Consider the following 132,742-nt stretch of genomic DNA (forward strand, 5'->3'; position numbering starts at 1 on the left):
TATTCACTTGACTGATAAATAGGTGCTTATCCACTGTCTGGTGTTATATCTGAATATGTGTTGTAGAACTTTACATTTATGCAAGCAGTGTAGTTCCATGAAGGGGAATTTTTATCAACTGTATGTGCCTTATGTTTTACAGACATTCTTTGTGTTAAGCAGAATACTGATTATTCAGCGTATTTAGCGTAAAATGAAGTTTGATTAGTCAGGGGGTTTACTTAGTGTAAAATGAAGTCTGTGTTGTAAAAATTGTCATTCTTTAAAGTTTAACAGTCATCGTGTTTGCTAAAGGCAATATAGTCTGGTGTAGTGTCATTCTGCAGTAAGGTCCATTGTCTGCCTTAAGATGTAAATGAACGCATACAAGGCAACAGTTGCTTGTTGCAAGCTTTTATGGCTATGTTTAGTCTTCTGAATCGTTGTATAGAACATCCTGTATAATCTTTAAGAAAGCATGCTATTTGCCAGGTAGTGTAATTTCATATACTTCTAATCAGCATCTCCTAGTTTACTTTTGCCATCTCGAATAGCAGACTTGCATTAAATGGCTGAGTAATGTAGACATTAGGGGAATAATCTTATTAGTAGAGTCAACAGTGCCTGTGTTCTGGATTACTGAATATGGCTGAGTCCTAAAGGTAAATGAGTTGCTCTATAAACTTCAATGACAGGGTTGGAGCAAACAAACGTACCAGTACTGCTGCCCAGGCTCATTTATAGTGTGCTTTTTCCAGAGAAGCAACTCCATACCTGAATGACTACTGTATTTTTCCCATACTTAGGTCATTTCAAGTATTACAGACAAGCCAATAGCTAGCTGCTCTTTATTTATTTTGTTCTGGAGCTAAACTTAAATGTCTTGGGCAGTGGGAATGCATCCTGAAATGCAAAATACTAAGTATGACTGGAGATTCCAGTCTGGATAAGAAATACAGTTGCTAGGGGGGAAGATGAAGCCTCTTATGAATCTTCCAGCAGAGGTTTAGGAATGTCCTCCCCAAGCTATGTGCTCTTCCTGTCTTTTGGCATCAGCCTAACAGTGATAGGGCATTTGTATTGAGATAAACTAGAATTACTGAGATGCAGGCACATGTTTCCTTCTCTCATGGAAAGGCAGAGGATCACAGCAGACAGGTAGGACTAGCAAATGCTTGAAATAATACTGTTGTTTGCTCAATGCATGCGAGCTGGATTTAAATTTATAAACAGAATGTTGGTCCTCCTGCTGGTGAGGAAGGACTCTTGATCATGTTATAACATCCTGGCATCACAAACTTTACGCTACTGCTGTTCCCAAAAGAAGCTATTTTGACTTCCCTTATCTGCTCTATCTCCAGCAGCTTGTTGCTTTGCCAGGTAACTCCTCTTTTGATTAAAAAATATGAAATTAATCACTTATTTAATTAGATACTTTTCTGGATGTAGTTCAAAACGTGGTAACATGGTAATACGGCGCCAGCTATAGGAAGGAGTGGTGGGGAGGCAAAAAAACTTGGGGAGGGAAAGGAGGATGAAGGCATGGCCATGAAAAGCATCTGGTTTGTTCCAATTTAAAGTGTTTAGAAGCTGTGGCTTTAGCGTTAACTAATACAGGCACTTGTTAGCCTCAAGCAGTACGTCTAGAAGGTGAGAACCTCTTATTGCAATGAGGTATTGATTCTGGAATCCAGGGAGAGCCACACTGCCAGATTTCAGTCAATTGCTTGAGTAGACTATCCTAAGATGTGCTTACCCTATAATTTCCACCCCTGCTCCTCCCAACTTCCATCGCCTGTATAGGGCTTGTACTGAATGCATAAGTAACTAATATGCTTTATTGCAACTTCTGTCACCTATTTTTGTGCTCTTCCATATCAGCAATTACACTGTTTCTATAAGGTTTATTTTGCTCCAGTAGCATGACACATGATCTCAGAATCATGCCCCTGGGTTTGGGCTGCACTGAGCGTGAGCCAGTGTCATAAGTGCTTGTCCCTGGTGTTGATAGATATTTTTTATCTCAAAGTCAATATTTAGCTGTTTATCCTGCTCCTGATACTGAAGATGCTCTGTTTTAGGGACTATGGCACAGTAGTGCTGATGCCTGTCAGGATGTACATCACCTCTGCAAAGCACTCTCGGGATGGTGCTCATAGTGCAGTGAGAGTGCTCTGTGCTATGTGGTCTTTGTGCAGAAATACAAAGGACCACATGAGTAGAGGAATGTGGGATGATTTTCCACAACCCTTGCTAGCTGCTTCTGTAGTGAAGAAACCCTTGACTTCAAAACCTACTGTTCACTAACCCTTCCTCCATCGGTGAAATCCATTTGCAAGATGCTAAAACTGACAAATGGCCATGAACTGGAACATTAAGGCAAGGGAAACACTGGATGTGTTTTCAAAGCTGTGTAAGCAGCTGTGGCTCATTGATCTTGCTTGATGGTACAGGAGCATCACACGACATCAGCATTTTTCTTGGCTCTTTCCTATCATTTAGCAGAGAAGGTCACCTTTTTAACTTTCTAGTTGAAGGCTCTTGGTCACGACAAGTGTCTCACGAACATGGCTGACAATTTTGCCAACTGTGAAACAAAGTGTCTTAGCTTTGAGGGACGACTACATCTCCTTCGTGTTGGCTCTGGAGTTCTTATTAATCAGTGTGATTCAGAGCCTTGTGCCTTTCTTGGATATGCTTCATCAGTTGGTCTTTCTTTAGCACAGTCCTCTTCATTCCATTTTTTTTAAAGATGACAGTATTAGTTGTTATCATTTTCTGCGGCCTATTTCAGTGGAAGATCTCAAAATACTCAGGTTGTGGGCCTTGATGTGCAATGTTTTAGTTTCTTATGTGGTTCCCACTAAAGGTTTACTTCCTTCCCTGGGTATGCAGCTTGGGGTCCTGTCCCACTGAAGACTTGTCTATTTGCAAGGGCTTCCCTGCATAGTTATATATGCCTATAGTAACGATGTAAGTCTTAAACTTCTGTTCAAGTAGGTTTTCCCAGGTTTAAGGTGGCCACAAAAAGCCCACAACCCTTGTTTTGGGTAGGTTTTGAGGGCTTGTCCAGGCTTTACAAGCCTCTAATTGTCTTAAAGGTCAAATACCTCCGGCCCCACGGCCAGAAAGCAGCACATGAGTGGCAGCTCAGCTGGGATTACTGTGCTGTAGTCAGGCTGCAGCAGCACCGATCACCACTACCTCGGTACGACTCTCTGAACACGCGCCGCCCGACAGCATGTCGCAGAAGGGGGTTCGCTAAACACACACAAGTCATTCGTGCATCTTGTACGCCACGGCTCATGCCTGTAAGCTTATTTTTAAATCTGTACAAAACTAATTACAGTGCCATAGTAATATTTACAGTCATCCGCTACTTAGACTTCGAGGGTAGCAGTAATAGCTGTCCTGCTACGTATTGGGGAGTGCTTCCTCGCTGGTTAATGTAGGGTAGCATCCTTCTTCCTAGCACGTATTGATTTCCGGAGGGAAGAAGGTGGCTCCTGCAGAGGATGGGCAGCCAGTGCTAGGAGAAACGGGCACCCCGCGAGCAGCGTAGCAGCGTTTTGAATTGTCCTAAAAAGCGTGCGCAGCCGGCTCACCACGGAGTCACGGCAGCTTGTCCGACCGCAGGACGGTGGCGGGGGGCTTGTCAGGGACCAGGGTTTTTTTGCAGTAAGCAGCTGAGGAGACAGGCCTGTACCGGGGCGAACGTTCCCATCCTCTCCTCGAACAGCACACGTCGCCAACCGCGGAACGGCAACAGGCTGGGCCCAACGCAGGATCACCTGACAAAAGCGAGCGGCGGCGGCTCCCCCGTGCCACGGAGCGCAGCGCGGCGCTCCAGCAGCGGCCGCAGGCACGCGACCCCTGCGCCGTTCGCCCGTCAGGCCGCCGGGGCCCCGGCTGCGTTCCCCGCTACCGCCGCACCCGCGGGCGGGGGGCGGCAGCGCTCTTCCGCAGCCGCACCGGGGAAGGCGGGGCCCGGCCCCGGCCCAGGCCTCCTCGCGCCAGCGGGGCCGCCTTACGGAAACGCGCGTCGCGCGACGCCCCGCCTCAGGCCCCGCCGGTTCCCGGCCCCGCGACCCGAGGCGGGGGGGAGCTGCTGCGCACGCGCCTCCGCCGCCCTTCGGTGCCGACTTCCCCCTTGCCGCCTCCTCCCCTTTCTGCGCGCGCGCAAAGGCGGGCCGTTGTCGTCGCGACCGCCCGTGCGCCGTGACGGCGGGCCGCGGTGACGTGCCGCGCTCCCGCCTCCCGCCGACGTCACGAGTTTCGGCGGAGGGGGAGGCGGAGCTTTCGGTTGGCAGCAGAAGCGGCGGCGGCCGCCGGTGCCTCACGCCTGACGGGACCCTCCCCGCCCCCTCCCCCGGCCCGGCCCGGCCCCGCCGCGGCGCCAGCGCTCCGGGGGCGCCCTCCCCGCTCCCCGCCCGGGCGCGCGGCTCCCTCCGCGCCGGCCTCGGTGCCTCCTGTCACCCTCCCCGCCGTGCCCCCGCGCGGGCAGGCCCCGGGCCCCTTCCCCCCCTCCTCCGGGGGGGGTGGGCTCCTCTCCGGAAACCTGGCCGCTCCCTCCGCGCCGCCTGCCCAGCCGGGCCTGCGCCCGCCGCCGCCGGGCAGCGCGGGGGGGGTCCCTCGCGGCCGCCTGGCCTCCGCTGTGACACAGGTCGGTGCCGGCAGGGCGGGCGGGGGCGGCTCCGGGGGAGGCCGGGCGGCCCTCGGCTGCGCGGATGCGCGTGTGTTTCGCGGGGGGCGGGTTCGTCGGTGTGGGGGGCGCCTGGGGCAGCGTCGGCATCCAGGGAGGGGGCGAGCACGGACCGCCGTGCCGGGAGCCGCCGGGGGCACCGTCCCCGTGCAGGTGGAGGAGGTGCGCGGCGGTGCAGTTATCTGAGGTGCTGGGGGGACGGGACGCGTTAGTTATTTACGTTACAGCTGCAGAATCCTAAGGGGTTTACGAGCTCCACAAATAATTATGTGTCACCGTAAACCTTCCTGTGATTGCATTCTGGTGCTGTCGTCTCTTGTCTTTAAATTGCTCTGCAGTGATAGCAGTGCTACGAATTGGGTATGTAGGTCAGATTCTGCGAGATATTTTTGTCGGGGGAAAAAGTGAATGTTAGATTATTTTTTCCCTTACTGCTTTTGAGGTGCATTGCAGTACCCACGAGTTTTGATGGCGGTTTTTTGGTGGGGGTTTTTTTTTGGTTTATTCCCCCCCCCCCCCCGGCTTCCTCTCTTGCTTCATAAATCTGGTTTTAGTTTTTGGCTGTGGAATTACGAAGATCAAAGCATTAAATAAGCTGAGCGCTTCTAAGCTGTATTGTATTGTGAAGTGTCCTCTAAGAGGGGGGTAGAAGATAATAGAAGCCTGCCTTGAAATAAGGGGGATTTCTAGTCTATGCAGAAAATGTTTCTCAGCTATAACATTTCTTTTCTTTAAACAATGCAGCACGTTGCAGAGCGTAAGAGGCCTTCAGAAATGTGTTGCTATGTATATGCCAAAGACATAGTATTTGCAGAATGAATGTCTACATGCTTGTCTTGCACAACATTTTGGATTCTCTTGGGGCATAGCACTTAGCAGAATACCCTAGAAAATGTTTTTTTTTCTATGAAATTTTCTTATAGAGCGTTTTAAGGGAATGGGCAGCAACGAGTTTGGTGGGTTTTTTGTTGGGTTTTTTTTTCCCTACCCTATGGCTAAACACTTCACTGTCATTTGAAAATGACAGAAATACTGTATGCGGAAATTTTACTTTCATGTATGCCTTCGCTTACAGTGGCTTTTAAAATAATTGCTTTTCTCAGAAATATATTAGAAAATGAGAATTTGCTATAATTCCTGTTTTCTTTACACTTTGTGTTCCATCATGATTGCCCCTGAAATGTATTGAACCCAAATATTGATTCAGATAATGAGGCTGTATATAATTAATTTGATTTTTTTTTCCCCAAGGTTTTATTGTATTTTGATAAAGCAGAATAGCAAAGGTAATGTTTGTCAAATTGACTCATTGCTGGAGAAAAATCTGTGTATAGCTTGTCTTGATAAACTCTGTGTCAGTGGTTTACCTGACACTAATGGAAGACTACAGTGAAGAAAACGTGTTTCTGAACTGAATTGCTTGTCTTGGCTTGCTGAGATTTCTAAAGTGTCAGAGGAGACTTTTTCTAAGATAGCTGTGGCGTTTGGTAATCTTGAGAGCTTTTATAGTATATGTGAGTAGGCAGATATCTGTGACACGTAGAATTTGTTAACATAGTGTGACAAGAGCATTATCTTAGTGTTTAATATCATGACATAGAGTCATAGACCTGTCAGTGGTTCTTTGCTGTGGTTCTTAGGAAAGCTAATCAATGCACAGGCTTGTGGAATTTAAAGCTGGTTGAGGCTAAATGCAGAATACTTATTGTTTTATGATAAAGTTTTCTTCTGGAGGAAGCAAGAAAGTTAGTTATGCTGTAAATTTAATTCACGTTTATAGCTTTTACTTAACTTTTTTTTTCTTACAATTTCCTAAAATACAGTGTTAATATTTAGGTACAAATCAGAATTACTGTTTTTTAAAACCTTGTCATTATTAATAAGTATTTATGGACAACTTTTTGAAAAAAGCTTTGCATACTAGCAATCTTAAGTTTCATTTTTTGCCTTTCATCTATATTATCTTTACTGCAGGCTGACTTTTTACATCAGGAAACTAAGTCAAAAGTAATGAATAACATGTAATTTATTTTTGTGACAGATTGTTCAGTGGCTCTGTAACTGAGCATTCTCTGAACTGAAAATGATGTTTTCATATAAAATGCAACCTGAGAATGGTAATACAGTAATTTCCTTCATTGATTCCCCCTCTTGCACGAAACACACAGGCAAAGGTGTTCTGATTTATCAAGAGGTACACATTTGGTCTGGAATAATGAATGTATTGTCTAATAATTTCTTTTTAGATCTTTGCTGTTAACATTATCCTCCATTTAGACTCCTATTTGGAGAAAAATAAATGAGTGATGAAAATGTGACTGATCACTGTAATTAAGGACATCTTATTACTTTTGCAGAGCTTGTTTTCATACATATGACAAACTAATCTAAATATGTATATTGACTAGTGACTCTACCTAGGTTTATCTAATTGGCAAACAATTAAGTTTGCTGTCCTGAAAGCTTAATTTCTAAAGTTAAGCATATAAAATTCTGAAGTAGAACTGACACAGTGTTAAATTAATGAAAAAAAAAAAATATCAGTGAATTCTATTAAGCCCACTAATTTTTCTGTGGGAGAGAAGAAAAATCTTTTTTTTTTTTAAAGAATAAATGCTGCATTTGCTACTTTAATACTCTGGTATTTTGTAGTGCTAAGGAAGAGGTCAAAACATATCATGCATGCTATAATTGCATATATCTTGCAAAATAACATCGTAAACATATAATTGGGCAGTGGGAACATGTTCAGAATGCAGTGCATTAGCAGTGATTCTCACTTCTGGATCTTAGCACGAGATCTTGATTTAGTAATATAGTAGTAATGACAAATGCAGCTTTTGGCTCTATGTTAACCTAATTTCTTAGACTAAACATGCTTGTTTACAGGTTTTCTGAGATGTTTTAATATGTTCACCTTAAGTGTATTTTTTGAGAAGCTGCAGAAGGTTTGGTGACAAGAAGTGGAGGAAAGATGTGGTTCTGTGTTAGGTTGTTGCACTGATTTCCATCTGTGGGAACCACTGCTCTAGAGACACTTGACCCACAAATACACATATGGCATAGTTTAGAGCCCAGCTTAATGAGGTCATTTGAAGTTGGACTTAGTTGAGCAAGGCCAAAGCAGGGGTATCTGCAGTGTGCTTTAAAAACTGAGAGTCGGGAATGGGTAATGTAGGGAGGCCTGTAGAGACGTGACTTTTTCCTGTTCATTTGCGAAGTCTTTTACTTATGTTTACTTCTATATCCCAAGTTATTGCATACTTTTGAAGTTATACCAGCAAACTGTAACTTAGTTTTTCACGTGAGAGGAAAATAATTTTCTTTACGCTAAAGGTTTTGGGGTTTTTTTTGTTGTTGTAGCTTTGTTTTCAGCCATTTTTTTCTTTGAGTCCTTCGCTATTTTTTCCTCACTTGCTTCTCTTTCTGTATTTCCGTTCAATCATTCGCTCACTTCTGTGGATTATCTGCAGTAGTAAAAGATGCTGCTTTTGTGTTCCTGAGATGTTTTGTGCTAAGTACACTAACAGTCATGACAACAGCAATGTAATAAAATTCAAATGTTTCAGATGTTTATGTTGCAAAGACTGTACTTTTGAAGCTCAGGTATGATAACACTGATAAACAGTTCTCACTTGGATAAACAAAGGAGTGATAGATGTCTAAGAAGGGAAGGGAATTCATGAGGTCAGTCCCTACTCTAAGGCAGAAGCAAATATACTGAAATCATGTCTGACAGAGGTTTGTCTGATCTTTTCTTAAAAAACTCAAAAGAAGGGAATACCACACCTCTTCACTGGTCTATTTATAGCTAGTACATAACTATCATTATAGTTAGGAGGCTTTTCTTAAATATTTAACTTAAGTCTGTCTTGGTGCTAGTTAAGCCAGTTAGTTCTTGTCCAACTATTATTACTCATGCAGGATAATGATTTCTGTACTCTTTGCACCAACTGTTTGCATACGTGAAGACTGTTCCTCTGTCTCCTTTTATTTCAGACATCTCTTTACTAAACTGTGCAAACAGCCCTTTTCTTCACAGGTCATGTTTTCTCAGGATTTTTGTTACTGTTGTTAACTCTCACTGGACTCTGTGTGATTTGTCTGTATCTTTTTCAAAGTTGCCCAGACAAAGTCTTACAGGAACAGAGTAATTTACTTACTGTATAAGTTGCAGCAGAAGTGATGTGACAGCCTTATTAAAATGTCATTCTAGGGTGTGGGTGCACACGTATGGTTGTGGGGTTTTTTTGGTTTGGTTTGGGTTTGGGGTTTTTTTCTAACATCATCAGGTTCTTGGCTCCTGCATTTGTTAACATGGGAGCTTGGATTAGTATTTGTTACATCACGTATCTCTTTCTTCATATATATGATTTGAGTTACCTTTTCAAAGAATAGAACCTTACACCGTATTGAATTCAATCTTTGTTTCAGGTTAGTTTTCTTACATTAAGCATTTCTAGACTCAGCAGGATCACTGGTCAGTAAGTTATTCTACAGGGAAGTATGCAGTTTCTGCTCTTGGACATCTATTTCCCAGCACATACAATCCCTGTGGCTTTTGAACGTAAGCCTGCTCTACAACAGGAAACGTGATTGAGAACAAGTTCTCCTAGGGTTAGATGCAGAATCTATTGGCAAAAATGTGTCTTTACCAGTCTATTTTATACATGTGCTGTCTTTGAAGTAAGTCATATTGCTAAGATAATTTCTGTCAGTGTAACTGTACCTGAACAAGGCTTTTGCCATTTTGAGATGTCATACAGTCCAATGACATAGTAGAAGAAATTTTTATCCTATAGGCGTGCTTTACTGGAAGAATTGCAGAGCCATCTACAAAACAGATGTGTTCAACATGTTCCCTGGCTTTACTCCATTTTATCTGACTTATGTGAATGATGTTATCCATAATTTTTGAGACTAGATCACAGATGGGACAAATTGTGCGATTCTTTCAGCAGTGCTGCCTTTACAAAAAAGGAAACAGACACCAATAATAATTATTAAAGAAGGCCTTTAGTTTCTTGCAGGAAGAAGTATTCAAGTAGTCAGTGTTGATTACCTCTTACCTATCCTCAAAATTATTTTAAAATAATTTAGACAAGAGAGTTCTGTAAATGTCAACGGTTTGAATGCCATGTTACCAAAATGGTAGCAATGGGAACTGTAGTCTCACCTTTGAACGAAGATTTGAAAACTGGAAAACATCTGGATCAAACTGTTGTTTGAATTTAAAAAAAAAAAAAAATGGACACAAGCAATAAATAAACTTCTAAAGAAAATCAGATGTTCTATTGAAGAATATAAGAATTGTCACCCTAAATATTTTTTTTTTAATCTAACTGCTGAAAACTGATTGGTAAAGCTCAACCTGTATTTAATTGTTGTTTTGTCACACTAGTTATGTGTATTTTTAGCAGTACCACAATTATTGTTAAGTTCAGCATAAGACTTTTTTTTTTTTTTTTTTTTTTTAAATAAAAGTCAATTGGAATGGCAAACCCCCAAACCTTCAAGCACTGTTTTGTCTTTTCCATAATGGCTTGATGATAACTGAATGGGTATAAAGTAGTAGTTAGAAAAGCATTTCTTGTAAGTGTAGTAACTTCAGGCAGGGATGAGGTGGATAGTGTAGTGAATAACTTTTTAAGCTGCTGCAGCAAGTTCCCTTAGAGAATATCTATTAAGGCTCTGTGTCTGTGATATTGGCACTATCATGAATACCAAATGAGACTTTCAAATGAAAATCTAAACGTTGTTGGTGAAGTGGCTGACAAGTTTTAGGTAAAATCTTAATCCGTAATGAAATCAGACAAAAGATAGTCCAGTATTCTTCCTCCAATGGTGAGCATGAATGAATGCTTATGGAAGAGTGAGAACAGGGCAAGTGTATATAATACTTAGCTTGAATATTCTTTCAATCCCTAGCTATTTTCAGTAAAGGTTTGTTCTAAGTCTGATGCGAGCTTTGTGTAGCTAGTAACCTTTGGATTTTTATCCTCAAACTTGGCCAGTCCTTTTTTTGCATGCAGCTAAATGTCTGGCATACAAATATCCTTTGGTAAGGAATTCTACAGGTATCTTATTTGTTATGTTAAAATCTACCACTTTTTTTTTTTTTTTTTTTTTTTTTAAACTTGTACTGGATTCGTTTGGTGCCACATTTCTTTCAGAAGAGAGTGAACAGTCCATCTGTCCTGGTTTGGGCTGGGATAGAGTTAATTTTCTTTCTAGTAGCTGGTATAGTGTTATGTTTTGGATTTAGTATGAGAAGAATGTTGATAACACTGATGTTTTCAGTTGTTGCTAAGTAGTGTTTAGACTAAGTCAAGGGTTTTTCAGCTTCTCATGCCCAGCCAGCAAGAAGGCTGGAGGGGCACAAGAAGTTGGGAGGGGACACAGCCAGGACAGCTGGCCCAAACCAGCCAAAGAAATGTTCCATACCATGTGATGTCATGCCTAGTATACAAACTGGGGGCAGTTGGCCTGGGGCAGGGGGGATCACCGCTCGGGAACTAACTGGGTATTGGTCGGCAAGTGGTGAGCAATTGCATTGTGCATCACTTGTTTTGTATATTCCAATCCTTTTATTATTATTATTATTGTCATTTTATTATTGTTATTATTATCATTATTATTTTCTTCCTTTCTGTCCTATTAAACTGTCTTTATCTCAACCCACGAGTTTTACTTTTTTCCCTGATTCTCTCTCGCATCCCACTGGTGGGGGGGAAGTGAGTGAGCGGCTGCATTGCTGGCTGGGGTTAAACCACAACAAAATCTCTGTTGAATATAACAATCCATCTCTCTGTTCCTCATATGATTTTGTAGCCCTTTATCTCTTCTTCCCTCCACCCGAGTATTTCTGAAACCAGAGTGCTAACTTGCCTATTTGTTTTCCCCTGTAGAACCCATTCTATGCCTCTGATTGTACCTTTTGCTCTTCTCTGAAACTACTGTATTCTGCTACATCCTCTTCTGGAGCTGAAGGCCCCAGGACTGCTAGTGATACTCAAGATGGGCAGACAGTGATATGTTTTGGACTGATTTTTTTCATAATAAGTCCTAACATTGGCTTTCATTTCTGAATGCTGGCAGTATTCAGGACAAAGCCCATTGGTTTGTGTGCAAAGTTAGAACTGCTTCTCTCCCTCCTCCACTCTGCCCCCCAACTTCCATCACTTCCATTCATCTGTGCTGGCTATCATATACTTTATTGCTTAGTCCCCTAGTCTGATAAAGACCACCTCCTCTACTGTAGTCAGCCCTTTCCTTGCTCTCCCGAATAATGTAATATTGATAGGCACAGTAGTGTCAGAAAACTTTTCACCTTGCTCCTGTTTCCTGGGTAATTTAGAATACACTGAACAACACAGACTGTTGTGGAGCTCCACTGGTATCCTCCTTCCTTGTGAGAACACCAACTGTGTCTGTCCTGTGTTTTCTATATTTTAACCAATTTATTCATGCAAGGGTCTGTCTTCTTTCTGTTGATGTGACTGCAGCAAAGGCTTTGGTGAGACTTTTCCAGCACGGGAAATCCAAGTAGACCGTGATAGTGACCGAGTTCAGCTCTTTATACACATGTTCAGAGTGCACAAAGAGATTTAAAAGTGAAGATCTCTTTTTGGAACAGCCATATCTAATCTTTCCTGCTCTACCATAATTATCCATATGTCCATTATTTCTAGTTTATTTGTTATAGGTCACACTTAACTGTTTGTAGTTCCCTGGAATCCCTGCATTACACATGCCGTCTTTTAAAATATCTTTTAAAAAGATCCGAATCTGTGCAGTGGCCAAGAGGGTGATTCCAGCATGAGTTCTTGCTCCTTTCTTTGTGTTGGTATTGGTGCTGTAGAAGCGTGAGATCAGTTAGATAGGCTGATGGTTAATTAAAACGCAAAATAAATCTTTTCAGCTGGATCATCTGTTTGCTCTGGATCTCCTGCTTGTCATTGAGGTTCAGCTGGAAAGCAGCAGTTGCTGTAGACAAGCAGGACTACTCCCTTGACAGAAATGCAACCTTAGCAGTGGAACTGTAGTCTTAAAGATGATGATTAGGTGTGGGCATGTACATAGTAATCCTTCCTCTGGAACTTTTGAGTCTGTAGTTAGTTTACCTTATTAGCTGTATTTATGAGGGTTCTTACATTTTTATCACTTGCGGGAAAAGTATGATTATGTAGCATTATAGATGTCATTGTAATGATTTGATACCCACTTCTAAGGGGTGTGCTATGGGAGGTGCAAGAAGGAAACCTTATGAGGGTACATTGTCTTCGTGTCTTTGCGTTTGATTCTTGGATGTTTTGACAAAGCTAGGTTTTTATTGTTACGTTTTGGTTTAAATGTTATTATGAGAGATTGAGTTGAATTACGTTTTTTTCTGGTTTGCAGGAAGCTAAAGATTGTTACCAAAGCACAAAGTGAAAAAGAGTTTATGTATTTGATAGCTTAGCAATATCTTAATGTGTTGGCCTTTGTGGGTCATCCAGTTCAAAAACAGTGCCTACTGAATATGGATAAAAACTTACAAGTTTGTCCATTTAGACCTGCTGGCTACAAAAATGATGCACAAGTATATTACGCGTGTAACTTTGGATTTTGCATGGTTTGTGTTACCTATGCATGCACACAAGGTTTTCTCAGTTTCTGTTACTGTATATTAAGTACACACTTGTCCGTCTTCTCAGTGGTATTATTGAACCCTCTGTACAGTTCCAAGCATGAGAGGTCTGAGTCTACCTATACCTGTGGCTCCTTGGTTAAATTTATTGCTCTTCGTGGTTGTCATTGTTGAATGTTTTAATCTTGAATTGGAGATTGATTCAGGAGTGCTTTTTCTATGCTGTATTGGAAATGAGTATGGCTCATGAATGTCTTACACTAACATGGAATATTTAAGTAGGATATTATGAGACTCTTCTGCATTTTATGTTATTATTGAGGATGGAAATAATGGAAGAAATGTCTGACTGAATGTAGAGAATTAATTAGAGTTATGATGGGGAAAGAGCACATGGCGTATTGAACTAGGAAGATTGGAGTGTGAGCCAGGAAAGGCATTTTAGACAGAAGCTCCAGGTGATGGTGTGTTAATGGGGTGGGAAAACTTGGCAGCAAGGTAGCGGAAGATGATGAGAAAAAATGTAGTTATATTACCATACTCTGGATTTCATCATTGTATCGCTGCTTTATGTAGTGTGCAGGAAGAACTGTGCTTTGAGGAATGACTGTGCTTTGAGGAATGAGTAAGCCAGTATGCAACAAAGGCCGTTCACTGAGGAGGATTCCTCCTTGATTTGTTGCAAAATCTAGAAGATGTATAACAAATGAGACTGAGATGCCTTCACAGTGAAAACACAAAAATGTCCCTAGAGAATTAGATTCTGTCCTTGCTGGTGTCACAGAAGCCAGACAGATCATGTTAATCAGAGAGGTTCCAATGTATTGTTGCGTTAAGGTTTTTTGGTACTTGATTTGAAATGATAGTAATGTGATTTGCAGCCATAATTAAAACTCACATCTGCTGCAGCTGTGAAATCAGTGAGTTTTGCTCTGAATGGAAGATGCTGTCAAGTGTGATGGTTATATTGAAAAAACCCACAAAGTTTCTCAGATTTAGCACCTGAAGATAGATATTAAAACTAGCTGTAGAAGTGGAGAGTGGGTTTATTTTTCTGGTTTATTTCCCAAAATAGTCATCTTTCAACCCATCATGGTCACAAAACTGGAAGATGAACTGAAAAGGATAGAACTAGTTACTGGAGTTTAAGGATGTGCTTTCTTCTGTATGTTCTCAAAAGCAAAATCTGACTGATGATTTGTATGTGGTTGTTCTCATACATTAATTGAAAAGCTCTACTTGTTTGCAATACTCAGTTTCTGCTGGAAGCCTGCTTTTTTTCTCATGTACTTTATTTTTGCTTAAAGAATAACATTCATAGATTATAAGTGGTTTGTGAAAGGTTTACTTTTGATAGTGAATGGTTATTCTTAAAATTCATTTATTTGTCACTGGTTGTAGCACAGTCTTCCATTCTTAAGAGTTGTGAAGATTACCGGAATCGCTAATACCAGTAGTGCTGGTAAGATTAAGCTTGTTTACTGTGTTCAATTAATTCTTTGGCTTAACTGGTGTTCTTGAATTCTGTCACAAGGAAGAGAGATACACTGCATTATTTTAAGGTATATGCTGTGAACTGTCTGTGATACAAAAAAAAAAAAAAGTTTTCCTCCTGTAGGATCTTGGTTAAGGGGACATGCAGTTATATTTGCAGTGGGGAATGGTTTTCATTTTAACACCTTTAGCCCTTCTTCACAAATACTTTGACTTGCTAGTCATAAGTTTGGAGTAAAACTAACATTTATGCCACTCATGACAGCTTCAGCAGAAGGCCTCCAAATGACAGCAGCAGGTGCTGAGCCGAGAGCACCACTGAGATTTTTGGAAGGAGAAACAGAAGCACCTAAATCTGATTATGACACTCGCTGTAGTGCATGTTTCATGGGATTGTATGGATTAAAATTTCATGCAACGGTTTTCTTTGAGAAGCCTTTTATGGGGCTACTCAGTTCACATAAGATAGTAAATTAGGAAAAAGTTACAAATATCAAAGAGGTGGTTGACTCTGTGTATTTGTGGGCACTCTAATGTTATCTTAATATACTGAGTAAGCCTTAAACATTTTTATGATGTGAATAGCGTTAATCAGTTTGTGTAGCGTTTGGCTTAGTTAATGGTAAGGAATTTGTTGTTCTTAGTGTTGTGATGCTCTGAGACTTTCTACCGCAGTGGTGGTGATAAATTTCCAAGATGCCAGAGAGATTTGGAGGCCGTGATGCAATTATTTGTAGCCCAGTGAACTGTGTCTATTACTTTTTAACATACTTTTGTGAGAAAATCTGGTCTCAGATAAGAGTAGAGGAGTATGAGTGGTCAATTTCTAGCCAGTATGTACTGTTGCAAATTTGGCAACACTAAAATATTTTGCAAGGTGTCATTGTGGCATCTGTCCGCAAGTTTCAGCTGTTGTGACCCTTCCTCAATTTAAAATGCATATGTTTATTTCATAATAGTTGCATTTTTTTTTTTTTCTTAGAATCATGAACAGGTCTCAAGAAAGCATCGTAACTTTCAAGGCAGCTTTGCTTGATTTATCAGCAAAGTCATTCTTCAGTTGGGTCGAGAAATGAGCTGTCAGAGTGCTTTGGCTGCTGCTGAGGCAATAACAGATACAGGAAATGGAGAAGTTCTGTAAAACTTGAATTAGGTGAAGAAAGATCTTGCTGAGGAAAGTAGATGCTTTTCTGTTTGAGGCCAATTACAGTCTTATCTTTTTTGTGTATGTGGAGTGGGCTTATGAAGGGTTAGCCAATAGAGGCTCTTGATACCATTTGGAAAGAAGAGGTTCATTCAGAGCAGGAAACTTGCGTTTAAGTACCTTGAAACTCTAAATATGCTTATCTCTCCCTATCAACTGTAAAGGAAGTGTAGGGAGATTAGTTTTACTAGACTACAGTTACCCTTTGTGAATACTGCTGTAAGTGTTAAGATATTTATCTCAAAAGCATAATTTTGCTATAAACTCATCTTGAACTAAATTATCTGCAACTTTGCATTTTTATGAGAACAAGCCTTAAAAACTGTGCCCTTGCATTCTCAAACCTTCCAGCACATTTAAACTTATTCAAGTCAAGATAGTTGTTCATCCAGCTGATAAATGTTATACGAATGTGTCAAATTACAGTTTATAGAACAGCAGGAACTAAAGATTTAATCTGAGTAGGATGAAGTTTTACTTTTGTCACTGGGCACGTTGGATCCTTCAGTTCATTCTGAAGTCCGCTTCTCAAAGTACTTTGAGAGACGAGCTGCATTTATGGTGCTAGAACTGACAGCACTGCTTTTGGAGATTTTATCCTCCTTGTTACTGGGAGGGCACCATCCATAATTAGAAGTTGTATTTTATGTGTTTTGTTTTTGTTGTGGTTTTTTGTTGTTTTTTTTTTTTAATTGAACTCTGGAAGGAGTACAGCTAGTAACCATTCTTTTCAGAAAATAAACTAATACCAAATCATGTCTGTAGCTGTACAAATGAGGTAAGTCTGTGTGGTCTTGTGTGCTAAATTCGACATAAATTCACTTTTTGCTTCCCAGGAAGATTTTAACAGTCTTCAGTTTAAGAAATTTCAAGTCTGCATGTTGTAGAGAGATACCTGATACATCTGTAACAGCAGTAAAGGTACTGATGGTTCAGCCATCCCACACTTGCTGTCTGCAGTCTTTCTGATATTCTGCACTGAACAGTGTATCTGTAGGTTGTCTACAGAAGCAAGATGGCTTCTGCATACACTGTATTTTTATACACACAAGGATTGCATTATCGCTGTTTAATTTCGTGTTGCACTTATGTTTGATAATTATACATTGTGTTTTAATAATTCTTCTGAATTGCCTCTTGCTAAGACTGTCCAATCTTGCAGCTGCAACTTTTTTCCAATTTCCTAAATGATTTTCTTTATGTTAAAATGCATTCAATGCAAAAACATTATTGAATAAACATAATAAACTACAATATTTAGACTTATATGAAATACAGCTTCTAATTATGGGCGGTGCCCTCCTGGTTGCAGGGAAGATAAAGGTTCAAAAAGCAGTCCTGTCAGTTTTAGCACCATAAATGCAGCTCATCTCTTAAAAAAAATTATTAAACACAATAAAAATTAATATTGAATGGGGGCAAAAATCACAATAAATTATTTCATGTATTTAAAATATTTAACTGTATTTAAATACATTTTGCTGGACTATGACTGTTTTTAAATGTGATTCAGATCATTTGATTAAGCTATAACTTGTATATCTCATTGTGCCTACCTGATCATTGCTGGTCTGTAGGGGGTTGCACTAGGAATCATGTTCATTGATGTTTTCTGCTAAATAGGAATATGGATTTCAAAATATTTTATTTTAATCCATCAACTGAGCTTCCTGTTAGTTAATTGAGACTTTAAAGCAAATAATTCAAATGTCATGTGATGTTTAGCCAAATATGTTGGAAAAACCTAAGTAGGATAATTGCTGTAGTTAGTTCTGTTAACTAATCTGTAATCATTTCAAGAAGCGATATTTTGCTTGGCAGTACTAATAATCCTTGAAATCAAGGCACGTACTGTGTTTTTACTTTTAATTCCGTGGTAGAAACCAAGCTAATTATTACGTTATTTTACTCTCAATTGATACAGAGGTAAATAATCAGCAGCTCTTTGACCTTTTCCTTTATCCTTCTCATTTATTTATACAATATTTACAATCCACTAGAATCTTCTTGTTTTCCACGTATTTCCAAATATTTGCAAGAATGGTCCAGAAAACTGAACCACTAATTTTATGAAGAGCCTTAGTTAGACTCTTCTGAGTCCCTGGATCTTTAATTTAAAATGTTTGATCTGAAGTATATTACAAGTAGTGCATTGTATCTCTTTGTTGTTGTGGATGGTGAAATTTCTATTCCAGTAACACTGTGCTGTGGTTTGGATACATCCTCTTGATTTTTTTCAAAACCAGAACAAAAAATGGATGCTGGCTATTTCCTGTTTTTTATCACCACTTGCTATTTCACCATCTAAATTCAGTAAAACACATGTATCTGAGGGTGGGTTTTTTTTTCCTTTTAATGTATTTTTATTTAAAAGTCTGTTAACTTTGAATGCGTTGGGTGCTATTGTTTTATGAAGCCCATTATGCTGATAGAGGTAGTTGGCTCATGATACCATGTGTTTAAGGTTGCTTGGTCTCTACAATAGGTTAAAATAGCTTGGCGTTCTGAATAAACTGGTTTAATTAAAAGAGAGTGAGAAATTCAGGGCAAAGTTTAGAACTATACTGACTAAGCTACATATGATCAGAACAAGACTTAAAATATTTTGAAAAATAAACCCAAGTACTTTTGGAGGAAATTAACAAGAAATGCTCTCTCTGCAAAGGAGTATTTGAAGCGTTTATGTTCCTTACTCTGTCAAACAGTCATTTTAGTGGTAGTTGGGTTTAGTTCAGCTGTTCAGGATAGTATTGTTGAATGATGATAACTATGGAACAGCAAGCAGTAAGGGGAAAAATAGAGGGGAACACAGTTCCTGTCTGATGCTGTCTGACTCTAGGACAGGTAGTCAGTCCTGAATTACTGCCCTGGTTGTGAGAGATGCTGCTCTAGATTGTGTCTCTCTTCGTTGTTGTGGCAGAGCTTGATTGCCAGTCTTTCCTAGCACAGCAGAACTAAGTGGACCCTCTCAGTGTATCCTGCCCAGTGCAATTAATCTTACCATTTATCGCTATTGGGATAGTGCTTCAGAATAGAAGGGGGCACGTGACAGAGGAAGAACTAAGGAGGAAAGTATTACTGCTCTGTGACTCATGCCCTTACTGGTGTGCTGTTGATAGGCAAGATCCCTCCCTGCTGGCTTTCACACCTTAAGATTCCCTGATGTATGCAAAGAAGGCTGGAATCAAACATTTTAACATCTTTTTTTCCTAAGAAACTTTTATCCATTCATTCTCCTCCAATATCTTTTCATTTTCAGAGATCCCATGGTACTGTGACAGGAAGAATATTTCTGTTATTTTATTCAGCAGTTAAACTTAATTTCTAATGTTCCAAATTTGACACACTGAGTCCTATTTTTGTTTTGCTTTGTTTTCCAAATGTTACCTTAATTTATCAATGTGCCATTGGCTTTTGATTTGGATTGATTTAATCTTTCTCTTCCTTTTCTACTTCCCTGTGAACACCTTTTCTTATGTATTATTTCAATATGTTAAAGATCTGAATTTTTTCTAAAACTGAGCCTCACATCTGATGTGTTATTGTTAGGTTCCAATTATTAACAGACCTTTCTGTTACCTGCTTAAATATTTTTCTTGTTACTGCTCTTTGCTTCTCTTTTTTCTGTCCTTCATGATTTTGTGTTGCTGCTGCTTTCATACTCTTTGAAAAGAGTGGCTTTTTGTCCAGTGTTCACTTGTGTGTATGTCCGTATAAAATCCTCTATCCTTGGTTCTATGGAGTTACCTTTTTTTTAGGTATATGCTAATGTCTTGTAACAATACTGAATTTTCTTCTATGCTTGCCACACTGTGTAAGTTCCTGTTGTTTATGCCAACAATTGCTTTGAGCTATGAAAAATTCTTCTACAGAAGTTCAGATGTAGGTATTACTGTTTGCTGTCTTGTTCACAGACACTATTTTTATTTGATTTTAAATAAAAAAAAAATTTTAGTTAATGGTTAAGTAGGTGTATTTGACTAGGTGATCATTTGAGGTTTTGTCAGCCTTGCTTACTGTGATTTATAAGAGGTTGGTTGTGTGAGACCAAGCATTTGTTTAAAAATAACATTTTGGGGGTAAATCCATTTTGTCTGGCTCATTCTTCTTGCTATGAAATAAATTTTTATAGTCTTACTTAATATTCTGATTATCCATTCTACAGTCTGAAAAATTACCTGTGAATGCTCACTCATCATGTTTACCTGGCTCTTTGTATCATCTATTTTTTTTTATAGACAAGTATGTCTCTGAACAGCAATGCTAGCTGATTTTGATTTCTTGTCATTTTGGTTTAATTTGCTTATGCCTAATGTAGTATAATCTCCAATTTAATCTTTACCTGTGGTTGGAATAATTATAGTGCATCTTTCTTCTTTTGAGTTCACACTGTGTCATTTTGCTTTGGTACAAGAATGGGGAACTATGTATCCTTGGACTGATTAGTTTTAGTGAAAATTTGTAGGGAATCCTTGAGATTCCTGCCCCACTATTGGAACAGGTTTGGACTCCAAAGGTGTAAGGCACCTTTCTATGTAGGTGAAGTGCAACTGTATAAGTCTGAATTCCTTACAAAATCAGGCTAAGATAGATTGCTTGCTTCACTGTATTTTTTGCTTGGTTTTTAACATATGAGGCAGCATGAAAACTGGCTTATGTTCTGAAGTGCTTATATACTACCTTTACTGTTCTCATATGATTAGTTTATGGCTCTCATGGTAGCCATAGCTAATTTTACTCTTTAAAAATTGTACCTCTGTTATTAAGTTTGATGCTGTAGAAACAGTTTCATTTCTGCACACTAGTGATCTCCATATTCCACAAAACTAAAACACCCTTCTAGCTCACTTAATAAATATTCACCTCATATAGCATCTGTTTGCTTTCTTCTCTACTGCGAGAGGGTAAAGCTTTTTTTTTTTTCTAACCTACAAGTTTTTGAATGTGACCAAGTCAGTCATGAGAGACGATGTAATATGTATGCTGGTGTTTGTGTACTTTTCTCTCTCAGTAACTGAGAGGCAGCTTAACCCTGTTGCTTTTATTATAGGAGAACTGTATGAATATGGACAATTAGCACAGTGTATTTGAACAGCTAGATTATTGCCTGCATGACTTATTCACCCTCAGGCTTTGTTTCATTTGCCATGAGAAAGCTAAAAACAATTTCCAAGAATCACCTGGATATTTTCATCCTTCAGCAGCTTTCTCTGATTCTGAAAAACTTCCAGGCTCTGTGGAAGGTGGCTGATGGGAAGTGAATCATGAATATGAATCAGCATCTTTCCACCCTTCTTCCAAAATGCTGTTGCTAGAATATTCTTCTTTGTTTGCTACTCCTATCACATCATCACCTTTTTGAAATTCACTCTCTGTCATCCGTTCTTTAATTACATTCAAATTCAAGCTGCTTGTGTTTCTCTGCAAGACCTTGACATAATCTTACTCTACCTTTGCATCTGCTCTTGTGTTTTGCTGCCTTTGCTTCTTCTGAATCTTTCTCTGAGTTCCGGTTTTCTCCGTTTTGCTTCCTTTTTGTCCTGGATTGTCATCTACTCTGTGTGTGCATTTTGCTAATGCTACTTTGTAACCATGGAGTAGGGTATGCTTTTTTTCCCCTTTCTACTGAATGCATACTTTTTTGTTTAAAAAATGTTGATTTTTGTCAGCTTGTTTTTACTCTCTCCCCACCACCACCCTGTTGTTATAGTCCATTGTGAAAATGAGCGGTTAAAAATTGAAGTGTTTTCTCATTTCACAAAGGTGAAGTCTTCATAAAGTTTCAACTGGGTCACTTGCTTAACTGAAATGTTAATGTTGCTAGCTTATTTCTGAAGTGACACTAAATGCTAACAAAAAGATTGTTAAGATGTTTAGTTGGTGATTAATTATACTTTATATTTGAACAGAAAGAATTTTGGTTAAAAGGGATGATAAAGTGAGAAGTCCCTAAGTTATTCAGAGAGATTTAAGTTTTCTAGGTTTGGGGTTTTTTTTTTTTTCTTCTGAGGAATAAGAAGGAAGTGGAAGGGAAAAGAAATGGATGCTCACTCATTAGCTTATGTTATTCTAATGAGAGATGCCACAGATTAATACTAAAGAATGAATTCTTGTAGCTGGAGGAACTTGCAGAAGATGTTTCCTAAGGTGTTTCTTTTTCTTCAGCTTGCCTGCCCTGTATGAGCCCTGTAGCTCAAATATCTTGAGCTTCCAAGTTTGGTTATTTCAGCTAGGTTGAAGAGGAACATCTGGGGTATTTTTGTTTGGAGATATAACTTGTTCTTGTTTTCTTAAAGTGTGGCAGAAGATTTAAAATGCCTCACGGAACTTTTGTATTTCTTTGAAATGCTTACAAGGAAGTGTTACAAAAGTACTTCATCCAAAGTCATGAAACACATTTTTCTGTTTAATGTATTAAGAGAGCTAATTAAATCAGACATTTTACGAAAATGACACTAGCTCTCATTTTAAGACAGTTGGATCAAATACAGAATTTAAAAAAATGTTTTGTAAGCACTTTAATTAATAATTCTTTGGAAGATCCCCCAAGACTACTGCTGATACAAAAAAGAAAAAAGCGTAGGAAATAATTGAATATATGTTCTGTTTTGCTTTTTTGACTCTTAGGGATGGAAAAGATGCAAAGAATCAGACGTGGGGAAAAAAGTTAGTTGTGATATTTAAGGCTATAAAGGTAATCCCAGTTCACTAAGTAAACCAGATCTCCTGGCATCTTGTGTGAGAGCAAGGTCCAAAGATTCTGTCCTTATTTTGAGTGATCTTGGCTACTGTCACTTGGCAAATAAATGAAAATTCAGCCCCTGTTTTCCTCTCTGAAGATTAGTACAAATCCCTTTCTTTTGTATCTTCATGGTTTTCCTTTTCTGTTATGGAGCAACAGAAGCTTCTTCTTTTTTAATTTTTTTGAAACAGATTTTTCTGTCTCCCGCTGTGGTGGTATGAAGAGGCTGGAGACCATGTTAGTAGTAAAAGTCAGGGTTGCGTCTTAAGACTGTGGCCAGCCCAGGCCAGATATGCTTCTCTCACTCTTGCAGGTTTTAATACTTTACAAAGCATTAGATGGGAGTTTCTTTCCCACAACACTTGGAAGCTGCTTCAGGTAATGTTTTGAGGCTGTCCATAGACATGGGAATATGTAACTGGATACACTTGAATCGTATTTTCAGCTTTATTTTGGTTCTAACGTGCTCTCTTGGGTGCTCTCTCAACTGGACTGATTTCTGATTGCAGAGTTGGACCTCTGGATCATCTTTAAAAGCCTGATCTCTTCTTGGTTATTATGGAGCTTGAATTAGACAATAGTAGATGAGTCATCTGATGTGTAGGTAAAAGGCAGTATACAGCAGACCTTTATATGGCTCTCATGTCCAAATTTCTTTCTGAAAAATATGTCAGAAGTACTTGAAGCTTTCTAGTTCCACTGGTGAAATGAATGCTGCTTAAAAAGGCTGTTTTCATGAAATGAGTATGTAAGAGATGCAATGCCAGAAGCTTAGATGCTGAACTGAAGATGCTCAGAGATCCTTTGGAAAATTGTAATTAATTTGTTGTTAGCTAGAAAATTGGCAGAATATTCAAGCAAGGAAGCCTGGCTGGCTGGTGCTGAAAGAGCTGGCCCACCTCCCCTCTGTTCTCAGCCATGTGCTCCCACAGGTGGCCCTGTGCTGGCATCAGGTGTCATTTGACACTGGTAAGAAACTAAACCATGAGAAAACAAATTCTGTTTAAAAAAGAAAAAACAAAGAGTCATATTCTGTTGGTGTAGCTCCTTGAATGAACTTGCAGGGAAATCATCTGTTTTATCAGAGTAGGGTAGGTCTTTTGGCTCTGAGTCAGAAGGATGGATGGTCCACTGCAGCCAGGAAAAGGGAGGAGGGAATAGGCTCTCCCTACTTGGTCGCAATGACTGCATAAGAAATTAGAGAGTTTTCTTCCATGATCTTGCATTAAAAATTCAGAATTCTTCCTGTGGTAGCCTGTATTTCAACAAACCTCATTGTCTACTTAGGGATACGTCTTTAGTTTTTTTGCTGTTAAGCTCCATAATAGTATCTCATAGAAAGATTATTTTAATCGGTCCTTAATTATTGGGTTTTTTAAAATTGGCTGTTGTTCAAGATATTGTGATAGACAGGGTTTGTTCATAAATGTGCCCCCTTTGTTTCTGCTTTTCTAGATAACTTGGATATTGTATATTCAAAGTTAATACCTGCTGTCTTCCAGAGGCATTTGCTTTCAGGGTCTTGGGCTATCTGTGTAATGCTCTTGAATTATGATGAAAAAAACTTACCAATTGAAATTTTCTAGTTTATATAATCAGTGGGTATTGATGCCTTTTGATTTGTGCTATGAGTTTCACATATATTTATATATAAACTATATATATGTAGTATATAACATATGTATGTATAACACAGAACTTTGAACACCAGATACAGGAACTTGTAGAAAAAGAATTGGTTCTTAATAATCTGGAGTAGTGGGTATCCCATGTAGCAGTGTTATGGCTAATTAAGCTACTAATCATCATTTGGGGGTGTAGATAGAGACTGAAATCGGCTTAAGTCTAGAAGAATATTTAGTTCAGGCTTTGTCTTCTGAAAGTCTGTATGTATGTTGCTGAGATCCCAGTGAGGCTTTGGGGGCAATATGTGTTTTCTCCACACGTCATATCTCAATATGCAATGTTATTTGTAGTTTATATGCATATTCGATAGGTAGAATATTAGAAAAACTGCCTGTAAAAATGAAGAGTTGACTGTTTTACATGGATCTGACAATTTCAATAATTATGTATTTTTGGTTTTGCCTTTTAGGAAATAAAATAATGCTAATGAAGCAGCCATTTCCCTGAAGTTCACGTTTTCAGACTCACTGCCATTATGGGTAAGTCTTGTGTGTAACATATATAAAAATTTAATTTGGATAATTTTCATTTCTACTGAAGACCAAAACCATTGATGTAATACCATTCCTAGGAAATGTGTGCTTTGGCCATGTAAGTCAATGTAATGTCTACATGAAAGGCAGTGTTCAGCTGCTTTGCTAATATTCAAAATACTTCTGGTTTTTTTCTATTGGAATAAAGCACTTTTCCCTCGCTATGTGGTAACTTAAAAATTCAAGTATAGGAAATTGAGATTCATGGTATTAGGTGACTGAGCAATATTACTGTGCTGTAAATGGTATGGCTATTGGGGAAAAAAACCCCACAAAGTTTATATTAAAGAATTTCATTGTATTGTGTTGTGTCATTGCAGTGCAAAGCCAGGGCTGTGTAGGTGGTCTAACTGTGGTTTTCTAAATATGTAGCACATTTGTATTACTTTAAAGTTGATGTTGATTTTTCAAGTTGTACATGCTTTTTAATGAGTTGACCGTGTTGTTATTGTAATCACTTATCAGTGCTCAGTCTCAAAAAAATCCCAACAAACCAACCAACCAGAACACACGTTTTTTGTATCGCTTTTGTTTATCTTTTATTGTTATGCTATTTTTTTTTCCTAACCTCATGCTTAATAGTAAAGTAGCTGAATCTAGGAATACAGCACTCTAGATTTCTCATATTCTCCAACATTTTGTGTGAGAGAAATGACTGTTGAGTCATATCGGATATTCAGTAAACTTTCAGATATTTTGCCACAATGCTTTCATTTCCTTCGCATGAAATATGCTACCTAGTGACCACTGGTAATTAAATCTCCTCCAACCAACTGCTAAAAGAACAATTATTTTTTTATCGCTGAGCACTAGAATAGACTATAACACAATAAAATAGTTTAACTTTTTTAATTGTGGCAAGTTTTGAAGTGTGTTTTAATGTGAGAAAGGAATAACTGAGCTGCAAGAATACTTTCAGTTCTGCCTTTAACTATTGCTAGTAAAACTTGCTTTTATAGATTTGCATATCATAGTAGAGTTACGAATAATGACAGCATGAATGATGATCACAGTTACGAATTTTTAGACCATCTTTCTGATCTGTTAGGAATCTATTAAATTAGAACACTGAAATCCCACAATTTCATGATATGACAAATATATTTGGTTATATTTGAATAAAGTGTGAAGGAATTCTCATCACTGCTGAATACTGAATGCTTGTTTGCTGATTTTAATGTCGAATTTTACTCAGGTCGATGTTTGAGAAATACTGTTCATTGTAAATCACAGCACTTGGCAATGAATTCTTCAACAAACATATCCATTGTGAAGTAGCGTGAAGGCATGCAATCAACACCTTTGTAGATAAATTTTGTTATCCAGTGTTCTAGATACATGTTGAGTATAGTAATGTCGCTGTGGCAAGGAATTAATACAAAATATTAGTGACAAATAAATTTCCCTTAGTGATGGATGGCTTTTGAGCTCCTAGGTGCTTTCCTGTCTAAAGGAGTATCCCAGTCTCAGGGCAAACCTTGTCTAGTATGGCCTCAGGCCTTCACAGCTGCAGCAGATCATCAGCATTTAGGATTTTGTGTGAACTTGAAATTTAAGCTGTGTGGGACTCTTGCCCCTAACTTGTCCCCTGGGTTCAGTGCTTCTGTTTCTCCTTGTGAATTACTCCTGTAAGCCCTGAAAAACCATACATTTGCAGTCCTGGAGAAGTTCTGCGGCTCTTTTTGGTTTTTTGTTTGGTTTTTGTTTGTTTGTTTTATTTATTTACGTATTTATTTTTATTACTCTCTGGGCCGTCAGTAGATGCTCAAACAGTGGAGGTGTTCCTCTGGGAGTTTGTGTATGCTTCCTGTGTGCATGACCATACCTGTTCAGGACAGAGGACAAATTATTCAGAAGTACTTGGTTTTTCTTTATTTTACGATTTGGGGAGGAAGTGTGATTTCTAGTTAACATCTTATCCATGAACATTGTTTGAAACAAAGTAGATAAAACTTTTTTTTTTTTCCCCTGCCCTTCTCTTATTAATACAGCCTGCAGTTCTGCAGAGTTTTCAATCTCTGTTTTGACTTCAGTTTTTTAAACCATTTCAGTGTGTTTACTGATTAAGTTGTTTTATTTCCTTAAGCACTGTTAATGATAAATAAAATAAAAATGTTTGCAACATGGCAGTAATTTTTTTTTATTTGTCAATTATGTATTGAAGTGTAGTGTGGACTTCTAGATTTTAGAAAAATGCCTGCCCAATTGTGAAATGAGACAGTAATGCACTTCAAACGTAACAGTCATTTACACTTCTCTTATCTGGTCTTTTTCTCTGAGCAGATGAGCAGCAAGCTTTAAATTCAATCATGCAGGATTTGGCTGTGCTTCATAAGGCCAGTCGTCCTGTCTTGCCCCAGCAAGAAACAGGAAAACCAAAGTCATCTTCGCCTAAAAAACAGGTAATCTTTAATATCCTTACTAACCTATTGAACACAAGAGTGTCCTGCTGTGACTTCTATAATTATTTTTCTTGCCAGACCAGTGAGCATACCAGAATGAGCTATTAGTCCCCCACATGTGCTGCCATTTTCTTTGTTCACGTTCTTAAATTAGCAGCAAAATGAAATGGTGGCATTTCAGACCAGATCATAGTGTATGCTTAAATGACTGATCCTGATAAATTGAAGATTATAGGGGTATTTTGACACTGTATGTAGGTTGTTTTGTTTATGTATTATCATCATCATCATTTGGTACTAGACTATTTTAAAATACCAAGGTGTGATAGTATCTCTTATTTGGAATGCTTCTTTAGAATTAATTTTATAGGTATATTAGATTGCCCAGTTGTCATACTAAAGAACATCAGTACAGCAGCAGAAACACACTTAAGCTACTTTATTGCATCTTTGGCCTCGATTTTTTGTTTGCATATATGCTGGAAACGTAAGTTCTTTTCAGCTGTATTTTTTTTTTCCCTGCAGATACTGAACAGAGATGGAAAAGTAGTAAATACTTAGTTGATAGGTTTGAACTACTATATAGAGAGATTAGGAGGGGATAGGATGTAGATTTTTACCCAAATTGTTGTACTAGCCCGATTGAGTTAATTGTATGTTTATTTGATTGGATCCTTAATTGGCAGTCCAATATTTTATGAAACTTCAGTTTGTGCTATCTGGTTTTAGCCTGTTAAAGATCAAAGTATTTGAATATATTTGGCTCTTAAACTGTCAAAAACTAATGGCTACATCTTTTTCATTCAGTGCTTAAAAGCTGTAAGAGTTCAGTATATAACACAATGGTGCTTTGCTAGTGTCATATAACTAACTTCTGAGCTGTGACTTTAGACATTGTTTTAATGTGCATATATGAGCCAAAATGATTTTAAAATAATACATGTTCAGAAAGTTAGAAGAAAAATTGTTGAGCCATTTCTGAGCTTAAATGTGATAGTGGTGAGGGGGAAATACGTGTTTGTCATTCTGTTTCAATTTGTGAATTTTGAAAGTAATCACTTGTGAATCAAGTAATTCTTTTGGAAGATACAACATTGTTGTTTGGATATATGGTTGAATGCATTTTTTTTTTCCTGCAACAGTTGCTAATACAATTTGATTCTTAAAATTATGATTTTGCAAAATAATTTTATTTCCATGTAACTGCAGATACTTGCAGGTATCTTTGTTACTGGGAAACTGATTGCATGAATGCTGGCTTAATTACATGTGTGGGTTTCTACAGTAATGCTTATGAAACAAGGTATGTTTCTTAAGCCTGGAGTGCTCAGCTCTGAAGTGTATATAAAATCCTGTTACAGTATCTACCTGCCTGTTCATGATAATCAGTTCCACGCTGAATTTGAAATCATGAATCTGTTATAATATTAAAATATATTGATAGAAAATAATGTATTTACTTACAGAAACATTTGTTGCACTTCAGAATAATTTACTGTATTTTTTTTACACACTTTAAGCCTCTCTCAGATACCTTAGCAGAAGTAGCTTGTTAAAATGCTTCGTACATCAGAAAGGACAGAAAATTAATATGGGCTGCTTAAGGATTTTACTTCTGATGTAGGATTATTGAATGAGATTTCACGGCCTTCATTAAAGGAGGTAGTAACAAACTAATAGTGGTTCCTTCATCGTTTTTCTTACAGAACGATGTTAGAGTCAAATTTGAGCATCGAGGTGAAAAAAGGTAAGGTGGGACCACAGGAAACAGTCTTGTCTTTTAATTATTTACAGAATTTTGTTGGGCTCCTGTCATAAAGTTTCAAATAAACTGTTTAAAGTATTTCAGATATCTGAGTGTATTTGCTTTGAGCTTAAATTTAATTTTTGATATGAATATAATTTACGGATAATTAATCTGTCAAAAATGTGGGCTCTAGGTATACATAAGTGTAGATGTATCTTACCTTAGCTGTGTCGCATGTAACATCCTTCATTTGTTTACCCTTCAGATAGGTGTTTGTAGCCTAGAACAATTACTTAGATCATTAGCATAGATCTCAAATATGAGTAGACCAGCAAGTAATTTTTTTGCTGCATCATGTGTGTAATAAATGCATGATTGTATATTGTTACTGTAGTACCCAGAGGAAGAAGCCTAGACATAAAGCTCAACATTGGATTGTACTTTGGATGAACCAGTCTGAGAACTGCAATAGGAAAATTTTAGACTTTGTAATTAGATTGTTTTCATTGGTAATTTTGACTAATCAGTTAAAATTTATTTTCATTTTTTGTATGAGGTGAGTGATGTAGATGCTTAAAATATACAAACATCTGTCTCTCTATATCTGCTCTGATGGCTGCTCAAAAGCTTTTACAGACATTGATCTACAGTTCCGTGCAGAACTGGTTTGTGTACAACTCATTTTGTCTGTTTGTCTCTGAAACCATAAACCTTCATTGTACCTACAGAGAAATGGTTATAGAATAAGATCTTAGAAAGTACTTCATGAAGAAGGAAATAATATCCTGGTCATGCTGTTTGTCAGTAGAAATGGTAAATTCCTTAAGTAAAGACTGCTTCAGAATGAAACCTATGCTACTTCTGGGCAGTCCTTAGTGTGATGTGCAGTAGATCAGTGTGTATCCATGCTGATTACAGTACGAGCCCTCTCTTTACATGGGGTAGTAAAATAGCAGTATAGGTATTAACATTCTTCAGCTTCTTTTTATCACTTTTCTGAACATCACATGTAACAGCGCATCGGTAATGGTTGAGTGCTATAAGTAATTTGGAGGAAATAAGTCTTTTCAAAAGCTTTGACAATTGAGGACTCTTCTACCTAGCAGTTCTTGTGAAATAAGCGGAAGCATGAATTTAAAACAACGGTTTACTCACTGCCAGTCTGCACGGACAGTGCATTTTTGCAGTTTATCTTAATTCACTTTCACAGTGGACTAAGTTAATCAATATGAATACAAGTATAAAGTAAGTGTGTGGAAAGATACCTTTCCCAAGCTTTTATGCTGATGGGCCTAGGTCTGTTTTGGACTGTCTCAAGTAACTTGAGCCTGCTTGCCCAGGGGTACTGGGCAGCCCAGGCTCATTGCTCAGCATGAGTTGTAATACTTTTGTTGCCTGAGCATGTAGATCTAAAGATAAAATAATGAAATTATGCAAGAAAAATAAGTTATGCAATGGCTTTCTCACTAGTTTTTAAAAAGGGAAGTGGAAGAGAGAAGTGATTCCAGAGTTTTTTTCAGTAGTGAATATGGCACTCTCTTCCAAGGAGTGTGCAATGTGATGGGTAGAGTTCCAGGCTTGCTAAACAAATTGGTAACTACAGTGAGAATTGATGGTGGTGGTTTTTTGGGGTTTTTTTGTTTGTTTGTTTGGTTTTTTTTAAGATTTGATTTTTTTCAAATAATTTTTAATTGGAGGTGGCCTGGCTTCTAGCCTCATTTCAGTGAGATATATTGTTCCCTAACCAGTATACCAATTGAAACGCTGGTAAAACGGACAGTTACCCTTTGCTAATTTTTCTGCTTCACAAAATTTGAGTACTGTTTCTTTTTGGAATGTGAATTGAACGTACCTTACTAGCTTAGTCACTTCTAAAAATGTTTTTTGTTTAACGGTGTTGTGTCTCAAATAATACAATCATTTTCTATAGTAAAAGGTCAGTTATAGGCATTTTGGGCTATTTGGTTTGATGAGACATTGAGTTAAAAGAAAATCTCAGTTGTTGACCTACGACTGCACCATTTTTACAGGAGCACACTTGAAGCACAGTTAGTGATGGACTTGGCAGTTTGAGCGTGTAACACATTATGGTAAAGATGGTGACATTTAGTTACCTTCCTCAGAAAAGATAGTCTTTTGGATTTCCAAAAAATGAGGACTGTAGGAGTAATTCCTTTCTGATGCCTATGCTTGTCAGCCTATGGTACTCCATTGTTTTAGTTTTCTGAAGTAGAAAATTTTAGAAGTTTCTAAGAATTTGCCTCTGGAATGGAGGCATGCAAAGCATTAAGTTGAGAAAGAAGCCATATGCAACCAAGTAAAATAGTCATAATCAGATCTAAATTTATGTTTGATTATCCCTTATAACTCTTTCACTGCTTTTCTTTCTTTTTAATGACTCAAAATATGGAGGACAGTGAATAAAGCATAGCCTGTTATGGTCTTTTTAATAAGAAATTTAATTCCAAGATCGTTCTTAAGTAATGACTTGCCAGATTTTCATAAGTAATGGACAAAAAATTCTTTATAACTTAAATTGTGTTTCAGGATCCTGCAATTACCAAGGCCTGTTAAACTTGAAGATCTTGCAGCTAAAGCTAAAGTGGCTTTTGGACAGACTATGGATTTACATTACAGCAATAATGAGGTAATATTCTGTGTCTTCTAAATTCTTGGCGACTTGTACGCTGATTATTTTAAGGCTGAAATTTGCTGTCGTAAGCAGTGAGAACTGCTCCTGTGACAAAACTTACTCCTGTGACAAAACCGTAGATTTCTGATGTGTGTGTTCTCAAATATGTAAGGCTTGTCTAAGTTGGGATAGGCAGGAGATGCATTAAATATTCTATGAGGAGAGTCATATCTTAATGAATTATGTCTCAGACTTGATTGGGAATGGGTAGATTGTCTTCCTGCTCTGCCACAGTCCTGTTGCATGACTTTGGGAAAGTCTTTACCTCTTTCAGCTTTGTCATGTTTGTAAATTTGAAATAACATTTATCCGTTCTTGTACACTTTTTTTTTTTCCTTTAAGAATTAATCTTGCTTGGTAATCGCTAGAATGCTGCATTTAGAAATGTTTAGATTGGAGAACTAGTCTTAACTGTTGCCACTCTTAAAGTGGCTGGAACACAAAGATTTCTTGGGAACAGTGCTAGTGCTTTCAAGCCACTTATGCCTGATCAATATTACTTCCAGCTTTTCTCTAGAAGTAAAGATGGAATTATTAATAGCAAATATATTTACAGATGCAGGATCCATTCTGAGGAGTTACTTCTGGTTTTTGCCTTGAGGCAGCAAAGTGCATGGAAGATTATTCGTGTGCTTGGTTATGCACAACATAATTGCTATATCTAATCTGCATCTTTGCAGAAGAAAATGCTTGTAATTGCTGTTTGTTGGTTACTCACCTTACCAGGCACTTCTGGGAAACTGATCTCAAAACAAAGAATTCCAACAGAAGGCTTTTGGAGATTAGGAAGGTCAGAAGAGATGGCCATTCCTCTGATTAGATTTTTAAGCATTTGAGCAGGCTTTCTGCTTGTCAGTTTCTGCACTAGTTGGCAAATCATCCCGTCATGTTTCAGAAATGTGATGGTAATAACCTGTCATTAGCATTAAAACTGCAATTTAAGAGCATACTCATTTGTTACCAAGACCTTCCTCCCTCATTCCCATTTCTTTTCGTATAAAAGTACTGTATTTCCACTGATGTATTTGAGCATCACTGACTGAGGCTCTTTACAAGTAGATGTTTTAAAAATCTATATTACGTTGTTCCTTTGTTAGAAGCAGAAGTTGTAATTTACACTCCCAAAACATAAGCCCAATTTTAATCGTTACAGAACTTGGATCTCAAGTGTATTTTAATGGCATAACATTTTCTGTTGTAAAGATACATGTATGTCAAGTTAATTCTAATTAATTAGATCCAAGTAAGAGTCTAGTGAGGACTACAGTTGTTCCATGCCTGATACACTTCTTTAACAAATTCTGTTTTTCAGTGGAGAAATTCTGTTAGTGATGTAACTTCAAATAGAGCTGTAATATTGTAAGATACAAAAATGTGCTTTATGCTCTATAAAATAGGCTTATTTATCTTATAGACTTGCATTAATTTAGGCAATGGCAAATACACTGACACTGTTGCACATGTTTCTCTGAAATTTGTAGAATATTAAGTTGTACATATGTAAAACGATTGCTCCTTCATTGTGAAGACTTGTTCCACCATGCTGTACCTATTCAAGGCATCTGAAGGAAGAGTTAAGGTTGAACTTCGGTCATTTTGTTGCTAACTTGAGGCATCATTTAATAGATTTTATTTTCAAGCTGTTTGGAAAGAAAGGAAAGATAGCATGTTTGTTTGTTTCTCTGCACTTCCTCATTTCTTTCTCGTGTCCTGTTTAAGACTTTTTTTTTTTTTTTTTTCCTCCCCTTTTTGTAGCTTGTCATTCCATTAACCACACAGGATGACCTGGACAAAGCTGTTGAACTGCTTGACCGTAGTGTTCATATGAAGAGTCTCAAGATATTGCTTGTAATACATGGAAATACACAGGTATGAGTTGGCATGCTAAATGTATTTTTCCTCAGTTTTCATATTGAAGTATAATTTGTATCTTTTCTTAAAGAACATTCTTAAAGAATAACTGTAGACATTTTTCCAGTTGAAAATATTAGTGATTGCTTCTTCAGTTCACTTTAAGCATCTGTTAGCATTTTGTATTGACTCAGTTTTAACTTTTTCCTAGATCCTGTTCCTCTCTCTTTGTTTGCCTTCCCTACAGTGTTAGAAAAGTGTTCCTTAATAGGATGATGATGTGACACAAATTTGAGAAGCGCATAGAATTTAAGTAGCTGTAGTTATTTGAAACTGTTAAGTCATATGTTGGTGATGCTCCTTTGTGGCAAGTTCAATGTTTGTTGTAGCAAACAGTAGCAGTGGACTATAGGCTAAATACTGAGTTATTTTGGTATTATCTAACACATCATGGCCATGCTATTGCTGGGATTTGTATACTAATACGTATTGAAACTTATTTTTAAATATTAAAGATGAGCTACTAAAATAGATGAATTTTTATATACATTGGCAAGCTTCTTTTCGACTGCCTGAAAAAAGGAATGTGCTGCACAAAGCCTATAAAGTTTGTGAAATATTTTCATTGTCAGGAGTATAAAGTAATAACTGCAGTTTGTAATATGTATGCATTTTCAGTCACCCAGTGTAAATAGCGTGGAACCCTTGCCCTCACTGGAAGATCTAGATAACACAGTGTTTGGTGTGACAGACAGAAAAAGGCGACTGTCTGTTATAGGTAAGCTACATATTTCAATAGCTTTAGTTATAAAAACTTTTCTTGTATAATATTTTCTTCATGAAGATCTTGCTCTCAACATAGACTGTTTGAATTTCTCTTACTCATCAATGACTCTAGTATAGAGTTTGCACTCATGGGAGTGGATTTTGAATTTCAAGTCAAAGGTGGTTTAAACATATATAATACAGAAAATTAACAAAATAAAAATCACAAGTAAATAAATGTATGTAGAGTTATTTGAGGTAACTGATGGGTATCCTAAAAAGTTGATGATAGTACTCCCCTTTATTTTCAGACACAGGAATGAGTTACTCAAAAACCTGTTTGTTTTTATGGCAATGTGTTTCCTTGCTCAATTTAGGACTCCCACATTTTTTTAATCTCAATATGTGAACATTTGTTTACGATACTTATTTTGGCATTGACATAACCTTTTTGCTTATTCATATTTTAAAGTTGGTGTGATGTTAACTTTCAAATTTAATTATGAAACTAGACAGTTTAATGAATAATTTTTCAGACAATTTAATTTATTATACATTTATTATGAATAGAGTATTCATATTCTTGCAGGCATAATATTCTACAAAGAAAAACTGACATTCTCAAGAGTTGGAAAGGATTAGTTGACATGGGTGGAAGGGTTTGGGTTTTTATTTTGTTTCAAAAGAAGAAATTTACCCAGCTAGGTGTGCAGGCAAATTATATTTCTGTTCCTATATAATGAAAATTCTTTTTAATGCTATTGAGGCAACCCTGCCCCAAATTTTTCATAACTCCTGGATTCCAGATTTTAAATGCTATATGTAAGTCTTGTATTGCATAGGCATATGGAAAATTTCTAAACCAAGAAGAGATCTAGGCAGGCTCAGTGCCTTTGAAGAATTTGAATAAAGCCCCTGGATTCTGGGTTAGTGAAGAGACTCTGACTAGCCCTTTTCTTTCAAAAGGTTCTAATACTCGTGATAGGAGTTCACCTCCCCCAGGATACATTCCAGATGAGCTGCATCAGGTGGCCCGAAATGGGTCCTTCACCAGTATCAACAGTGAGGGTGAATTCATTCCAGAAAGTATGGATCAGGTATGTGTGTGATTTATTAATATTACAGGGGTTTTTAGGTTGATTTATGAAATACTGCTGTTCAAGTAGGGTATGGAATTGTTAGAAAGTACAGCTAAAAAAAATGACAACCACCCTAGAAAACATGATCCGTGAGAGAAGGTTAAAATAACTGTGGTTGTTTAGTCTTGTAGAACCTGTTTTTTCCTCTGTAAGTCTCTTCAATTATTTAAATACGTTGCTACAAGGAGAAAGACAATATTCTTAATTTCCGTGATAGTTGAGTGAGGTAGTGATAGATACAAATTACAGCAAATGATGTCTACATTAGAAAGCACAAACCCCTTTATTTTAATGAGAAGGATATGTAAGCAAGACCAGTTTTACAACTTTCCCAGGTAATTAAAGGAGGTTTTAAAGAAGAGTTTGGATCTGTCAGAATTATTTGGACTCGGTTGATACTGTGTTGGGGTAGAGGCAAGGGGATGGCAATGGGCCTGGTATAAATAAGGTCTGAAATATTTTCCATGGTCACATTTTTGTGTGAGGATCACAAATGTGTGCTATTTTGTTCTCCATATTCACCTGCATTATTGGTGTGGGATATCAGCACACTTAGCATGAATAAAAATCCTGCTCTCCGAGTATCAAAATTACCCTCAAAAACAGCAGGAAAAGATGGAGGAATGTAATGGCTCACAGAATTGGCAATGGAGAAAGAGATATTTTAAGGAGGAAAAAAAAATAATGCTGCGTACCCGAATCACTTCAAGTTCTTGTTGACATTGGCACTGTATTCACAAATGGCAAGAGGCAATGGTTTTTATGAGCTGACTAAATGAGAGACAGATGATAGAATAAAAATAGAGGCAAAGAGATTGTGCAATTTGTTGCACAATTTTAACGACTGAGCTGGGAATAGAGACTGAATCTCCTAATTTCCAGACCAGGGTGCTATTCATTATCATAGCCACGTGGTCAAATCCAGCCCAGGCCTGGATTCTTTCAGTGAAATGATTACTTTTGGCCTGGGTAAAGTCACTTTTGGTCACTCACTGACTGGTCATACAGACAGATGATCTCTGAGGCCCAGGACATCCTTTCAGAGTATTCAGGAAACATGTAACCTGTCATGTACACATTGCTGTGTAAGCTGTCAGCAGGGTTTAAATACGGCAATTTTACATTCATAGGAAGCCAGCTTAGTTCAACCTAAGCAGCTTCAAGGGCCAGATTGGGGTGTTTGGAACTCACAACCTCCATTTGCTCCATTCCCCCTAAACTGCCACGTCACTTTGGCAAGTGTTGACCATGCTGCATGCATCTGTCACAGCCTGCCCCACAAAGACAAGAAGGGAATTTGGGAGTGGAGGGCTTTGCTCTGCTCTCCTGTTGATCTGCCTGAGCACAGCTATTCACACTCTGACAGCAGACCCCACACTTTCTCTACAGAAGAGGTGATGGGTTGGACAGAAGTGGGCTGTGGTCTGCCAGTTGGACCATACCGCATTAAGTTATAGAGGTAATTAATATGGCAGCAGATGGGCTTTTTTCCCTTTCAGAACCCACTGCTCAGCATGAGAAAAGAGGCATATAATTGCTGAACCTATGGTAAATGTTGTCCTCCCCAGTACAGAGTTCACTTAAGTGTTTGAGTTTGCACAGTGCAAACTCACTTTCTGGACCCTATTTCTTTAATAAGTCCCTGATTGATGCTTGGCAAAGTATGTGCCCAGGACCTTTAAGATGCAGCACAGACCATAAATATTGGAGGGGTAACTACTTAATTTACAGCAAAAGACTGGTGTCCAATTCATAGAAAATAATAGATGTTATATTATATACCAAAACAAACTTTATTTTAGGAAGGAGCTCATTTTAAGACAACAGATGAGCTTTCCACTCTGTTTTTGAGGGGCAGGCTGGGAAAATTGTCACATTCAATAATTCAAAATTTAGATTCTTTTTCCACTACTTCTGAAAAATAAATCTGTAACACATTTCAGATTGCTTTACTGCAGAAGAGGAGGGAGTGATGTTTGCCTGTCATTCAACTTAAAGGGTGGTAGTGCAAGATAAACAAAATGAATGTCAGCCAATAGAAATAGCTGGTAATCAAGAGGATGCTCTTGATTATCAATCCATTTCTTCTTCTCTGGATTGGATTCAAGAAACAGAGAAAGTGTTGATGATTGTTTTCATTATGTAATAGATCTGGCCTAGATATTCAGTTTTATGACTTCTTCAGACTGATACATGGCAGATTTCACATAGCTCATAAGCATTGATTACTAGGTTGTCAGAAGTGTTTTAGGGCAAAAAAAAAAAAATCTGTCTTTGGTCTTTTTGTAAACTCCAGTTTCACATGAAAGTTTATTTTATTTGAAACAGGATTTTGGTTTGGGTGGAAACAGAGTGTTTATAAATTTTATGCTTTCTCCCTCTTTCTTCTTCCATTTTCTCTTCAGTTCTATTTAAAATCTCCGTAACTTGCTTAGAGTCCTAACCAGACATAAATGTTTAAAAGCTTTTTACAGTATTTGATTTCAGCTGTTTTCTGTGACTGCTAGTTGGTCAAACTTAAGCCACTCCAGAGATTATATAAATCGTATTCATCACAATCCGTGTCATATTTGAGATTTTTTTTTCTTTGGTGATGACAACAAAATCCACATTTTTTTAAAACTGTCTCAGCTTTTTATCCTCTAGAGGCCTTTTTTTTTTTTTTTTTTTTTTAATTCTGTTAACCTACTCTCATGCAGATATTGCTATAATATTAAGAGACAATGGCACATACAGGAAGAATGTAGCAGTACAACTTGCTATGTGCAAAGCGTGATAGAGGATTAAATACCTTAACTATATTCTAGTTAGATGCAAGAAACATGATGGAGTCCTTTCAGGATTGCAGAATGCAATGCAGGTTCAACTAGGCAGCAAACTTTTTCTCTAGTAATTAATATTTCTGGTTTGTTTTTGTTTATTATTAGACGCTTCAAAGCAGAAACCTTAAAGTATTTAAAAAAACAAAATAAAAAAAATCAAAACCAAAAACTTGAACTTGTTGGTCTGTCTTTGTTATTTATTAGATGCTGGATCCGTTGTCTTTGAGCAGTCCTGAAAACTCTGGCTCGGGAAGCTGTCCCTCACTTGACAGCCCTTTAGATGGGTAAAAATTACTTACATTCATTATTTATCTTTATTAGATTGCGTAATGTATCAGTTGTAACATAATAACTCTCCAGTGACAGCTATTACTGAACTTCTTCCAGAAATTCCTCTGTAGGTTATAGAACATTTATAAAAGCTTATTGATACTTAATTTCTTGCTAATGCATGGAAAATAGAAGTAATTTTTTTTTTTTTTTTTTTTTTTTTACAATTTGCATTTGAAACAAAAATTAGACTTCAGATCCTACAAAATGTACTGAAGATTTTTACTAAATTTTGCTAGTCTTACATATATGTGAAGTATATTCCCTGGCAGTGAGCTGCCCTATCAAATTTACATTTCTTAGGTACTGCTATATGAAGTAAGCTTCCCTTTTGCAAGGTAGAGGGTACCTAATTCAAGAAAGAGGGTAGAATCATTTAAAGACTTCAACAGACAATCCCTTCCTTTTCTTTGCAATTAACTGTCTGTTCCTCTCCCCTTGTTCTCATTTCAGACTTACCACTTATTTTTCCTTGTTTAAACCTGTCAGTTAGCAAGAGGCAATGAGTACTGTGGTGGGTCTGGAGATCTGTTTTGATTGACCTGTTAGGAGATTAATGTGTTTCAAAAGGGTCACTGTCCACAGTTTCTCAGCCACCAGGGAAGCCAAACAGAACATATTCCTTTTTGGCTTATGGTTGGTCAGGCATATAACCTTGGGTCTTATGTTGCACAGATTGGCTACTCGTTTATTTGGAACTGCTATACCTTATTATGCTGCTAATTAAATATTTTATTTAATTGGTAGAAAGGTAAAAAGTTGGAAATCATTGCCTATGGCAATTAATCAGAGCTATAGTATTCCATAGTACCATTTCATTTGAGAATATGTGATTTGATGGCAAAAATACATTTGGTCTAACAAATTTTTTAGTTAAATGAGTCTCCATTTCACAAGCAAGAAAACAATAGACATGGAAAGTATTTTGTGGTTGAAGTGTGATAGGTTGTACATACAGTGTTTAATGTAGCTACCAAAAAAGTTCTACCAAATGGCCAAATTTTTATTTTTTTGTGGGGTAGGGGTAAGTGGAATAAGGGGAAACAAAGCAATCTTAATTCAACTCATGTTTCTTCTTCAAAACTTCTTTTGGTTGTTTTTTATTTACTTCATTTGTCACCTCTACTTAGATTGTTTTCCTTTTTTTTTTTTTCCTTCTTCATTCAAATATTTCCTACAAAGATGTAGGTTTTGTGTCTCCATTTAGCTTCTGTTACCCATTAGAGAAATTCTTACCAGAAAGAGGAGGACATTGTTTTGGTATGTTTATGGAAATATACTGAAATATACTGTAATCGGTCTCTCTGACTGGCAATCCCATCCATTCCTTTTGGTGGCTGGGAGTTACATACCAACTGTAGGTAAGAAACAATGTGATTGTGTAAGAACCAAAAAATTCTTCATCATTCTATAACTCAATAAAATTACTCTCTTAATACTATGACTTTCCTGGAGAGAAGGGGAAATATTTTGAGACACTAAAAGGTTCTACATTTCTTTGGTTAAATTTCCTCAAGAGTTTTTATAGGCTATATAAGAGATTTTTGCCAGTCTGTAAACCTGTGTGTTTAGCCATAAAGGTATTAAACGTAACAGTGCTCCTTTGTGGCTTTACTTGTGATAATTCATGTTTTTACTAATATCATTGCTCATTAACAGCGTGTTGCTTTCTTACTACATTAAGCTCAATAAGCAAGCTTTTCCATTGTTACTGATCTTGAATTGTTACTGATACCTACTAGATTTGATTTTCAAAATTGGGTTCCACATTTGTAAACTGGTGCAGCAACTTGTATAGCAATAACTTTTCATCAGTCATAAGGAATTGTGAGACAGTAAGATTAAATGTTGAAGTACTAGATTAACAGCAGGTTTTAGATGCTGTATGTTTTTACACTTCCAGAGACAACTATCCCAAATCTCGGATGCCAAGAGCACAGAGTTATCCAGATAATCATCAGGAATTCTCAGGTAGGCAAAAATCACTGGACATACTAGCTTTCCAGAACTCTTCCTCTTGCAAATAGTAGGGCTTAGAAGGGAAGTTCACACTGAGAGGTATTGTACTACACAAACTTAATACGGTAGGAGAAAAGAAAGCAACAAAATCCAATCCAAATGCACACAGTAAAAGATACAATGAAACATAAGATCTTCCAAATGTTTTCTAGATTGTCATGTGTAACACCACTGTTAGTGTGCATAGTATAACTTACCTGCTTCTCTGAAAAGAGCAAATGATGCAGTGGATAGGGGCACACAACAGTTTGTTAAACTGGACTGTAGTATCCATCTCTACGTTGGCACATAACCTTTGTTAATTTATTGAATTTTTGGAGTGTTGTGGTTTAACCCCAGTAGGCAACTAAGCACCACACAGCTGCTTGCTCACTCCCCCACAGTGGGATGGGTGAGAGAACAAGGAGGGTAAAAGTGAGAAAATGGGTGAGTTGAGTAAAGATGGTTTAATAGGTAAAGCAAAAGCTGCCCATGCAAGCAAAGCAAAATAAGGAATTCATTCACTACTTCCTGTCAGCAGGCAGATGTTTAGCCATTTCCAGGGAAGCAGGAGTTCACCACACCTAACAGTTACCTGGGAAGACAAATGCCATAACTCCGAACGTCCTCCCTTCCTCCTTCTTTCTCCCAGCTTTTATTGCTGAGCACAAACTCATGTGGTATGGGATATTCCTTTTGTCAGCTGTCCCAGCTGTGTCCCTTCCCAACTTCTTGTGCACCCCCAGCCTACTAGCTGGCATGGCAGTGTGAGAAACAAAAAAAGCCTTGATGCTGTGTAAACACAGTTCAGCTGTAACTAAAACATTCCTATGTTATCAACACTGTTTTGGTCACAAATCCAAAACATAACACTATACTAGCTACTCTGAAGAAAATTAACTCTATCCCAGCCAAACCCAGTACATGGAGCCTTCATTTTCTCCTATGTGAAATGAGGATCACTTTGAAGTGCTCATGACTTCTGTAATTGAAAGCTCTGCAAAGTGAAAGAATGAAGAACTGCGTGCTGTGCCTATAAATTAATCATCACTACTAATGTTTTCATATGATACTCTGGCTTGAATCCAAGTTGTGCATGTTTCAGGATACGAAGTGCAATGGGTAACCTTTAAAGTGCTTTGAAGTGTCTCTTGCGGACATGCCTCTACAGAATTTTGCTGTTGAACAATAATTAGCTTCCAGTGAAGCGGGGGTGTTCTGTGTTTTTTGGTCTAGTATATACTTTAAGGCTTCTTTTTATTTTGTTTATGAAGCTTTATCCAGATAACCATATGATGGTGTGTTTTTTTCTTTTAAGGATTCTAGACTGTTTAACAGATTGCACCACTTTTAAATGAAAATAAAACTAAAACTATGTATAAGAAACATTTAGGTGGCAGAGATAAATACCAAAAAAGTTGGAAATGTCAGAAATTAGTTTGCCTTTGGTAATCGTAATATAGTTTACTTGTGTATGTTTATTACAGTTACTTTTCTAATAAGATGATCTTGCAATATTTTTTCTGTATTTTTCCTGTGGGATGCTCTGGTATTTTGACGATGGGATAGACAGCAATCATTAATTCCATATTCAATATTTATTCTCATGATTTGATGTGTAACAAAAACAGAATAGTATACAGCGTCAGAAAAAATGTCCATCTGGCCTAGTCTTTCCTCCTGTCACAACCAATACCACGCTTCTATAGAGGAGCGTGTGGTATTCCTTCCTCAGAATACATTCCTAGTCATGTATAGCTTAAGGGTTCTGCAAATGCAAGATGCTTTTCTGTGATGTGATGGATTATTTTTTTTCCTTCTACAAATTTTTCTGGTCCCTATTTCAACTTGTATAAACTTTTTCAGTATCAACAGTATGTTGTGACAAAAAGTTGTGCAACTTACTGTGTTTTATGAAGAAGTATGCCCTTTGTGATTATTTTTTTCTTTTTTTTTTTAATAGACCTCTTTATGTCTCCCTTTGAGCTGTTGCTTTTCTGGTCTATAGAGGCCTACATTCCTTATGGAGAAGCAATTTTGTGTCTTTGATCATCTGTGTACTTCTAAATCTTTTCCAGTTTCACTAAATCCTTTGCAATGGAGTAGACCAAAACTTTGTTCAGTATGTCTTAATGATTTATAGCATTTAATTTGCTTCTTAGCCAATACAGAGAGTTCAGCTGCTGCTTTATTGGAACTCTCTATCACAAACCTTTACACTAGCCTACACTGAATTTCATCTGCCATTTTAACATCCAGTCACGTAGACTCTTAAGGGCTTTTTGCAATTCTTCTGTTGGCCTTATTTCTCAAAATGATTTTGTCACCTCGCTATTCATTGTTCTGTCCAGAGAATTCATGCATAATTAAACTGCATGAGTTGTAGCCCACATTCTTGTGGAACTGTTGACCATTTATTCCCATCTTATGTACTTACCTTTTAACCAATTACTGCATGCATGAAGGACTTTTCCCTTTATCTTATGAATACTTTTCTCCTTCAATAATTTTTAAAAGAGGACCTATTTAACGTTTTTAGTAATTCAAGCTGTGTTGACTCATTCACCAATTTTTCATATTTATGCATCTTTAAATTTTATTCTTTGTAATATAGTTTCTGCCAATTTTCATCTAGAAACTATTTTTAAAGTGAGTAATTAGGCATGCTGCAGTCCTCTGACATTCCTTTAAGCAAGAGGTTACAAACCACTTGAGCTATTGAATTCTTGATCCTTTGGAACTTTTGGCTGAATGTCCTTTTAGTTCTTGTGATTTGTTAGATTTGTGGTTTTTGTTCTATTACCTTTTTTGCTCTGATGCTTCAACTTCAAGCAACTGGTATGTTCCCCCATGTTTAAGTTTATAATACTAAACTGATTAATTTAATGTCCTTTTGTCACATTTTAAATTTTGACATGTATCTCTTTATTTTCTAGTAGAGTATGATATCCCAATATTTGAGAAATTTGGAAAGGGGGGGACTTATCCCCGAAGATACCATATTTCATATCATCAACAAGACTACAATGACGGTAAGTGCGAATACTGCAAGAGTTCTACTTTATTAATAGGTTTTATTTTCTTAAAAAGTGAAGAAGAAATTTTACAGTTTTGCAATCTAATTAATTAAAATATTGAAGAAATTGAAAGCTTAACTTCTTTCCCCAAACTCACTAGCTAAATTTCTAATGATTGATAGAGCTGCTGAGCAGTCTTACCTCTGGTAAAGTTATGGATTACGGAATTCATGACTCATATGCACAGCTATGAAAACGTTCTCTATCTTTGGCCATGCAGAAGTCATCCAGTATAAGCTTTTGACCTTTGTGACCCTTTTCTATCCAAAGTAGGTATGTCAGTTTGTCATTTCTTGTTTTGCTTAAAAAAAACCCAAATACAGTGGAGTTCCTAATAACAGTTTCTCAGATTAAAAGATTAAATAAAATTCAAGAGCAGTGATTTAAATCAAGAATTAACAATTAGCTGGTGAAATCAATTGTTGGAATGCAAGACAGCACCTGCTGATGTGGCCACAAAATTGATTTGGACAGTAGTAACATTGTTGTAAATTTAACCCATGTTAAATTTCCAAAGGAAGGAAAGAGAAGCAGCTGAAGGATTGTATGACTTAAGGGTGTGTCAAGCACTAGTTGAGAAGTGTTAAGAAGAAATTTCTCCAAAGACCAGATGGTTTCATTTGCAGTATGGAATGAGCACAGGAATAAATGGAATTCTGTTACAGAAATCACAGAAATACCAAATTGAAGGACTGCAAGGCAGCTTCGGTCCAGTGCCTTGCTTTAAGGCAAGATTAAAGAGGCAAAGATCTGTCACACTGACTTTTAAGTAAACTCTAAATTGACTTTATGACAAAGAGATACTCATTTTCTTTATGTAACTAATTTTAAATATAGCTTATCTTATAACTTACCTTTTTATGTCTTCTAAATAATTTTTCCTGCAAATGAAACTAGTAACTAGTTACTCTGTTTTAACATAGTGAAAAATTGGTCACTGCCCATATATAAAACTACATCACACATGCATCTGTTTTCTCTCATTAGTTTTCTTCTTTCAAGCCTTAAGTCTTACCTCAGACATTTTTGCAAGCCTCGTATTTTTTTGTGGTGTCTTCTCCATTCTTGTGGTGGCCAAAACTCACTAGAGTACTCTAGCTGAGGCTTTTCTCATGCCCACTTCATGTATAACATAGGCTATAACCATAACTCGGTATGTAACTGTGGTGGGTTGACCCTGGATGGATGCCAGGTGCCCAGCAAAGTTGCTCTATCACTCCCCCTGCTTAGCTGGACAGGGGAGAGAAAATACAATGAAAGGCTTGTGGGTTGAGATAAGGACAGGGAGAGATCACTCGTCAATTACCGTCATGGCAAAACAGACTCAACTTGGGGAAAATTAACCTAATTTATTGCCAATCAACCAGAGTAGGGTAATGAGAAATAAAACCAAATCTCAAAACACCTCCCTTCTTACCTGGGCTTAACTTTACTTCTGATTTCCTCTACCTCCTCGCTGCCAGTGGCACAGGAGGACTTTGAATGGGGGTTGTGTCACACGTTGCCTCTGCTGCTCCTTCCTCCTCAGGGGCAGGACTCCTCACACTCTTCCCCTGCTCCAGCATGGGCAGGAGACAGTTCTCCAAGAACTTCTCCAAGGTGCATCCTTCCCACGGGCTGCAGTTCTTCATGAACTGCTCCAGCGTGGGTCCCCCACGGGGTCACAAGTCCTGCCAGCAAACCTGCTCCAGCGTGGGCTCCTCTCTCCACGGGTCCACAGGTCCGGCCCGGAGCCTGCTCCAGCGCGGGCTTCCCACAGGGTCACAGTCTCCTTCGGGCACCCACCTGCTCCAGCGTGGGGTCCTCCCCGGGCTGCAGGTGGATATCTGCTCCACCGTGGACCTCCATGGACTGCAGGGGGACAGCCTGCCTCACCATGGTCTTCACCACGGGCTGCAGGGGAATCTCTGCTCCGGCACCTGGAGCACCTCCTCCCCCTCCTTCTTCACTGACCTTGGTGTCTGCAGGGTTGTTTCTCTCACATATTCTCACTCCTGTCTCCAGCTGAAGTTGCTGTTATGTGGGGTTTTTTCCCCTTTTTAAGCATATTATCCCAGAGGCACTACCACTGTTGCTGATGGGCTAAGCCTTGGCCAGCGGTGGGTCCGTCTTGCAGCCGGCTGGCATTGGCTCTGTCAGACATGGGGGAAGCTTCTGGCAGCTTCTCACAGAAGCTACCCCTGTAACCTCCCTGCTACTAAAACCTTGCCATGCAAACCCCCTAATACATGCTAATACGTTCCACAATGACACACTACTTTTTTTTCATGGTCACCATACTGACTGCTGCTGCTGTTCAGTCTGTGGTTCCTATATCCTTTTCTACATGACTTTTAGCCAACCAATTACTTTACACTTTGTGGTTTCTGGATTTGATTTCTCTTTAAGTATGTTGTACTTCCTTACTGAATTTCGTCTTGTTGATTTCTCAATCTTCTCCAATTTACTAATATCATTGTGAATTTTGATTTTTATCTTTAAACGGGCCAGTGACAATTAACTTGATGTCATCTGCAATATTTCAGTGTATTATGTTCTATCATATATACATCATCTGTTAAAATAGTGTATGGAAGTGGACTGAAGGTGATGAGAAATCACCATTAATTGCTCTGCATCTGTCGGGCATAGGCTACATAGTAAGTTGGTCTGTGCAACACTTCAGTAGTTAGCTTATGAGAATGTCCCGATGAAATAGGGAAATTGGATTAGCTACATGTGACAAACCAGTTACGACTTTTGTTTACTACCTTATTATCCTCTCAGTGATAAAACTGCTTAGTTGTTTGTTTGCCTATCATTCTTGGAATTTAAATTGGCCAGGCTAGTATATAAATCTGAGTCTACTTTTTCAAAGATACTTTATCTGCCTTCTTCAGTCCCGTGGGAACTCCTTCTCCAGTGTAGTACCTAATGAATCAGAGACTCCTTCAGCTATTTCTGAGTTCTGTAGGATGAAACTTCATCAAGCTATGCTGACCTGAAAATGTTCGTGTTATCTAAATATATTAACATGAATTTTGTTAGTCATCTGGTTGTAATTAACCTTTTTGAAGATCAATGCCTTTTTTTTATTCTAATGCTGTAGCCATCTCTGAATTGTGTATTGTTTGTGATTTTTGTGGTCTTCCTGTTGATTCCATGTGTAGGTCTTTCTCTGCATTCAATTCTTATTAGTTTACAGGATGAAGATGCCAGCATGGGCACCACTGGAATGTAAACATATCTCTTGCTCTTCTATTTATCAGAAATTTGGTATTTACACGTTAATAGAGGAATAAAAGTAGAGGCAGGGCATTTTCCTTTCTCTTCTCACAGTCCTCTAGCTTTCTGAAGTATGTCGATTACATTTCAGAACAGTTCCAGAATTTGGTCCCAATTTTGGTCACTTAAAAGTAAACCAGTTTTTGATTCAGTCTAATGCTTACACACATCTGTGATGAATGTTTGTTTTCTTCTAGGTGGAAAGTTAAACCAGTAAATGTCATGAGCATTACATCATATCATATGCTGTGGAATATAACTACATTATGTGGAATTCGTAAAGTATTTGCACATACACATTGCATAGCAGTATTTTTTGTAGTGCAACATTAGTATTCTTTGTATATCATTGTAGGTCGTAAAACTTTTCCAAGAGCCAGAAGGACTCAGGGAAACAGCTTCCGATCACCAGTTAGTTTCAGTCCCACTGATCACTCACTGAGCACCAGTAGTGGAAGCAGCGTCTTTACGCCAGAATATGAAGATAACCGAATGAGGAGGAGGGGAAGTGACATAGACAATCCTACCTTGTCAGTCATGGACATTAGCCCACCCAGTCGCTGTAAGTTAAGGCATTTTGTGAACTCCACTGTAAAACTCTTTACCTTTCAAGTATATCATGTCAAAACTAAGCCTGTCATCAAAATACGTGCAATTGAATAATATGTTTTTATCTCTCTAATAGGAAAAAGTCAAGACTGTATGCTCATCAGATTTTTCATTGCTTACTGTGCCAACCTTCATGTACATTTTCACATGGAATTTGCATCAGTGATAACAAAACACTGTAAAAATATTTTTGATGATTTGTTAGGCTCTTGAGGACTCGAGAAGGGTTATGTAGGTTGCAGTTACTATTTATTTTTGCAGGTGTTGGTCAAGTTCTCTGATAACTTGTAGACCTTAAGTGGTACTGTTTTATATCTGTGGTGGCATTTCAGGAGCAAATATACTTTGTGATGACTTCAGTAGCTGGTTCATTTTAATCACGCCTTGATTTTTTGAAAAAATGTTATTAAGTTTGTTTAACATGCTTTTTCTGTTTTTCAGATTAGCTGTTGCTAGTTGTTTTAAGTATGTCTATCTCCACCACAAATTATTTTGTGAATAAATTAAAGTAGTTCATATTTTCCATCTTACAGGAAGTTTTATTGATCTTTGTAACTTAAATGGGGAGGTTTAGGACGCATAGTCTCTGTTGTTGAAAAACGTAGTCTTTTAAAAAATTATTTTCTGTGTATTCCAGTTTTTCTCGATCAGCTGAATAACAAGCTCATTTGAAAACCAAAACATACTTATATTTTCAGCACCACGAGCTCCAACTAACTGGAGACTTGGTAAACTGCTGGGTCAAGGTGCATTTGGCAGAGTATATCTGTGTTATGATGCTGATACCGGAAGAGAACTAGCTGTTAAACAAGTTCAGTTTGATCCTGATAGTCCAGAAACCAGCAAGGTAAGTGATACAAAAGAGAGAGTTTGTAAAGGGCTTCTGCTGAAGTGGTGTGTTCTAGACTAGACTGATGTTCCTTTCTTTGAACAGGATGATGTTTTAAAACATGTTGTGTTTTCATGTCCTTGTTAGGAATCCTGGTTTATTAGTACCTGAGAGAATTAGTTTGGTTACCTGATTTTAATGTTACATCCCATTTTTTAAATTTACAGACATACCTTTAGGCAGTGAACATATAACTTAATTTGGTGCGGTCTCAGTCTCTAAAATTAAACAATCCATTTCTCTGAAATAGATAATTATTTATACTTATAGGAATTAGAACAAATTGCATTTATAAACAGAAAAATCTGTACTAATTTAAGTGTTCCTGAAAATAAATTCTCAAGGATATTTTGTTTGGCTATGAAGCCAGTTTGAAATTCTTATCTTTTTTTTAATCGGGGGGGGGGCGTAAAAAAAACTTTGGGCATCAGGGCTAGCTACTGTTATTCGCTGCATGTCTCTCTGAAGAGCAGATGTTTCATTGTCAGTTTGTTCTCTTTTCTAAAACTGAACTTGTCTTTCTTTAATTACTGGACACTTGAGGAGAGAAACTATTTAAAAGTAGCACTGATTTTATATTTCTTTTTTCCCAAACCATACTTGCTGCTTTTTACAGGATGGAAAAAGAATTATTACTTTTCTGCATTAGGACTGCATTCTCCACTGTGGGGAGCAAGGCCGGGGAAACAATGGGTGTAAGCATGATTGCAGAATTGAGTGGCCACCAGTTATAGTTGCTGCTACTAGTGATGTAGGATCAAGGAAAAAAGCCAAGATCATTTGTGCTGTAGATTTCTAGTGTAGTTGTTGTTGCTACTTCTTTAAAATGTAATAGAACAACTGATTATTCTTTGGAAATGTTAAATATAAAATACTGTAGTGTCTCCTGTAGCAACAGCTTTGTGACCTCACTTGCCATTTGTCATGTGTGCCTCTCGGTGTCAAAAAATCTGTTTTCCTTCTAACCTCAGAAGTGTGAGGGTATCAGTAATAGCCTGTGATGGATAAACAGTAAGTTTTGATGAAAGACGTCTAGGTGAAATTTGGACTCCAGTCAAGTTTGAATTGGTGGATTAGTATTTTTCCAGCATCTTACTGTACAGTCTGTTTCAAAATATCTTACTTCCCATTTGCAAAATTTTTAGTATTTCGGATAGCTCTAGAGAAAGCGCCATATGTGTTAATGATTTTCTTTGTTGTATTTCATTATTAAAATATTAAGTGGTCCTTGAAGGCATTTTTAAAGTGTAGACTGTCATCCTGGAAAAGTTAAGAGTGAATGCTAATTATTCCACTACAAAGGTTTAAAGATTGATTGATTTATTTACCCAATTGGAGGCTTGTGACATGTTGCATAATGATCACTGACTTCATACACATACTGATATCCGCTGTGCTCTGAAACAAACATAACCTCAAAATAAGAGTAACAATGAAATAACAGCAAAATCATCCCAAATTCAATTTATAGAAAAGGCATAGTTTTTTTTACTTCCCTCAATCTAATGGTAATATTTTCTTGTTATAAAATGTATAAACTTTACATAAGCTACAAGAGTATTTTGTTACTTAGTTTACATAACCCCTTAATATGTACATGCGGTCCTGCTTTAAAAAAATCCAAATCCAAAACATTCTTACTACATCAAGTGTGGTAAATCTTCTCTGTTTTTTCCTTTTAGGAAGTAAATGCACTTGAATGTGAGATTCAGTTGCTGAAAAATCTGCTGCATGAAAGAATTGTTCAGTATTATGGCTTCTTGAGAGATCCACCAGAAAGAACCCTCTCTATATTCATGGAATATATGCCTGGGGTAAGCAAGAGAGCCAGTCCACTTCAACCAGCTTTTCTATGCAATATGATGAGCACCCAAGTAGACAGCTTTTGCAGAAGTGTGCACAGATACTAAAGAAATGTCCAAGTTAAAAACAGTACCACTGGCAAATGCTTACAGCAGCCTCTCTTCTCCATTGCTTGTTCGGGTTTTCAGAATTACCGTGGTTTGTACAAAAGTTCTTTGCATTCCATTCTGGCAATGTCTTTGAAAAGACAATATTATCATTAGTAAACTCTTGAATCTTCCTGAATTTTAATGTTTCTTTTTGCCACACTCCAGCTTGTCAGCTTGCATAGTCACCATCACAACTGCTCAATTACTTCAGGAAAACAAGAAGTAGCTAAGATGGGTGTGGGAATAAGTGCACACAGAAAATAATCTTGGTGCTTGTTTTTTGTGTGGCACCTAGGTGCATGCTGAACTGTTCTTCTACTGTTTTGTTAAGAAGTATGATAAGGTCAGAAAACTCTGGATTTTCATTTTTCTCACCAAGTGGGGTCAGCAGAACTAAGTAAAATGTACTTGTATAAAAACATAGGCTCTGTATTTCTGAATAGTTACAGCATTCTACTTTACCATGAGACTCCACAGAAGAAAAGCAGTGTGTGGGTGTGTTTTTGTTGTTGGTGGTGTTTTTTTTGTTTGTTTCTTTGTTTTTTAGGTGAGTTCTGGGCTTTGTTTTGGGGGGCTTCTTGAATTTTTCTGAGATTTGGAGGACAGTGTCACAGAAGTAATCTTAGCAGTTTGTGTGACAAAGCCAGGTTATACAAAAATAGTTAGAAAATGATGAGATTTTGATTTAATGTTATTTTAAGCCAAGACTTGTTTACCTCTTAATTTTTACATAAAACACCATCCTCCAGCATGTGGTGGGTTTTTTTCTTGACAACCTTTTTTTTTTTTCCTAAGTATAAACTAACCAGGGTAAACAGCATGTGTCTTGTCCAACGTGAGTCTGAGACTGCTGTTTGAGTGAAAGTACTGCTGTTCTTTTTCTGTACATGACACTGGAAGTATTCAGCTGCTTGACAGTTTTAGAGTTAATAGCTTAACATTTCAGTATATGACTTCTCTGTCCAGCCTTTCTTTTGTCAAAGTTTTTATTTTTCTCAGTGGAAGTAAAACTATATCTGTGCTTTTAAGTTGATCTAGAGAAGTGTTTCAACTTTAAATGTCTACATTTCAGGCATAAATTTAATTGAAATTCAACTGTGGTATTAGCCCACTTGTGATTCTGGAAATGTTAGTGTTTTATACTTCATGTTTGCCATAGGGTTCCATCAAAGACCAATTGAAATCATATGGAGCACTCACAGAAAATGTGACTCGTAAATATACGCGGCAGATTTTGGAAGGAGTTCACTATTTGCACAGTAATATGATTGTCCATCGAGATATTAAAGGTAATGGTAGTTCTGTGCACAGTTCAGTGCTCTTTACTACAGATTCTTTTCCAGTCTTGTGTGAAGTGCTAAAATGTAATTAAGTCTAAAATGCCAAAATACTGACCTAAAATCAATGAAATTGCTTTCCATCGTTTATTCTTGTCACTGTTGTTACCTGAGGGGGGAAAAATAAGCATCTTTGTGATGTTCTAGCAGACTTCTGAAAATGTTTCCATAGTCTGTCTCCAAAACAATCATGATAAATTTCTTTCTGATTTTATTTTAGTATTAATAGCTTTGAATATATCAAAGGATGGTGTCATTATAAATAGATAGAATGTGCAGAGGAAAGCATCATGACTCAAAAGTTTATTTTTACAGAGTTTTGTTTCATCAATTATATGGAAATTACCCAGCACTTCACTAGTACAAGAAATGACTGGCAGAGGTGACTTGCCTGATCAAATGACTCAGAATTCTTTGATTTTACTGCCAGGAAACTTGAGGAAACAGACATACTTACTTTTTGCAGATAGATACAGCTGACTTGCAAGTGCTGCATAAGCAAGTTATGAATATGTAGTAAGATGGTGATGTGCAAAATAGGTGTGTTGAACACAATGCTGTTGTATTCCCTAAAATATTTACAATTTTCCTGTTGCTTTGTATCGATAGTGTTTTGTTCCAAAAAAGGTTGAGATATCGCGGTCAATTTGTACGTGCTTATGCAGATAAGTGTTTTGAACAAATCTGTAACACAGTTTGAGATATTGCTTTAATATTCTATGAAGGGGTTTTCAGTCGTGGGGAAACTTCTTTCCCATTTCTTTTATTTCCCTTGTATGGCATATTCCTTATTTTGTTAGGAAGGCTTTACAAAGTGACTGGCACTTTCTGGAGAAGGCCTAGGATGCAAATCAGTGTGTACAATTCGTTATTTTCTGAACCTTGGAATACGGTAATAGGAATGAGCAGAGAAAGTAAATTCTCTGACTTGAAATACTAGGCTGATCTTGCACTGTATCACTGAATCTAAACTTTTGTTACCGTTTTCCACACCAAAATGTTAATGAGCCTTTCATGAATGTAATGCTGCATTCCCTTCCTTCCAGGAGCAAATATTCTGCGGGATTCAGCAGGCAATGTGAAGCTTGGTGACTTTGGTGCCAGCAAACGACTGCAGACCATCTGTCTCTCTGGTACAGGAATGAAGTCTGTCACAGGAACTCCATACTGGATGAGTCCCGAAGTTATTAGTGGAGAAGGGTATGGCAGAAAAGCAGACATCTGGTATGTTAAAAAAAACTTCTCTACCAAAAGGTTTCATTTCAGAATGGGCTCTTTTTCGACAGTGTAGGTATTTGTTATCTGAAATTGGAGTGTTTCATTCTGGGGTTTAAGCTGAAGAAGGTGGCAAGCGTGAGCACTGACAGTCATGTTTGGAGAGTGTAACACTGAAATTTGGGAATTTTTCATTTGGCAATTCCTCAGCACATCAATTTAGGGTACATAAGAGAATCCTCTGAACTGACCTTGCATGAAGTGAGGATTATCAGACTGTTTGTAAATCCTGGAGAGGTGCTGGGTGAAAGCAACATGTGAAGCTTTGAAGCATCAGTTAAGTCAGTGTCCTGTAATGAAACTTTACCACTGAAATACCTTTGATGCAAGGCAGAAAATGAAACGCTGGTCCTTTAAAAGATGAGCACATAAGAATGAATTAACCAGATTTAAATGGGAGGTATCAAAAAATAATTTGGTTTGAGTTGTTATTAAATATATAAGAATTAAGATGGAAAGGTAACTTTCAAAAATGAATGTTTGTGATACATTGTGTAATAAGACATAGTCTAACATAGCTCCAGCCCAATGGACAGATGATTTTAGCGATTAGATTCCTTGCACCACAGGTGATCTGTGAACACCCAGAATAATGGGTAGGCAACAGTAGATATGCAGGAGTAGTAACACTTTGTGTGTTTAAAAAGGAACCACGTTATATCCAACCAATTGCAGTACTCTTAATTTCAGGGAATGTCAGGGAAATTAATTTAGCCTACTTCAGATCACTTAGTAAATATTCTGCTATACTTGAGTAGTAGGACAGCCTTATAGATTTCAGGCAGTTGACTTGTTCAACTTTGAAGTATTTGTACCAAGGTTAATACATGTTTTTTTGATGGAGAAAATCCTGGTTAAAACTAAGAAAAAAATATTGAAGTTGGACTTCTGTCATTCAGTAAATCCTTGTTGTGTAAAGAAGTGTACCTCTAACCATAAAACTTTCTGAAAACTGGGAAATTATTCCAGCCTATCCATTTTGCAGTATCATTTGCTTGTTACTGGAAGAAGCTGATCTTGCAGGACTTAAGGAACAAAGTTTTTTCTGGCCACACACATGCCTTTCTGCCTTCCTAAATCCTTTAAACATAGGCTTTGTATACAAAGATTGTTTAGGATCTGAAAATTTTGTTTGGTAATCTAAGTATATTTTTAGTATCCTCAACTAAAAAAGGATACTACTGAGGTATGGTTTTAAACTTTTTAACTTCCATGTCATGTTTGTGCATTATACATTGGTGATAATTTGTGCATTTCTTATGAGCTAGCAATATATGCAGTATACTCAAAGCACTCCTGTTGCTTTCTATTTCCATTAGGCCTTAATGAGCAAGAAAGCTTTCAAGTGCATTCAAGTTCTGCAGGCATCTGAAGAGGGCTGCACAGCATTTGTGGCCTGCACCAGCCTGCTGAGCACTGAATAATGGCAGTACCATAACGCAGTTGGTATCTGAGAAATACCTAACTGTCTCTTCACTGAGGTTGTAGCTTTTGGCCCAGTGAAGTAATCAAGTGAAGATGTAGGTAGTGATTTGTGTAACTTGGAGATAGTGTAGAGCTGTACGTGCGATTTTTGTAAACCTGTTTTCCATTGAAGTTGCTCCGCAGAGTTAAGTGGACACTACTTATATGTGGTATTTTAGTAGCTCTCTGCTATTTCTTGTTTTCCTAGAAGGGCATGACTCTGTTGTAACCTGCTGTTTCACTTCTGCCTTTGTTTCAGGAGCGTAGGTTGTACAGTGGTAGAAATGCTCACTGAGAAGCCCCCGTGGGCAGAGTTCGAAGCCATGGCTGCCATCTTTAAAATTGCCACTCAGCCAACCAACCCCCAGCTACCACCTCATGTCTCCGACCATGCTCGGGATTTCTTGAAACGGATTTTTATCGAGGCCAAGCTGCGACCATTTGCAGATGAACTGCTAAGACACACATTTGCACACTATCACTAACAGCCTGCCTCAACTCAGCTTGCATCTACTGCATTTATTTTCTATTTGACTGCACTTTTATTTTTATTTTTTACAAAAAAAGGAAAAAAAAGACAAGAGAGAATATTCTCTTGAATCTTTGTTTCACTTAGATTGTAAACAATCTAAATTTTGTATCTAAAATGAGAATCTTCTCTCCCCTGCTCCCACCAGGACTAGAACTTTTTGTTTCTATAATGTACTGATGTGGTTCATGTAGATAAAGCACTTTAGTACATATTTGTTCCTTATTTAAAGGGGAAAAAAAAAAAAAGACAAATGCTTGGACAGTCAGGAACTGTGTGACTTTTTCTGACACCACTGACTGACTCAGGGTGCAGGGAAAAATAGACATGCAGCTAAAGGACAAGAAGGTTACTTCTCTGTGATTCTTCTTTATATTGTAGGTACTTCTGGCAGAGAGTTCTAAGTTCTTACTATGTTTTAGCATTTTAATCAGTTTCTGGATTTTACAGTTTAAGCTGGAACATGCAGTTCTGAGAATTAATGATAAAGCTGGAAGAACTTGGAACTCTTTGTACAGCACTGTGTCTAACCAGTACTTCTATGTGACCAAAAGAAAATAACAAAAAAGAACTCAACACTGATGTACTAGTTAGAGGTTTTGGTGTAGAACTATAGTATTATCTTAATAGGAAAATAATTACAGGTAAACAGATTATGGACCCAGACTCCTAGGAACTACTATACTGCAAGGGGAAAATTTCCATAATAGACCAGGGTCAGCTGTTGGATGTAAATAGTTAGGAGAATGCCTCCTGCTGTATCTGCCAAAGAGAACCTGTGTTGCATAAGCTGGGAGGGAGATGGTTATCTTAGATAAGAAAAAAAAAGTGATGTTCAGAGTCAGTTCTCCTCCACAATCCCATGAATGGCTGAGGGGGAAAGGGAGTGACTAATCCTTGTGCAGTATATGAGTTACTTAATTCAGAATGAGTTATAAGAAATAAAGTTTTCAAAGCTGTTGAGGGCACTAGGATAGAATGTATATCAACATCAAGTGCCTGAATAATACAAAATTATTCCCATTATGCACTAAAAAAAATTGTTTTAGTAACACAGTTCAGTCATCTAGGATGTGTTGAAAATTCCTGAAATAATGTTAAACATCTTTTAATGCCAGGAATAAGTCACTGAGAAAGATAAGACTCCAGTTATATTTTTAATAAGGTAGCGATGATGAATCCACATGAACAAGGAGGCACAGCACAAAAGATTGTATGAAGAACAGGCCAAAAGTGCAACGAGAGTCAGCAATTAAATAACATAAGCGTGATTACTCCCGCCTGATAATCCAGATGATTGGTGTTTGTCAGATTACCAACTGTTATAAAAACTACGTGAATCACTTTTTCCATTTCTGAAAGAGTATAATAAAAGAGCAAAAGTAAAACTCTGAAATACTGCTTCTCAATTGAAAGTCCAGGTACTGATCAGGTGTAGTGAATAACTGACTTTTCACAACAGAGAAGTCAAACTCTCATATTTTTGTAGAAGAACACAACATAATATAAAAGGGCATTTGGAAATAAACTATTGGACTACAGAACTGAAATAATGTATACTGTTTTGGATGATTCATTGCTTGCTTTTGTTGTTTTGTAAAGGCAGAGCGGGCTGGTACTGTGAACCTTGTCCACTCTGACAAGGCTCTACCTGTTTTGTATCTTCAGACGACTATCAGAATTATGAAGTGCGTGGAGGTAGAAAAATAAGCTTACCCATTCCCATGGTAGTTCACTCATGAGATTTTTTAATTTATTCTGCTAACTTCCAAATTTTGTACCAGAGCATAAGCAGGAGTATGGATCTATCTTAATCACTTTACCTGTAGTGGAGTAAGAATGATTTTTTTTTTTTTTTCCTTCGGTTTATGTGAATATTTTACCCAGCCTATAATTTTCTCAGTCAGGGTACACAACTGTGCAAGGTTTTCTGAGCATGGGAAGAACTAGTCAGACCAGAGAAAGTTTAGAAGGCTGAAAAGAAAGTTCAGCTTGTATTGACTTTTTTTTTTTTTTTTTTTGCTTGTCTGTCCCTAGATAAAAGCTATGAAAGCAGCCTTTAAGAAGAATTGGTATGTACTCTGCTGTAAAGGACCTTTGCTTTATAAGCAAAATTTAGTGACAGCAGGGATGGGAAGTTTAATGTAGAGCCTAATAGTTTATGTAGGTAATTTAAAGATCATATAATTGAAACAATTGATTTCAAACAGATTAAGAAGGTACCAAAACCAAGGTGAAAATGTATATAAAAATCAGTACTGGACAGTGATATCTGAAAAGGTAAGGAACTTTTATATTACCAAAAAAGGACATTAAAGGGAAAATGTAACCAGGTTTATCTGTAGCATTCATAACATTTAAATATACTATTCTAAAAGAAAACTGCACTCTCTGAAGCTTGAAAACTTTCAGAATCTAGTTTTCTTATAATTATGTGTCCTTTTTGTGAGACAGTGCTGGCTCATGTATATTGCAATATCACCTCCTCATTGTGATTTTTAATTACTGAATAATAGAGTTTGCTGCTTTTGTGCCTTTTCTAAAAAACAGCATTCAGTCATGACAACGGTAAGCATTTTGGAGCCAGGAACAAAAGAATTTGCAGAATGCATTTTCCTTAATTTCTTTGACATAACAGAAAGCTGCCAACATAAAGACAGTGCTTCTTAAATGAAGATGACATTTGCCAGTTCCAGTGATTCTAGTAAAATCTTATTAATTTAACCAAGATTAGGCTTGAGCTTTTTTTTTTTTTTTTTTTAACCCTATGGAGAATTTGTCTACTGACTTAAGCAACTTACAGTAAATTAGATGGTTATTAACATAAATGTTTTGAGTTAGAATTAATTATGAAGCTAAATCAGACTTTTACAAAAGGTTAGCTAATATTTATCCTCTATTGGGGTAATGTAGTAAAACAAGCTGCATTAAATAACATAGTACCTCTGTATACATATACAACATCTGTAAAACACTTAACATTGACTACTGGTGTGATAACAAACCCTAGTTCTAGAATTTGAGCAGGCACATGGAATTGCATGCTTAAAACTCCATTGGAGGAAGGCTGCAGAGCCAAGATCCCTGCTCACCACTTCTAGTATCTTACTAACAAAGATACCAGCATTTTAGAATCATGAATTATTCTTAATTGTTGAATCCAATTACTAGAAAATGCCAATGAAAACAATACTGTTGCAGGGTTGTTTTGCTTTTCTGTAAATGCCATGATGAAGCTATGCTCTCAAAAAATAAGGATCAAGGTTCACAGTGAGTATGCATATTTTCAAAGGGCTCACTTATCTGCTAATGAATTTTGTAATTCTGTTTGTTGCATGTATTAACGTTAATGGTGTAACTAACAGTCCTGCTCAGGTGCGACTGAAAGTTTCAGTCGTGTTAGAGCAAGTTGTTTTTTTTTCATTTGGGTGATAGAAATATCCATGCAAGGACTTAAAAAGGTATGGATCTAATAACTGCAAAGTTAAATCTGCATAGGCTTTTTTTCTTGACAGTTTAAATAGTCTTAAAATTTTAATTTGATTTGTATCCAAACAGTCCTTTCAGTACAACAAAATGAAAAGTTACTTGGTTTTTTTTAGCTAGTGCCTTTTTATCTGTATGCCTTAATTTCGTTCGTATTTGAACACCATGTTGAAATATGTCATGCAATTCCATGTCACCAAAACAGTCTTAGAATATGGGTTTTTTCAAAGTGTCCAAAACAGAATTTGTCTAACTGCACTGAAAAGTATACTTTAGTTATAATCTGCTGCAGACATTTAAATTGAGAATTTTAAAAGGTGCTTTTTGGAGCACTTCCTGAAGGCTTTGTGTGCTAATAGAGGTTTTGTATTTGCGTTTTGGTGATGGTACACTGATGTGCATACCAAGAAAAGGACTTTTCTGCACTCACAGAAGTACTGTTAAGAGTTGAGATTTAGCTTCCTAGCTGTGGGTACTAGACTCTGGGTTTACTGTAGAGACTGCAGCAGAGTTCTTCATGGACTTGAAGTTACAGTTGGTACACTCATAAATGTGGTACTGTATTAAAAGCTGTTTACTTTCAATACACAGGAATATGATGTGTCTAAGCAATTCAACAGATATCTCAGTGAAGCTAACATTGTGCCCATGAAATTCTTTCCTGTGCCTTTTGGATAATCTTAATCCTGCCGTTGTCTTGACTGAAAGCCTTGTAGCACCTGTAGGTACAGCGCAGTACAGCAAGCCATTCTTTCAGACAACTTGGAGCAATGTCTAACTGTAGCTTCAGAGACTTGAGCGAATTAGTCAGATCTACAGTTATTTATAACCAATTTCCTACTTTTTTAATCTTGAAAGTCTTTGTCACACCTATAGAAAAGCATAATTTGTGTGCTTGAATGTTAGTCCCTATGGTGTTTCTGGAAAAGCAAAAGTATTACCGCCAGTATCATTTCTTCTTGCTGGTAACTTCCTGTCTGGTGTTAATGACAAGTCTGCAGTGTAAAATCACATACGATTACCAAAGCTTTTCTATCCCCATATACATATAGCCAAAAGTGATGTTTCATGGATTAGTATTGTTACTTATAGAAACATATATATCCATCAGTAAGCTATTGCTAACTGAGTAAAGCAGGTACTAAGTAAAAAATGATAGACACTGCCCATATTTAAGAGATTTGGGTGTTTATAGTTGTTGTTTTGATGTGCAAAATTCATGCCAGCATTAAAATGAAGAGTTTGCTTTTTAAAACTCTTTCTACCTTAATCTTATTGTTGTCATTCTAAAATTAATGCATAAGCTTGGTGACTAAACCTGGTGACTTTTATAGCCAGGTTTGAGTTTTGGGACATTTAAGGAACACCATGAAGATGTGTAGATTTGTGACCTGAACCGCTCTGCGCCATAGTGAGACCATTTCAAAGCTGCTGGGAAGCAGTCCGCTTGACGTGACAGCCTAAACGTCACCCACAATAACAGGGGTGTCGGTGCTGCCTTCAGGAGGAGCCACAAATGCACACCAAAGGGGGCAGGCAGAATTGCTACCAGCCCGGGGTTTCTGAATCAAAATCCTTGGTCAGAAACAAAGGAGCTCCTTTCTCTTTTTATTTCCCCCAGTTGGCCTGCACGGTTTCTTTTTCTTTCTAGCCGGCATAACTTAAAAACTGCACAGGTGGTGGCCACTGACGGCTCCTGAATGGGGTGCGAGTTCATGTACAGCTTTATACCAGGGCCCTGTCACTTGAACCCAGGACGCTGCAGCTCCCTGCTTGCTGGAGCAACCCCTGGGTTTTCTCTAGCAATATATACACGTACGTGTTGGAGGGGTAGACGGGATGGAGGAAATGAAACTCCTCGCGTTTCAAAGCACCGATGCTAGCAGTCATGCCTTGGCTAGGTCTTAATGTTCATAAACATATTTTAAAGGGAGAGGAACTGGATTAAGACACATTAAAATTGTAACCCATGGTTCAGCCCTTACGTTGAGTCCACCGATGAGGATTGGAGGTCAGGGTCTGCTGTCGAGAGAGAAGGAAAAGGATACTCTTAACTCCAGAGTGGATATTCATGGGAAATATTTCAGAGGTTTTTCATGTCTTTTACCCCAGAACTAGACGATCCTTTTCCCCAGAGGTTATATAACGTGGATTTAAAAACAAGGATTGCATTTTCTTTTCTGAACAGGCATTAGATTGTTGGTTCCCTAGTGTTTGTCTCTCGTTAATACCAGTAAAAAAGGTGGTGTCATCCTAAAATTGGAATGGTTTATTAAAGCATAGCGTCTGTCATCTCAGACCTCGCAGGAGTCATATAATGGAATATCACTGTAAATACATGGAGGAGACTTAGATGAATTGGAACGTAGGCTTTTAGTTTTCATGAAGCTATGAATAAAAATTTGTAAATTTACTCTTGATCTAATGTACATTTTTATGTAGCCATTAAATTCTCTATTTAATCTATCAGTTTCTCACTGTAAATGTTTTTACTCTCAGTTGAATGCTGGGCACAGTTTGTAATGTATGTACACAAAGGTGTTTTTTTCTATCAACGTTGACTTTTTTGCACATTTTTGGAAATATTTAATTTGTACACTGATTTAATACTCTGACCAATTGTTGATGGGTGTATGAGAATCACGTGTGTGTGCAATGTACTACTGTCTGGATGTATGGTTTTTTTATTACTTTTGAGATGTTGCTACCAGTAACTGCACTGCTGTTGCTGCTTTACATGGAATATCTTGTGTAAAAAAAAAAAAAAAAAAAAAAAAAAAAAAAATTAAAAAATTAGCCTATGGTTATCTTGGTTGAGGAACTCAGGAGTTGAGCATTGCTTACTAGTTCCGTTTGTCTAACAACCTTCCAAACGTAAACAAACAAACAAAACCCCCTTGTAATTCTGTGTATGCATTGAATGTGTGCGTGTGTGTATATATATATCCCAGTAATCTTATTCCACAATTTCATTTCTACATTTTTATGAACTTGTTTTTTAAGGGTACTATGTTTAGTTAGAATAATTAAATATATAAAAGCTTTGAGAGATGATTTACTAGATAAATATATTTTCAGCTGGCTGATGTTCAGAATATTTTTTTAATTTTTGTTTTTAACCATTCGAAATGTATTTGTATTTCCAAAATCAGACACGAATTGTACTTAGAAATATATTAAAACACTCTGTAGGGACAACAGTGTCATTTCTCTTTTAAGAGTTTTGTACTTTAGAAGAATGCGGAATGTCAGTCTCTTCTCCCTGAATTTCCAATTGGCGGTTTTTTGTGGTTTGTTTTTTGTTGTGGTTTTTTTTTTTTTTTAAATTTAAGATATGCTTTGCCGAAGCCTGTATTTTTAATTTATTATTTTGCTAAAAATCCCACTTCTCAGCCTTGGCCCGTTCCCCGGCGCTGCCCGCCGTGACCGAGGCCCCGCTCCCCCGCCCGCCCGCGCCTCCCGCCCCGCGCCGGGGGCGGCCCCGGGAACAGAAAATCGATGGCGCTCTCGGCGTGGGTCGCTCGCTCCGCGCCTCCTCCCCTCCCGCGCGGCGGAAGTGACGCGCCGACCGGCCGCCGGCGTGCGGCGGGGCGCTGCGCGGCGGCCATGGGCAGGAAGGAGCGGGGTGAGCGGCCCGGCCCGGGCGGGGGGCAGCGGCCCGGCGGGGGTTGCGGGGCCGGGGGAGCGCGGGGCGGGGAGGTCCGCTGTGGGGTGCCGCCGGGCCGGGTGGCGGCCGTGCCGCCCCGTCACGGCTCCGGCTTTGCTCCCAGATAAGAAGAAGTCCAAGAAGCGCCATTACGATGACGACGAGGACGACGAAGACGACGCTCCCGGCAAGGAGTCGCAGGAGGCGGTGCCGTCCGCGGCGGGGAAGCAGGTGGAGGACAGCGGCACCAAAGTGGACGAGTACGGGGCGAAGGACTACCGGCAGCAGATGCCCCTGAAGGCCGACCACGCCTCGCGTCCCCTCTGGGTGGTACGGCGGGCGGGCGGGCGGGCGCTCCCTCGGCGGGTGGGTGAGGGCGGCCGGGCCGCCCTGCCGAGCCAGCCCTTCCCGTTAACTGCGGTTCGTCACGGAGTGAGACGCGCCGCGGGCCTGGGCAGGTGCCCCGGCTGCTGCAGGCCTGTCCCTGATCGGGGGAGGTTGGCGGGGGGAAGCTGACAGGGTCGCGCTCGTGGGGTTCCACACACACACACGCGCGCACACGCACGCCCCCCGCCCCCGTCAGGAAGCCGGGGCCCCGCCGCAGCCCGCCCAGCAAATCGCGCTCCGCTCTCCTGGGTCAAGTGGGGACGCCAAGGCAGACGGCCGGGCGGGCGGCTGGGGTCGGCCTCGGCCTCGGCCGCTGCCTCGAAGCGAGCGTTGCCCGGGCGCCGCCGGGGTGGGCGAGCGCCGTACCCGCAGCGCCCGTGCGGGCTGCGAGCGGCCTGGGGCCGCCCGAGACAAGGCCGCCGGCCCCCGCCTGGGAGCCCCTCGGAAAGCCCGGGTGAACTGCTCCCATCCCAGCGGTCTGCTCGCAGGCCCCCTCTCTCTCGGGCATCCGTTGCTGTGGGGGTGCCGTTGACAGGACGGGGCAGTGGAGCGCCTTTAGCCAGATGTTTCTGGGAGGGAGATAAAATGGCCCGTAGAAGCGACTGCGTTGGCTAATGACACGAGCGGGGTCTGTTGTTGCGGTGACCCAGCAATGGCGTTTGTATGCTGCAATGAAACAGGCTTAAAGACAGTCTGGTCTCATTCTCTGTTACTGGTACCGTTGGTTTTCTCTGCCTTGAAAGAGGCAATGATAAACCTGTCCAAGGCTTGGCTGGTACTACCAGCATATAGAGAAGAGGTGGCTGCCCTGCCAGCATCTGCAGGGCGTCTGTTAGTGAATGCCGTGACACACAAGTGCTACCTTTCCTCCTCCATTTCTTCTGTGTAAAAGGAGTGAGGAGTTTTGTTTTGTTTCGGGGCAGCAGGCCTGGAAGATTGCCTCTGCTCAAGCAATTTGCTTAGCATTAAAAAAGAAAAAAATATCCCAGCGTGTCAGTCTGGAAAAGCTTAATTGATCTGGGTGTGGCATAGAAGGGACAGGGACAAATCAATCGGGGACCGTTCCAGAAGACAGAAGTTGTATGTTCTTGTGTCTCCTTTCTTCTTTTTCTTGTAACTTCGTTGTTAGGGCAAATGCTTTTTTTGAAACTCTGTGATGCGTTGCTACCTAAATGGTGGACTGTCTCGATATCATAACAGCTGCTTTACAGGAAATGCCTGATTCTGTTCAACTAACACTGTTGTGCCTTCAGCATTCCTTTTTATTTCTATAGGCTCCTGACGGCCATATTTTTCTGGAAGCCTTTTCTCCAGTTTACAAATACGCACAGGATTTTTTGGTTGCCATTGCTGAGCCCGTGTGCAGACCAACCCACATTCATGAGTACAAGCTGACTGCTTACTCGCTGTATGCTGCTGTTAGTGTTGGCTTACAAACAAGCGACATCACAGATTATTTACAAAAACTGAGCAAGACCGGAGTCCCAGATGGAATAATTCAGTTTATCAAGGTAAAACTATTTTATTGGCATTAGAAATATATCTACTGCTACTAGTGAAAACCTTTCCTCCTGCTTCTGCTTAATGGATTTATTTTTTTTAATCATTGATTGTTTTTACTGTCTTATTCTATTTTGTCACTGTTTCAAGAGAACAGAGGCTTCATCTTATTTTTTTGTCTTTTTCTATAGTATATTGCTGCACACATACTGTTTTCACAATATATCCTGCATGGGGTTTATACCTTAAAAAAAAAAAAGCAAACTCAAGCATCTGTGCACACTTGCAGCCAGTAGGAATTGTACATGGGGAAAGTTTCCTCAGATTTGCTCTGGAAGAAGACTGTGAACGTGGGAGGCAGTCTGGAATAGCCTGGCACTATAAAATATAGCCTACCTTATTCTGCAAGTATGTTCTTGCAGTCTTGGAAGCAGATTGGAATTGGATATAAAAACTGAATATCTGTGACTCATCTCCTGTGTCAGGTGATGTGTGTGTCTTCTGAAAATTCCTTTTCAGGTTTCTTCCGTAAGTGTCGCAACATTACAAGTAAATGTTTTATGATACCATGCTTCCCCACAAAGACTTAAACTGCATTGCAGCATTTGGTCCCAAACATGGAATCACTCTTTTGCCTATTCCTAACGACTGCTCTTGTCTGTTTGTAGCTGTGTACTGTCAGCTATGGGAAGGTGAAGCTGGTACTGAAGCATAACAGGTAAGTGGCTTCTTTCTTAACTAGCATGGGAGAGGAACTCTTCCAAATGCACAGCTGTGCATAAATGAGTGGTCTCAGTAGCTGTTGAATCTTACTGCTCCCAGCTGAGTGTAGCATCTGTCAATACAAGATCACTTTTTCAGTTGTTGAAAGCGTTTAATACATTAGTCAATGAATTCAGTTTGGCTGTCCTGAGCTACTATTGGTTATCATTACGTTTTTAAAAGTAGGTTGCAAATTTGATATTCTAGCTTGTTTCTTTGTTGCTTGGACTTGCAATATATCCTTAAGGTTTTCAGATAATTGTTTCATTCATTCCTTAGTAATTTACATGAGCCTGGTTAGACAAGTTTTTCTACAGTTGTCCTTCAGTCTTATGTATTCTGACTTGTAATCCATTAGTCAGGAAGGATAAGCAAATCCATTGGCAAGAGGTGTATGCTTGTTGCTGGGTTGAATCTGATTTGTTTTAAACGTAGAAGATAACGTTGGAAGGGACCTTGAGAGGTCAGCTAGTTTAGAGCTGACCAATTTTATCTAAACCTGTGATTCTGTGGTAGGGAGAGGGAAAGGAAGGAGACAGCAGAAACCCAAAGCCTATGTCTGTACCTTGCCTGTGTTTTCTCTTTATTACTTTTATTGCTTCTGCAAAGTTCTTTGTTGTCCGACAGCCATGGATGAGCCCTGGGACTATAATCTAATGCTCTGTTTGTGCTGCTGCTTTTTTGAACCTGCTGCTTTGGGTAGAACTAACGCTAGTATTACTAGCAGGTTTTTGTCCTCTTCCTAGGTGTTTCTGAGAAAAAGATTTCTCCTATGCCGCTTCAGACTTAAGTCTCTCTTGGCTCATATTTTAACTGTGATCTCCAAGCAGCATCGTTATTGATGAATTTGCAGGGAGAGAAACAATTTCAGGATGCACTCATTTATATTTTTAGATGGTTTGTGTTTTGGAGGTTTTAGATTTTTGTCTTTGGGGCTTTTTTGGTCCCGTGGGCAGGACTTTAAAACATCACATTCGGTGTTTTCACAGACTTGCCTCAATTCAGTCTCAAAAAAATTGACTTGTGTCACATGTCATAAATAAGACATGTACGTGAGAGGTCTCTCTAGGCAGTTCTGCTGGAGTTTTCCCACTCATGTTATGTTAGAGAACACTTGAGCAACATGGATAATGGCAAAGTGCACGATGGTTTTGGTATGAGGCATCTTTTAAAAATTTTGATTGCCATAAGTTCTTTATTTTTAAATTGCCACCCCCAAGATTGGATACTTGAGAGTGCATCTGGGATAGCTATATATTTAAGTATCAGTGCCACTCTTCCTGTAAGTTATTCAGTTGATTAGTTCATAAAAATGGGGTGTTTTGTTCTTAATTTTAGGTATTTTGTGGAAAGTACCCACCCTGATGTCATTCAGCAGCTTCTGCAAGACCATGTAATTAGGGACTGTCGCCTGAGAAACGCTGAGGGTGAAGAAACAGAGCTCATTACAGAGACATTCACAAGTAAATCTGCGGTATGTCACGCATGTTTTAAAATTATTGAACTAACAGTAGATAAACCGTTGAGTAGTTTGAAGTGGTTATTGTTTGTTTGTTCTATCAGCAGTTGCTTTTGGTTCTGTCAGCAATGATCTGTGCCTTCTTAACAAGCCCAAACTGGGAGGGGGGCAGAGTGTGTCTCTAATGAAACCTTTGGTGAAAATTCCTGTCCCATCTATTTCAGATTTCCAAATCCAGTGAAGGTGGCTTTGGTCCATCAACATCACAAGGAACAGATGCTCAGAATAAGCCAGATGTCCCAGCTGACTTATTTGAGTTTTATGAACAGATGGACAAAGATGAGGAGGAGGAGGAGGAAACACAGACAGTGTCCTTTGAAGTCAAGCAGGTACAAGTATTTTAGTCTCTGCATTTGTAGCTTTGAGGAATGTGCCCAGGACTTGCAAATAAGCATGAGAACTTAATGTAAAGTACTGTGACTCTTTGTTTGATAGGGGAGATCGCTGGAAGTCATTAACATTTCTTTCCTTCTGCCTGCCAAAATCTTTGAATCTTTCTCTTTTGTACAGAGGGCGGCAGACTGGGCATTGTTCCTTCCCTACCCGCAAAGCATAGTGCTCACAGGCCAGAGAAAGGCTCCAGAGACTGAGGGAGGTTCCTGTCATGTGTGGCCTAGTGTTGCTTTGTGCAAGACAAGGGAGAATTCAGTGGAGGCCAAATCTGCTGTTGGTTTCAGAGTGCTCCCCGCCCCCCCCCCCCCCCGTTTTTATTTTGTGGTTCATGTTTGCAGAAGGAACTCTTGGTGGTTCTGATTTTACAGCTTGAGAAGGGTAGCTGGAGGTTGGAGCACAGTCCTGGCTTGACCTTCAGAGAGCTTTTGTAGAATTCCTCAAGTTGTTTTTGGACTTGGTGATTCTAATGATGCCTAAGTGGGGAAAACAGAATTTTTTTAAAAAGATAACTTAGTAGCTATTTTGTTTAATTTAAAAAACCCAAACCAACAACCTCTCGGTGATTGAATCAACCTGTCATTGTGGTGGAATAACTGCATTACCAAGGTATGGAGATTTTCCACATAACAGATGTGCAGCTTTGGTAGGTCCATCTGTGTAACACACAGAACCTTTTGTGTCTGTTATTCAGCTCCTTGTTGCAGGACTTCATAATGTAGTTTAGTCACTGCCAGATAAACAACACATCGGAGATTAATGTGTCATGTTTTTCCGTTTGTCTAAATAGCGCTCTCTAATATCGACTGTTATTTAAAATGTTTGAGGGGGCAGGGGTGATCATGAATAAAGGTTTTGGAATAAACTTTAACTCTTGCAAACGTCATGAGCATAAAAAATAAATGTAACTTTGCATGGTACTATATAATCTGGTTGTTTGTAAAAAAAAAAAAAAAAAAAGAAAAGATTCAGTTGTGGAGAATTTACCATCTGAAGCTTTGTTTCTTCTTCAGGAGATGATTGAAGAACTTCAGAAGCGTTGTATCCATTTGGAGTACCCCTTGCTGGCAGAATATGATTTCAGAAATGATTCTGTGAATCCTGATATTAATATTGATCTGAAACCTACAGCTGTCCTCAGGCCCTATCAAGAGAAAAGCCTAAGGAAGATGTTTGGAAATGGGCGAGCCAGATCTGGTGTGATTGTCTTGCCATGTGGTAAGTTTCTGGGTTGGTTTTGTTCTTTATTTGCCTGTAGTAAAGCAACTTCCAAATATGACAGCTGCTTAGATTTCAAACAGAAGTAGGGACTGTTCTGGGTACCAATGTGCAGAGTCCTGTTGGTTTTTAGCAAGTGAATGGCAAGGCTGTGGTGAGGGAGAGCCTGGTTGATAGAGCTGTCAGGCATCTGCTTACATCCCTGTAGTGACTGAAGAACTGATTTGTGGTTGTAGTAGCTTCAGGTTACCATTCATGCTTTCACTGTTCCCTCTAAGTCAGCTCTGCTGATTTTCCAGTGAATCGTAAAGCTGTTGCCATTGGAATCATTTGCTCCTTGCTTGGGAATGGGGAGACTGGGGGGAACTGGAAACACAAATATGGCATAAGGGGGGTGCAAGGAAGAAAAGAGCTCGTGTGCGCAAGTTCTGGGCAGGGGAGCTTGAGAAAAAAATGAAGAATGTGCAGACTGGGACAACCTACGGGAAGCAATGGAAAAGGGGTAGAACAGGAGACTGCATGCCAGTGCCCGTGGTATTGAGAGTGGAGGAGGCACATGGGAGATATGGCAGGGGCCTGAGAGCATGTAAGGAATGCTGGAAGAAGTGTGAAGGAGGAATGGAAAGATTTAAGGACTTGCTATGTGAGGGGATGGACATAGCTGGGAGGGGCAGTGGGATAGGTCACCTCTAGGGGAAGCTTTCTGTAGCCACCTGGAATTTAACATGCTTTTGAAATTAAGCAAGCATTAAAATGATTGCTTCTAATTGGCAAAGCCATTGTTTACAATTAATTTCTTGAGAAAATACAGTTACGTTTCCAGCAGACATTCCAGCTGTTCTTTTAGGAGTGAATACTCCATTTCTTTCTAAGCTCAACATGACCTGGCAGTGTGTGTTTGCAGCCCACAAAGCCAACCATATCCTGGGCTGCATCAAAAGAAGCGTGACCAGCAGGTCGAGGGAGGTGATTCTGCCCCTCTACTCCGCTCTCATGAGACCCCACCTGGAGTACTGCATCCAGCTCTGCGGCCCCCAGCATAAGAAAGACGTGGACCTCTTGGAGCGAGTCCAGAGGAGGGCCGTGAAGATGGTTAGGGGGCTGGAGCACCTGCCTGATGAGGACAGGCTGAGGGAGTTGAGGTTGTTCACCCTGGAGAAGAGGAGGCTCCAGGGAGACCTTATAGCGGCCTACAGGAAAGATGGGGAGGGACTCCTTAACAGGGACTGTAGTGATAGGACGAGCGGTAACAGTTTTAAACTGAAAGAGCATAGATTTAGATTAGATGTAAGGAAGAAGTTCTTCACTGTGAGGGTGGTGAGGCACTGGAAGAGGTTGCCCAGAGAGGTTGCGGATGCCCCATCCCTGGAAGTGTTCAAGGCCAGGTTGGATGGGGCTTTGACCAACCTGGTCTGGTGGAAGGTGTCCCTGCCCATGGCAGGGGGGTTGGAACTAGATGATCTTTAAGGTGCCTTCCAACCCCAAACCATTCTATGATTCTATGATTTTTTTTTAAGACTATTACAGTGAAGAAACAACAAAGAATTTGCCCTTACATGATTTCATATCCTCTCACAGTTTTCCTGTTTTCTTTTGCTGTTTGGTTTTTTTTTTTTTTTCCTCCTACTCCAGTAATATCTGAAAGATGACTAATGAATATCACTCTTCTTCCCCTGCAGGTGCTGGCAAGTCTCTAGTTGGAGTGACAGCTGCATGTACAGTCCGCAAGCGGTGTCTGGTCCTTGGTAATTCTGCAGTGTCTGTAGAGCAGTGGAAGGCCCAATTCAAGATGTGGTCTACCATCGATGACAGCCAGATATGTCGGTTCACTTCTGATGCCAAAGACAAGCCCATTGGCTGTTCTATTGCTATCAGCACATATTCCATGTTGGGACACACGACGAAAAGATCCTGGGAAGCAGAAAGAGTAATGGAGTGGCTTAAAAGTCAAGAGTGGGGCCTTATGATACTTGATGAAGTACATACTATCCCTGGTAAGGAAACGGTGTGCAAACCTTTCACGTTATTTACACTGTTAATGTTACTCTGCTCTTTTAGAAGTGGTGTTTTTTGCTGTCTTTTCTTGTGATTAATATAGTGAGTAAACCATAGCTTAGTTTTGAGACAAGTAAACCGCCTTGTTCTACTTGCCTTTTTTTTTTTTTTTTCCCTGATACTACTGAGTTTTAGCTGACTGTTAGTTTTCTGAAACCCTTCGAATTAGACTCTGTGTTTTCTATAATGGCAGTGTAAAATACAAGTGCCTTTTTCTGTGTAGGTTGATAAAGTGCTCTTAAGATACCTGAATTACATTTGTGTAATTTTGCTGTAGATGAATTTGAAGAGGAGAGGAATTCATCTGCCTTCTTTCCTTTCGAGATATAGTGGCACTGTAGGCTAGCTTTTAATATCTATTTCTATTCAATAAAATGAGTTACCATAGTGATTACTGTCCAGAAATAGCTGTTGTATTTGAAATTACTATGTAATTGAGATCTATACTATTGGAAAGCAATAATGTAGTAATAAAGTGTCTGTGGAATAATCCTGGCTAAAAATACCACCCAAGATTCTGTTAGCTGCTCTACCTTGTTCTCATGATTTCATTTGAAAATAATTTGGTGTCTACAGAAATGATGGATTTCAGAAGTAGACCTTGATGACTAACTGCCATTTTAGCAAAGTAGCATGTTGCTGCCACTGTTCTTTCACTTTTGTTCTTTCTTGGTTTCCTAAAAGTTAAGGTATAGAATCTCCTCTGTGAACTCTAGCAATTCTAAGGATGAGCAATTCTGTCATATACTAGAAGTCCTGAATGTGATAGTTAGCCAAGAGTCCTTGTGTCATAGTTCTTTCTATGAAATACTGTATGGCCTAAACCAAGCCATGTAATCTCTGAATATATTGATTTTCTCTCAGGAAATGGGAAATAATAAAGATGCCAGAAGGTTTACTGGGATTTTCAAAGTACACTGAAGATGTAAACTAAAGCTGCAATCAGCATGAAGTTTTGCTGTAACGCAGATTTGTTAGAACTGTATGTAAAATGGGGTAAAATTTCCCAACACTCTGTTTGCTTTGTGTTCAGGAGTTGATGAAAGTGTTTTTTTTAAGTTGCAGTATTTGTCTTCTAAATCCATTCAGGAAAGTAAACAGAAAATTTGTCTTGCATTTCTTAGCAAAAATGTTCAGACGTGTGCTCACTATTGTACAAGCTCATTGTAAACTGGGGCTGACTGCTACACTGGTCAGAGAAGATGATAAAATTGTTGACCTGAACTTCCTGATCGGACCAAAGCTCTATGAAGCCAACTGGATGGAGCTGCAGAACAGTGGCTACATTGCTAAAGTCCAGTGTGCTGAGGTGATGCTCTGCTTTTTGGTACTACTAGTGTTTATTTAGTATGTGTATAACTTCTTTTTTAAGGAAGATGTATAAAATTGTAAGTATTTAACTGGGAAAAACAGGTGCCCTGAAGACTTTTCATTTACTTTGTAGTTTAGGCCAGGTTGTCGCTGGTCAATATGAACATGTGGTAGGCAAATCCAGTAGCCGCATGTTCTTCAGAGGGACTTCAGCACTCTTCCTGTTTGTGGGGATTGTGGTGCTTGATCGGCTGTCTCCAAGTCAGCATTCAGAAACGTGAACAGTGGTTGCAGTATTGTAGACCTAGTTTGATGCCATTGATGTTCGTGTTGTCTTACTTGACTTCGTATCTTAAGCTCAGTTCTCTGTGCTAGCATAACATCATGTTATGATGAGCATAACATCAGGTGGTATGCTGGAAGCTTTTCAGAGACTTTTTTAGAGACTTCAACAGGCAGACGGTCTGTAGTTGTTTGAGGAAAATTCTTGTAATTCTTAAAATGAAGAAGGATAACAGAAAGTTTAAAAAACGTAAGAAAACACCTGCTTATTTCAAGCCTGAATGCACGAGGGTGAAAATTGAAAACAAAGGACTGGATCTTACTATTTCTTTCCAATATAATGGTGTGACCTCTGTTCTTTCCAGCATATGAATGAGAGAAAAATCTGGTATCAGAAATGGAAACCTTTCACACAGGCATGTTAGAACATTAAAGTAACCTTTCTAGGTCAGACTAAAGGTCTTACTATATAGTCTCTGGTAATTGTCAAGGAAGATACTTAGGGAAGAGTATAGAAACAGGGGAAACATATCTGTTACTTCTCATACTTCTCCAAGCCCTCAATTATTCATGAGCTATACGTGGTTTCTGTGTAACCATCAGTGGGTTTCTTTTTCATGAACTTGTCCAGACTCCCACTGAATGGAAGTAAAGTTTTAGTAGCTGCAGTGTGCAATGGTAGAGTTTCATAACTGTCTCTTGGGTTTTTCCTGGGTTTTTTTTGCTTGCTTTTTCGGTTTTTTTTCGTTGTTTGTGGGGGGGGGGTTGTGTTGGTTTGTTGTTGTTGGTTGTTGTTGGGGTTTTTTTTGTTTTTAAACCTGTCTTGCTAGTTTCATGCAATTCTTCCTAGCTCCAGTGCTGGAATAAAAGATGCAGATGCAGGTCAGCTGTTCTTCTGAACTTTGTGCAGACTGGAGGTTGTAGAAGAAAAAAACCCCACAACTATTTTTAAGTAATAGAATGCAAGGGAAGAGCATCTAGAAAAAAACTGTCTTGAAGGGAAAGTAACCAGTCTGCAAAATCAGATTTGACTGTTTAGGCACTTTGGTTAATTCTGCCTTGGGAGCGTAATTCTTCTCAGTCCCTGAACTTCCCTTTAGTCATTGAAAAGTGAAGCATGGGCTACCTTTGTTCTGAATGATGTGAAAATTCTGCAAATTTATATTCGTCAGGCCACTGTTTTGAAATAACATTCAATGGGACTACCAAAAGCAAAGAATGAAAAAAAGTAGTGTTGATGCCTGATAAATAACAAGTCTAATACATGCACAACTGCATTGCATATTTGTTTGGATTTTCTTGACATGTTGTTGAGAAGTAGCATCTTTAATCAACTTGGCTTATTCCCCATAGCCAAGAAAGATGTCTGGTCTACTCTTTAAGTGCGGTTCTTTCCAGGTGGCTGCCTGATAAGTTTTTGCTGCCTGATAAGGCAGGTCGTGGTCATTGCAGGTACTACTCTTTCACTGCTCTAAAGGAGAACAAGCAGCACAGTTTAAAGAGTTAAAAGAAGTTTAAAAAAGAGAACAAGCCTGTTCTTTAACTGTATTTTCAGGGTTTTGTAACTTACAAATAATCCTTTCCCTGCTGCCATACTAAGTTATTGGTTTGAAGTGTGCATCTTGCAAAACGTAAAAATGAAAAGATTATTGGAGTGAGAAGATTTTATCCATTTTTAAATCCAGAAGAGTGCAAATACAAATCAAAATATATTGTTTGCCACGTAGTCAGAAGCATTGAGCAATAGATGAAGTATTTTACTACTATCAAATGTTCAGTATTCATATCTCATTCTCACTTTGAAATATTCTCTTCTGATTTAAGAATTTTAAATTTTTCATATAGACAGCATACAACAACAATGGTGCCTATTCAATGCATAAGTTTATTGTTAATGTAGTTAAGGGATGAAAAAAGCCATCTCTAGCATTTAACTCACTGGAAAAAATGTTTTGAAACAAAAAAGTAGTTCTTAACAGTACAGAACAATTCAGATTGTTTAAATAAACTTCTGTAAATTGTCATGTAACTTCCTTAGCTGAACAATGGTTATGAAAGAGGCTTTTCTTTGTAGTATTCTGTTAATTTGAACTGTGCAGTGGATATGGGGGAATAACCCATGTACAGCAGAATGACTGTCTTCTAAATTATATGCACTATGGATAGTGTCATTATACGCTATAGATAGTGTCACTGCATTGGCATAAACTTTTAAACTTCATAATTTTTTCTATTTTCTTGCTACAGTAGAAAAAATACCTCAGTAAGCCTAGACTTATGCAGTGCTATGATATGTATTTACATAATAAAATAATAGTTTAGGGAAACCTGTTGAAAACTTCTAATCAATCCTAGTGTTTTGAAAGGTGTAGACTCAATAGCTGTTAAAATAAAGGTCACTCCTTTGTGGGTATATGAAAAAAAGATTGGTAAATTTGTTCTGTAATGAAGACTAAATGTGTCTCTGAGCTTTCAGAATATGGATGAAAATTAATTTTTATGGAAAAAGCTTTGACCGCTGTGACAGGGTGATTACACAGAGAGTTAATGCCTTTAATTATTGCTCTGTAAAAAGTAGTAGCATTCAGTAAAATTACCAAGTATGAAAGATAAAGGAAATATCTTCCAGTCCTGTTCCAGTCCTGCTGCCTATTTCTGTCATGGATCTCACTACCGAAGCATTGTGGAAGGCCAGAATATTAATGAGGTTAAACAGTTTGGCAGTGCTGGGGACTACACCAACCAGTAGCTTTCATTTTAGTACAGAAATTACTGTGTTAAAACCTGTGGCCTGTGCTATACAGAAAGTTATAATGCATTATCATCCCCCCGGTATCTTTTCAATTCCCATGGGAATAAAATAAATAAATAATGGAGGTTTGTGTGTGCATGTATGTATTTTTTTTAATTCTAGGTTTGGTGCCCAATGTCACCTGAATTTTATAGAGAATACGTAGCTATCAAAACAAAGAAACGGATACTGCTGTACACCATGAACCCAAATAAATTCAGAGCCTGCCAGTTCCTGATTAAGTTTCATGAGCGACGGAATGATAAAATCATTGTATTTGCTGACAACGTGTTTGCACTGAAGGAATATGCAATCAGACTTGGGAAGTAAGTGTTTACAACTAACAACGGCACCGTTGTTTTCCTCCTTCCTGGAAAATTGTCTTGTAATCTCGCAGCATTCAGTAGTCTTTAGATATTTGTTGTAATACTTTAACTCTAATCTTCCTATATAAAAAGGAGCTCAGGAGGGCGTTTTTTTGGATGGATTTTATTGGCACTGCAACATTATTTTGGTGTAGAACTGTTTGAAAAGAATCTCTGTTTAGTACTTGCCTCAAGAGGAGTTTTCATCTAAGATTTCTGTGAAAGACTGCTAGTATTTCTCAAACCATTTTATTATTATTAAAAGCCAGTGGAAAAATGAGGGACTTTTAAAAATATCACTAGAACTATTTCTTTAACAGACGGTAGCTTCTCCCGACTCTCTGAGACAGAGGTTTTCAAATATACACTCCCTGGATCTTTCAAGATCTTCTGAGACCCAGGGCATTCCTCTTCAGATTCTCAAAAGGTCTTAACCTTAGGTTGTTCAGGAAAGACAAGCTTTTTGGGGATCTGTGCTGTACCAGAGGATATGGCTCCCATGAGCTCCTCAGCTACCTTAAATGACTCTTAACGTGACTGCGGTTAGAGAAGGCTGTACAAATAGAGTTTAATGAGGGGTTAGCATCAGTGTATTTGTAGGGTTTGGGGAGGGATGATCAGGGAGAGTGTTTGCCAGGATAAGGCATAGAGCAGTTATTGGGGAAAATAAGCATAGAAGCTGGCCTCATCCTTTCTTTGACAAGTCCAAATAACACCTGCTTGCTGGAAGCTGTGGGACATTTTGACTGTGTATGATTTCATGTCTAGGAATTTCAGCAGTACTTCTTAGCAAAACCACAAACAAGCCTTACACTTTCCAAAATTCATGATCAGTTTTGACTGTAGTTTAACAGCCATGTTGTGTTGGCTTGCTGTGACATCAAATAGTAAGCAGAGCTAACGGTACTGGATGAATTCCAACACAAGTGGTCTCTTTCATAATTTTTTTTAATCTGTCTGGACAGAGATTAGCTGTAATGATGCCTCTGGAATGTCTCTAGCAGTGTTCAGTGCACCACAGAAAAAGCCTTTAGCTAAGGCGATGCTGGGGGGGGGGGGTGCTTGCTAAGTAGCACAACAGTTGTTAAGTGGGATAGATGCTGTAGAAGCACGGCAGGAAAAACAGTTGAAGAAATATTAGGTGCTTACTTTTCATGTTCTTGAGTGAATTCTCCATTCCTCACATCATTTATGGAGCTCCAGGTTATATGGCTGTCAGTGTTAGAAAGAAAGGAGGCTTGCAGTGCTGGATAAGGGTGAGGGAGTCTTTATTTTAAGCAGAGAATTTTCTATCATAGTTTGCTGAAACATGCTGAAACAAAGGGAGCTGTTGGTTTGGGTGAGGCAGGAATTACATGTGTAAGGAGGAGAGAGCAGCCCAGGGGTTACGGTGGTAGTGGCTGAGGCTGTCTGCCCGTCCTGTGCTGGCCCAGCAGGAGGATGGTTCCCGCTGCACTTCTCATGACCTGATTCAAGCACGTAGGGTGGGTGCGCTCGCGGAGAGATGGCCATTGTCTGGCTGTCTCTGCCGGCTCCTCCCTTACCCCCCCTTTCCCTTGGTGCTGGCAGGGAAAGACCATGCACATGGCAGGAATTATTCTGACTATAATTTGGGGGGCTGCAGAATTCAAATTTACTTACCCACCTTTTACTCTGTCATGAGTCTGTCATCCCATGAGTCTGTCATCCAGTGTCGTATAGCTCATGTGCTGACTGTTTTTTACTGGTGTTATTAATATCTTTAACTCACTGTTTCTGGAGGACTATGCCTCCGTGGTTTTGACAGTTATGTCAGTTAATGGGAGAGGGATCTGTCTTTCCAAATTTCTCAAATGTCTTTTTGCAGTGAGGAAAAGGAGTCACTTAAAAAAAAAAAAGTCAATTTCGCATTGGATGTTCTAGGTTCAGGAAGGTGGTCAGATATATGTTAATGAATCATTGCCAAGTAGGATCTGGGCAGGTTAAAATGGAGGATTGATAGCCAAGAGTTCTAGGTTATTCTGTTCTTAATAAAAAATGCGGTAGAACGCCTTCTTGGTGGCTTTAAGAAACAGAAGGCTCACAAATGCTTTAGATGCAGTTTAAATCTTCCATTTAACTTTTGTTGGGGATTAAAATCATCACGATTTAAATATTAAATGAAATTTCAAATAAGGCTTAAAATATTACTGAATGCTACTAATTGAAAAACAATGGTATTTTTTCAGAGCTGACTAATTTGCCACTTCCATGTTCTAGCTGTGTTTTTCTAAAAATCTGGTTAAATACACTAAGTAGAAGAATTAGATTACAGGTAACTAGGATTGTTCAGTAAAAGAAAAACTAGAATAAAGTTTGTAGTAAAGAAAGCAAGAGGAGCCAATGCACAGGAATTAGTTGGTAAGAATAGAAAACCTTAGTACTGTGCACTGCATGTTTATGTTCAGCTACCACCCATGTATTTGCAATATTAAAAGGTAAATGAAACATTTGAGGTTGTTCCTTGTGTTAGAAATAATGTGTGGAAGTGGGAACAAAACAGAAATTGTAGAACTTGATTCCTGTTATTTGGAGATGCTTGTTAACAAGCATTTGGAAAAGTAGTGAAACAGGTGAAAAAGCAGTGGCTATGCACTCCTGCATGCCTCTCATTTTTTGTGTGGGCTTTGCCACTTCTAGCTGCTTGCTTTTTTTTTTTTTTCAAATCTGCTTAGGCAGGAGGAAAACAGCCAGAGTCTAGAGAGAATCTTGGAAAATTCATAGTAGCCCAAGTTACTCACGAAGTCTGTGGGTGACTGAGAGTTTGTGTGAGCCTTCTGGGTTAAGATATTAAATGTTGCAGGTGAGTCATTGTCAAACGTTAGAAACCTTAGGTGAAATGCCACTGTGAGCCGCTCGTGGCCATGGAATGTTTGGGACCTTGTTCGCATTTCAGTAGATTCAGAAGGTATTAGGAGGGGCAAGAGGTTAGCTTCAAAAGCAAAAATAATTCTCCCGGAACAATATCCAGCAGCCAACTTGTGACACTCAGCATGTCATTGATAGAGAAGCCTGGATTTTCAAGTGTTTAAATAGGAAGTAAAAGTTGCAGCTGTCAGTGTGCTAACTCAGTATATTTGGGGGAAAAAAATCTCTTATTTTAACACCTGCCTTCAGTCTTTCATGTAGGCTTAGCAAATGCATTCAGTCTGTTGATACACAGCTTCATTGGTGCATGTAATTGCAAAACATTTCTAACTGTCGGAATTATTTCTGGCAGACTGGGTTGTGGCAGAGGGTTCCACAAACAATTGGGCAGCTGCCATAAATAGCCAAACAAGCTGTAAGAAAACTGTGAGCTGTACCAAAATCTGTTTTGTTTTATGCACTGTGCTCCCTGCCATGGTATCTTAGTACCTCATAAGAAATGATTGACAAATCCTGAATTGATTTAATTTGCATGTGTTCTGTTCTTTTCAGACCCTATATATATGGTCCTACTGCACAAGGAGAAAGAATGCAAATTCTACAAAACTTCAAGCACAATCCAAAAATCAACACTATTTTCATTTCCAAGGTAAGTGAGGACATTCAGTCCTTATGCCTATCTTCAGAGTGAACTTTATTTAAGGGTAAGTTATACATGCATGTTGTGCATTTGACATCTTTGTATCACAGGTCTCAAAGGTGTACTTTGTATTAAGTCTTTGTTGATCATATATGGAAATAAGATACTGCTCAGAGGCTGCTTCTCTGTTATAGGTAGGTGACACATCCTTCGATCTGCCAGAAGCCAATGTTCTGATTCAGATTTCGTCCCATGGTGGGTCTCGAAGACAGGAGGCTCAAAGACTGGGGCGAGTGCTGAGAGCCAAAAAAGGTAAATGAGGTGGTGGTTGGGCTCTGGGCCTTGGGTCATAGGATCATAGAACTGCAGAGAAACTGGATGTTTGTGATACTTCTTTATATTGGCCTTGGATTATGTTTTAGTCACAGAGAATATGCCTATATACCAGTGAATGAACGTGAAGCATTTTCTGGGTCAGTAAAGCTTTGTCTTGGGAAAACTTCCAAAGGACAGAAAAAGCTGAAGGAAAATGAACTTTTTGTTCTTTGGTGGTTCTTTCACTTTTTCATTCCTTAACATGGAATCGTTTTTAAAAAATCGTAGTATTACTCTAAAAAGCAAGTCTCCAGAAAGCACATTTTTGATACTGCAGATTACTTTCTTCTAAAAATGGGATTTGGTTTCCAACTAGTTGTGTTTTTGCAAAACATAACCAAGGAGCTTTTTGTTTAGAAAAATTATTTTTAAAACACCTTCTACTTGCACTTAAGATCTGCATACACTTATTTTATGTGCGGTTTGTGCTTGTTACAGCTGAGGCTTTGTTTGAAAATGCATACAAAACCTATGTTAGTGAATTAACAAAGTCTTAGTGAAACCTTGGGTTTTAAAAGATAACCCAGTGCTGTTTGGGTAATAGATCTTACGGACTGTAAGTTTAAAAAAATAAATTGTACGCAGCCTGGTATATCCTGGGTTTCAAATAGCCCTATGAATTCTTAGCTAAATATCTTTGTCTCACCTTTTTTAATGCAAAACCACTGCAAACACCGGTGTACATTGATAAAACTTTTCCTTTATCTTTTTCTATTGAACTTTTTTGACATGTGTTGCAATCCTTGCTTTTGACTTTTTACTTCTTCCTTACATTATAGACTTAAAAATAATTTTATCTTTCACCTTGCCTAGCATAATAAAGAAGCAGGTTCTTTTCAGAGCACCAGTGTAATTGTGTTAGTCTACATTTCCTTTTCTGTTTTTTCCTTTTCACCCATTCTGAAGTTATTAAGAACAAGAGTAGGAATTTCTATGCTGTGTACTTCATCAGTCAGTTTGTGTAAGGTCTGGGTGCAGCTGAACTTTGCAAATTGTTTTTGTGGAGAGACAACTTATTTAAACACCAGTATTCAGTCATTTTTGTTCTTTGTTGCAGTGTTCCAAATGGAACTAATCACTCAGTGTCTTTGTCTCCTAGGCATGGTTGCAGAGGAATACAATGCCTTTTTTTATTCTCTTGTATCCCAAGACACTCAGGAAATGGCATATTCAACAAAGCGACAACGGTTTCTTGTAGATCAAGGTTATAGCTTCAAGGTAACTTGTCCCTTCTATTTATTACAATTGTGGCCTAAGAATATAACTCATATTCTTTCACGTTAGTACTAGGTCAAATACTTGAGAATTCTGCTTGTGGAATGTGTTAACGAAGGTTTTGCTTGCAAGCAAGAACTGTTCCAGTATTGTCTTATCATCTATATTACTGTGAGGGTAGATACAAGTAGCTTAGTACAGCTTCTAGAAAAGTAAGTATTCTAACTTCCAACCAAGCACCCATTGGGGAGTGAAGTGGAACGTTACTTGCATGGTTGGTTTATATTTATGCTGTTCAGTTGTCCATCCATGCAGGCCTCCTATTATACATTATCCTACTGGTTATGCATAAAGCATTGCTCACAGGTATTTATGTCATAGTGGCTGGCAGCAATTCAGAAAACTTCCAAAATATCACAAGTCACAAATAATTTCCAAAGAACTCCAGTTTCAGACCAGTATTTCACTAGGGGAAGAAAATGTTTTTCTTTATGGCTAAGGACAACATACAATGGGCAGGATTCATCTGTCCTACATTCATACATCTGACTCTGGGAATCGTAAAGTTAGGTGTCTGAAGTGTCTAGCAACCCGTTCCAGAACAAATACCTTTCAGGGATCCTTGTCCACACACTAGTCTCGTGCACCATTTCCACAGTGCTGTGTAAAGCCTGCAGTGGTACAGAAAATCAGTCAGGATGCAGACTTGTTGATACGGTGGCTCTGTGTTAGCAGAAATTATTCTGGCTAATGGTGGTCTTCAGACTGTGCTAATTTAGCTTCCACCAACAGTTTGACTTTCCTCTTGTAATTTTCTCTCATGGAATGAAGTATATCTCCCAAAATCACTGGGTTGAATGTTAATTGATTAAGAAATGAGGGAATTTACTGCAGGAAAAGACTGTTACTGCAGAGCAGAAATCTTCTGACCTAAAACTAAAACACACCCCTCAAAATAGAGAACATTTTCAGTGTTGACAATGTAACAGAGTCATGACTTGAAAGTCAGAAGTTTCCCCTAAAGTCCCTTTTGTAAAGGGCTGAATGCTGTCTCATTTCTCCCAGACATACTTGAAAATTGATCACCCCTTGTACTTCAGTTTATTATGTATTTCTGTGTGTCGTCTTCTTCCAAACATAAAATCTCACTCCACTAAAGCTCCTCTATTTTATAGATTTCATGGTGTATCTCATTTATTTTTCTTCTAATACATGGGCTGCCCCATGTGCTCATCTATTGGGTTGTTAAAGGCAACAGTGTCGTGATAGCTCTTGCTTTTAGGTAAATTATTCCTTTACAAAACTGGAGTTTACTGCTCTGATTAGAGGCCTTCCCAATAAGAAATGTTGCTAAGAAGAGTAAAAGATAAGGCTCCCCTATCTGCCTTTAGAGAACAAGCTCAAGCTTATGGTGTTGACAGAATCATGCAAAGATTGCATGAGGTGCCAGGGCAAGCAGCCTCCACTGGATTGCACTTCAGCCTAGCTATTTCAGAGCTTTTCCTTATGAGGCATACATGCAGTATGGGACATCCCTATGGGTAAAGCCTTGCTGAACTGCAGTTATGCTACAGTAAATAATTGCTCTGTAATCAGTGGCCCATTAAAGAGAGCTTTAAGGGGGTCCTTACACTGAAACAGACATGCCACAGTCTTTATAGGTAAAAGCCTTGTTTTGCTTTGTAGTGAATGTATTTTGACAAAATTGTAGATCAGTACTAAGCTGCAACTAATTACAGCAATTGCATCTATGCGGCTATAGCCAAGAAGATTAGACAAATCCCTTATATTTGAATGCTTTGGATTTTAGAACCAAGAAAGAGGCTAAAATAGAGGGATTTTTATTTTGCAAGGAAGACCTAGTCCTAGGAGCTTTAGTGTAATATCGGAAAAAAAGCAGTGCAAGTGGCAGCTCAGTATCTGGAGCAACATTTTAGCTGACCAGTACTGGAACATTCTTTATTTGCAGTTCAGGAACAAAATGTTAGAATATCTATTTTCTTCTGTTTGCCAGACTTTAAGCCTTAGTCATAGCTGGCATCAAAGAATGATAGGGCTGGAAGAAACTTCCAAGAAGCCATCTATTGTGTTTCTTCATTCCAAGCCAGGATCAACTATGCGTATGTCATTCCCAGCAGATCTTATTCTTCCAAATACGGAGACTCTACCTCATCTTTAGGTAATTATTTCAGTACTGATGTCGTCTCCTTCAGAATTTTTGTTCCTAAATTACTAAAAATTTATTACTCCTTTAAAAGGGTAACAGTCTTTTCTTCTAGGACTTACTGTCTTCTCACCATCTCTCAATAGGTCCATTCTCTGCCTTTCATCAAAAAGAGGACTGGAATAATAATATTTTTTTGCTAAATCACATATTTTGTCTTTGCTTCTTAAATAGGAGTCTTGTCATCACAATTTACTGCTTGGAGTTTACTGCTAGCAGGTTTTATTGATTAGCTAACCATAGTTCAGTTATTTACTGTATTGTGTTTTTATTTAGAGGCTGAATGTAGGATATATTAAATTTTAAACCAATAGCAGAAGAACTCACTATATCAAAGAATTGGGGATAACTTTAAACTTGGCATCTGTTGAACAGCTTAAAAAAATGATGATGCAGCAGGAATTCTTTCCATTCTATGAATCACGTTCGCACTGTTTTGCAACCACAACTGGAAACAGGCTAATGCAATTTAAAACTGCTTTTTGTGACTCCTTTTTCTTTGGTTTTGAGATGATCATAGGACATGCCCTTCTAAAGAAACAGAGGGGGGACCATAGTGTTCCTTTAGCCATATAGTAGGACAGGTTGCTTCCCTGAATGGATTCTTAAAGCTAGGACGTTTCTTATGAAGACATCCGTATTTTAATTCGAAATTGCCATCGACAACAGCCCACAACACTGATTATTTGTTCTAGTATTTCACTACCCTGTTTTTCAAAAACAGTACTTTGCATCTAATGTGGATTTGTTTTACCTTAAGCTGTGTTTATATTTTTTTAAATCAGTCTTTGTGATCAGATCCAGCCCAGATTACTGAGGTAATTAGTTTCTAATTGTATTGACTCAAGAGGTAAGCTGAAAAAGAAAGATGAGGAGGGGAAACACTGTGTAAGGGAAATGGCTGAATTAGAATGTCTTTCTCAAAACTTCTTCAGGTTGGAAACATAGTGGGAAAACTGAGATTCTCATGTATAAACATACGTTTACCAGAATGCATTTAACTGCAGGAAAAAATCTTGTGAAATTTTCAAAATACCTCTAATTAAGAAAGCAAGATGCCTGTTTTAAAGCTTTATAAGAGAAGCTTGAGAGCTTTTCAGTTCTTCAGAAGAGGAGGTTTTTCAGGTAATGACGTGTATGGCACTGTATTGCCAGTAGATGGCATGTGCCCTGCATCCATGGTCATGGAATTTCAAGGAGAACAAACGTAACAGCTAAGTTACCTTGTGTCGAAGTACACAAACGTTGAAAGAGTCCTTTTGCTGTGCTGCTGGTGCTTAGTTGCAGGTTGTTGCATTGTCTCTCAACGACTGATCGTACATCTCAACTTGTTAGGGTTTTTTCTCCCGTGTTCCTCAATGTTTATTGCTAAATTCTCAGTGTCGGGAAAGCTAGTGGATTACTTTTGTTAAATATAAAGTACTAGTTCTTAAACTAGACAAATCTAGAGCCCACAGCATGAAGCTAACCTTGCAGTAAGTTGAGTATTCATCTGAGCTATATGTGCTTTGGTCAGGTTCTCGGTCAAGCTGGTATGGACAGTGTTTGGCTGACATTCTCTGTCCAGATCTTTTCTTTTTTTTCTTTCCCCAAAGGTTTGTATTTTCCATTTCCAGCTAGGATATAACAAGGGATGTGGGTGTGTGCATGTGTGTACACCACTTAGCAAGATTTTATATGTATCTGCACTATCCATAGTGTTAAGCTGTTCATACCATTAATAAAAGTTGAAGGCAGTTCCAACAGGATGCGGAATCAGAAATCCTTGTCTTGGTTTTGAATAGCTAGCACTGAGGAGGAAGAGCCCTCACCTTGTACTGTGCTCTGTTTCTTAGGTAATAACAAAGCTTGCAGGCATGGAGGAAGAAGAACTTTCTTTTTCATCCAAAGAAGAACAGCAGCAGCTTCTCCAGAAAGTCCTGCAAGCATCTGACCTGGATGCTGAGGAGGAAGTAGTCGCTGGAGAATATGGTTCAAAGTCAGCTCAGGTAATGAAGAATGCTTTGAAAAGGATGACCACAAACGTGACAGAACTGGACCATTTCATTTTAGTTCTAAATGTGGTGCCGTCATTGATGCCCTAGTGTCTTTGTGAAACATTGGAGAACAGATTTTTTTTTTTTTTTTTTTTTTTTTAAGCTGTATTAGCACTTAGCTATTTGAGTAATTCCCTTGTTGGGCATTAGAAAGAAGTTAGACACGGAATTCATGTCCTTCTCCATCATGTTTGAGTGAGAAGATGACAGATCTGTTGTTACAGGTTTGAAAGTAAATCTTCTAAGTCACAAGCAATGAAATATTTTAAAACATTTTTAAGATACGGATATGTCACAGCACATACTCTTTTGTGACACTGTGCTCCTTGAATCATGCCCTGATTTCCTCATGCCCAGAGGGCAGAAGCCTAAGGGCCACTTTTGTTCATTTTCAAGAGAAGTACTATTATTATAGGTAGTAGTTTGACATTTTCAGCAGCAGATGTGAGAAAAATAAATGGCCCGAAAGATTTATTGATACGTAAGGTAAAATCAAGCTACAATGTGGTAATAATTTTCTAGGGTTAATTTTTAGCTAAATGGCATTGTGTTGAAATGCATTAGGAATTCCCACTCCAAGGTATCTTTCCATAGTAAACCTTACATACATTTATATACTTATGATGAGTGGCAGGCAGTGACTTTCTTTGTAGAAATTTTTCTTAAGAAAAAAAACTTTGAAGGCTTTTTGGCATTAAGATCACTAAATAAACAGTGCTGCCCAGTAGCCAGGGGGCATCACGAGGTTAGAGTTGGTCTGTCTAATCACACACAAAGCATGTGTTTTTTCTCCCGTTACTTGCAGGTGTCACGTCGCACAGGCACAATGAGCTCTATGTCAGGAGCAGATGATACGGTTTACATGGAATACCACTCTTCTCGGAGTAAGGCATCTTCAAATAAACACATCCATCCACTATTTAAACGCTTCCGGAAATGATGTCCTTCATGTGTGCATTTTGTTAAAACTGTGGATCCATGTACCTGATTCCATAACTAAAAATATGGAGTTGAAATTTCTGACAGGTCCTTTAAAAGACTTTTTTTATATGCATCTATATGGCCACATATTTACTTAGCAATATATGTGCTTTCATGGGTAAATGTGAAAGGAAAAAAGGAACTAAATCTTACCACAGGAAAGATATTATCCAGTGACTGGATCCTGGTTATACCTGTCTGGTTTTCAGGGTAATTAATAGAATTTATTTTTATCAGCTGAAGACCCTTTTTCAGAAGAATTCTGGAAAGGTTTTGTAAATGGCATTTGTACTGATGTTTGAAATATTATTTATCTGATTATTGTGTCTGCTCAACAAAACACTGTTTTTAAAAATGCTTAAATAAAAATCATTCATGGAGCTGAACAAATCCTGGTAGGAGCACTTTACATAATATTTTTAATCTGGGAGCTAATTTATACTTACGACTTAACCTGTCTTAAAATTCTAACAGATTGTTTGGAAATATTTTGAAGTTCCAAGACAAGGAGAAAGAGGGACTCTGTCTCCAAAGTAAACTCAAGGAAAGCATTAGTAAATACAAATAAATTCTGTGCTCCGTTTTTCCTCACTTTTCTTGCTACTGTTGAGAAGTTACTGAAATAAAAGCTGTTTCCCTTGTCATTTATATTCTATTTATTAACCATGCAATAAAACCATCTTAACTGCTAAACAGTGCAATGTTACTGCAGAAGTTACTGAATCAAAAAGTGTTTTGACTTGTCATAAGGTGAGTTGGAAGCAGAGGTGTGAAGGAAAGGTTCCCGAGTTTGGGGCTTTTTCTTAATGAAAACTGCAGTACATTTCTAGAAAATTTGAGGAGAGGTGGGGGTGGTTTGTGGCAGAAGAACACTATTTAAATAACATCTGCTTAACATTGTAACAGTTATGCTACTTAGTATTATATTATGAGGTGGCTTTTTTGCTGAGAGTTTGTAGAGCTTTAGGAACAGCCTGTGAAATAACATTGATCTTGATGTGTGGGTTCAGAATAGAGCAGTATAAATCTTTACCATACTGGAAGGAGTATGTATGGTAGAGCTATTCTGGTTATATGACAAATGTGCTTCAGAAAAATATTGATGCTGTTTCTTATTAGCATAAATCCGCAAATTGAGAATATAGAAATATTGGAAGCATAATTCAGAACACACGGTGCTTGTTTTCAGTCTCTGTATCAGTTTGAAAATGGAACTGATCCGGTTTAAAGTTTGTTTAGTCTCTGAGCCCTACACCATAATGCCTGGTTCTTTCTCTTGTTCTGAGTCTTCTGCCTCACAAACTGGGACTGGGTATGACAGTGCTTGAGTGGCTTATACAGAAGAGACTTATGTGCAGTATTCTGGTGCTGATTTCCTCTCCCCAGTTTTAAAGCATTATTTACTTCTAATAGTAGTTTGGACCAGCTCTTGTGGCAACAGTTAGTAGAAAAATGATAATTTAGTATAATGGGAGGGGTCTGTGACAATGGGATAGCTGAGCAAGTCAGCCAGTGTCCCTCTGCATAATTCTAACACACTTTATGAATTGCTTTGGAACTATTCTCCACTCTTCATAAACTTGGAAAAAAAAACCCCTACTAAATGTGGAAATGGCTTAATAGTAATACTGATTTTTGTAATTGTGGCACTAGTGGTAGCTGGATTTAGGTCAGCGCTCTAGTTCTTCTGTAGTAAATCTTGGCTATGATGACTAATGATCTTACTCTTCTAAGTAATGGGTCTGGGTGGGATGCAGTACTCAGCGTCAAGTAAAGCGTAATAATGTTACGAGGTAAGAATGACTCCATGCTTCAGTAACAGCACGTTGGTATTCAAACTTTAGATTTAATTACTTTGACATGATTACTGCAGTAATTACTGCCTGCTATTACTCCAGACCGTAGCTGCGAGTGGCAGACTGGTATGCATTTACTCACTACAAAACAGTTGCTGCTGCGTGTGGTAGCATCTGTACTGGCATATAGTTGGTCAATTCTGCTTTCCAGACAGGGGTCGGTTGCTGAGAAACACTGCTGGTTCCTGCGGCTTTTGTTCCACTGGACCCTCACTGATCCGCAGTCCGGCAGTGCTCCTCACGCAACGGTCGCAATAGACTGCTCCAGAATTAGTCTCTAATCCCATCCCTCTAGGAAAGTAAATTGTCTTGTTCAGTCACAAAACTCTGCACTGTATTCTGTCAGGCAGGTGTCTTCATTTGAAGCAGTACTGTAGACTGCAATCGTAATGCTTCGCCGTGACCAGACAGTGTGTGGTGGGCTCTCACTGCCCGGTAGCCTGAATCCAAAGAATCTGGGACCCAGCTCTCTTGTGAGGACCTGACTGCACTCCATGCTTTATCAGATGCTCTTGTTGGCCACTGCCTCTCTTGCACAAATGGATAACGAGATCCCTTGCTAAGTAGACAGTGGAACAACATGGCTGAGAGCTCCATGTTTGCCTTGAAAATGGTACACGTGAAGAAAATCTTGCTTTCTGCCCTCGCACTGCTATATACATACCTTTCTGAGATGCTGTGTTTATCCCTATGGGAGTATGCTTGCACGACACTGCGTGTTTCATAGCAGCAGCAAGGTGCGATGCAGTTCATGGATCCAGATGACTTGCAAATGAACAGCAGTAGCTAGATGATGACTGAGAAAGTGTTTGCTGTAGGGCTCTCACTAAACTGGGGGCAAAATAACAGATAGGTGTGGCAAAACTGTGTTTCAGACCATGAGCAATGGCAGAGGCAGGTGAACTTTGGGGTAAGTACGTTATTTCTTGGAAGTCTGTGGACAGAGGAGGTGCGATTTTCTTGGATGTAATTCAGGTTTCCTTGTTGAAATAAAAGCTTTTACTCTGCTCCCTGGCCACCTCCTTAGGCTGAATTCCATACTGAGGAAACTTAATCTTCTTGAGGAATTGTCATTTTTTAATAGTGCTTTTCTTCGTTTATGTTTTTGATAGGCTACAATACTGAAACTTGTGTTTATGTGCTCTTTGTCCTTGTGGCAAACTGGCAAGTGTCTGTCTATGAAGGGATCAATGCTTGAAGGATATTGTTGTTATTCATTAAGATGGCCTTCTAGACTAAAAGGACACAGTGACATTGGCGTGACAATTTCAGCAGCATTACATGTAGCTCAGCAAAGCACTAAACTACAGCAGATTTCTGTTTCTCTGGTTCCTTATGCTCTCCTGATGGTCATAATTTTTAGTAGCGCCTTAATTTTTTTTCTAGTGTATTTTAAAACTTGGGACTTAAAGGCAAGTGGTTCTCAGGATAACTTAATGGGGTACACAATAAGCATAGGATAAGGATCTAAACCTGCTACAAAAAGTCTGCAAGTAGAGCTGAACTCCATTTGTTGCAGTCAGTTCATGGGGTTTTTGTTAAGCACTGAACAGTAAATCATGCACAGTGCTATCAACACCTGGGATTGGCTAGCTTGCTCTGATTTAAATATCTTTTTGTACAATATTCGGTTAGGATTTTAATTGTTGTTATGTGGTAGATGAAACTAAAGATTGAGAGAAGCAGTTTCCATTTTCCTTTTAAACTAAAGCTGCTTCAATAGTAAATTACCTATAAGCTCTGTTCTCACCTCATAGCCTGTTAAGTTCAAATTTGTCGCCTTTTCAGGAAAAAGAATGGGAATTTAGAAGGCTTTTAAAATTCCAAAGAAGTAACTTCACAACTTGAGAAGATCTTTCGGAAGATGGGTTTGAGGACAGTCAGAAAAGGCAAAAATCATGACTAACTGTATAGCTTTTTCACTAAAGAGATGTTTCAAACTACACTGAAAATTTTTGCTTACATTTCTGATGTTTTGACACTGTTTTCAGCTTTTCTTCCTTGCAAATGTTCCAAAGAGCCTATCTGTACAGTCTTAGCTGAAGGTGTTACTCGGGCAAAGTTAAATGCCTCCAATCAAATCTCTTTTACTTCCATAAATTATACTTGTAGCTGCATTAGCTATTTAAACAGTTATGTAAAACATACAGTACAATATTTATTATACTGTATATCATAAAATAATGTTCAAATAATTACAAGCCAGATATAACCAAGACACTTAAAAAGTGAGAATAATTCTAAGAAAACAGAATTCCTGGTAAGATGATAATGTAACCATTGACTCTGAATACCAGTGTTATTAGGACACAAAGAAAGCTTCAACTGAACTTTGTCAGAGTTCACGCAAAGAGGAGGGCAAGTTTAAATTGGATTTAGAAATAACTAAGTGAAGGTAACAAAGTACAATTAATATGACCTCACTAGGGGGTCTGGACTGAGAGAACAGTATGACTGGATTTGGAGACAAATTATCATCCAAAAATAATACATAATCTAAATTATCGATAGTCAAATTTAGCTTATACTGTGATCCCATTACATACCAAAAGTTAACTAAAATTCAAGCACTTCTGCTGTGAAGAGGCATGTGTTCCAACTTGTTTGAAATAACAAAAGTCCAAACTGAGTAGTTACATAAAACAGTTTTACAAACTTGACAGACCGACAGGCTAGAACAAATGTCATTGTTTAAAGAACTGTTGAGTGTGTTTTCGAGTCGATGTTAAGATGTCTGATAAATATACACGCTGGAAGATCACAGAAGTAGGAGAAAATACTTATCTTTGGAGTCACATAAATGTGTTTTGGTTGGCTAGTGCTGATGGCATAACTTCTCCCTTCTTTATGGTTTGGTGGTTTTATGTGGATTGGAAGGTTTTACATCATGGCTACTACACTCACTGTTATTCCTGGGAGTTCTATAGCAATACTACTGGACTTCTGTTACCTGAAACAAGTTTGTGATCATATTTGAGAGGAAAATGGGATCAGGCAATGACGATCCCTCCACCAGTTTAGGTTACACCCTAAACTTTTCACTATGTAAAACCCTCTGCTGCTCTTTCAAGTGGTTGTTGGTTTCTTTCCTTCACTCTTCCTTTCTCTTTTTCAAGTCTACTCTAGGAAACTTATTTCAGCTTCATCTGTCTCTTTGAGCATAAATTGTGGGGTTTACTCATAATATTGATTATTTAACATGCTGCAGTTTGCAAGTTTGACCTCCAACTCAGATTCCGCAGTAGTAAGGATGCTAAGTGTGTCAGTAAAGCAGCAACCTTAGTGGCACGCACATACATTAATAACTCTAATTTGAAAGTCAAACAGAACCACACAATTATGATCTGGCACAGCAAAGAGAAGCAAATAGTTTAATTACACATTCCATGTTGTGGTAGCCCACATGTATTCATTCACATTCATAAATACTCACTTCCTGTACTTGGTTACTTAACCACCATAGAATTTGGCTATTGTTGTCTGGAGTGTTCTTCCATAGTTTACATAGAAAACCAAACTTGTATCTGCACTGATGGGTTACTATAATATTATTGATAATTATTATATAGTAGTGTTCCAATAGTAGACTTGAGCCTGCATCTGTTAGTGGCTCTGCATTTCTACTCCATCTAGCAAACCTCCTAGAAGTATCTTTTATTTATAAATATTTTTGAATGTTAAAACAGGGTTATTTGATAACCTATTTTGTGACTCTTCTGTCATCTGTTACTCACTTATGACAAACTACATATGTCGGCCTTTTAGGCCCACTGGCCCTCAGACCTGCTACTGGTCCACCACCTGCACTACCTAAAAATTATGTTTCTGTGGATGTCAATCCACTCACATGTCCTTTTGTACAAGGCAGGCACTCTTTATACGGATTTGCAGAACAGCATCCTTATTCCCCTTTAAATACTTCTCCTGTTATATCCAAGATATTTGGCAATTTTCACCATTAATTCATTGCTACTTTGTGCTTTCTTCATTTATTTCTTTGTTATACGCAGCTGTTGCCTCTAACCCGCTCTGGAAATTCTTCAGGATAGGATGGTTTTGTTTTTGTTTGTAAAACACTGATGGCAGTTTCTAATAAAAATACAAGATAGTAAGTAGTAATGGAGGTGTCTCATAGGTGCTCCCTGGTTAGGACTCTTTTCTCAAATGGCACATATATTCCACCTTTTCTTTAGAAGCAGACAGACAGTAAGTATAAAATCTTATTCAAAGTTAATTACATACTTTGAGGTTTTCCTGTAATTTTTGTTCTCATTTTTTGCATTAATAAATATTTGCATGTGAATAATGGGAGAAACTGTCTTAGACTTTCTGTTGTTGAGTGCTATCTTAAAAAACAACAACAACAAAGCCTAGCCAGACAGCAGAGAGAGCATCAAATTCCTCAGGAGACTTAGCACAATGGATAGCTAGAATTTTTTCCTCAAATTGGCTTTACTGTGATTGTATAAGCTGCACATGTAAACTTGATAGCCTTGATAAACTTTATAGACTATTTGACTAATATTAAAGATTTGCCAGTAATGAGATCTGAATATCTGCAGCTGGTTTACATGCCACACCAGGCGAGCTAGTAAATAGAGAATATATATAAATGTGTATTCAGGTAGCTGTTACATTGGAGGATACAGTAGTGAGCAAGGTAGCTATTTAAGAACAGCTTGGCAAGGTAGAAATGATGTCATAAATAATCCTCCAGACATGCTACAGATGTGAAGAAGCACAGCTGCCTTGGCTGCATTAAAGACAAGACAACTCTACTTTATAATCTTAAAATGATAACACGGCACTCTGTCCTGTATTGCTGTCCTGTACATTGTACACAAGTTCTGTGGTTTCATGTCTCCTGAAGTGAATGGCATATGGATAATTAGTGCTGCCTTCAGGTCCCTCTTTTGCTGACATTGCATACTCTCTGAGTGTTTACCTGTTTATTTTAAATGGGATCTGTGTTTCAGACTGTTTCAGCGCAAACAAACAAAAATCTAACAATAAGTGAACTACCTAGAAGACTGAGTGAAAGTGGGGTTATACAACACAGCTCCTATGCTGGGACTACTGCCACCTCCAGAAATTCCTCAGAGGGAAAACAGGTACTGTTGTAGTGAAGTACTTACAAGACAAGACTTCTGAAACTCTTTTTCAAGTAGTTTGGCTAGAAACACTCTCTCCTACAATGATTTTTTATGGAAAAGAGGTAACAGTGGGAAAAGAGTGAATGTCCAAATATGGAATTAACTGCAAAAACATACAACCGGAGAAAGCTACTGCCAGTTGCAAAACTGTAGCCTTCACAGCATAATGTATCTGAGTTTATCTCACTAGCATATTAACAGAAGCAGATGCAGATGCTTTACACTATCTTAATGGTGTATGACTTTAAAATAATAAAAAAAAATACCTACCATACTGATAGCTGTGAGCAGCATTTTTTTAGGAAGAGTGCATATATTCCCTCCATCAATCTAGGAATTATAATATGAATATGATTTTTAAAGCTGGAGAACTGCTGCATAAATTTGAAAAAAAAAATTCAAAGTATTGTACTGAGATTAAGAATTATTTTTTTTAATTCTGCTATAACCTTTAATATGTATAGCTAAGGGATTATATTGCTGTTCATTACAAAGTGAATTCCTATTCTTTCCATTCTATTTGTTGACTTACAATCTAGGGACAACTGCTGTTCAACACCTTTAAATTTTTGTGGTTATTGTTCATAAAATATGACAAATGTAATTTAGATAGTGCGGATAATTTAGATAGTTTGGATTGTTCTTTGCATGTTCTAGGACGTGTGTCCATCTTTCCTGTCAAATAAATAAATGTCCTGGTTTTTAATCCTCCTGCAGAGATCTCATAGTGCATCTACTTGCTCTGGGAGATATTCCTTGTTGTTCTTGTCCTCCACTGTCCCTAAGGGAGCCTTCCATTTACTTATGATGATAAACTTGTTCTGAATTTTACACTCACCAGCTGGTTTTAATATTTTTCCTCATAAGTATTTATTTTATGAGTAACTGTCTCTCAACGCATCTTTAGATAAATATTAAAGAAATAATGTAGCAACACCATGTAGAAATAAATGGAGGAGGAAAAGGGAAACTTCAGAGGTAACCTAGACAGTGATATACCCAGACGTGCCTAACAGATGTTTCTCAAACCTGTTCTTACAAAGTTCAGTGATAGCAATTACATAACCTCCTGAGATACCTTGGCTATCTGAAATATCTGAGATATCCCCAAAATATCTGTGATGGCAAGGCTGCCTGAAAAATCTAACCAAGAAATCTGTAGCTGCAAACTAAGCCCATTATTTTCTGTCTTCTCTCTCTGACGTGCATCTTTTTTTAACAAAAGGTGCACACATCTGTAGGCTGTTGTCATGCTCCTGGTAGTCATCTTTCCCAGATGAAATAATTCTCTCAACCTCCTCCTTATGTCATTTTTAAAAAAAACTTCTAATTTTTTCTGTTGCTGTTCTCTGGACCTTTTCAAGTATGATGAAGCCCATTTTAAAGACATTGTTTTAGCTCAAACCAATATGTACTTTACAGATTTTAAGACTGTTGACCATCTGCCTTTTATTCCTGTAATATTTACTGCTGTATCTACAAAGACTGATGCACATGTCTAACTTCAGAGGTAGATTTATTTCAGTGGAGTTATCAGTGGTAAAATTTAAGCATGTACACAAATCTTAATTGGATTGCAGCCTCAAAAATATAAATGTAGAAAAATAAACAGAAGGAAAACAAAGGCAAATAACTTTGAAGCTCACTAGACTTACTTTTCCAGCAGTTTATTCATAACTAAGTTCTTGAAATGTGGATCTTCCTTGAGACTTTCCTCTGTCCTCAAGCTTTACCTGAGCTTCTGATTCAGTTAAAACCAAGGTGGTCTCTTCCACATAATTTCTGAAACTAATCAACATTTAGACAGATTATCACCAACACCTATGGAATTACACAGAAATACACATGAAGATAGCACAACACTTTTGAAACTGTGCAAACCAAACTGATACACAGGTTGGAGCTCAAGTTCTCTGTGCGTGACTAGAGATCTATGCAGCCGAATTGAGGAAAAACAGTGGTGGAACACTATGTAGTTACAGGGCACTGGTGATTTTCTACAAAAGTTGACACAAGCTCATGTCCAAAAGATAAATCATTCTGCAATACAAATAACATCCCTGGATATTGTAATTTACAGGAACTCTTTGTAAGGTTGCTGTGTAAAACCATTGCTATCTGTATGTGGATGCAGAAATGTTTTCCATATATGTTAAAGGATGAAGAATGGTACCAAGAGAACTTCTCGCAGAAAATACAGTATTTTCTAACATATGGGAGTGAATTAATGCCACAGAAAAAAAAGCCCTAAACCCACCTTTTTAATGAAGGAGAAAGATAGGATAATCCTTATGTGAGCTTTCTGCCAAACCAAAGGGGGAAAGAGGGAAAAACTAAACTTTGGCTGCAAGCTTAATGGGTAAACTTATCTGCTTTGGATTATACAAAATAATAGGTTCGTTCTATTCAAGTCTCATCCCAGACCCACCCCCCTTTTCCAGCCCTAGGGGAGGGAGCGTTAAATAATGGTCTGTGTAAACTGATGCTCATGCAGTAAGTTTGGAGAAGTGCTGCTTGTACAAGTTAAAGCAGGCAGTGAAGAAAGAGCAACCAAATAAAAAGCAGCTGCAGGAGCAAAGTGGACCTTTCTGAATTTAAAAGACATGTCTTTCTTCACGAGGGTTTTGACAATGAAATGCAAGCAGGCGCTTGAATCTGAGAGAACTTACTTTTACCACGCGATTTTTGCCAGCAGGTTTCACCAACTGCCCAAACTTTCCAGCAGCCAGTCTCTGGAGGTGCAGAATAACTCACCAGCGGCGGCAGAGAACAAAGGCGAGGAGATGGTGGCAGACCCGGGGCGCGCAGGGGAGCTGCTGAAGCCCACCCCGCACCAGCTTGGCAGGGTGAAGAGCCTGCAAGAAATGCCTGGACCCAACACCCTCTACAACCTCTACGAGTTCTTCTGGAAGGACGGCTTCGGCCGCATTCATGAAATCCAGGTACAGCTTGCTCGGCTATTTAATATTTTTATTCACGTCAGGTTTACTTCAACCTTTCCTCTTCTCCCCTCACAAAGCGTTGCCTAATCACCGGGTTACCAGCACCGCAGCTAAGTCGCCGCCGCCTTCCCGCTGTTACGAAAGAGCCGGGACGGAGAGGATCCCCCCCTTCAACCCCCGCCCCCCGCAGCGCTCGGAGGTTTTGGCTTTTTTGTTTCGGGGGGGGGGGGGGGGGGAGCCTGCGAGTACGTGGCTCCCGAGCCCTGCCGACACCCTCCCGCCGAGTTCCCCCTTCCCCTCGTACGCGGGGTGACCGCCTCGCCGGCACCCCCCGTCTTTGAGCTTTCCCCCTTTTCATCTTTGTGCGTATTTTGGAACTTTTAGGTAGGTGCCTTGGACCAAAAAAAAAAAAAAAAAAAAAAAAATCCCATCTTTTGAACCGGGTTGCTTCGCGGACTTGGCAGAGGGCTTATTTTTGGCGGGCGGAGCTGGGAAGTGTGGGCTTTCCTCGAACGTGGGGCGGCAGCGCCCACCCTGAAGGTGAGGCCGTGCCGGCACCCTGGGCGGCTTCCCGCCCGCACCGCCTCAGCCGCGCTGCGGCTGGCGGCCGAGGCGCTACCCCCGGGGCGGTGCGCGGGGGGGCTCCCGCCGCTTTTCCCTCCTTCAGCTCAGCCCGGCGCTCCCCCGCTGTGGCCAGAGACCATTTTGTCTCTCCAACCCTCACCGCTCTCCTGGCCTCCCCTTACATAAATATACTTCGCATATATAGGTCCCCTGAGGGGGCGGTAGATGCGCCTGGCCCCGCTGCCGTCAGCGCTGGCCGGCCGGCCCACGGCCGCCGCCACCCTCCCCTCAGCAGGAGGCGGGCGGTTTGAAACCTTTCCGGGGGGTGGGGGACGGGGAAGGCGGGGTGGGGGGGGGCAGCGGTGGCGGCCGGCGCTGCCCGCCCGCCCGCGGCCCCCGGCCGGCTCTGCCGCCCCCTCCCCTGGCGGCCCCATTGGCTCGCGGGCGGGCGGTGCGGCGAGGGGGAGGGGAGGCGGGTGGCGGGAAGCGGGGCCTGATGGCGGCGGGAGGTTGGTGGCGGGGCGGGAGGAGGGAGGGCGGCGAGCGGCTCCTGTCACCTGGCGTGCGGCAGCTGTGGGGTAGGCGGCGGGGTGGGAGACGGTAAAATAAGGCTGAACCCGGGCGGGGGTTGAGGACCGCCCTCTGTGGCTTGGGCACCTCCGCTCGGGTGGCGGTCCGCAGGCCGCGGCGGGTCCCCTTCCTCAGTGGCACCCGGCGAAGGTGGGTGAAGGACCGTTATCCGTGCTTGGGACATCAGGGGTTGGGTGGACGAGTATTCTTCCTCCGTACAGCATTTCTTGGATGTTGGCATGGGCAAGTGTCTTACCATAAGGCTGTCTCTAGCCAAAAATTAATTCTTTTGGTTGCTTGGCGAAACACGTGGGTTTCATTCCTGAGAAGTCACAGTGCATCTCCTGGGGCCCCTTCCCAGGTAGTCGAAGTGATTCTAAAGCGAGCACTTGCGTTTGAGGGAGTAAAGCAGTGGTTTTCACCCTTTTGCAGTTGTGGATCCATAATGCTTTCCACTGGCAGTACAGATCTCTTTGGGAATACCTCAAATGTGGCATTTATTATTTTGTTTTTCTTAGTGACCTTTCCCAGATCGCTAGGAAGAGATTCACAGACAAGCCTAAGATGTTCACTGCCTGAAAATCACTGAAATAACAACAAAAAAAAAATTAGAGGGAAGTAAAAACAGAGAAGGGAAACCAAAGAGAACAGGACAGAACTTTAAATGGTTTGAGGACCAAAATTAAAAAGTTAGGATTTGCAAAGAGCCTAAAAACACCAGAAAGAGGCAGGAAACAGAAAAAAAAAAAATCACCTAAGTTGCTTGGTTTTGTCTGGCTTTGTTGTATTTACCGTTTAGATTTCTAAAAAAAAGGTGTTAGGCTCCTCAGTGTACGCTGTGTTTGATGGCAGCCAAACTAGATTGCTAATGATGAACTGCTCAACTTAATTGCTTCCTAACCAAGGCGCATGCAGATGAAACTTCATGATAGCTAGAGCTTTTTGTTGCATTATATTTCTTTTTTTCTCTGCTTCTGTGGTGGTGTACAGAATTTGAGAGGCATTCACCATAGTCTCATAACACTAAAAAAAAAAATGCTACCACTGAATTAAAGTTCTTTGACAGTCAAAACAGTGAAAATTATTCAAAATATTAAAAGGAATATAAGACAACCTAAATAGTATATGTTTTTCACTATCACTAGCTGATACGTATATATTCTTTAATGAGTGTTATTCATAGAAGGGGAAGCGGGAGGAAGGATAAGGAGAAGTTGTAATATGATACTAGTTTTTATTCTGTTTAGAGTTTCAAAAATCATTTTACAAGTCATGGATGCCCTGTTTGCATACACGCTGGATGCAAATAGGCATTAACTGGATTAATAACAGTCTGTTTAAATTTAACAATACAGTGAACATCAGGAATGAATTAATCTGAAACCCTTTGGTAACCAGCACGGCTACTTAAACGATGTCCTTCGGCACACACAAGTATTTGTACGCTATATGCAGAAGGGGTGGGGAAGCTGAGGACTTTTTCACAAAGGAGGTTCTGTTCTCAGTAACATGATTCCTGTTAGTCCTGGCCAAAACAGTAATGCCTACAGCAATTATGACAAAGGGAAAGTATTTTTAATTTGCTGGGGTTAGATCTCTTTTGTCTCATCAGTGCTATGCAAGTATAAAGAAAAGAAAGGTGAGGGGGGAGGGTTTGGATGCTGGCAGTTTGAATTTATGATGTGTGAAAGAATGTCTGGTGTGAGAGTGGTATGTGAGACATTAAAGTGTAGTATTTTTAAGGTTTGGAACAAGGGAAAGAAAACCTATGTTGTGATAGAAAATATTGAAGAGAAATTCCAGGCATTTCTTTAAACATTAAGTTGATACACTGAACATCATTCCGTTGAAAGCAAGAGATGTTCAAATACCTTGTCCTTGTCTGTTTCTGGTTTAAAACTAGTATTTCATTTATTTGATTGGATGGCTCAACAGTTGATTTGTTTTCTGTTAAAGTTTATGCTCCCATGTAAACCTCACCATCAGTGGAAAAAACAAGCTGCTCCATAAATAGCAAAATTTGTTGAACCTGTTTTCCGTGACTGGTGACCTGTGTCCCCCTCACTCCACTGCCTTTTCCTTGCAGCAGTTGTCTCCCAACTCATGCTTTCCTTTAAGAGTCATGCTCTCAATTCTCTCCAAGTTCAGTTTCAATATCCCTAAAATATCTCCAAGGCAAGAGCTACTTTGGGTTTTGGGAGTGCTTCTTCATACATTGGTCTGCCTGTGGTGTTTGGTTAGCAGCAGACCAAGCAGAAACGTTAACAGTTGAGATCCTACTGTAGCATTTCCCTCATCAGGGTGACTAATATGTATGTCTCATTTGAATCCAGATGCTGGTTTTTGAAAATGGTAAGAATATAGTTGTAGGAGACCTTTAACTCTCTGTTAAACTTGACTGAAATTGGCCATTGTGTTCCAAAAGTAGTCAAGAGGAGACTGGCAGAGACCACAATTGCATAACTCTTGTTTTATTTGGAAACCAGGCAAAAAGAGTTACTTTTTTATAAGCCCTTGGTACCATATGCTGAAGAGTGAATCATGTGTAAACTTACTGCTGGCAATTAAACAATTCATCTCTGTAACCAAGACTGATTAAAATTATTTCTTGTAAGTTAATCTTCGGTCAACACTAGACTTTCACTAGTGTAGTTGTATCAAACATCTTTGATTTATCATCAACATAACTTTACAAGCAGATGTCTTTGGATTAGATGCAGGTAACATGCCGAAGTTAAACTTTGGTCAGTTTATCTTGTCTTGCTAGTTTAACCTGAAATAAAGGCTTTAAAATTTAAAGCTTTCTTAAATCTAAAGTCCTAATAATATCTCTTTAACAACTCCTTTGCAGTTTAGGTTTTTTTCCTCTAAAATTATGATGTACGTCTACTCCAAGTGAATTCATGGGAGTTGGGTGTTTCATTTCATGACCATGTCGGAATTAAATTTGTTTGAAATAATCAGTAAGATTTCATGGGACAGTGATAGTGCAATCTTACTGGAAAACTTCTGGGGTTTTTTTAATGCGTAATTTAATGTTTTCCAATCCTCTTTCTTAACTGCCTGTTCCTTGCCTTCAGCTTGAATCATACAACTTGTGGATCAGCCACTAAATAAACCTCACTGCAGGGATAAGACCTCAACATTTCTGTCCTTTTGCAGAATTAACATATGTCTTTCTAAAGGTCACTGCTGATGAAGCTGTCAGAAAATACAGTTTTTCACTAGGCTGCTATGCTATCATTGTCGTCGGTTAGGTGTGAGAAACTTATAAGTAGTTTTTTGTAAAGAATGAAATGGTAGAGTTAAGTCTTTATTTACAAAAGAGATTAAAAGTAAATTGTTATATCTTTGTATTATACTGTTAATTTCACCCTATTTACCTCCATGTTTTTCACTTTTTCAGACATTCTTTCTAACCTGTTTGATCTGAAGGGATGTGTTTTTAAGTGCCCCACGTCCTTTCATCTTCTCAGGATTTGGTTTCACTCATGCTTTGTGCCTTAGAGCTTTGGGTCTTCTCAGTCAGAGGCCCTGAATGGTGTGACCTCTCCGTTTTCCTTGTGAATATTTGACAGTAATGCTTAGATGCTTTCTCCTGACATTTCAAACCATTCCTTGACTGGAAGGCTGGGGATCAAGTTCTAGATGTGATAGATTGATTCACTGTATGACAAATTTGTCAGTTTCCTTTTGTGATATTTTTCCTTAGTAATACTTTACTTCTGTTTCTCTTTGTTGGTGCTGTTGTAGCAAAAACACACTCAGGAATATGGAAAGATCTTCAAGTCTCACTTTGGTCCCCAGTTTGTTGTATCCATTGCAGATCGAGATATGGTTGCTCAAGTCCTCCGAGCAGAAGGTAGAGCACCACAAAGAGCTAACATGGAATCCTGGCAGGAATACAGAGACCTACGAGGGAGAGCCACGGGACTTATTTCTGCGTAAGTGTTGTTACTCCTTAATTTTCTTTGTTTTCTTGTAAAAGTTTAGTGATTTTTCTGAAGGACTGTACAGGTCATTTGGGAATTCAGGCCTTACTGTGTGGGGAAATTTGTGTGTCTAGTGGGGGGAAGAGCATAGGAATTTATGGGGAATTGTTTGTTCTGCTGTAAATTTTCAAAGGAATGGTAATGATGTGTAGTTTGAATGTAGAGCAAGCTACCTTGCATAAAAACATTCTTGGGGAGTGTGTATCAGCTGGAGTTGTCTGAGCTGACTCACTTACCTTGAAGCAGTATTGCAGAATAGGGATTACAAACTTCGGCACAGCACCGTGCAAACTGTGCTTTTAATGCTTCAGATCTAGACTGTTGCATCCGGTTGGCAGTGTGCTGTGTGGACTTGTTGGCTCAGGTTGGCTTTAGCTTTATTGTTCACCAAAGTGCCCCCTTAGTAGATTAATGTAGAGAAGTCACTGTATAGTAAATTCACACTGTTGTGCATCCCTGTGCAGATATTTTTTGTATGTATCTGATCGTAGAGAGTTATGTGTCTTTACGGCTTGCATAAATTGGCAGTGCATGTGGGTGTGGTTAATTGCCACTGGGAGCTACTCACAGTCCCCACTGACATAGGATGTTTATTTAGAGGGAAACTAATTTCCTGAGTCATGGACAGTCTGTTTCTTTCATGGTGGCAAAAGGCGTTATGTATTGCACTGCAGACTCAAATCTTAAGCTGCAGTTCAGAGTCAAACTAACAGTTCCTTGATGTTTTGTGAGATGAGATCTTAAATCAAGAGATAGTCAGAAAGTATTTGTTAAAGAGATTAAATTCTTTTGCTGGCCAATAAGTTTCTGTACCCTGCAGCAGCATTGCTCCAGGTGAAAAAAATTAATGGGAAATACATAGCAATTTAAAATAAATGCATAAAAGACAATTGCCTGTCTTCATAAGGAATCAAAAGATATCCCTGGAACCACTGTTCCCAAATACTCTGCTCTTAGGAAGCATGCAGATGCTGCAATTCAGATTTTTAGTCTTCAGCACACAGATTTCAATACATAGCTCAGCTAAAGGAGAATCTAGCTGTAAATTGTTTCTCTATAGCTAGGTCTGCTACCCTATTACTTTGTAGGTTTAGAATTAGGGTAACTGAAAGTGATGTATCAGTAGTGGAATTTAAGGTACTAGCTCAAATCGTTGATTTGTCAGATCTGAATGTGATACCTTTCTTTGGTAATTAAGCACCAACTCTAGGTAAAAGCAGTTTTGCAGACTATCCATTCAAATATTTATTTAAAGTAATTTTAATAAGCAAATTTTGGTAATTTCTTGTGTTAGCTGCTACTAAAATACTAATACAGAGATACTTGTCAAATTCAGCACACTGAGTGGACAAGTTCTGTCACCCAAACTAGAGATTGACTTACACATGCATGTACATGTTGCAACACTGAAATTTAATGAGGATGTGCAAAAAATGTAGGAGCATAATACCAAATATACATTATCATCATTTTCATCTCACCACTTGCTTTCATTTGACATGAAAAAAATCATAAACAGTTTCATTGCAGAGCTCTTACCCAGGTGATGATTGTTAAGGAAAATTGGGTATAGACATTATTAATAATTTCTTCTAGGGAGGGGGAACAGTGGCTAAAAATGAGAAGTGTACTGAGGCAAAAAATTCTGAAACCCAAAGATGTGGCTGTTTACTCTGAAGGAGTCAATGAAGTTATCTCAGACTTAATTAAAAGAATCCACACCCTCAGAAGTCAAGAGGACGATGGGGAAACAGTGACCAATGTTAACAACCTTTTCTTCAAGTATTCAATGGAAGGTAAGCCCAGGCTGTATAATATTGGTAAAGAAAATGCATATAAAGCAGTGTGCTTATGGTTAGGCATTTTTGTCAAATGGCTAGTGCCCCATTGTGATTGATCTGAAAAGGCAAGCTTGATGTTCTGCACTCAGGTGTCTTCCTACTTAGTGCAGTAGGTATCAGTGGAATTTCTTTGTGGAGTCCAAAGAGATGACACCTTGTATTAAGGGACAATTCCTGTGGAATTGCTGGTATATAGGTAAAATGTAAAATCAAGGCCCTGAGCAGTTTCAGTACTCCATATTTCTGTATTAATTTCTCAAGAATAAGGGTGTTGACCTTCTGACAGTGTGACTTCTAAGACATGTTAATCTGACAACATACTCACCAAATTCCAGGTGAGGAATCACTGTGTGATGTATGTAAATTCTGTTCATAGCATAATGTGGGAAAAGATACTGCTTTACCCTGCCTACACATGCCAAGTGAGGGATTGTTATGCTTGCCTTAAAATCATCTGCCACTGGCTACCATTAATGAGGGAACACTGAATGGAACTACAGCCTGAGCTAGTATGGCATTTCCCATGGTCTTATAGAAAACTAACAGTGATTCATACTTCATGCATTCCTTCAACTGACTGCATACAACCTAATCTAGTTATACGTAGTGCCTTTTAAAAACATTGGTACTCTTTGCTGACAGGCAGCTGAATAATTTGAGATTTGCAAGAACTTCCAAATTGCTCATCTATGAAGATGCTGTATCAAATTGCTGGCTGCCTGTTTGGTAAACTAACCTCAGTCTGTTCTGCATTAATAGTGTCTAAAAATGGCCTTAAACTGAGAGTTACCAGTTTTATGGAATTTTAAACTCTGAGCTTACAGATTCACTTTAACTGATGGGTTAGTTTAAATTCTTCACATTCTTTTAGCTTTTCATTTATAACTTGTGCCTGGCACGCACTTATTTCCTATATGAATTGCAGTTTTAATTAACTTACGCTGTCAGCTCTTCAGGGAACCAACGTGTAAGATTTTTTTGAAAGGACCATGTAAAGAGCAAAAGAATGCATAAGAACTAGCAGTTGCTGAAAGAGGCACAAGAGAAATAAAAGGCACAGAAAAATATCTTCCCAGGGAGGAAAATTAGGGAAGGAAGAGTGAGTTGAAAATAGCCAGTTTTTAAAATTATTTTTGTCAATAAAGAAGATACACAAAGCAAACAACAGGGAAAAAGACAAGTTTCTTAAAATATCTCTATGTATATATACTTGAGAATTTATGGAGACTTTGATGGAGGGCAAGATCACAGTTAAACATCATTATTGTACCTGCTTTTAATAGGAAAAACAGAGAAAAAAGAGATTAGAGTGTTAATAGACCAGTTCCTCTAATTATCTAGTTAACAGCTATTCTAATATTTCCTGGAAAGATTTAGACAAACTATTAACTAATGAATTTAAAAGCACAAAATTTATTTTAAAACTTCTGATTTGATGCAAATGGCTTTAAGAAATTATCTAAATGTTTTTTTAAATTACCTAATTGCCCCACTGGACTTTAGAAAAATCATTAAATAAGATTATTTTGACAATAGGAATGCTTTTTATACCATAACATGTGATATTTTAATAAATAAACTGGGCAATATGATCTAGATTTTGCAAGCTGGGAGGAAAAATTGCTAGAAACCTGTGTTCAGGAAGTAATTAAGAAATGGTTTTCTATCAAACTGAGAGAACATTTTGGTTAACTCCAGTAGGGCAGTTTCTGGCTGAGCTCTGTCTAGTATTTGATAATTTGGCTATGTTTATAAAAACTGAGCTGAGAGATTGCAGGGACACTAATGGACAGGTAAGGATTAACTTGATAAATGGAAGAAATGGTCCAGAGTGGAGAAGAAGAATTTAATGAAAACTTTATATAAAGTACTGTTATTTGGGGGGAGGAAAGGGAATGGTATTCCTAGTAGGGATCACTGCAGTACTGCAGAAAAGCGTCTGAGAAAATTATAGCAAGTCAGGAACAAGAGAGGAGTCAGTATTGTCACTTGCAAGTGTGTCACACACTTGCTGTTTTTCAGGGCCACATGGAGTATATTGTGTGCAGTAAAATCACTGTCTGGAGTGCAAGTTCTTTATCCATTTATGCATACTCATTATTCATTTACTACCAGCTTATGACAAAGAAAGGCATAGCCACTGCTAGAAACTCCTGTGTTATCACAAGTTACCAGAAATGTCTTTGGACTTGTATGTCCCTATGTATTCAGAGGCCAACACGGCAGGCTCAGGATTAGCGGTGCAATGCGAAACACAGCAAACATGCTGGAGGGCTGCTCTACTGCTGGTGGAATTCCTGGCTGTCTTCTCATGCTGAGCATTATTGACATTGTAACCACTGTCTCCCTATGATGTTTAGCTGGGATTTTTTTACTGTGTTTTAAATTTCTATTTGATCTGCTCCCAACTGCAGTAATAATAACTAAATATTTTTGGAAGGTAGTTCCATTATGGTAGCATTTTAATTCCTTAAATTATTAATATGTATATATGCATGTGTATAGCAAATTCTTTGATTTCGTATGTGCAGGTGTGGCAACTATTCTGTATGAATGCCGGTTGGGCTGCCTGGAAAACAACGTCCCACAGCAGACTGTTGAATATATTGAGGCTCTGGAGTTGATGTTTAGTATGTTTAAGACCACTATGTATGCAGGTGCTATTCCCAAATGGCTTCGTCCACTTATTCCAAAACCCTGGAGAGAGTTCTGCAGATCCTGGGATGGACTCTTCAAATTTAGTAAGATTTAGTAGTAGAAAAGTTCAGCTGTATTTCTGCAGGTTCTGTGTGTGTTTGAACAGGACTTGCTGCATTTCTTTTCTAAAATTATAAGAAGACATGGTGGCGGAAGTAAGTTTCATATTAAATGCAGACTGGCCAAGGGAACCGTTTTAAAAAACACGCTATTGAAAAAAGAATTTTACCTGTACACTTTAAATATTCCCCTATTTTATACTGCTGTTTCTTTATTCGTCTTCATCTGTTTCAGCACCCAGTCCTCACTCCAGGTCCAAGTTCTTTGCCAAGGCTTTATCTTAAGCCACTCAAATTTTAATGAGGGTAGTTTTGTTGACTTCAGCAAGTATTCAGTCAGGCACTCTGACAAATAATCACCACTAAAACTGACTAGAAGGGTAAAAAATTAGACTTTAGCAATTAATTAAACTCTTTGTGAAGTTTATATATACACATACAAGCATATAAGTTGACATAGAAGTAGACTGCTGTACTACAGTATGTTTTTTTGTAAATAAAGCATTCCAGGCTACTTTATGAATCAGCTTTCATGTAAGTAAGAAGAAAGAGTTGTCTTTGCAATATAGATATTTTTTTAACATTCTGGAGTGTTAAAAACCCCTAACTCTCTTTCCCTCTCTAATGTTAGAAAGCTGCATGCATTTTTAAATTTATTTTATTAGCACTATTGGTCTAGGTAGGTCTGTGTATGTCTTCTTGAAGGTAGATTCTTTAGTTTCTTAACTTCTAGTATGTGTTAATAGGTTTAATTTTTAATATGTATTGATCTGTACCTCTAGTAGGCATTAGGGAATCCATTTAATGCTGATACAGGTGTGTTTTCTGTGAAACACATACTTTTTGCATTGCCACTTCTAAGTTATTTCCCATGATAAAGTACTCTTGTTCCCTTTTGTGGGTTAAAAACAGCAGCAGACTTCAGCTTTATCCTAACAGCAGCTGAAAAACTGTTCTTGAGGAATTTGTTCAGTTTAAAACTTGTTGTCATGCTGTTTCTTTGTTTAATCGCTTTGTGAAAAAGGAATTAAATGGTGAAAATCACTGTATGTGATGTGTGTATTTGTGTAGGTTTCATAAAGGAATATGTTCATTCTAGTTCACTTTTTTGTAAGCTCATTCTGTGAGGCATTAATTTTCTGAGGAGTTTTCCTTTTTTTTAAAGCCCTTCTTTCACTGAAGATGCTGTTTGTAGTCACTAAAGTATAAATGGGACTGTGGATGAAATTGCTTAAAATGTTATTCACTGAAGTTTTTCAATTTTTGTTACTACTTGATGCTCTGCATCTTTGTTTTCAGTGTAGTTCAGTACTGTGGCTTGACCTTCCAGTTGCTGCTAACAGCTTGTAGCAGCCTGTGTGTGCTGAGTTGCAGCATGCTCTGCAGAGTTCACCACTTCTTGCAGAGTCGTCAGAAAACAAGCCCGGTGGGCGTAAAAACTTGACCTTGAGCTTCCTTCACTCCATGTCAGAAACTATAGTCTCTTGTGTCCTTTCTTCATGCTCAGCATTCTCATGCTGTGAGCTACCAAGGTTCCTGACAGCTCAGTCTTTCCTTACAATGAGTACCCAAGGACCTCCACCACCACTCTATTATCTTTTCCCTGAGAAAATAGATTCAAATTCAAATTTTTTTTTTTTTTTTGGGAGGGGGGTGTGCTATGTAGTGTAGCATAAGGGAGAAATGCCATTACTGCATGGAACCAGCAGAAAAATAAAAATGGAGGCTTAACAATTTTTTTGAATCCTAAAGGTCAAATCCATGTTGACAACAAATTGAAGGCTATCCAGTCTCAGCTGGACCAAGGAGAAGAAGTGAATGGTGGGCTACTTACATACCTTCTAGTGAGTAAGGAACTTACTTTGGAAGAGATCTATGCCAATATGACTGAAATGCTTCTGGCAGGAGTGGACACAGTAAGCTTGTTATCATTTTTCCTGTGCACACTTGTTTTCATAAACCAGTACCATTCACAGCTATCTTCAGGGGGGTTATGTTGTTTATAAGGACATAATTTCTGACACGTTTAAGTCATGACATCTTTGAAGTGATAGAAAATACTTACAGCACTGTGTAATCTCTCTACTGGAAGGAAGTCAGTGTTCTGTTCTAGCTGTGGTTTACAGGAACCCATCATTTGGGATTTGGTTCCACAGTTTATTAAACAGATAAAATAGCAATTGTCTTCACATTCGGCTTCAATTTCATATATTTTCTTTTACTAGTTTGAATATCAGGTTGGTATTTGTGCTTCTTTAGGTAGACCACAGTAGAAAAGGCTGCTGAAATTTAGTGTGAAAAAAATTGATCAATAAACTCATATGTAGAATTTGGTAAAGGATTTTCATGTATGGCTCGTTAAATCAACTGGGACACACATTATGGATCAGATACCTGGTTTCTGCTGCAGTCCATTAGGAGGGGTGTGTTAGGCCAGCACTAATGTGGGTAAGGTGTAAGTTCACTATACCCATGCTTATGCTGGCAATATACAGTCAGTCTGAGGCAAAGAGCTGTTGTAATGGGGCTCAATATATATACAGTACGTTAACACCTAGCGAAGCGTTTTAAGTGGCCATCTCTAACTGAATTCAGATTTTTTTGATTTAAGAAAGTTTGTAAGGTTTCTAAAGAAAACAAAAATAAAACCCCAAGAGTAATACTTTTGAGTTCCGAAATAAGGAGTACATGTAAAGCTTATGTATGTGCTGAAGATTATTCCATTGGTTAAATATCCCAAGGCCTTATGAGTTTGGAGAACTTTTTGATGTTTGTTTCTTAAGTAAAGCACAGTTATTCATCCCATTCATTTTCTAATCTTTCAGACCATTAATTTTCCATTTTCAGTGTGTGACAGAGTTCTCATTAAAGTAAAAGGACAATGTTCAAATTCATGCCAGCAAGAGTTTCTCTTTCTGTTTGACTCAGCTTTCTCAGCTGGCAACAATCTTTTTGTGAGAGGACGGTACTTCTGATTTCCTCATTTCCAAGTACAAGACAGAAATTGAGGGAATTTTTTTTTCCCCTACTGCTGTCACTTCAGATCTCATTTTATCATAGAAACTGAAAGAGGTTTAGAGGATTATAAAAGCTTTCAACAGAATTGTAAGGCAGTTTTTGGCTACAAAGCATCTTGGCTCTCCCTGGAACAGTGCTAATTTTTAAGAGGTTATGAAGGAGCTGGGAACCTGGGAAGAAACAGTGTTTATATCAGAGAAGTTCTGTATACAGATGGCACAATTGCCAGCTCTTCTGAGCTCTGAGAGGAATAGAACAGGGTTGCATTTTAGCAAGGGACAGCCACTCAATATTACAAGAAAAAAGAAAGGTTTTGAGAATGATACTTCTAGTATTATACCCCAGTTGGAAGACAAGACATAAAAGGTCACTGTCATGATGAATTTGCATTCTAAATTGATCTTAACTATAAGCCCAAAATAAGACATTTCCAGAAGTTGGGTTTTTTCCCATACATTGTTTACAACCTTTAAGCTTTGTTGTGCTAATGAGTGAGAAGCTGAAAATAAAGCTGTTTCCTGTATAGAAAGCGATACTGGTTGTCTGTCTTTGTGACACAAGTTGAAAAAAATACATTTAAAAATAATTCAAGAAAATTAGGGTAGGAATTACAATTTTTCTCTCTTAAATGTTGTAAGATAGCAAGAACAACACAGGTAAGGAACAGAATGATTGCATTGTCACTTTCTCTGCCATACTTACTCAGCAACATGGAAAATACATTTTTCATGGTAAATTTTCTGTCTTCAGTGAGGGAAATGGGCTCAAGTAAGGCCATTTACTTGACCTTAATGTCTTGGGTGCAGCTGATAGCAGAAGCAAAATGTCCTGAGTCTGTCTCGTATTTGAATGGGATAGTCCCTGAAATCCAGGTAGCTTAAACACAGGGACTCATTGTTAAATTAATGGTAAGTAGTGGATCACAAAAACTTAAAAGAGTTGAAATACTCTACTTAGTTCCATGTTACTACAGACAGAGTGAATTCATGGTTTCAGAGTGTGTCCTAAACCACAAATGTGCACTGAAGTGCAATTTTTCCAGCTGAGGTGAAAAAGGATTAGATGATGGGTTCCTTTAAATCATCTTGTGCTCAAAGTTGAACTGTCTCCTGCCTTGTGTTCTGTTTCTTCCTTCATAGAAAATATTTTTAAATGATTTTTCACACAGTACCTCTTTTCTGGAGCCTTAATGATTATTAGAATCATTAACGGGGGGGGGGGGGGTGTATTTTAACATTTTTGGGCCCCTTTAAATGTATAAGCTACTCTTCGAGCTTCCTTAAGAAAGCTTTCAATTGGATGCTTAATTTCAGTCAAGTTGGAATTTTCAAGAGATAGAAAGTGCCAGTTGTGGTGTAGCATTGCTTACTAAAGGATAAAGTATAATCTTAGCAGTGATAATATAAATTCTGTTGTGTGGATGCTATGAGGAGACCACCATATGCTTAAAAGGGGTTGGTAATGTTCTGAGTAGTATTCTCTTATCTTGTTTCCCATGAAATGTTTTTGTTGGGAGGAAAGGTGAAATACATATTGAAAACTTAACAGTTAACTTAATCCATTGCTGTTTAGAGTGTTTATGTTTCAGTGTTGTTTATGTAGTTTTGTTTGCATTTGGTTTTTCTGTTGCTTTTATATTTCACTGGGAAAATATCAGCATGGATTGTTTTGATATGTGGGGGATTTTTAGATGGAAAAAAGGGGTGGAGGAGGGGATGGTGAAATCTGACAACATCCCATTGAGTCCAGATGTGAATCATTGCCAGTGTGTTTTATAACTTTAGATGTATAAAACACATAGCTGAAAACTGATTGTTTTTCTTGGCTTGAAATTATTTTTAATCTAATCTTGTTGGACTTGACAGTGATGGTTGTGGTTTCTTGCTTAGACTTCTTTTACTTTGTCCTGGGCAACATACTTGTTGGCAAAGCACCCTGAGATTCAACAACGTGTTCATGAGGAAATAGTCAATAAGCTGGGGAAAGACCAAGTTCCTCTTGCTCATGATGTCCCGAAATTGCCTTTGATTAGAGCTGTGCTGAAAGAAACCTTGAGGTATGTAACAGACAACTGCAATCATTAATTAAAAAAATTAATTCCGTGTAGTTGTAATGCATTTTGAGTCCATGCTAACATTTGTATTTAGTTGTCGTTGCTGCTATTTGCTGCTTCTGGTTTTATTTATTGTAGCAGTATTGTGTCCAAGGATGCCTAAGCAACGAAATATGATAGATTATATAATGTTTAATATTTTTAAGTATGGTAGAAGTAGTATCATATATGTAGGACATGTCTGTTAAGGTAGGTAATTGAAAGCTTGATTTTTGCCTTTTAAGTATTAGTCTGTATGATGGACTGTAACAACCTCCTCCCCCACGCTGGTACTTTGCAGTGCCACTACAATCATTTTAAGCTTCTTGACTTAAATTGAAGGCATGTGACATGCTTTTTTTACATGTTTATACCAAACGTTCACAGTGAGGTGAGGGGAATAAGAGGATTTTAGAGAAGGCATCAACAAGGCTTTTTCAGCTCCCAGTAGTGCTAAAACATCTCCAGCTTGACCAATTGATTGCATGTTTTTACATGTGTAAAGCAAATAAATACATAGACCAAATAGCTCAACCTCCAGTTACAAGTAAATAACTTTTTTCAGGTATTAATCATATTCTCACAGATGATTCAAGGTCTTTGAATCTCCAAGGTGTTCTGTACTTTTGAAAAACCTTTTTGCTGTGAATGCATATTGCATTCATATTGTATATTTGTGAATGCAAATTGGAATCTAAACTTTTAAAGTTGTACTAGTTATTACTGTTGAACTTCTCACAAATATTTGTCTCTAGGTTATATCCAGTATTGCCAGGAAACGGAAGAGTGACCCAAAAAGACTTGATCGTTGGAGGATACTTGATACCTAAAGGGGTAGGTTCTATTGCAGTCCTCTGCAGAGAACACAGTTTAATTTTTGTTTATGAAATGTGATTACAACATATATACGCTTCATTGATTTCAAAAGATTTCACCGAGCTAGAGCGTTAAGAGGAAGGTATTTCCCATAATACCCATTTATATGACAAAAATGGATTTTATAATTGACTTATTGCTGTTGTTTGGGTTTTTTTAGATTTAGTCCTCACCTGCTAATCAAATTTACCATCATGACTTGTTCTTAATATTCTTCAGGGTGGAGTCTATTAATAACATCTTCGTGCAATGCTACAATTTGATTAAAAAAGCATAAATTTCATTATTCTTGTGGTTTTCTAATTCTTTGCCTGTTAATTCCCTTGTAGAAAGAGTTTAATTTCCTTTTTAAATTATGAATCTTTTCTTTATACTATTCAAAGATTACACAGAGATCATGGTAGAACTGTATGGCTCTATTTTAAATGACAGCACTTCTGTGTTAGAGCAACGTGGCTTTAAAACAGTCAGAATTCTTAATTCAAAAATATACTTAATGAATATATTAAGTATATTATATATTATAATATAATTCATTTAAAACAATTTGAAGATTATTTCATTTGACCAGTTGAGAAAGGGATCTGATTTTCTAGGCATCCTTTTTTCTTCCAGAATTACTGAAAGATACTTAGTTTTTATCACCTCATGTTGCAGAAATTACAGTAATTACAAATGCTTTTTTATTTTTTGATGTGTATTGGAGTTAGCTAAATATAAATATAATTTATTTCCTCAGACGCAGCTGGCACTCTGTCATTATACTACTTCATACAGCGAAGAAAATTTCTCAATGGCAAATGAGTTCCGACCAGAGCGCTGGCTGAGGAAAGATAATTTGGACAGAGTAGACAATTTTGGTTCCATCCCCTTTGGTTATGGCATTCGAAGCTGTATAGGAAAAAGAATTGCAGAGCTGGAAATTCATCTTGCACTGATTCAGGTTAGAACTATGTGACAGCATTACAAGAAGAAAAATATATTGGTATGGTTCTTTTCTATGTATACCATTTCTGGATAACTTACAGTGCTCAAAAACTTTGTTTTGGAGTGTTGTCTAGCATACTCATCTTGCAAAGGCTTAAAAAATGAAAATAATCATGCTTGAAATGTAGCATACTAGTTAAACTACATTGGAGAAGAAAAGGTGTTTATAGTACAAATGAAGTAAAACTAAAGGTAAGACTGTTAAGGAAATCTACGGATTTAGTACAGAAGGTTTTTGTAAGCAAATTGGAAATCTTTCTTAATGTATATTAGAATGCTTACCTGCTCAGTTTCAGTATTTTACTTACGAAGAATTCAGTACTACAAAGGTGTAAAATAGTTTTTATATCCTTTTACTGACCACAGTGTTAAGACAAGTAGTAGAATTTTTCCGTGTTCTGTGGTTTTCTGTCCCTTCTTGTTCTTTCTTCTAACTTTATTATCATTTTAGATATATATTATTTATAGTTATAGAAGTAGTTAGTACATATTGATATATATTGTTTTCCATTGCTTCATATCATAAAGAAAGCCTTCCCAACAGCTGCTACATTTTTTGTCATTTACAAGACACCCTTTAACTTAAATATTGAGATCAGATTGTGCAATCAAACCTCAAAGATTTGGAAACTATTTATAGTTACTTAACTATAAAAATATTTAGACCCATTATATGTATTCAAAGCAAACTTGATTGAGTTTGCCTTAGAATTACCTTAAGTAAACTCCTAGAGCAATCTCTGAATAATAGAGTGAGATAGCTCTCAGGGGGCTGGATAAAACAAACAAACATACTTGCATCTTTTTGAAAATGAGGATCAAGGAAGTAATAGAGAGCCTGCTTTTGCTTTCTGGAAAGAAACTAGAACAAAATAGCACACAACCTATTTACAAGAATCGAGATGTATTTCTATTTTTAAATTACTTAAATATCATGAAGCATGGAGCTGATCAATGAGAAATTATGTCAGACCAGTCTGATTTCTTTCTTTGACTTGATCATTTACCTAATGTGGTGGATATAAAATAAATCATGTATTCTGACTTCAGGAAGTATTTTCACATGTCCTAAACATTGTTCCCACAATTAAATTAAATAAAGTTTGTTCCAGATGGAAGTACCTATAAAACGCATGCACAACTGGTTGGAAAAAAGAAATAGCTGGAGGCAGTAGCTGTCAAATATTTGCTGTTGAACTGGGAAAACATTTAATTAAAATTCTATAAGAGTCTGTCCTGCATTTGATTTAGGTTGGTATTTTCATTAACAGTGTAAATGATGGATTAGAGAATACTTTTAGAGTTTGCGTAGGGTATCAAGCTGACATGTATTAAGTTAAAATCAGAGGATGTGAATATAGAATTATGAAAAAATGGAGAAATATTCCAGAATCAACACAAAATTGTTCACTAAGGACAGTTGCAAGTTACTGCTCTTGAGAAGAAATCAAATGCATAAATACAAATTGCTGACCAGCTGGCTGGGTAATTAGTACCATATAAACAGACTGCAGGGATATAGTAAAAAAATCGGTCAACAATAATAATGATGCTAATTCTGAAAAGGCAGTGTAATTCTCGCGTGTATTAACAGTATTAACAAGCATGTTGTATGCCAGAAAGAGGAGTTAAATTACTCAGTCTTACCAAACATTGGTGAATCCTCAAGCTAGACAATGATGTGCAACCAACCCTGTGCGCTGCATTTTAAGGACAATATAGTCAAATTGGAGGAAATTCAGAAGATGGAGAGAATACCAAGAATGAGGTGCTTGAAAAAGAGAAGAATGAGATGAAAATTTGATCAAACTTCTAACACTGAAAAGGTAGTTAAGTATAGGAGAATAGTGCATTGTTTACCATGCTTACTAGGAGAAGGATAAGAGAAGATTGCTTAGTTTATAGGAAAAAGTGTTTGAGATTTAATATTAGGAAAAGTTGAGGATGTTGAGGTATTTTCTTCTTGAAGGTTTAAAATAGATAGCTGATGTATTCTATGTTCAGCTTCAAAACAGGTGAGATAAATCTCTTGAAGTTTGTTTTAGCCCACGATTTCTGTGATTTATGTTTGCAACTAATTCTCTCAGTTTCATTCATTAAGTGTATAGAAATAGAGGTTTAATGTATAGAGAACCTGTGTGATTGAATTACAGTGATTCTGTTCAGGAGAGGTTCTACTATTTGGCTCCTTGAATGATGATTGTTTCACTTGGTGCACTTGCTGTCTCATGTTTGTTTTGTTTCCTTCTGCCCAGGAAGAGAAATGTGTGCGATGGGATTGGGACGCTTCTATTGCTTTGTTTTATAATTGCACATATTGATTTGTATTAAAGGAAGCAAAATCAAAAACACGTAGGGAGGAAGTTCACAAGGTTTGAAAGAGACCGTAGTTTCTTTGATAGCTCAGACTGTTTAATCTAGTTGTGTGGAAATTCTTCAGAAAGGACTGTCTGAGTCCTCCCTCAATCAGAGGAGGAAGATTTTTAGCTATAATCTTTACCTTCTAACAACTATTTTTAATTTCTTGTGTGGGAATTATAGCACTTAGACCCCACAGAACTGGCAACAGATATTTTGTTTGTGACAGTCTGTTATGTTCTCTTTTCCAAAGTCTAATCTTCATCTGTAATTTTGCAGGTTTTCTAATAGTTGTCCTGTTTATCTTCACAGTTGCTTCAGAATTTTGAGATCAAAATTTCTCCCAAAACCAAACCAGTTCATGCCAAAACCCATGGACTTTTGACTCCTGGAAACTCCATCGATGTGAGATTTTCTGACAGAAAGTGAGACTCAAATGTTTTGCAAATACTTGTGTGATTTTCATGGGAACAGACTTGCATCTTATGGATGTTTAATCACGTTTGTTCTCTGGTTTGTAGGTATTTGGCAAAATGATCAAGTATTATGTTCTGCCTTAGTGCTACCAGTACATAAGAGAAATTACCTCTCCTATAGTAGATAATTACACATATGAAAATATATACTGAAAAAATTCCTTCTTGCCCTTGGAATCTCTTTTTACCTGGAAAGATTTCTAGTAATAACAACAAATGCACTGAAAAAAACCAAAATTAAATTAAGACATGTCAGTATCATTCAGTGGTTTTGTTACACTGCTTTGTCATAAAAGTCAACTACTCAGTGAGTCTGAGAGCAAGAGGGTTACTATATAATATGTGAAAATTAGCTGCATTTATGAGTTCATGTTTTCCTGTGTCACATCCTCCAGTGTTTTTTAAAAGTTTCCACATAACATTGAAATTATGAGATCATTTTTCTCTTGTCTGTAAGAACATTTACTCTGCGTGTAATAAAAAATTAATGCAGTAATATGAAAAGTAAAGATAGAAAAAATAAAATTTATGTCACTTTGTTTAGACTTGAAATACAGAACAATTAAAAATTTATCCAAACATAATCCCTATAAAATGTTTCTATATAATTAAAAAAAAATCTTAAAAGTTTAAATGTCACATTGTACAGTTATGAACCCAGACATTGTCCTCATCACCAAAGCGTAAACTGAGTGGAACAGCACAAGCCACTTTCTCACTGATCTAGCTAATATTATGCCAAAACCAAATGTAAATAATAAAAATGAAGTAGTTGTTACATTTTTATCATTTAATTAAAATACTACTATTAACCATCTTCACAGTTCTTCAGCAGTAAGAACTGAAAACTTCCCATCGTAACATGCTGTATCCATAGGCAGGTGCACAGTTGCCTTCTGTGGGATGGAAATGTGACTGCAGAAGTATTTGGAGACTTTTTTTTTACTATGTAGTGTCCAATACAAGGAGTGGACACCTGAAAGGTTTTTTTAGTTATTATTTTATTTTTCCTATGACAACTAACAGAAAAGTCTCTCTTGCATGAGACTTTAGTCTTTAGATAACTTTAATATCACTGCACTAACTTTATGTTCTCATTTTTGAGAGAAACCTTACACCTTGGGACCATGTTATGCCTTGAACAATGCTCAAACCTACATATCCTAATATGAAATTAGCTATGTAATTATGTATAGTTAACTGTTTACATGTCAGGCTCTGACTGTTGTTTGTGAGGTAGTTTATGTACTGATAATAGTAAACTTTTTAGACGTATGCAGAGTTAGAAAAACATTCTGCAACTCGGTTTTTAAAATGACAACATTTTTCTTTGCTCATCTAGCTGTAAAAAGTCAGACAGGTTACAAATTATATAACACTGTAGTTTTAATGGTGTACATGACATTCCACATAGCTAACTACTACAGTCACATTGTTGTAGTATTTTTGTTACTTTTTGTAGTGCCTTTTCAAGGTCTTGACAAAGAAAAAAAAATCTCCTTTGTATGGATCTCATATATAAAACAACAACACTAAACAAAATTGATCTGATCTGTGAGAAGATTAAATGTTTACATGATGACTTCAAAGTGTTAATCCTGTATTGCGCATATATATGTACTGTAAGAAAAACAGGTAATCTGTGGAGGGTTTTTTCCTTGAATGAGCTTGCCTTTTGATGCTGTTTTCCAGGGCTTCACATTATTCCCTTTTTTTTTTTTCTTTCCCATTGTTATTTCCAATTGTCCCCATCTTAAATAGAATGAAGAGAGTTGTATTTGCCAGAGCCAGCTGACATTCCAAAGGAGATGTTTTGCAAAGGTCTATTTAAAAGTTTGTGGATTGAGTATTTGACTCCATAACTCTGCCTGGTTTTGTTGATTTGGGGACCAAAGGGCCCAAGCCTTGAATCCAAATCTGGATTCTGTATGGTGCCCTCCTTTTCCATTGTCATAGCATCATTAGAAACACCAGCTATTGCTATGTTGCTGTACATTTGCTACTTGGTATCTGTCCCTAAGTAATACATCACTGTAGAAGAGGGAAGAGGCATTCTAAAATGCTCTTTAAAGCATTTGATTCTTTTCATGAAAACAGAAAGCCTGTGATTTGTTTTAACAGAGCATCTATCCATGTAAGTTGTCTTTTATACTTAATAAAATATTTATACAGAATTTACAAGTCCTGGTTCTCATTTTAATTGCTATTTATAATTGCATTTTTCTGTAGTGTATTAAAGTTTTTAACTTCTTGGATAGAACTGCTACATGGGAAATTACTAGTTCAGCTAGAAAAGATGGGGATTCATACAAGAATTTTAAGGTGTGTAGTGACCTGGTTGAAGGAGAGATAATATTATATTAATATTACTGTCATTCTGGAGGAAAGTTACTGGCAAAGTTACTCAAGAAATACACTAGGACTTATTCTAATGCAATGTTTTGATTAATGGTAATTGCTTAATACATAGAAGAATATTAATGATATAAAGAGTGAAGGCATGAAGTATTAAAAAAAAAAAAATCAAAAAAACCCAGAACCCAGAATGTAATAGAGATGGGATGGAATTTAATAGCAAAAGCCATGTATGTAGGGAAAAAAAAGAATTTATTTGAGGAGCTCACCAGTTGAAAATTAAATGTGTAGAGGAAGACCTAGGTAATCACAGATGACTAGAAATTGCAAATGTGTTGGAATAATGAAAAATACAGCCTAGAATGTATGAGATGAAGTATCTCTGACAGAGATTGGGGAAGAATAGGTGAGCCTGTATCTTAAGTGCTATATACAGTGTGGTTATGTGTTCAAGAAAGGTGGAGTTTGATTTGAACTGGTAAGGCGACTACTAAGATTATCCGGTTAATAAAGTTTCTGTGAGTGGAGAAAAGGTTATACTTTAAAACTTTAAATACTTTTGTTCTGCCTCCCTGTGATTTAAGCAGACCACAAGCTTGCAGATCAAGCCCTGGCACATCTGGAAGCTATGTAACCATAGGCTTAGCAGAACTTGTTTCTTTGGACACAAAACTGTGCTGACTTGATGATGCTCCTTTCAGTTGGATTAGATAGCAGGTAGTGGAAACACTGATGTCTGCAAGGACATCTAGAAGTCTAGAAAAAGTGAATATGGAGAAAGGAGATAAATGTTTTCTTCAAATACCTTGAAGTTAAGGTGTTTACTCCTTAAGGTAAAAGGCAATGCTTGCCCAAAACAAGTATCACCAGCTAGCAATGAACAAACTGGTATAGAAAGTTTCAAGCCATCAGGGGAATGAGAGTTTAGAATAAATGTACTGTGAGAAATGGTGAAGACAAAACAAAACAAAAAAATCCCCAACCAGCCACGAAATGTTGCAGCACAGTGAAAAGAATTCTATAAAGCGATTGTTTAACTAGAATCACTGTATTTAGCCAGTCTGTTTTGTTTTTTCTTACTCTGTTGTAGGTACATAGGCATGGAAGGAATCTATGAGGTCAATGGTGAAGTAGTCACAGCTCCAGCAAAGTTGTATGCCAGTGGTGAATGAAACTTATGAGCTCCTTAAATACCTCAGCATTGATGTGGCCATGGAGATGGAGAGTAGCATGCCTGGCAGCTGTGAACATGAGAGAAGTAGGCACTGGGGGTGTGTTTGGAGCTAGAAACAGAAGAGTTGTGCTGTCACGCACAGGACTGCGGAAAGGGAGTAGGAGAGTCACAGAGTGGAGGCTTTGGGGCTATACCAAATAGATAATGTATGGAAGCATACATGAGATCAAAATTAAGGAACTGGAGAGGTGAGCTGTGGAGTGCATGTAGGATTGGGGAGAACGAGAGAAATGGGATGAGGCAAGAGTAGTTTGGGTGCCTGATGTGTGTGCTATTTGCACCACATACCAAAAAAAAAAAAAAAAAGGCCACTACTGGTTTTGATCATTGATTTTTTTTGTTTGTTTGTTTTTCCTTCCTATATTAAATTGTCACATCATGTTCATAACGTAAAAAATACTGTCATATAATTACTAAAGATTTACATCTTTGGTAGTGCCAAACTTCCCCTATGCATGCCCATAGAAAGACTCTGAAGGGGTATAACATATCATTAATTCTCATTTTTCCAGAACAACGTTAGTTTGCGCTGGCAGGCTTCCACAGAGGCAGGTGCGTTGCAGGGTTTTTCACCTCCTGAAGTATCAATAGAGGATTTACAGAGTCATGTGAAAAGCAGATGCTAAGATGATTTAAAATCCAAGTTATACTAAGTTATAGTCATAGCACCATACAGCTACTTAGGACAGACATAAATACATATGCCAATACAATCACTATGGAAGGCAAGTCCAACTGGTGTTACACATTAGACCCTTCTGATTTTTGCAAGGTAATCGTCTATGTCATGGACTGTATATAGTGAAGCAAGATAAACTATGGTTCACCGGAATGTGTGCTGGAAAATATTAGGGAAGAGGTCCAAAGTTGCTGGATATTACTTATTCATATGTAGGTTTTCATCTAAATTTCACACCAGCAGCAATAAATAATAAAGTTAGATGGGAAGGTGTGAGTAGTAACTATTTTAATACCTGATCATTTAAAAATATATATATGTATAGATCTATGCACAAAAAAAGAAAAATATTTTATCCTCTGTGATTAATACACACATTCACATATTTTTTCCCTTTCAAAGAAAATAAGTAAATGTATACCCAGAGCTTGAACATGTTATTTATTCATGTTCATGCTGAACTAAAAAAAAAAAACCAAACATGTAGATGTCATGTGGGTATTTTAAAAATAGTTTCATCTGAGAGTTTCCCCTATGGTTTCAAAAGTAATTTTCTTCAAGGAAACCACTGAAAACACTACACTGTGGTTTTGGTACCACTAGGTGGTGCTGCATTTATAGTATTCCTTACGAACAGTCTGTGATTGAGTATCTATTAAAAAAAAAAAATTATAGCTAAAAGCAATGTACTCACTATACCTCCTCAAAGATAGAGGAGTTTTGTTATACTTGTTTGACAAGGACTCTTATCCCTTGTATGTATAAATGTGCTCAATTTGTGTTTATCTTTTGCATATGCTTGCTTAAAATGGGAATTTGCATGTAACAAATAGTACAGTACTTCCAAAGTTTCATGTAGGCCTCATTAGAGAAAATCCAGCCTTTGCAGTCCTGTATGCCTTCTGCTGAGATTTATCTTTAACAAAGTTTGTTAATCATTGAGCTTTGACACTCTATCATGTGAAATTCAAAATAAAGACAGTTCCTACTCTGAAGAGATTACAGTCTAGAAGAGATAAGAGTGAAGAAGACAGGAAATAATGTAGGGGGATATTTTGCATGTTTCAGGCACTATTGTAAATTTCAGTCCTGCATTGCAGTAAACAGCAAATCTTTTGACACCATTTAAAGGGTATTGTACCAATCTTGGCAATGTTTGAAACATACTGTTTGCTGTCAAGTGTTTATCCAGTTGGAAAACAGTTAAATTGAAGTGTAAACTCACTGAAGCAGCCCACTTCTCAGATTAAAGGAAGGCTGGATTTTGGAAGGAAGTGTCTAAGGGATAAACAACTGCAAGTGAATATTTGCCGCAGTTAAGTTTCAGGATAAGATCTGCTTTTACCATTTTATTGTTTGAAATCTGTCAAATGTAGAATTGGTGTCTAAACCAGAAGCTGAAAGGTGTGAGCAGATTATTCAGATTGCATTGTTCTATATTTTTAGAGGAAAAATGGAAAAATTTGGAAGTATGAATGAAACATTTTTCTTAAAGGCAAAAAGTTGTGTGCTTTCCCCTATGCAGGACATAAGCTATGAAACTGCCCGAGTTAACCATTATTTTTTCAGAATGCGAGTTGCTCAGGCAACTTCAAGAAACCAGTAAGCAGTAGTAGCTGTTTGGGATACATTTAAAGTAGGTTAAATTTCTTTGTCTGCAAAATGCAGATAAGGATTTGAATTCAGGTTGCCACTTGTCAGCTGAACTACAGAACGTTTGTGGGGGCTCTTAGCTCCTGACAAATACAAGATGATGCAAGTAACCTGCAATAAAGAATATTTAGGCAAAGTTGTATTGCCATGAGCCAGGAGTATGCAAATAGGCAATCACCAAACAGACCTGATATGCATTATCTAAATAATTTGTCTGAATATTAGCATTTATGGGAGATTTGTACATTTTAAACTGCATGCTGGGACACAAACTGGAAAAGGTATAATAATATGAGAGAAAACGATGCCCATATGAAAGTATTTCATATACGACATAAAAAAAACCACAAAAACATACAGAAGCAAGTAACTGTTACAAGTGGTCTGAAAAATAGCATCATTTCCCATTAGCAAATGTTGATGTTCTTAAAATTAGAAACCATGCCAACATATGAAGGTCAGGTTTTTGGAGGTGCTTATGGGAAATGTCAAAGAACTGTAGACAGAGAACGTGACTAAGATGCTAAAGGAACTGTTGATGGAGAAATGCATAATACATCAATGTTGACACATCCACAATTACGGAAATCTAGTCTTAAACAAAAAAATCAGTTTATTTAGGATGAAAGGTGTAACATGGAGAATCTAGGGTGTGCAATTAAGTAAAACACCTACAATGTACGTTAAAGAGGCTAATTTATGACAGAAGAGAAATCTTTGACCTGGGTCTAAGGGAAGCTAATAAAAATGGATGCTTAAGAACTTTCCTTAAGTAAGTTCTTAGGTAATATCATAAGATTTCAGCCATGTTTACATTAGCAGTTAGGTTCCTTTTGGCAATTGGTTATCAGTTGTTTGTTTTTCTAACTGAATTAGTGCTTACCTTAGTTTACAATTGCAGTTGTAGACAAAAAGAAGTTAAAAACCATTTAGACAAGTCTCTTTTACTCTCAGTAGCTCAGCTTGTGAAGGTCTTTGTCTCCTTTATGCAGATGGGGGTAACCACTTGAATTTGCTTGAAGATTCCCAAATACTGCAGAGATAGTGTCATCCCAGATGGAAAAAGGAAGCATTAACACTAGATGATTAGAGAATCAAAAAGGGATGTGGGGAATTAGTTACACATATCTGGAAGGGCTTGGTTAGAAATCTTCCTCTAAGATACCACTGAAAACACAATCAATATTTCACTATCACATTTATAGATGCTTCTTTTATGTTATTGTCACAAATTCATAGATAATAAATGCATAGTAATAATGATAACTCTGTCAAACACCAGTTATTTTCAGATGAAGTTGTATGAAATAACATGCAATTCTTTTCACACAGAACAAAGGCACGAAATTCATCCAAGAAATAATCATTTACTAGTTGCTAGTCAGCTTAGTTTTGTGATATAAATAGGTACCAGTGCCAGAAAGTGTGGGCAGCCATTTGTCTCACTTCTATCCTACATTGTATTTTATAGGTGGTTACAAAAAATCCCAACTTTGCAAATTTCTGAGACATTAGTCTCAGCTGGCAAAGCTTTCTAATTCATATCATGATGCAGTTGATCAATCACCTTCTCACCAGCTAAGACTGCTACATTTATCCATTAATTTGCTCTGTGAGATTAAGTTGATGCAGGAAAGATCTAATTCAGCCATGCTATCCTACCAAAGCAAATGTCTCTAATGTTTGTGTGTTTGCCAGAATGTAGATTTTAGGGTCACAGTGAACAGTTTCAGTGTGTTGAATTCTACTTTCTGCATCTTCTGATGTGGGATCATCTCAGTTTATGAGGCATTATTGGCAAATGTATAGTAGAGATTAATGTTTTTATCTGTCATGATGCTGGCCCACATAAGTAGTACTTGTAAATACTGCAATTATACTGATGTACAATTTGGTCTTATGTACATTTATAATAATTTATTGATGTTGGAATTTCACCACCTAATACTATGGGAGAGGGAGAGAGCAAATGAAATCTATGCAATTATTTGGCTAGAAAAAAATTACAAATAGCACACTATCCTCATTCTACTGGCACAGACAATAGTGGTCTATTAATGAGTTTCTGCCATGAGAAGCAATAAAATATCAGTTGTTTAATTCAGATAAAATTAAAATGAATTAAATTACAGAAAAATGTATGCTGGATGGGGAATAGTTTTATGCTTCCCAGATGATGGGTTAGGTCAGGGTCCTAAGGCTTTTCCACTCTACTGGCTACTTCTCAATAGACAAAATATTTCCTAGGCCTTTGCTTTACTGTTATGACTAGTATTTCAACTGCATAGTGTTGGAAAAAAGTTAGCAGAAAAAAGTTCATTATTTTTTAGATGTCTTTAAGATAATGCAACAAGTGGAAGCATCCTCCAATTCTTTATTGGTTATCAATATTGGTTACTTGGCATCTGAAGTCTGGAAGTCTAATGTTGGACAATTTGACTGGAAGAGTGATGTTTAGCCTCAGGAGTTGTTCATGCTCAGGGATTTGTAAAGATGGACTAAAACAAGGAAGCCTGTTGTGTCATGCTTTAATGTTTTTATGGAGTGTTTTTTAAGAGGATGGCAAATCAAAAAAGGGTAAGAACTGCTAGCTAGAAGATATTTTCCTTGGTTCGTTTCTGTGATTCTGATTGATGCTTTTAGTGACTAGTGTTTTTGTAACCAAGAGGCTAAGAGAAACAGGTATCAAACACAGCAATGATTCAGTATATTCTTCGTGATCAGCTGGACATTCCTATGGGATGGATAGGAACGTCTAATTGCAAGAGACAACTGGGGACTGGTACTTGTTGTGTCCAAAAAACTGCCTCTACCCTTCCATATCAATGAGCAGGAGCCTGTGAAATATTTTTTCAAAAAAAGAGCATAGCTGATCGGATTAGCTTTATCAAAACATGTCTAGGGCACAGTTCCATCCCATATGGTATAAAAAGAAAAATTGTGTGTGTTTATTTATATCTTTTCTGATATTTATATAAGAAGATGAAGACTTGTTTGCTGTGAGTTTTGTGGATAGGATAATTAATATCTCCAGGAAACATTTCATTAATGGCAAGGTCAAACCTTCTTGTTCTTCCCCCCTTAAAAAAAGCTTCCTATGTAGAATGGGAATATCCAATTTCAGTAGGAAATAATTGTGTGGTTTCTAGGATTATCATACCCCTATGAGGCTATGAGTAGATGTAGTATTGGTAGGATTTGCAACTGATTTGTACCTATTTGTTTCTCTGTCTAGGGAATGTAGGATTGCTTGCCTTGCTAAATGTCTTCCATGTAAGTCTTGGTAAGCCTGGAGTGTGTTGACATGCTAGGAAAGGATAGTCTCTTTTTTTTTTTTTTTTTTTTTTAAATCTAGGATCTCAGAGGATCTGTAAGCGTACATACATCCAGAGGATAATGCTGTGCAAGATTATTCTTATCCAGGCAGTTTTCTTTGTCTTGCTGTGATGGAGCTCATTAGTGTTACGTAGACCAGAAATACTGTTCTCTTATAATAGTTGTCTTTTGGGTTTCTGCTTGTTACCAGTTTCTGGAAGCTAAATATGAGTAGCTATAGTATGCAGTGGCTCATATCTATTTGTGGGTATGAAGTCTACTATTGCTCACAGTAGTGTGACAACAGTATTAGAGCTGTAAGCAAGCTAATGACCTCAGTGAAGCAGGAGTAGATGAGGAACAGTCTCTTCCAAATCCCCATAGCTAGAATACAGAACTACTACATCTTTTGGATTTGAAAAGATCAGATCATAACTGAGATTTTAATTCCTTTTTATTTTATTTTATTTTTGTAATAAGACATTCAAAATTTCTAAAATCACAACACTGGTCTAAATGGTATCTCAGGAAAAAAATGTGTAAATGCAAAAGCCATACAGACAGATGAGTTTATGATTTTGCTCTTTTTTTTATGTTTATTTGAAATAAAATACTTGCAATAAGCAGTTTCTCTTTCATTCCTCTTTGCATATAAGATGGAATTACTGGGTGGAAAAATGTACTTTTGAGAAAGGGGAGGGGAACGTTAGCAGTAGCTGGAAATTATAGCTTGCTTTCACTGTTTCAGGTTCCCATTTCAAGCCAGAATTTATCTGATGTATTTTCATGCAGGTTCCTTTGTCTCCTCAAGGTATCAGATGATGACAGGGAAGGGAAATATCAAAGCCTTTCCTTCATGGAATGTGGAGTTCCTCTGTTTGGGTATTTCTGGTTATATTCAGTTTGTTATTTAGACTGAAAAGTGTATGTGAGCATTGCAAACCATGAAACTTTCTTCCTTTATAGGGGCTGGTCTTTGGGAAGCTCAGCAAACTTCCAGCTAATCAAACTCTCTCCCTTTGGCTAAAGTGTTAGAGGCTCAAGCTTCTAGCATAGACCCATCCAGGTTTAGTTCACACTTTCAGCCCAGGTTTCTGCACAAGAAGTTTGATTGGGTTTATCAGAATTAGCTGATTAAATGAGGTTAGTCTGTCACCATGCTCTCATTTTGGTCCAGGTAACTTCAGTGCTGTGAAACTTCTGCCTGGATGTGGAGATGTGAGACTGCCTGCTCATTTTGTGCTGCTCTTTCTTGACTTTCTCATCACTGTACTTTTTTTTGTCAAGTTTTTGCCAAATATCAAACCAGGTGATGCTGACCGTGACCACATTCCCCTGTCATTCTTAGGCAGGAAAGAGGACCTCACTCCTCTTAAATTGTCAGGGCTGTACCTGCAATAGCTATAAGAAGTCTGCGTGAAGGGATATAAATGGGGAGAACAAAGCATTTAAGGATTTCATACAGTAAAGGGACTAGTGTCTCGCGTGTGCAAGGGAAGGGGCTTACTGCTACTATTCAATACATCAGGAGCAGTGGGGGGAAGAGTAGAAGGTTCTCTGGTTGTTTTCCAAGCGGCACATTTTTGCAATATAGAAACTAAATTTACCTTTACCTCCATGTCCAAGAGAAGAAGTATCATGTCTCATGTCTTCCCTTAGCTTATGACTCAGTGTCACTATTACCAAAGTATGCAGAGAAATAAATGACCATGAATGCCTTAAAATGAATGAAAATGTTGAAGCGATGGCTTAATTCTCCCTGCCCTTCATTTTTGAGTTTTTGGGATTCAGTTTTTCACATTTTCTTCCTGTCTGGAAGCCTATTCATGTGATTCTAAAAGGTGAAGTTTTGAGAGAACATCCTGTATTGCAAAATTCCTAGTAAAGACATTGAGATGCTGCAACATTTCCAGACTTGTTCTTTGGCTTTCAGAGTAAAGTAGTAGAAATAGCATGCATTTCTGTCACTTGTACAGTGACAAGTTAAGAAGAAGTTTCACAATTTAAGATGTTTGTTTGGTTTATCTGGTAGAGTTGCCTTGTTTCAAAATAGAGTTTGGAAACAAAACAGAAATTTAGCTTGACATTTATGTTTATTCCTTCTAGCATGCTGATGACCCTGATATCTGTATACACAAGGCTGTGACTCATTAAACCGTCAAGGATGCTTACTTTAAGACTGTAAATGTTTTCTCCTAAATTTGGCAGGGACACTTCAAGATATTAGAGCACTGAATGACATCTAAAAATGTCACATAATCTGTGAAGAGAAATGTATCAATTCTAACGAGGTGACCCTCAATTCTAAGTCTCAATAGTATTCCATGATCAATCATGGATCAGATATTTGTGTATGAATAAAAGAAAACTGGTAATTTACCAAAGTTGGAAACAGCTAAGTATCTGCAGCAATTGAGTACAGTATTTAGAATTTAGGTAAGAATCCAGGTTGGAATAGCAAAGAGCTGTTCACATTTTGATGGGATCGTCTGCCCTTTTCTTTCAGAATGGCTTATGCTTCATTCCTGGTTTTCTAAGGATAATGCATGGACCCACATTATTTTTAAGGTGGAATATTTGAGTGATGCAGCTGGCATCTAGATAATATAAATTATTCCAATGCATGAAGGCTTACATACAGCAAACATCTACTTTAATTCTCTTGAGCCTGTTCTTTTCTTTCCACTAGAAATTAACCCTTCGGTGTGCACCAAATAATGGTATCAAGAATAAAGCACATGCATAGTTTGAAAAATTCCTTAAAGTCCCTATAATATCCAGAAGCATTGTTTTCCTGTATCAGATTTTTTGACTAGAAATGCAAACATTTGTATTGATTTACCTTTAATGAAAATTAGTGACTCCAAGAGTAGTCTTTATAAAGATGTACAGTTAACTTTTAAATTACTTACTGTGGATCTTTAATTCTTTTGAGGTGTTCACTGTTTTTTCACTGAATCTTTATGAAAGTCTTTAACAGAGTTGATAATGCCAGCTGGTGGAAATGGTTGAGTTGTTACAGGTAAGAATAATTTTTTTGGATTTGTTTGTGTTGTATTTTCTGCAGTTCAGTCCTGGTCCAGGACTAGGAAAATGCTATTATAAATGTCAGTAATTATTAATTAGAAGAGATTGTATAGTAATGTTGTATTGAATACATGCAGAAAACTGCACTTGCCCAAAGCAGAAAGTCCTCATTTTCTGAAAAATCAAATCCCAAACACCAAAAGCAAAGAGTTGGATAATTTTGAAAACTGAGCAAATCTGAAGTGATAGTGAGCTTACAGTAAACGAAGGTGAGATAGCTCTCATAAATAATTTGTAGTGAACGAGTCAGTCAATTTCATTACCAAAGAAATTAAATTAGGCTATCAGTAAAGGGAAGCAAGGAGGAAGACATTGTAACGGAGGCAACTGTTACCATTACATAAGTCTACCTGATATGGTTATCACCAATGTGAAACCTTGTGGAGGTATGTTTTATTGAAAATATTTTCAGGATTTCACTGATGTTTTGTGCTGTTGATATGATATCCTGGTGATATGATATCCTTTATGTGATTCCACCAGATGGGCCATGCATTCTACCATAGGTATAGATGGGGATAAACTGGCCCATTAATAGAGTATATAATTAATTTCCATTTTTTAAATATTGTAATAAATAGTAGAAGGCTTCCAGAATTCTCAGAATAATATCCAAAGCAAGCACGTGATTCACTTACCTGCTCCCTTGTTGATTGATGATAATGAAAAACTAAAAAAATTTGTTTCATATGTGCCAAATCCCTTCATTTCCTGCTCAATGGGGCATACAGAAATTTTGGTAAGTTTCTAGGAAGTATATTTGTGCAAAGCTTACAGACCATTCCCGTTCTTTACTCACTTCATTTGTTACTGAAGTGTAGCTAATCTATCACACATTCAGGGCCTAAGATGACTTTGTGGTGGCCAAATCCACACAGGCAGAAAACAGAAAATAGCTACATGCAGCTGAATCAAGCATCCAAAATGGCACGTGGATGGAAAAGAAATTTGATCTGAATTTTGAAATTCAGTGGAATATCTGCCAAAGTTTTGAGGTCCCAGTAAGATATATCATGAACACCACCACATAATTCTCAAGAATTTAAGCAAGCTTGCAATCAAGGGACAGTCTTCAGTGAGATATGAGGCAAAGTTTTAATGTAATTTTATTTCCTGCCTCTCCCCCCTTCTGAGCGGGTGAGTCTTTCTGAACTAGACTGACAAAGCTCTTAGCTTTGGAGCCTTCCCTATGCTATGGTACTAGGTATTTTTTTGTGTTTGGGACATGAGAAGAGTCACTCGGGTATCATCATCTGTTTCTCATAACAAGATAGTGAAGAGATTCAACAGAAGTGGTGAGTTTGAGAGAAGTGGGAAAGAACACCTTCTGGACACTACTTTTAAATCAAAGTTGTTTCATCTTGCTTTTGTTTTGGGACACATAATCAGCAAGGTTTTATCTATTATTTTTATGGCAGAGACTTCCTAATCCTTCCCAGCACCTTTCTGTGGGAGAACAAAGGGAGAGTTTGCATGAGAATATAGTCAGTCAGAAAGGAATGCTAAAGCAAACCAGATAATGGTGAAATTGATGTCTGAATTACCCTTGATAATGTTATCAGGTTAGAAGGAAAGATAAAAGTCACCTTTGCAAGCTCTTCCTCAATGTTGTCGCAGAAGAATGCATACCTGCAATGGAAAGAAAAAAGTGAGCAGGCTGTGTAAGGCAAGCAAGGTTGGAGTCAGAAGTCGATTAGATTTTGCTACATAATATATTTTGTGTAATTTGTTGTTTTCAAGGTGTTGGATTTACTGTCTTAAATTAATCCTTCTACTGACATCACTAAAGCAAGGGAGTAGTGTGGGAATGAGTGAGGCCAAGTGGCTTGTAGTGTTATGGCTAGAGTTAGAGCCAGAACAAGACTATGGATCCAAACAACCAGAGGCTTTGGGGTTGTTTAAAATATGAACCTCAGCTTTGAATACAAACAAGAAATCATGAGTGAAATAGACCCATCTTGCATTATATTAGTACTTGGGGAGAAGGGCTTTAGAGTTTTTTGCAATAATTTATTGCAAATAATATAATTTAGTATGAATATAAACATTTTAAGAATTCAATAATGATATATTTATATTTACCATAAACATCTTTAATTAACCGAGCTCTGCTAAATATTTTAAACAAACAATAATCACAAACTTAAAATCAGAACTCCTTTCTGAAAAGAAACAAAAATTAATTCTACTGGGTTTTAATCTTCTCTGTAACTGGAACAGAGAATATATACTTCTAGCTCCATGAATAGTAGAGACCACTACTCTTGAAATTTTAAGATAATTTTATTTAAATGAATTGGATTATACATTAAAGATTTTGCCACCAGTAGCAGAGAAGCAGATGCATTTTGATTATCACAGCTTGTAGCTCTAAACACACAAGCTACAACTGAAAGGTTCAAGTCAGAAAAAATAAAGATATTTTAATGGACACATTGCTGATATCACTCTTTAAAAAATAAAATTTTATACCAATTTAAATTGGGAATCATGAAGAAAACATCCTGCTCCCAGATGGACAAACTTGGCAAAACAGGAACAAGAATTAAAAAAAAAAAAGTATCAACAATTTGTGTAATGAAAGGAATAAATTGTACCTAAAGTACAAAATAATATTCTCCAACTCAGCAAGCTCTTAAGCATATGCCTAATTGTAAACAGGTGAGCAGTTCATCTCTCTTTAATGAGACAAATGAGAAGTGAAATGCACTTATGGGGCCGAGACCTAACATAGGCATTATTGACTAGAGTATTAATCAATTAAGAAAGCAATAAAAACGCAGTGGTAGGTATGTACGTGTTAAATATGTGGGTTTGTGCTGTTGTGTTTGACAGATTTGTTTCTTCCCTATGAACTGTGTAAATGAATCACATTGTCACCAGGGAGATGGACTACAGGTGGGTTTCATAACCCACCTGGCTTTCTTAACTTTAGCTATTTAAGCTATTCACCTAATCTCCCTCTGTAGCTAAAGGGGAAGGGAGACGTTTCTAGAAGCTGCTTTACCTTTATCATCCTTTGGAGGTACTGATTTCTCTCTTTCGACTATAAAAGGAGCCTAGGTGACTCAGCTTAAATTAAACTAGATACGTTTAGCTGGTTACAGTTAAGTGAAAGGAAGTGTCCTAGGGTTTAGTGTTAGAATAAATGAGATAACTATGCACATATTGAACTTAATGAATCTCATTGCAGGAGATGGATGTAAGCATCAAGTCCTATTTAACTCCAGTTGTGCAGAATCTGTCACTAACGGCTTCTAAAAGGTTAGGCAGGTCTTCCTCACAATGACACAAAGCACAAATGAATATAAGTATTAAGTTGCTAGCCTGTATGTTTGTTACTATGCGCGGTCCTACTGAAATACAAAATTATTTACGTTTATAAGATTGTAAAAACCTGTAAGCTTGAGATGAGAACAATGGTGGATAGATGTGAGACTGAAACCTCTCCTGGCTGCAAAGCAACAGCCTTCAGCATATATCACCTGGCTAAAATGGCTTATATGTTCATTCAAATGCATAGCCACTCATAGTATGTGGTGTTCACTGGGTCATGCTAGGGGAATACCTTTTGCGACACACCTAGAGCCCTGCAAGTGCTTTGCAGCTTTGGTGCTGATCCAATCAGGCACAGAAATAACTGGGAGTTGACTCATGCTTAGAGGTGGATACTTGCTGTTAATCCCAGCTTTTAAAATGTACACAGTTTGTCATCGTTTTTCATTGTGGTGAATATGTGTGTCCCGCCACTTTTGTTTCACAATTGTCTGATGTTTGCCATGGACTCTTTTTTCAGCTCATGTGCTGCAGTCATTCACTTTTCACTTGAAAGGATGTAATCAGATAAAAATCCCTTCAAAACCAGTTTCACTGAAGAAACGACCTAAGCAGGAGGAGCAAATATATGAGGTAGGATGGAGAGGAATGTGTTCTGACCCTGAAACATCTGCTCTTTTAAATGTGACATTACAAATGTTTAACCACATGTGCATTTTTCACTCTTAAAAGCTCAGCTAAGGAGGAGGAGATGGGGACTAAGAGACAAAGAAAATGGGATATTAATTATGTTTCCATATGAAACTGACCAGTGAGATGCTACAAAATTATAGATGATACTGGACAAGAAAAGTAATATGAAAATACCTAGTAAGGCTGAAATTATGGTCAAAATGAGATGTGTTTGGGACAAATACACAGTTGTGAGTCTACAGAAAAACACACAGAAATATGAATACTAAATGTAAAGCCAGAAAGGAATTGAGTAAAATGTACAGTTATGCACGCGCTTGAGTCTGAATATGTCTTGTATCGCTGCGCTTTTCTCATATACAACCGAAGCACATGCCTAAGTATTTTATTAAATAGGAATAGTATGTCTAGTAACATAATTGAAGTATAGCACGGATTTAAACCAGTTTCTCAGTGAGGGCTTTTGTCATTAAAAAAAAAAGCCACTGTCATAACAGGCAAGAAATGCAGAGGCACTATCTCACAAAGCCTCACAAAGAGGTGTTGACAGGTTCTCTGCCCACAGTTTCTAAGGGCTCTGGCAAGACAATTGTTTTTATTCCAAGTTCTGAATGAACAGAAATAGTACTGAAGCAGAAATGGGAAACAATAAATGAAATACAAGCTGAAAAATCCGGCCTAGCTCTCTCAAGTAATCACCTTCAACATTTCTCTGTTGCTTTAGATTGCAATAGTGAGTCCCATACTACTCCCTATGTGTGTGAAACTCTGGAGATAACAGTCTTCATCTGGCAAAATAAAGACTCTGTGAAATCGTATTGGAACACAGGTTTTGGTACCATCTTACAATGAAAATAGGTGCAAGAGATGCAAATCTCCATCTTAAACAAAGGCAAATGCAAGTTCCTTGGATAGCTAAATTGTCCACAGGGCGTTGGTTTGGTCGATGCTGTGCTGGGTGCTGTGTGCGCGCACAGAGCAGATGTAAGCTCCCACAAAGAGGACGAGTGTGCAGAAGCAGGCTAGGAAGGAAGCTTCCCCACCACCTGACCGTGTGTGGAACCGACGGAAGCTTTGGGGCCGAGTATTAGGATATGAATATAACAGCACTGAGGTGGCTTCCTGTGTTCCAGGAAGCAGAACTTTGTCCTATCTTGTAAAGGAATAGAGTTTTGTGAAAGGTATTTGCACAGGAGGTCTAGCAAAGCACCACCAAAGCCCTGTTGCGATGAAAGCAGTGGCGTAACTGCAGTGTCCGCAGTCAGGAAGTCCAGGTTCACCGACGGGGGACAAGGGCAGGGTGCATGTTTGGGCCAGGAACAACAACACTGAAAAGCAGTTGAGTCACAGCTAAAGAGTAATACCGTACAGACTAAGGTAGCAGGAATTCAGGGGAAGTTAGGCATATAAGGCTGTGCAGCCGTGGTTGGTTTTCTCCTGGTAAATGCCCCGTCACTGCGATGTCTTCTGCAGTGGAGACACACAAAGCACCTCACTCCACTGTCACCATTACTCCCTAACTGGAACAGCCATCACGTGCAGCCATGCTGAATCCAAATTCTTGTGCAAATCCAAAAACGTGTAAAAAGCTGCTACCACAGCACATCCAAAGTTCTGTACAAGCGTTAACTAATTAGCCATCCTAATGTTCCTGTGAGACAAGCTGGTCAATTGATTATTCCAGTTTTCAAAGGTGAAGGGTCACCTGGGTCCCATAATAGGTTGGTATATTAAAGGGTGAAATCTTCTGAAATTTCAGCTCGCTTTTTAAAATCAGGGTTTTGATTGA

At 38.1% G+C, this 132,742-nt stretch overlaps 3 protein-coding genes across 9 annotated transcripts; all 3 read left to right on the plus strand.

Annotated features, from left to right (window-relative positions):
* Positions 1-4,257: 4,257 nt before the first annotated feature.
* Positions 4,258-61,010, plus strand: MAP3K2 (mitogen-activated protein kinase kinase kinase 2). Of its 2 annotated transcripts, none has more exons than XM_030016632.2 (17): positions 4,258-4,642; positions 24,846-24,915; positions 27,253-27,371; positions 29,078-29,118; positions 31,666-31,765; positions 33,566-33,679; positions 34,340-34,439; positions 35,393-35,523; positions 38,592-38,671; positions 40,621-40,688; positions 43,655-43,747; positions 47,412-47,618; positions 48,364-48,512; positions 50,237-50,368; positions 51,666-51,795; positions 52,890-53,067; positions 54,842-61,010. In XM_030016632.2, exons 2-17 carry the CDS (start codon positions 24,912-24,914, stop codon positions 55,065-55,067), a joined length of 1,872 nt encoding a protein of 623 aa, XP_029872492.1. In that variant the 5' UTR covers positions 4,258-4,642; positions 24,846-24,911; the 3' UTR covers positions 55,068-61,010. The 2 variants fall into 2 exon arrangements, with proteins under 2 accessions (XP_029872492.1, XP_029872490.1); XM_030016630.2 differs by having other exon boundaries at positions 4,259-4,642; positions 43,652-43,747.
* A 1,142-nt stretch (positions 61,011-62,152) lies between these two features.
* Positions 62,153-85,873, plus strand: ERCC3 (ERCC excision repair 3, TFIIH core complex helicase subunit). 4 transcript variants are annotated; one of them, XM_030016629.2, is made up of 15 exons: positions 62,153-62,222; positions 62,368-62,573; positions 63,905-64,141; positions 64,799-64,848; positions 66,231-66,366; positions 66,576-66,740; positions 67,815-68,019; positions 69,699-70,013; positions 71,199-71,383; positions 74,582-74,784; positions 78,262-78,358; positions 78,544-78,661; positions 79,824-79,942; positions 83,999-84,151; positions 85,005-85,873. In XM_030016629.2, the coding sequence occupies exons 1-15, from the start codon at positions 62,204-62,206 to the stop codon at positions 85,137-85,139; spliced, it is 2,343 nt and encodes a 780-aa protein (XP_029872489.1). In that variant the 5' UTR covers positions 62,153-62,203; the 3' UTR covers positions 85,140-85,873. The 4 variants fall into 4 exon arrangements, with proteins under 4 accessions (XP_029872489.1, XP_040980588.1, XP_040980590.1 ...); XM_041124654.1 differs by lacking the exon at positions 85,005-85,873 and adding an exon at positions 81,954-82,118 and having other exon boundaries at positions 62,177-62,222; XM_041124656.1 differs by lacking the exon at positions 85,005-85,873 and having other exon boundaries at positions 62,177-62,222; positions 78,544-78,660; positions 79,822-79,942; positions 83,999-84,153.
* An 8,793-nt stretch (positions 85,874-94,666) lies between these two features.
* LOC115343271 (cytochrome P450 27C1) lies at positions 94,667-118,313 on the plus strand. 3 transcript variants are annotated; one of them, XM_041124657.1, is made up of 10 exons: positions 94,667-95,131; positions 100,019-100,209; positions 101,854-102,053; positions 104,630-104,839; positions 106,607-106,770; positions 109,762-109,928; positions 110,720-110,798; positions 111,580-111,783; positions 114,498-114,610; positions 118,107-118,313. In XM_041124657.1, exons 1-10 carry the CDS (start codon positions 94,793-94,795, stop codon positions 118,186-118,188), a joined length of 1,749 nt encoding a protein of 582 aa, XP_040980591.1. In that variant the 5' UTR covers positions 94,667-94,792; the 3' UTR covers positions 118,189-118,313. The 3 variants fall into 3 exon arrangements, with proteins under 3 accessions (XP_040980591.1, XP_029874894.1, XP_029874896.1); XM_030019034.2 differs by lacking the exon at positions 118,107-118,313 and having other exon boundaries at positions 114,498-115,087; XM_030019036.2 differs by lacking the exon at positions 118,107-118,313 and having other exon boundaries at positions 111,580-111,825; positions 114,498-114,607.
* Positions 118,314-132,742: the final 14,429 nt, after the last annotated feature.

Source organism: Aquila chrysaetos, chromosome 6, assembly GCF_900496995.4.
Source record: "Aquila chrysaetos chrysaetos chromosome 6, bAquChr1.4, whole genome shotgun sequence".
NCBI classification, from domain to species: Eukaryota; Metazoa; Chordata; class Aves; order Accipitriformes; family Accipitridae; genus Aquila; species Aquila chrysaetos.

Coding starts and splice junctions, on each gene's coding strand:
- MAP3K2 (XM_030016630.2), top strand. Junction 27,372..29,077: donor CATCTTCGCCTAAAAAACAG/GTAATCTTTAAT, acceptor TTTTTCTTACAG/AACGATGTTAGAGTCAAATT. Junction 53,068..54,841: donor GGCAGAAAAGCAGACATCTG/GTATGTTAAAAA, acceptor CCTTTGTTTCAG/GAGCGTAGGTTGTACAGTGG.
- LOC115343271 (XM_041124657.1), top strand. CDS start 94,793: ATGTCTTTCTTCACGAGGGTTTTGACAATGAAATGCAAGCAGGCGCTT. Junction 109,929..110,719: donor GTGCTGAAAGAAACCTTGAG/GTATGTAACAGA, acceptor ATTTGTCTCTAG/GTTATATCCAGTATTGCCAG. Junction 111,784..114,497: donor TTCATCTTGCACTGATTCAG/GTTAGAACTATG, acceptor TTATCTTCACAG/TTGCTTCAGAATTTTGAGAT.
- ERCC3 (XM_030016629.2), top strand. Junction 68,020..69,698: donor TGTGATTGTCTTGCCATGTG/GTAAGTTTCTGG, acceptor CTTCCCCTGCAG/GTGCTGGCAAGTCTCTAGTT. Junction 70,014..71,198: donor TGAAGTACATACTATCCCTG/GTAAGGAAACGG, acceptor TGCATTTCTTAG/CAAAAATGTTCAGACGTGTG.